Source organism: Nyctereutes procyonoides, unplaced genomic scaffold, assembly GCF_905146905.1.
Source record: "Nyctereutes procyonoides isolate TBG_1078 unplaced genomic scaffold, NYPRO_anot_genome, whole genome shotgun sequence".
In the NCBI taxonomy this organism is placed as follows: Eukaryota; Metazoa; Chordata; class Mammalia; order Carnivora; family Canidae; genus Nyctereutes; species Nyctereutes procyonoides.
This window is the reverse complement of record NW_026575136.1, coordinates 22772693-22916871: the sequence shown is the minus strand read 5'-3', so window position 1 is coordinate 22916871 and position 144179 is coordinate 22772693. Positions and strand designations below refer to the sequence as shown.

Below are 144179 nucleotides of genomic sequence, written 5' to 3'. Positions count from 1 at the left end.
ACCATCACCAACGAACACAAACAAACATTTTAAGTAATCCCTACAATCAACATAGGGCTCAAACTCATGACCTGGAGATCGAGTCACATGCTCTATTGACTGAGCCAGCCAGGTGTCCCAAACATTTCTTTTTTCTGAATGTCCTAAGAAAAGGAAATTACCACTTAGCCAGTTCATTTGGACAGTCTCTCTTCTTGGCCACTACGACATTACAGACTCCTAATCTCTGTTTTAGGAGTTTCTGTTTCTCTTCCTCCCCTAATCCTGTGTTCTCCAAGTTCAGACTCAAATTCAGTTTCCATATACACCACTTACTCAGTGGCATCGGGCAAGTAGTTAACTTCTCTGGGCCTCAGGTTCCTTATCTATAAAAAAAAAAAAAAACTAATGATAACTAGACAGGATGGATGCGAAGAGTCAGTGGAAAGCAGTACTGAGAACCAGCATGGCACAGGTCCCAATACCATCAAGCTTAATAAATGTTAGCCTCTTTCCTTTATTACACCAGATGTTGCTGCTCTTGCCATCTAAAAATTTTAAAAAGGGGCAACTGAACCTCTCAGTCAAGCAGCTGACTCTTGACTTAAGGCTCAGGTCAAGATCTCAGGGTGCTGGGGTCGAGCAGGTTCCGGGCTAAGCAGGGAGTCTGCTGGAGGATTCTCTCTCTCCCTCTTCCTCTGCCTCTCCCCCAACTTCTTTTTTAAAAGAAGAATAAATGGGGGCACCTGGATGGTTCAGTCGGTTAAGCACTGGTTCTTGATTTCCACTTAGGTCATGATCTCATGGTGATGGGATCAAGCCCCACATCAGGCTCTTTGCTTTACCATGGAGTCTGCTTGAGATTCTCTCTCTCCCTTCCCCCCATTCATGTGCACATTCTCTTTGTCTCTCAAAATAAATAAGATAAATAAATAGTTATATTAAAGAATAAATAATAAAAACATAACAATTTTCTAAAAGCAGGGCTGTCCATTGTCTTCAAATATAGTGTATCAATAGAGAAAATTTGAAGTTTAGTAAGGTCAGCGGATCAGGAAATGATTACCATTGAAAAAAACAGTTTGTTACAGCTCCCAAGATGGGGAACACCAAACCATAGTTGGCGGGACACACATAGAAGAGCTAGGGCAGGTGCGGAGGCAGACATAGAGGGGAAAACTGGGCAAGAGCCATTATGAGATGCCTGGATGGTTCAGTGGTGGAGAGTCTGCTTTTGGCTCAGGTCGTGATCCCGGGGTCCTGGGATTGAGTCGCACATCAGGCTCCCCACAGGGAGCATTCTTCCCCCTCTGCCTTTGTCTCTGCCTCTCTCTGTATGTCTCAAACAAACAAACAAACAAACAAACAAATAAAGTCTTTTTAAAAAAGAGGCTTTATGGTGGGTTTTATAGGAAGAAACGGGTGAAGCAGGGTTATCACGTTCAGGATTGGCTAGTTTAAGTAATGTCAGCACGGTCAGGGTGGTGTGGACAGGTAGTGCTCTTGGCTGCCTGGGACCTGCCTTGGGGTGGTTAGGGCAGGTAGATAGTAACACAGATCAACACAGATCATGAGAGCCCAATAAAAGAGGTGGTTGACTTTGGATAGGTTGGTTTGTATTTGACAAGTGTGCTCATGGGTGAGTTGCTTACTCTCTCTGGGAAATGGCTAACCCTGGGAAGGATGGTCCTCCCAGGGTCAGCAAGACCCCAGTATCAGAATGCAGAAAATAAGACACATGGTTAATACACCAAGGTTTAGATAGTGAGATATTTCACAGAAGAATTTGGACTTATGACTTCTATGTATGAAGTAGGAGAGTCTTTTAACACCAAAGCTGTGTCTGGGTATGGCCACAGTAGGCAAGAGCCGACCGAGCTCCTGCCTCCTTAGGGGAGGTCTGAGAGTTCTGAGGCGCCACAGTCCTCACCACTCCCTACTGCTTTAGCCTGCTTCATTTCTTTTTTTTTTTTTAAGGTTTTATTTATTTATTTGAGTGAGAGAGAGAGCAAGTGAGCACAAGTGGGGGAAAGGGGTAGAGGGAGAAGAAGAAGCAGACTCCCCACTGAGCAAGGAGCCCGATGCAGGGCTCCGGGATCATGAACTGAACCTAAGGCAGATGCTTAACTGACAGCCGCCTAGGTGCTCCTGCTTCACTTCTTTTTTTTTTTTTTCCATTTTTATTTATTTATGATAGTCACAGAGAGAGAGACAGAGGCAGAGACATAGGCAGAGGGAGAAGCAGGCTCCATGCACCGGGAGCCCGACGTGGGATTCGATCCTGGGTCTCCAGGATCGCGCCCTGGGCCAAAGGCAGGCGCCAAACCGCTGCGCCACCCAGGGATCCCTCCTGCTTCACTTCTTTATGAGCCTTTCTCCCTCAATCTTTTTAGTCTGAAACACGTCCCTCTGGAACTTGGATTTAAACGATCCTGTGAAAAAAATAAACGATCCTGTGGGGTGCAAGTCCCTGGGAGGGATGCACACAGCTGCAGAGGTCTCTTATGCTCATGGGGTTTGGTAGCAGCTTTGCCTGTGGAGGCCCAGGTGATTCTGTCCTCAGGCCAAGGTGCCCCTTATAGGCAGCATGCAGCAAGATACCTGTGCAATCTGTCTCAAGGAAAAATGGCTTAGTCCACATGTGTCTAGCACTCAGCCATACTAAAGACTTGACAGGAGACTGTTTATGGCAGTCTGCTTAACTACCACTCAAGGTATTACCGGACACGAATATTACATTGTGGTTTAAAAATTGGTTTTACAATGGAATATTATTACTCAGCCATGAGAAAGGACAAATACCTACAATTTACATCGGCGGGAATGGAACTGGAGGGTATTATGCTGAGTGAAATAAGTTAATGGGAGAAAGACAATCATCATATGGAATCACTCATATGTGGAATATAAGAAATAGTGAAAGGACCATAAGGGAAGGAAGGGAAACTGAGTGGGGAAAAATCAGAGAGGAAGATAAACCATGAGAGACTCTTGACTCTGGGAAACAAACAGAGGGTCACAAGAGGGGGCGGTTGTGGGGGATGGAGTAACTGGGTGATGGGCACTAAGGAGGGCACTTGGTGTGATGAGGATTATATGTTGGCAAATTGAATTTAAATTTTAAAAATTGGTTTTACAAGATCTGACTGGGGTCAATCTGGTTATCTTTGGATAAGATGATAAAAGTCCTCAACTTACAAAGGCTGAGCACTCCATAGGCTTTGGAGGATACCCACCAACCCTGATCCCCTCATCCTGAGATCAAGCCTTGCATCCAGCTCCCTGCTCAATGGAGAGCCTACTTCTCCCTCTCCCTCTGCCTGTTGCACCCCCTGCTTGTACTCTGTGTCTGTGTGTGTGTGTGTCAAATAAATAAATAAAATCTTTAAAAATAGCTAAATAAAATCTTTTTAAAACATTCTTTTTTTTTTTTTTTTTAATGTAGTCTCCAGAACCCAGTGTGGAGCCCAATGCAGGCCTTGAACTTACGACCCTGAGATCAAGACTTGAGATAAGATTGAGTCAGATGCTTAACTGACTGAACCACCCAAGTGCCCACCCAAAATAAAAAGTCTTAACAATGACAAAAGAATATTATGACTTTCAAAGGCTGAATAACATTCCATTATATGTATCCACCATATTTTGTTTATCCATTAATCTGTCAGTGGAATATTTGTGTTATTTCCACCTTTTGGCTATTGTGAATAATGCTACTATGAACATGGATACTGATTTCTTTTTTTTTTAATTTATTTATGATAGGCACACAGTGAGAGAGAGAGAGAGAGAGGCAGAGACATAGGCAGAGGGAGAAGCAGGCACCATGCAGGAAGCCCGACGTGGGACTCGATCCCGGGTCTCCAGGATCGCACCCTGGGCCAAAGACAGGCGCTAAACCGCTGCGCCACCCAGGGATCCCCTGGATACTGATTTCAATTCTTTTGGATACATTGCTGGATCATGTGGTCGCTCTATGTTGGACTTCTTCAGGATCTTCCATACTGTTTTCCATAGTTGCCATTTTATATTCCCACCAGCAATACCCAGTGTTCCAATGTCTCTGTATCTTATCTTGTTATTTTCTGTTTTTTGTTCTTATTTTAGTCATCTGTTCATATTTAGTCCACCATCATAATAAGTGTGAAGTCGTATTTCATTATGATTTCAATTTGCATTTCCTTAATGTGGAAATATATATATTTCTCCTTAAGACAATTCCATGAGATAGATGGTATTCCCATTTTACAGATAAAGAAATTTAGGTTTTTAGGAATCACACTGCTTTTAAGTGAGGGACCCTGATCTAATTCAAGATGTGTTGATTTAATTCCAACTCTACTATGTTGATTCCCCATGTGCTTTATAGTGTAATAGGTGCTTTGACTTTCAAAAAGCATGAATTAAATTAAATACTGAATCTAGCAATGTGACTGATGTTCAGAAAAGTGATGCTTTAACTTAGTGTATGAAAAACATTTTACAACCCAAAGCAGGTTCACTGTCTCATTCTTGTCTTCTGCTAAATGCAGAGTATTCCAGCTAAATGCTGTGCTTACTTTGAAAATGAACAAATGTAGGAAAACCTCCTGACCATTTTTTAAAAAATATTTATTTATTTAGAGAAAAGGGGAGAAAAAATGAAAAAGAGAACTTGGAGAATAAGGGCAGAGAGAAGGACAGGGAGAGTCTTTTTTTTTTTTTTTTAGATTTTTACTTATTTATTTATGAGAGACACACACACACACACACAGAGAGAGAGAGAGAGAGAGACAGGCAGAAGGAGAAGCAGGTTCCCTGCAGGAAGCCCGACATGGGACTCGATCTTGGGACTCCAGGGTCACACCCTGGGCTGAAGGCTGCGCTAACTGCTGAGCCTGAGCCACCCGGGCTGCCCAGGGAGAGAGAGTCTTAAGCAGATTCTGCACTCAGCATGGAGCCCTATGTGGGGCTCAATATCATGACCCTGAGATCATGACTTGAGCCAAAATCAAAAGTTGAGCCTAACAGACTGTGCCATGCAGGTGCCCTTTGGCAATTTTCTTCTTAATAAAAAGAAATGGAATATTGGAATGTCCCAGAGTATTCAATAAGACAAAAGATTTCAAAATATTGATGTTTCCTCCATCTTGGTGGGTACATAGCTAATAGCATCATAACTGGATCCTGTGAGAGTTTTTGACAAGTGAAGACATTTCCTGGAGGGTAAACACAATAGGCCTTTTTCCAACACAGAGAAATAGTCTCCATTCAAAAAGGAAATCACCTCTGTGGATGCCTAAAATTCACCTCACTAGCATGATATAATTATTATAAAAGTAAACTGTGCAAGTGTTAAAAACATAGCAGGTACAATTATCCTTCCTATCACTCCCATTCCCCAGGGATCACTCCTATTTCTTGGGTCACCTTTCATATAGTTTCTATTCAAGTCAAGCGCCTGCACACAAGTGTACACACTGACCCACTTGACAGACCCACACTATATATACTGTTCTACTACTTGCTTTTATATTTTATTTCCATCAGTGCTATTTTTAAAAAGATTTTTATTTATTTGAGAGAGAGAGAATGAGAGAGTGTGGAGGGGCAGAGGGAGAAATAATCTGAAAAGACTCCCCACCACGAGCGGAGCCTGATGAGGAGCTGGATCTCATGACAGCAAGATCATAACCTGAGTCAAAACCAAGAGTCAGAAGTTTAACCAACCTGGCCACCCAGGTGCCCCTTTTATCAGTGACATCTTTCTATGTCATTATATCAGAAGTGTGGAGTATCCATAGCAAGAATATAGCATAGTTTATTTAGGTATTCCCATGTTTATAGAATTTTAGGCTTTTAGCTTTTTAAATTACAAATAGTACATGCAGTTAAAGATATGTCTGTTTACTTATGCTATTATATTTCTGTGCTTATATTTTGTTAAGTTTTGCCTCCCTTTTAAACATATGTCTTCAAGTTCATTCCACAAATATTGCTAAGTACCTGTCGTATACCAGCTAGGCTCTGAGCTCAGTGTCAGAGGATAATGGTGAGAATGTAAAAATGAAAGGGACACTCTGTCATCATGGGAGAAACAAACAATTCATTGCAAAATACCTGTGACATTATGATTGCGATACGTGTTAACAAGCAGAGCCATCTGGTGCTATGACAACATAGGATATTGGAGCTGACCTAGCCTTAGAGTTGAGGGAAAACTTCTCTGAAGAACTTCTCACTGAGCTGAGGCACTGTGAAAAAGCTGCGGGCTTGAGGAAAACTTTCCAGGAAAAGGGGACAGTTTGTGCAAAGGCCCTGTGGAAAGAGGAAACACAACACATCAAAGAAACATGGTGGAAAATTGGAAGCTGTTTTTCCTGTGCTTAATAGAGCTGGAGGGCAGGGCAGGGCCAACCCTTGTAGGGTCTCCCAGGTTTTGATCTTTATTGGAGGAGCCATGAGAAGACCCTAGCATTTTAAGCAAGAAGGTGGTATGAATAGGTTTGAATTTGGAAATGATCTCTTTGGTTGTGGGGTGAAGAACAAACTGGCAAGAGGGAAACGTGGATGATGAGAGACTGACAAGTGGAGAAGAGAAATGGTGGCTGGGTCCAGGGTGGTGGTGGTGGAAAGAAATGGACCGGTTCCATACGGGTGAAAAAGTCACGAGATGAAAGGCACAGCATAGGGAATATAGTCAATGATATTGTAATAGTGGTATATGGTGACAGGTGATGGTAGCTACACCCGTAGTGAGCGTAGCACAATCTATGGAGCTGTGGCATTCCTATGTTGTACACCTAAAACTAATATAACATTGTGTTGTCAACTATTCTGAAGAAAAAGAAAAAAGAAAGAAAGAAAGAAAGAAAGAAAGAAAGAAAGAAAGAAAGAAAGAGCAAATGGACAGATTCCACTAACAACTTTATTTTTTAAAATCTTTTTAAAGATTTCACTTATTTATTCATGAGAGACACAGAGAGGGAGAGAGAGGCAGAGACACAGGCAGAGGGAGCAGCAGGCTCCCCGCAGGGAGCCCAATGTGGGACTCGATCCCGGGACTCCAGGATCACGCCCTGCGCCAAAGGCAGGCGCTCAACTGCTGAGCCACCCGGGCATCCCTAATTTATTAATTCATGAGAGACACAGAGAAAAGAGGCAGAGACACAGGTAGAGGGTGAAGCAGGCTCCTCTCAGGGAACATGATGCAGGACTTGATCCCTGGACCCCAGGATCACGACCTGAGCTGAAGGCAGATGCTCAACCGCTGAGCCACCCAGGCATCCCTACCTATTCATTTTAGATAGAGAGCACAGGCAAGAGGAGGAGGAGGGCACTAGAGGAAGAAGAGGGACAAGCTGACTCCATGCTGAGCTCGGACCCTGTAGTGGGGCTTGATCTCATGACCGCTAAATCAGAACCTGAACTGAAATCAAGAGTTGGATTCTCAACAGACTGAGCTACCTGGGTTCCCCTATTTAAAAAAATTGTTTTTAAACATTTTTATTTATGGGTGCCTGGGTGGCTCAGTCGGTTATGCATTTGCCTTCAGCTCAGGTCCTGATCTCAGGGTCCTGGGATCGAGCCCCACATCAGGCTTTCTACTCAGCCCTCTCACTCTCCCTCTGTACTCGCTCTCTCTCTCTCAAATAAATAAAATATTTTTTTAAATAAATAAACATTTTTATTTATTTATTTATTTTTAAAGCAATCTCTACACTCAACATGAATCCAGATCTCGTCAAGATCAAGAGTTGCACGCTGCACCAACTGGGCCAGCCAGACACCCCAATGACACCTGGGCTTTAGGCCTGCGAGCAGGAAAGGTAGTGGTGGCATCCTGTGAGCTGGGGATGCTGAAGGAGGGCCGTTTAGGGTGCGGATCTCAAGTACGCTAATATTCCTTGTAGAACCTAGCACTGTGCTTCTTTTCCATCACTTGATGTTTGATGCTCCGTTAAGCTATATGTAGGCGTAATTGGCTACATAATTTCTGGGGCCCATGCAGAATGATAATGAGGGACCCTTGTTCAAAAACGATTACAAATTTCAAGATGATAGAACACTAAGCCAAGTAGGGGACCCACCCCCCCTTCTGAGCTGCAGGGTCCCGTGCAAATGCATGGGTCACGCACCCATGAAGCCAGCCCCGGCTCTGGCTCTTGGAAAGCAACAAGGAAGACAGTGAAGTCTGGCTCTCACAGAGCTCGTAAACTGTGGAGGTCAGAGAGATGTAAAGAGATAGTTATAAAAATTATCCTTATCTTTGAGAGATACACGCTAAATATTTGCTGATGAAATGATATGATATCTGGGTTTGGTTCTAAAATAATCCTGAGGGAAGGCGGAAGTGGGTGGAGGACGTATTTAAAACATCATTGTCGTGTGTTAATAATTTCTGAAGCCGGGATCCCTGGGTGGCGCAGCGGTTTAGCGCCTGCCTTTGGCCCAGGGCGCGATCCTGGAGACCCGGGATCGAATCCCACGTCAGGCTCCCGGTGCATGGAGCCTGCTTCTCCCTCTGCCTATGTCTCTCTCTCTCTCTCTATCATAAATAAATAAAAATTTAAAAAAAATTTTTTTTAAAAAAAAATAATTTCTGAAGCCAATGATGGGTACATGAAGATTCAACAGAAAATTCTTCATATTTTTGTATGTGTTTGCTATTTTCTACAATCCGAAACAATTTTGAAGGAGAGGCAAGTAGTAAGAGTATCATATGAAAAATGCTGGTATAGAGGCGCCTGAGTGGCTCAGTGGTTGAGCATCTGCCTTTAGATCAGGTCATGATCCCAGGGGTCCTGGGTCAAGTCCCACATCAGGCTCCTCGCGGGGGGCCTGCTTCTCCCTCTGCCTGTGTCTCTGCCTCTCTCTCTCTCTGTGTCTCTCATAAATAAATAAATAAATAAATAAATAAATAAATAAATAAATAAATAAAATCTTAAAAATAAAAAGAAAATAAAAATAGATGTTGGAATCTGGAGATTATTTACAAACTATATGCAGTCCAGTCCTGCTCCAGACTAAAAGCATTTTTGAAATTCATATATTCCAATTCGGAATTTATGTGTATTATACAGTCTCAAAAAAGAGCAGAATGAGGTGGTCAACCGCAGAGCCACCCCGGTGCCCCTCTGTGTGGTTCTAACAGGGGCTGCGGTCAAAGTCCTGGCCGGCCTGGCCTTCTCCGAGAACGGCTCAGGGGAAAGGGCCTGCTTCTCCAAATGAGTAACCACTCAGCTCTGAACCAGTTAATAGCCCCGAACACCCTCAGCTAAGCGCTCAGGACAAGGGGCCTCAAAACCGGAGACCCTGGAGCCCAGCCCAGCCCAGCGGCTTCATTAGGCCGCTACTTAAGGGCAGAGCTCCTGTCGCTGTGTGACATGCTGTCCCCCAACCCCTTTCTGTCCCGGCTCTTGCTGGCGGGGGGCTCGGCCGTCGGGGTCCGGGAGCTGCCCAATGCTGCTGGCCAGGCCACCCCCTCCCCGGGTCCTGGCCCTCCTGGTGGCTGCTGGCCAGCGCTAGGCAGGAGAGGAGAGGGCCACGCGGAGACACGGTCACCCTGGCACTGGGCCAGCAGGTCCACGGGGCGCTGTACCTAAGTGCCAGCTTGCTCCAAGTCTGGGGGTCCCCCGAAGATGGGAGTCATACAGGAATCAGGTAACTCTCCAGAATCTAAGTCCCCGAGAGGAGACCGAGGTAAGCACCCCACGTTGCAGAAGGCAGGGCCCCCCTCCAGGGAGCAGAGCGTGAGCCCGGCCGTGGCCTGTGGAGCCCCCTTCATCCCTGACACACTTGACGATGCCATCTACCTGGCCCACCGCTCTGAGCATCACCTGGAACCGTGTGGATGCAAGTTCTTGGTAAAGAGCGCTAAGTATCCCGCCGTTTGTCTCCCCCCACCCCCGGCAAGAAACCAGGACCAGCTGGACGGCAGAGTCGTGCTCTCATTCTCCTTCTTCTATTTTTTTTTTATCATGGTTAAATACACATACCATAAAATGGACCATCTTCGTGTCCATCATTTTAGTGTACAGTTCAGTAGAGAAACAGATCTCCAGAACTTTTTCATTTCGCAAAACTGGAACTCTGTATTTTTTTTAAGATTTTATTTATTTATTCATGAGAGACACAGAGAGAGGCAGGGACACAGGCAGAGGGAGAAGCAGGCTCCCTGCAGGGAGCCCGATGTGGGACTCGATCCCAGGACCCCAGGATCACGCCCTGAACCAAAGGCAGATGCTCAACCACTGAGCCCCCCAGGAGCCCCTGGAACTCTGTATCTATTAAATAGCAAGTGCCCTTTTGCCCTGCCCCCAGCCCGTGGCAACCACCATTCAACTTTCTGTCTCTATGAATGTCTCTAGATACCTCATGTAAATGGAATCAAACAGTACTTTTATTCAGCTTTTTTAAAAGATTTTATTTATTTATTCATGAGACACACAGAGAGAGGCAGAGACACAGGCAGAGAGAGGAGAAGCAGGCTCCCTGCAGGGAGCCTGACGCGGGACTCGATCCCAGGACTCCAGGATCATGCCCTGAGCCGAAGGCAGACGCTCAACCACTGAGCCACCCAGGCGTCCCTTTCATTCAGTTTTAAAGAACCAGTGCTCGGCAAAGCATCTGGTCCCTTAAAAGACCCTCACTAAATTACCACTGGAGGGCATGAATGGTGGTTACCATCCTGTCTACCCCCGAGGTGTTCAGACTTGTCACCTTCATGAGGGTGAGTATGCCCCAAACTCCCACATAGAGGAGTTTTAGGGCAATGAAAATACTATGTATAATATTATGGTCATGTGTATATGCCATTATACATTTGCCCAAAGCCATAAATATACAAGAGCAAACCCTAAAGTAAACCATGAGTTTTCAGTAACTATGATCTGTCAATGTAGGTTCATCCTTGGTTTAAAAAAAAAAGAAAAAATACCATTCTGGTGAAAGATGTTAATAATGGGGGAAGCTATGGGTTTCCTGGGACTTGCCATGTAGCACTGAAAATCCTGCATCCTGGGCAACCCCTCAGGCCCAAGCAACCTGGGACAACTGGTCACCCTACCTTAGCTAGCTGGCTCTGCCAAAGAATGGAGCTTGACCCAGAGATTCAGGGGGAGCTAGAATTAGGAGGTTTCCTGCTGAGCTGAGTTGATGCTTCCCAATGAAAAATGTTTCTGAGGGACTTGGGCTTATTGTCAGAGCCTTTGGGCCCAAGGATCAGTCTTTTTGCTCAGAATTGGGCTTCCCTCCTCCCTGAGGCCTCCAAAGAGATCTGAGTGGACAGTAGGTGAAACTGACTTGTCTCCCTCGGCCATCTGTAGGGCTCCGATCCTGCCCTGGGGCAGAGCCAGGTTCTGCGGGGTCTGGAACTTAAGCAATTTGGGGTCCTCTTCAAGAAAATCCTGGATATATATAGCCATGGGAACCTGTTACTAAGGTTCCTCTCAGGGCCCCAGAGGGTTCAGGCAATCAAGAGCCTTGAAGGCTAAGTTCCCTTAGCTTTGTAGTACATCTCTCTTCTAGCTCGTGCTTTTTTTTTTTTTTAAGAAATTGATGTAAAATACACACATAATAAAATTAACCATTTTAAAGTGTACAATTCAGCGGCATTGAGAATCTTTACAATGTTGTGCAACCACGGCGTTTATCAAGTTCCTAAACATTTTTATCACACTGAGAGATAACCCCGTACCCAATGAGCAGTTTGCTGCCATTCCCCACTCCTGCTGGCCTCCAGCAACCATGAAGCTGCATCTCGGTGGATTAACCTATTCTGGACGTCACATACACGTGGAATCATACACTATGTGGCCTCACTTTCACTTGGCGTACGTATTCAAGTCTTGTCTGCATTGCCACATGCATCCAGACTTCATTCCCTTTTGAGGAGTAAATCATATTCCACTGTAGAGCTAGAACACACTTCAAATTCTAGTTTCTCCATATTCTCACCAATGCTTATAATGTTCCATTTTTGTTTTTATTTTTAAAGACTTTCTTTATTCATTTGCTGAGAGAGAGCAAGCACAGGTAGGCAGAGCAGCAGACGAGGAAGGGGAAGCAGACTCCCCGCTGAGCAGAGAGCCCAACTCGGGGCTCGATCCCAAGACCCCAGGGACCATGACCCGAGCTGAAGGCAGACCAACTGAGACTTAACCAACTGAGCCAGCGATGCACTCCTTGTTCCGTTTTTATTTTTAAATTGTAGTCATCCCAGTGGGCATGAAGTGATCTCTCAGAGTACTTCCCCTCATGCTCTTTTTGTTTTCCATTCAATTTGACATTTTCTCTGACTTACAAAAACATCTTGAAAACAGTCATTTATGCAGAAAATTTTGTTTCTGATAAGTAGTTGTCAACAATAAAGCATTTCCTTGTGTACTCACAGCTGTGCCCTCAGCCCCTAAACATCTAAATGCCAGGACACGGATATGGGCTAGGCAGGTCTATCTTCCCAGGGATGAGCTAGGATCTGGGAGTCCCAGATACTCTCCAATCCTGGATTCAAAGTTGACACACTTGGATTCCATCTTTACTCTGACACAGGGAGAACTATTGGGTCCTCATATTAGTTTCCCAAGGTTGCCAGAATACCATAGACTGGGTGGCTTTAGCAACAGACATTTTTATTTTTTTAATTTTTAAAAAATTTTAAAGATTTTATTTATTTATTCATGATAGATACACACACACACACAGAGAGAGAGAGAGAGAGAGAGAGAGAGGCAGAGACACAGGCAGAGGGAGAAGCAGGCTCCATGCAGGGAGCCCGATGTGGGACTCCATCCCAGGTCTCCAGGATCACACCCTGAGCTGAAGGCAGTGCTAAACTGCTGAGCCACCCAGGCTACCCCCAGACCTTTATTTTTTTCACAGTTCTGAGATCAAGGTACTGACAGGTGTGGTTTCCATCTCTCCTTGGTTTGTCGATGGTCGTCTTCACATGGCCTCTCCTTCTTTGTGTGTGTGCATCCTTGGTGTCTCTTCCTCTTCTCCTAAGGACACTGGCCATATTGGATTAGGACCCCACCTGCAGGACCTCATTTAATTGTCCCTCTTCAAAGGCTCTTTCTCCAAATACAGCCACAATGAGCATTAGGGCCTCAACCTATGAATTCGTGGGAGATGCAATTCTGACCCTCAAAGCATGGGCCTTATAACTGTAAAAATAATTGAAATGCATTTGAGAAGTTTTAAAAAACTGAAAAGTAAAATATCAGCCCTCTACGTGCCATTCATTGTATTGTTGAGGTCTGCCAGATGGTGAGACACGGCAGAAAAAGCTGTGCCCTCTGGGTCAGGAGAGGATGACTTTCCATTTAGAGGCTACCCCCGCAAGTCCTTTTATTTCTCTGGCCCAGGAGTTTATGATGAGGATCAAAAGAGAAAATATGTTTGAAATGATAAAGCACTATAAAAAGCAAGTCGTCATCATTACCACTTTTCTTGTCCCTAGAATGCAATCTCAGCTCAGCTATGTAGTTATCAATTTTGTCACTAAATGCCACCTCCTCGAGTGCTTGACTTACAACATTTGCCACTGAATTAGTAATGAATCAGCTTGTCTGTGTGATAGAAAACCCCAAATAACAGTTGCTTAACAAGATAGACAAATTGAAGAAGAAAGCAATCTGCTTCAAGAAGTCTTCAGGGACCAATCCTTATGGGCCAACACGGTGGCGTCAGTGTTCCCAACATCAGGACACAAAAGGGATGATGAGGAAGAGAGAAGAGAAGGGTGGGGAGCCACGCAAGCCTCATAGCTTCCTCCATCCCATTGGCCAGAACTTAGTCACTTGGCTACACCTGGCTGCTAGGGAGGTCAGCAAATGTAATCATTACAGATGGCCATGTCCTCCAATAAAGGTTTTACTACGAGGAAAGATGCAAAAAATACATATTGCAGGAAACTAGGAGTCTCTGCTTTATAATAGCTCCTCAGATCTTCTGAACTTTGGCAGTTACACAAATCCATCAACAGGAAGTTGCTGGAAAAGCCAAGAAACATACAGAGTCTCCCGCCCCCCCTATCTAAGACCCGCAGTGGATTCCTATAACTATGGATAGTACCCAACCCTATGTATACTAAGGTTTTTTCATATATATATCTACCAATGACAAAATTTAATTTATAAATTAGGCACAGTAAGAGATCAGCAAAAAAACTAATAAAAAATTATTCATTGGCTATAGCCTATTGGCTGTTTGTGATTAGTTGTCTGTAAGTTTCAATTTTGTAAGCTGAGGCACTTAGAGGTGAAGATTTTGGTTTGCTTATGGGGGGCCCATGACATTAGAGCCAGCTCTCAGTCTAATGGTCTCCTTGTTAAATTAATTTAGCAGTTATTATTCGTCTTATTATTAAAAACAGGTTGTTTATAGTGATATAGAAGTCAAGAAAAATGGGTCCTTTATTTATTCAGCACCGATTCTGGGCTCCGGAAATTTTTTAAAAAGACCAAACAGGGCAGCCCAGGTGGCTCAGTGGTTTGGCGCCGCCTTCAGCCCAGGGTGTGATCCTGGGGACTCTGGATCGAGTCCCACGTCGAGCTCCCTGCGTGGAGCCTGCTTCTCCCTCTGCCTGTGTCTCTGCCTTTCTCTCTCTCTCTCTCTCTCTCTCTCTCTCTCTCCTCTCTCTCTCTCTCTGTGTCTTCCATGAATAAATAAATAAAACTTTAAAAAACAACAACAAACAAATCCAAACAGGTTCCTGCTGGTCTGGAGTTTGAATTCTGGTGAGGGAATCAGGCGAGAAACTCATGGATGAAGGAAAAGGAAGGAGGATATAGGAAAATGGTCATGAGGGATCCCTGAGTGGCTCAGTGGTTGAGCACCTGCCTTCGGCCCGGGGCGTGATCCTGGAGTCCCGGGATCGGGTCCCGTGTCAGGCTCCCTGCATGGAGCCTGCTTCTCCCTCTGCCTGTGTCTCTGCCTCTCTCTCTCTCTGGGTCTCTCATAAATAAATAAATAAATAAATAAATAAATAAATAAATAAATCTTAAAAAAAAAAAGAAAATGGTCATGAAAACAGTTCTCACTATCTCACTGTGTGACGGGCACTGTGCCAAGGATTTTCCATGCTTTTTCCTACTCAATCCTCAGAGCAACCCCAGAGGCAGATTATTATTATCCCCATTTTACAGAGGAGGAAAACAGAGACTCAGGGAAAGGACAGTGGCAGGAAATGGCAGAAACAAGACCCTGACTTCCTAGTGGCTACATTTAGCTGCCTGCCCTTTCTGCTGTTGTTTCGCTATTTAAAATACAGCCTCCAGTGGTTGGGAGGAAAATTGTATAAATCAAGGAATCTTTAAAATACACTCTATAGTAATTTATTGTGCTCCTGCTCTTAAAGAATATTCCTGGAAGTGTACTTTATCTAAATGAGGCCTCTTCCTGGGATAACCACTTCATCAGCTTCCGTGTCCCTGAGGTCAAACGCTCTGAGTCAGCCTGCACTAATGACTGCTTTAATCGGAGGCCTGTTTAATTTATTTTTCTCCGGAGCTGAGTTCTTTGGCAGAGAACTTGAGAAATCTCATAGCTCACAACTTGGGAACTTCTACGCTAGGCGCTGGAAAATACCAAGAAGCACAGCTGACCTCTGAGGTTTTAGGAGAATACATCCAGAGACCTTCAGAAGGCTACAAATATGCACACCTTCATGCCAGCAAAACATTCTCCAGTAAATATACTTATGCATTGGGCGGTGTACTTGCTGAAATATCATTTTAAAAAAAATTATTTAGGGACCCTTGGGTGGCTCAGCAGTTAAGCGCGACTGCCTTCAGCCCAGGGTGTGGTCCTGGGGTCCTGGATCGAGCCATGTCGGGCTCCCTGCATGGAGCCTGCTTCTCCCTCTGCCTATGTCTCTGCCTCTCTCTCTGTATCTCCCATGAATAAATAAATAAATAAAATATTTTAAAAAATTTATTTAAGTAATCTCTACACCCAGGGTGGGGCTCAAACTCATGAGCCCAAGGTCAAGAGTTGTATACTCTTCCGACTGAGCCAGCCAGGTATCCCTGAAATATCATCATCTAAACATCATGGTGGACAAGCCCATGTCACATCTCATCTGACTTCCAGTGAATTTTACTCTATAGCTTAATCCAAACTTTCTGTTTCTTTTTAGCCAGAAATCATTACTTCTGGGGTACCTGGGTAGCTCAGCCGGTTAAGCAACTGTCTTTGGCTCAGGTCATGATCCCAGAGTCCTGGGACCCTTGGCAGGGACTTGCCAGTCCCTCTGCTTGTGCTCTCTCCCTCAGTGTCAAATAAATAAATACAATCTTTAAAAAAATATATCATTACTTCCTGAAACATGCCCAATTTCTCTCCACCACCTGGATAAACACTGGCTTTTTTCTTTTTCAGGGCTCTGAGTATTTATCTCTTCACATGAGTCATGGCACATCCAGTTACAAATAGGAACCAACAACAACAACAAAAAAATAAATAAATAAATAAATAAATAAATAAATAAATAAATAAATAAATAAAATAAAATTAAAAAAAAAACAAATAGGAACCAACAGAGTGCCTGAGTAACTCAGTTAAGCATGGGACTCTTTTTTTTTTTTTTAAGATTTTATTTATTTATTCATGAGAGACACAGAGAGAGAGAGAGAGAGAGAGAGAGAGAGAGAGAGGCAGAGAAACAGGCAGAGAGAGAAGCAGGCTCCATGCAGGGAGCCCGACGTGGGACTTGATCCTGGGTCTCCAGGATCACACCCTGGGTTGAAGGCAGGTGCCAAACCGCTGAGCCACCCAGGGAATCCCAAGCATAGGACTCTTGATCTCAGCTCAGGTCTTGGTCTCAGGGTAGTGAGTTCAAGCCCCATGTTAGGCTCCATGCCCAGTGTGGAGCCTAATTAAAACAAAAACAAACAAAAAAGCCAACTCGGAACCACCAAAACTGAAGGAGACATAGATGCTAAGAGGCTGCTCTTAGTGAGCCAGGTGCAAATTCGTGGCTCAGTGAAGTGAGGAAGAACCACAAGACATTTACACTCAAGCCAACAATGAAAAGTTGAAACTATTATTTTTTTTAAAAGATTTTATTTATTTATTCATGAGAGACACAGAGAGAGAGGCAGAGACACAGGCAGAGGGAGAAGCAGGCTCCATGCAAGGAGCCCGATGCGGAACTCGATCCCAGGACCCCAGGATCACGCCCTGGGCCAAAGACAGGCGCTCAACTGCTGAGTCACCCAGGGATCCCCAAAAGTTGAAACTATTAGTGCTATAGTGCAAGAAGACAACATTTTTTTTTTTTAAAGATTTATTTATTTCAGAGAGAGAGAGAGCACACACAAGCATGAGTAGGGGCAGGGGCAGAGAGAGAAGCAGACTCCCTGTTGAGCAGGGAGCCTGATGTGGGAATCGATCTCAGGACCCTGGGGATCCTGACCTAAGCCAAAGGAAGACACTTACTACCCAGGTGCCCCAGAAGTAATGATTCACCCAGGGGCCCCAGAAGACAACATATTAATTACCTATGGCTACATAAGAAATGAGTCCAAAATACAGTAGCTTAAGACAAAACAAGTTATTTATTATTGCTCTTGGTTTCTGTGGGTAAGGAATTCAGACAGGGCACAGTGGGGATAATCGATCTCTGCTCCACAGTGTCTGGGCCTCAGCTGGAAGACGGGGAAGCCTGTGGGTTAAAATCATCTCATGTCTGGGCATTCACGCCCAGGACACTGGCTGTTGGTGGGTGGTGGGGGTGGAGGGGCAAGGGATCCACACTTGGTGGGTGGAGGGGCAAGAGATCCACACTTGGTCTCTGTACATAGCTTGGGCTTCCTCACAAAATGGTGCTTGGGTTCAAAGGGCAAGCATCTTGAGAGGGAGAGGGGCAGAGAGAGAGAAAGAACCAAGGGGACACTGTCACTTTCTACTACCTACCCACAGAAGTCCCGATGGCATCACTTCCGCTGTGTTCCATTGGTCAGAGCAGCCTCTGCCACCACCCAGACAAAAGGTGCTGGGGGAAACCTGCTTCCTCTGGTGGAAGGAGAGATGGTCCCACTGTAGGAAGAGCATAAGAGACAGGATAAAAATGGAGGTGTGGCTTTCTTTGGAACATATAATCTGACACAGATGTAGGTGGAGCTCAAAAAATACTTTTTGAGTAAATCTGTAAGTGCTGAACACCTGCTCTCAAAGAAGCTACAATCCAACTGATAAAATAAAGCGTAGAATCATAGAACCCTTTGCTCAATGGCACCGAAGACCAACTAGCTCTGTGGCTCTTGGCTGTTTGTGTATCACTGGTGGTGCTTTGGGAGAAGTGCTGTGCTATGGTCAAGCGACTTAGTTTCAAGCTCCAGCTCAGCTTCTCACCAGGTGTGATCTTGGACAAGTTAGCTAATCTCTCCAGACTTCTGTTTCCTCTTATACAGTGGAGTGAACCACCTGGGTGGCTCAGGGGTTGAGTGTCTGCCTTTGGCTCAGGGCGTCATCCAGGGGTCCTGGAATTGAGTCCCACATCGGGGTCCCTGCATGGAGCCTGCTTCTCCCTCTGCCTGTGTCTCTGCCTCTCTCTCTCTGTCTCAAATACATACATACATACATACATACATACATACATACATACATACATTAAGAGTGATTGACCTGGCCAGGAAATTTCTTTTTTTTTTTTTAAGATTTTATTTATTTATTCATGAGAGACACACACACACACACACACACAGAGAGAGAGAGAGGCAGAGACACAGGCAGAGGGAGAAGCAGGCTCCATGCAGGGAGCCCAACGTGGGACTCGATCCCGGCCCTCCAGGACCACAACCTAGGCTGAAGGCAGGCGCTAAGCCTCTGAGCCATCCAGGGATCCCTGGCCAGGAGAATTCATTCAAAATATTTGGTATAAGGTAAAAGGATGACCTTGTGTCCTTTCAATATCATATGGGAGCACTGCCAAGCCCAAGGACATCCCAAATTTTATTTAATTCTTTAGGAGATGTACTTTTGTCTTGCCATGTACTAATGACCAATGGCCAAATTCTCTGATGTTACATGTTAACTAGTAGATTTCCAAGACTAGGGCAGATAACCCCACAGCTTATAGTTTTCTTGTCCCATAGGGCACTAACCAGTTTTGTCGGTAGCTTAGAAAACTTATTTTAGGATGTCTTTCCTGACATCTGTTCATCAAATTCTCCTTTGAACCAGCTTTATCACCTTCCTGGCACCCTCAGGAATTAGCTACATAAATAATTGACATGTTTTCATTCTATATTTGTCTGAGAGTCGGGTTTTTTGCTTTTTTTTTTGTTTGTTTGTTTGCTTTTTGAAAAGTATGCTTTCATAACCCACAGTCCTATGCACTAGGAGAAAAAAAAAAAGTTATTAGTGTCCTAGCTATTTACCGGAGCTGATGAGGGCCAGGATGACTTTAAAGGAATGACTTTTTATAGAAAGACTTTTGAGAAGATCTTGATAGATGTGAATATTTTTCAGAAGAGGGAGGACATTTGAGAACTGGGGGATCCTCAGTGCAGAAGAGCCAAGTAAGTGGGGAAGTCAATGAACAAACCAGAAGGCCACCGTCTGGAGAGCGTAATAAATAACGTTTTGAAACTAACCACATGAAAGGCTATGGATAACCTCACCATTTCATGAATTGTGAATTATTAAGATGAAATCCAGAAGTTGTTAAAAAAAAAAAGAAGAAAAAGAAAACCAGCAATTTTTATGTATTTAAATTGTATTCAGTTTGGTTTTGTACTTTTGTTCTTTGGCTTTTTTCAACATAGAAGGAGTAGCAATATGGTTGCTCCGGCAGGCAATATGCTTGCTCTTTCTACTCAAGCCTGCATGGGTGGCCTTTCCTGGGCTTACTTTAGAAAGGAAATGAAATAGTGCTCTTGGTCATGAAGTTTTAATCTTTTCTCCTGGGCTCTGCAGAGCCATCCAGTGAGAAAAGCCTGTGTCAATGCAGGGGGTTTGGGTTACCAGCTAGACGAGTAACGTATAGAAGAAAGAAGTCATTTTCTGCCTTTGAAATCTTTCTTTAAAACTCATGAATTTTTTATTCTGTAAATTAAAGAATGATCAAGGACAATGCTTGGAAGCAAGCAGCCAAGGGAACCCCTTGCAGAAAGCCACGCCCAAGGGAGCCCTGTTTGGAAACAGACTTGAATTTCACTCCCTTCTATACCCTCCTGACTTGTGCAGTTGGCATTTCGGCTTTCAGACACTGCTTCTTTCCTTCTTCAGATTGTAGTGAGCTGAATAAAACACAAAATTTACTATTTTTACTCTTTTTTAAAAAAAGATTTTATTTACTTATTTGACACAGAGAGAGAGAGAGCATAAGCAGGGGGAGTGGGAGAAGTAGGTTCCCCACTGAGCAGAGGGCCCGACATGGGGCTCGATTCCAGGGTCCTGGGATCACCACCTGAGCTGAAGGCAGATGCTCAACTACTAAGCCACCCAGGCGCCCCTATTTTAACCTTCTTTAAGTGCACGGATAATGGCATGAAGCACACGTGTGGCATTTCCATTGTAGTGCAACTGGCACCACCATCCTCCCTCCAGCTCCAGGACTCCTTTTACCCTGCAAACCTGAAACTCTGGCCGTGTTAATCAAGACCTCCCATCCCTGGTGACCACCATTCTGCTTGCCATCTCTGTAAATCTGACCATTGTAGGTACTTCATGTGAGTAGAATCAGACAATATTTGTCCTTTTGTAAGTGGCTTATTTCACTGAGCATAATGTCCTCAAGGTTCATCCATGTTGTAGCATCTGCTAGAATTTCCTTCCTTTTTTAAGGCTGGATAATATTCTACTGTATGTGAATGCCACATTTTGTTTATCCCTTCATACGTCCACGGGCCCTTGAGTTGTTTTCACCTTTTGGCTGTTGTGAAGAATGCTGCTGTGAACAGGGTGTACAAATATCAGCATGCTACTTTTTATGCACCCACTTGTTATTTTATTTTATTTTATTTTTTAAAGATTTTATTTATTCATTCATGAGAGACACAGAGAGGCAGAGTCAGAGGGAGAAGCAGGCTCCTCGCAGGGAGCCTGACGTGGGGCTCGATCCCTGGACTCCAGGATCACGCCCTGAGCCTAAGGCAGACGCTCAACCATTGAGCCACCCAGGCATCCCTGTTATTTTATTTTTATTATTATTATTTTTTAATAATACATTTATTTTTATTGGTGTTCAATTTGCCAACATACAGAATAACACCCAGTGCTCATCCCGTCAAGTGCCCCCTCAGTGCCTGTCACCCATTCACCCCCAACCCCCGCCCTCCTCCCTATTTTTATTTTTATTTTTATCTTTATCTTTTTAAAGTAGGCTCCATGCCTAGTGTGGAGCCTAGTGTGGAGCTTGAACTCATGACCCTGAGATCAAGACTTGAGCTGAGATCCAGAGTTGGACACTTGACCAACTGAGCCACCCGGGCACCCCTGTGTACCCACTTTTAAAGAAATGATCAGGGACGCCTGGATGGCTCAGCAGTTGAGCGTCTGCCTTCAGCTCAGGACATAATCCCATGATCCTGGGATCGAGTCCCACATCAGGCTCCCTGCCTGGAGCCTGCTTCTCCCTCTGCCCCTGTCCCTGCCTTTCTCTCTCTCTCTCTCTCTCTCTCTCTCTCTCTCTCTGTGTGTGTGTGTCTCATGAATAAATAAATAAAAAATCTTAAAAAAAAATAAATGATCAGGATGGTACAGAAGACAAAGGCATGTTATCACACCCTCAGCCTCATGAGGGGCATTTGGAAATGTTTTGTCCAGTCCTACTCCTGATGCATTTCCAGGAAGAGTTAAGTCATAAGCTGTGATAGCAATTCAGTGTTGACTGGCTATTACCCCCAGACCAAATATTCATGGGAATAAGGGACTGAGTGTTTGGGGGTGGCTATTGGCAGCCCTCCTGACATAGTCCCCCAATTTCCCACCCCCTCTCCAGTAGGAGACCAAGCAGCCCCTGACCGCAGGAGGTGGGCAGGTGATGAAGCCAAGCCAGCCAGATTATGTTCCTAGGAATCTGAAAAATTCATCTGATGGCAAGATCTCCAACAGAAGCTCATTATGAGCCTCTGCTGCCGTGGTCCCCAGATCTGTCCGGGTTCCTGCTTTCAACGCTGTGAGCAGCTCAGTATCATTCAAGTAACCTTCTCCTTTTGGCTTTCAGTTCATGAGTCAATTTCTAGTGCTTTCTATCAAAGAACTTCAACTAATAGACTATTCAAAGACTAATGATGCTTGAATTTCTTCAGGAAATATAGGAGTGCCATGGAATCCAATTTGATATGAACATGACCTATTTTATTATGGTCCATTTCTTTGAGCACTGTCCTGCTAGCTATTTTAAAAACATGTCCTGGGGCACCTGGGTGGCTCAGTGGTTGAGCGTGTCTGCCTTCAGCTCAGGTCGTGATCCCAGGGATCTGGGATCGAGTCCAGAACTGGGCTCCCTGCAGGGAACCTGCTTCTCCCTCTCTGTCTCTGCATTCCTCTCTGGGTCTATCATGAATAAATAAAAAATCCTAAGAAAATCAAATAAAATAAAAACATGTCCTAACCGAAGGAAAATCTTTCTCTGTTTCCCTCTGTGTCTGCACGTCCTTTTCTTTGTGTTTATCTCCGGCTCCCTCTGTGCCTGTCTGTCTGTCTCTCAGAGGAAAAGCAGAAAGGAAGACTAAGGAAGGAAGCAGGAGGGACTGAGGTTACAGGGCAGACTCCTCGACTGAAGAAGACCGTGGAAAGTTCCAGAAGGGTGCTGTTCTCTGCTCCTAGGAACACATGCCTTTGGATAAGAGTTTCTTTTTTTTTTTTAAATTTTATTTATTTATTTACGATAGTCACACAGAGAGAGAGAGAGGCAGAGACACAGGCAGAGGGAGAAGCAGGCTCCATGCACCGGGAGCCCGACGTGGGATTCGATCCCGGGTCTCCAGGACCGCGCCCTGGGCCAAAGGCAGGCGCCAAACCGCTGCGCCACCCAGGGATCCCAAGAGTGTGTTTCTGATTCAAGGCTTCATTTACTGTTTTCAGCTTCTGGCAGCAACTCAAAGTAAAGATCCACCGAGGCTGGAAAGTTATTCCTGTTAGAGAGAGAATGAAAAAAAAAAATTTTTTTTAGAGGGGGAATAATTGTGCCTGCGTTTTCCGTTATTGGCTTTTGTGTTGTGTGTGTGTTTGGGGGGGGGGTTATTATTTTTTTTAATGAGAGAATTTCTCTGGAGTCAGAATTTCTTCAAGTGCTCTAAAAACTTCTCTTCTTTGAGCCATAGCTCTGTGAGCCGCTTCAGAAGAGCCGCTTCTGGATGCTCTTCCACCAAGCATTCTAAAATGTGGTGTTGGCCTCTTTTTTCTGAGCCACATCAAAGAGCACATATTGTTTCCTTTCTGAGAACAAAACTCTTTAATGGCAAGAAAGAACAAGAACCTGAGCAGCCGACCATCCCTCTCAGGAAAGACACTGGTAACCCTAACTACTACAACAACAAAAAGATCTGCTTCCCTCGATCTCTACTCACTTTTTGAAATGGAAACCCAAGTACAGTAGTTATGCCCTGGTGTATACGGCTCTAAAATGCAATCACGCTTTTCCACTTTAAAAACTCTTTGTGAACCTGGTTCAATGATTAATCCTCACAGGGCAGTTGGTAACACCTATCAAATTTTTAGGACAAAATGTTCAGTAAAGTCGCGAAGAGCAAAATCACAAATATTTAGCAAAATTGCAAATGTCCTTGTTTTTTTACCCAGTGATGTCACTTGCAGAGCTCTATCCAACACATATCAGGTATCCATCACTGGCGATATATAGGTCTACACGCGAAATGACAGATGTAAGATGTTATTTGTTATAATACTTGGAAGAGCAAAATATTGGAAACAAGCTGAACCTCATAAATGCCCTTGTCTTTCAGTGGAACGCTACGTAGCAGTTAAAAAGAAAAGAAAAAGCATTTTTACGTATCAGTGTGAAAGGATCTTGAAGACAGACATATTGTTAGGGAACAAAAAGTAGTCTGCAGAGCAACGTGTATGTAGCGCTTCTTGACTCAGGATGCACATCAGAATCACTCGGGGAATTTTTTAAAGTCCTGATGGTTGGGTCCCTCCCCTAGAGATTCTGATTTAAGCTTTCTGAGAAGCTTCCCCAGATGATTTTAATGTACAGCCAAGGTTGAGACAAGCTGGTATGTGGTGCACTTCCATTTGCTTAAAGAAGAAAAAAAAAAGGGTTTCCTTTCATAAGCTACGATGATCTCTAGAAGGCCACCCAAGAGAGTTGTCTGTGTTTATGTTGAGGATGGGAACCGGCTAGAAATTTTCAGTTGCATGTCTTTCAACCATATAATTTTATTAAATTAATTTTATATCTTGTGAGCATATTACCTATTTAAAAATATATAAATGAAATTACACTTTAGAAATACTCTTGACAAATACTACTTTGGAAAGAACAGGTGGAAATATTGAGCAAAATGATCTCCTCCTTGCCTTTTTCTTTACCCGCAAAGGCTGATGTCTTTTAAGAGGAAGATATACTTAGGGAGGCAGAAAATAAAATACTTGTCCATCCATCCATCCATCCATCCATCCATCCATCCATCCATCCATCATCAATCCATGTGATTCTTCACTGAAATGTTGAGCACTTATCATGTGGCAGGCACAATGCCCTGCTCTTAAGGAGTTTAGTTAGGCTGGGGAGAAATAAATTTCAACTGAGATTAATAATAGTAGTAATAATCCAAGGTGATGAGGGCTACATTAGAGATACATGCAGAATATTTTGCTTTTGAAATACTTTGGATCCCCTGCACTTTATGAAGATAGGAGAGTGGAAAAACTCATGGATAGGGAGTTTCAAGTCTACAGACACCATGTGTGTTCCTATTTGGGATGGGTACAAAGGGCTTGGACGTGTGGGAAGGGGCATGCCAACAATAGGCAAGGGCCATGGGTGTTACTTCTGCCTCAAAATATCTTTCCATTAGACTTTCACATACTGACGGGATCTCTAAGTTCGTAAATATGAATTTGATTACATTTCTCATTGATGCCAATAAAATCTCCTCTTATCTATCTCCTTTTCTCTGTTCATCTAAATGTAGGTGCTTAATCTGTAATGTATTCTCCGTAATTCATTCCAGTTTAGCAAACAGTTAATGAATGTCTCCCTCTTCAAGGCTCTGGGATACAAAACCAAGACACTGTCTTGTAGCAGGGGAGTCAGGCAGTTCACCAGAATTATGTGCTCTGAGAATGGCCCTCTATATGCCTGTGCTGCCCTCGGCCTCCTTCTGAGAAAGCAGCCAGTTATTATTTTTTAATAAGATTTTATTTATTTATTCATGAGAGATACACACACACAGAGAGAGAGAAAGAGGCAGAGACATAGGCAGAGAGAGAAGCAGGCTCCATGCAGGGAGCCTGATGTGGGACTCAGTCCCGGGACCCCAGGATCAGGCCCTGGGCCAAAGGCAGACGCTCAACCCCTGAGCCACCCAGGTGTCCCGCAGCCAGTGCTTAATGTAAAAATCATCTGACATATGAACAAATACATTGGAGGTCCTGAGGAGGGAGTGATTGATTTTAGGATGTGGGGAGAGGTTGGGGTGGAGGTTAGTGTAGGGCCAACCATGGTGATATTTGAATTTGGTCTTGAGGAACGTATCGTTTCATAAGGACATACAACAAAGAACGAGAAACCTTTGTGAGAATTTGGAGATATGCCAGTAGCTGGAGTATTGGGGTCACGCAAGTGACCATGAATATCACGTAAGGGTTTGGAGGGCAGGCGGATGGGCAGGTGGTGATTTGGCCCAATAGTTTGGGGTCAGACCGTGAGATGAATTTGGACTTGCTCCATGGCAGTGAGGAGCCACCCATGCTGTGCCGTCACGGGGCGTGGGTTTGCAGCCGTCGTGCCTGCACAGCACCCAGGCTGGTCCGGGGCCTGCACGGGAGCTCCCACCCACTTGGTGAGGAGCCCGCTAATGCTTAGATTGCACTTCATTGGAACACACCTGCCTCTCTGCTTTCTCAGCTCACTGTAGATCTAAAACATAAAAAGTCAAGTGTGAAAGGAAGTGCTGACCTGCTAGATGCAGGCTACCGGGAAGGAGAAGGGGGAAAGTGGCAAACAGACCAAGCAGCAGACAGCCGGGCAGTGCCAGGGAGTTTCGTAACTCGTCCAACCGACTCTCGGCAACCACGTCGGAGATCGGCTGGTGTCCATCCTGCCCACAGTGGACCAACCTCAGGGGATGTTTAGGTCACAATTGCTCTGCTCTGTTTAAGAGAGCAGGGGCATGTGCCGTCTGTCTGAGAAAATTTTTATTGAAAACAAATGTTTTCAAGGTTTGACACTTAAAGGGGTAGAGCAAATATTTTTTAAAATTAATTTTTTGGGAGCATCTGAGGGGCTCAGTCAGTGAAGCATGGAGTCTTGATTTCAGCTCAGGTCATGTTCTCAGGGTCGTGGGATCGAGCCCCACATGGGGCTCAGTGCTGGGCCCGAGCCTGCTTGAGGTTCTCCCTTTCCCTCTGCAATCCTAACCCCCACTCACGCCTCCCTCTCTCAAAAATTAACAAAAATAAATTAATCTTTTTATTGTGGTAAAATATATATAACATGAAATTTACCATTTTCACCATTTTACGTGTACAGTTCAGTGGCAGTTGGTACATTCACAATGTTGGGGACGCATTGGCAGTATCTGTTTCAGAACTTTTTTGTCACCCCAAATAGACACTCTGAACCTATTAAACAATAAATTTCCCTTTTTCTTTCTTTCTTTCTTTCTCTCTTCTTTCTTTCTTTCTTTCTTTCTTTCTCTCTTTCTTTCTTTTTTTTAAAGATTTTACTTATTTATTTGAGAGATACAGAGATGGCAATAGACATAGAGGGAGAGAAGATGAGCAGGGAGGAGAGGGAGAAGCAGGCTCCCCATGGAGCAGGGAGCCCAACATGGGGCTCGATCGCAGGACCCTGAGATCATGCCCTGAGCTGAAAGCAGACGTGTAACCAACTGAGCCACCCAGGTGCCCCTAAATTTCCATTTTCCTCTCTCCTCTGCCCCTGGCAACCCGGCATTCCACTTCCAATCTTTATGAATTTGACTATTTTATATAAATGAAATCACACAATATTTGTCCTTTTGTGGCTGGCTTATTTCACTTGGCATAATATCCTCAAGGTTCCCCCACGTGTCAGACTTTCCTCCCTTTGGAAAGCTGAGTGATAGTATACGCCACATTTACCAGTCCTCCATCCATGGACACCTGGGTCGCTTTCACCTCTTGGCGATTGTGAACGATGCTGCTATGAATGAATATCTCTTTGTGTCTTTACTTCTGATTCCTGTGGGGACATACCCCGAGGTGGGATCGCTGGCTATGTGATAATGCTATTTCTAATGTTCTAGGAACTGCCATACTGTCTAAAAAATAATCCTTTTATCTTTTTCTTTACCCAACTGCTCCCCATCCTTCAAGGTCCTAATCAAGTTTTACCCACTTCAGGAAGTCCTCAATTTCTCCTGCACTCCGTGTGCCACACAATCTGGCAGCTGACTAGCCCTGTGTTGTCTGGTCTGTCCCCGTGTTAGCTGTGTATCCCAGGTTAGATTGTAAATTGTCCAGGTGGAGATCACATCACGCTCAGGATTGTCCTCACTCTATTGCATAGAGCTCAGAGAAGAGGGTAGGCAGATACTCATAAATATCCCTGGCTGGTTGCTTGAAGTACCTTCAGAAGGAGGCACGGTGCCATAAATCTTCATCCTCGTATTTCAGGGGATTTGGTGAACAGTGAAGTTATTTGGGGATAGAACCCCAAAGAAGCTCCCACACAAGGTGGGGAGCGTGAATGGTAGGGGCCGAGACAAAAAGCTCGGGGTTGAGTTGGCAATGGCACTGAGTATTAATGAAACAAAAATGAGTTAGTCGTGGCCTCGTTGCCTACGAGAGTGGCTTCGTGGCCTTGGACAGATTATTTACCTTCTCTGAGTCTTAGTTACCCATCAGCAAAATGAGGTTGATATATGGTCAGTTTACAAGCTCTTGATGAAGCTGACCTGGACCATGACCAGAGCCAGAAAACACTGGTCACGTTCCCTCTCCTCCTGCACAGATTCCCCTCATCTCTGGCCTTCTGGGTCGAAGTGGTTGTTAGGGGTCTTACCTGTCCTTCTCTTTCTTCTTACTTTGTGCGAGTGGGTCTGAGAGCAGTGCTGGTGTTTTAAAAATGTGGATTGTGTGACTATTAGGGAGGATGAGGCCAGAAGATGAGGAGACAACGGCCGTTGAAGAGACAGCGTGTCACTTGCTGTTCCCTAGAAGTAGGAGGGATACCACGCCACACGGGGCCACACGGGAGGCCCCAGAGGTGGTAAGGAGCCAGAAAGGGCAGGGGAAAGCATGGATGAGAGCCTGTACTGTGGTTTTCTGGGAAGGAACGGTGAGGGCAGTGTAAGCATGGTAGGCAGGTTTAGGATTGGTTCGTTTGAACATTTCCATGGGCTCTGGAGCACTGGGGTTGTCACTAGTGGTTTGGTCCCTAGGCCCTGAGATACTTGGGGCAGAGGAACGCTACCTTCTGGACTGTAAGGACCGTATAGAAGGTGCTTTGAAGTACAGGCTCTGGGGGTGCCTGGGTGGGCTCGGTGGGTTAAGCGGCTACGTTGGGTTCGGGTCATGATCCCAGGGTCCTGGGATCCAGCCCGACATCAGGCTCCCTGCTCTGTGGGCAACCTGCTTCTCCCTCTGCCTGCCACTCCCCCTGCTTGTGCTCTCTCTCTCTTTCTGTCAAATAAATGGGTAAAAAAACAAAACAACAAAAAACTATAGGCTCTGGTTTGGGTAGCTTGCACATTGAATGAGTGCTCCCAGGAGAGTAGTTTGCTATCTTTCAGGGTTGGCTAGACCGGAAGGGGGTTGGGGGGGGCAGTCTCTCCCCAGTCAGCAAGTCCCTAGTACTAGAACATTAAGAATATGGAAAATTAGAACATTATACTGCAATACAGTAGGCGAGTGGCAAAAATTGCCTCTCAAATACAAAAGGCGTGATTCCTGAGCTCCCAGGACCGTTGGCCCAAACCTGTCCTTGTAGCTAAGGAAACACTTAATCTATGGGGCTGAGAATAATAGTCATTAAGAAAATAATCTTTCTTTCCCCAAATTCCCCAAGGATTCTGACTTTCCTAGGCCCTATCAGCTGTCTCCCCTCTGCTCTCCTTACACAGAAAGGTTTTAAACTCCTGAAGATAAATATCTCCCAGAGGTTAAGAAAATGACCTCGATGGGAAGAAAGTGAAAGCCTCGCTGGAAAATCTCAATGCAGGGGTGGCTCTCTTTCAGAGAGGAACCTTAAAAAAAAATAATTAACAAGAACACTAACAAATATCATAATAAAGCCTATTTTCAAATGAGAGTTGTAACTCAGCTATAAAACTTCACTGAAGTTAATCTTGAACAAAGACTTTGAAAAAATAAACCTCACTCCAAATTAGGAACGCCTGCAAATGTAGTAATTTCTACCTAAGAGGCTTTGTGTCCAAACATGTCATTTGAGAGCCCAGGCAGACAAAGGAGAATGCCCTTGGAAACAAGGCTGCCATTCAGCCTGGCGGCCCCAGGGCATTGGATTTCCTCTCTGGGCTCAATAACATTTTCAGCCACATTAGCCACCAGCTTCAAACCTGGTGGGAAGCAAATTTAAAGTGTCTCTTTTAGTGGAAAACAGTAAGAATGCTGTAGTTCACAAAAGAATGGAATCCTATGACTTTTGCCTTGGCAGACCTGAAATCCTAATGATTACATTTGAGAGTGGCTTGTACTCCTGGATGCTGAATTTATAGACACCTTTGGGCCGGCAAAGCTTATCCCAAAGGGGAAATGCCCCAGATCCTCTACTGAGCACAAATTCTTCCAATAGCCTCAGAGCAAATGTTTATTCTGTTCATCTTTGTATCCCTGGGGTTAAGTAATGAATAAATGAATGATTCCATAACCAGAGGGTAGCCCCAAGGTACTGATGGTAAAGAACAGTAGGAGATTAGAAATGCATTCACTGGAAAAAAAAAAAAAAGAAATGCATTCACTGGCTCATTCATTCATTCATTCACTCATTCATTCATTTGATGAACAGATGGCTACTGATTGTTATATCTACAGGCACCTGAGATGCAGAGGGGACAGAGACAGAAATGGTAGCTTCTAGAGGAGGAGTGGGAGATTCCCACATCTTCACGTGGAGGGGAAGAAAGACCTGCAGGAGGTGCAGAAGGGCTGGGATGGAGGCCTGGTGCAGGATAGGGAACATGACACTGGGTAAAAGGACATCAGATCAGGATGCAGGGAGAGCTCTGGTCAAAAACAAGCAAGGAACAGACAGACCTAAGAAAAGTTTTACTATCAAGCAAAGACCCCAATCCAGCCCAGGTCCAAGCGCTTAGGGGATGTGGTCAGTGGCGGAGAAATGGGCATCTTTTTTTTAGTTTTTAATTTTTTTTCAAGTGAGCTCCATGCCCAATGTGGGCTCCTCCTCAAGACCCTGAGATCAAGAGTTGTGTGCTCTACCGATTGAGCCAGCCAGATGCCCCTAAAATGGGCATTTTTAAAGCTGAAAGACCATTGACCAGCCTGTCCCAATTTAGGAGAGCAAAATCTCTGAGTGTGGCTGGTGGGTATATGTGGGTTAATTAAGTAAGCTCGGGATTTGTACACATGATCAACTGTGGTCTGGGAGACGTTCAGCTCCTGCCACCATGTACGTGAGGTGCCCCAATGAAGATCATGGTGCCCAGTTAAGTCTACAGCAGTCAGGTGGTCAGGAGGCCAGGTCAGGGCTTGTCCTGCCAAAGGGGGTGGTAGCAGTCAGAGCTGCTCAGGTGGAGGCTCTGCTGCCTCAATGGTTCTTGCTCTTGCATATATTCTGAGACCGTTGTGGTAGGAAGAAGCATAAAGCAACTCCCACTCCATTCCCTTTCCTAATTTCAGGGTCAGGAAATAAGATGAGATTCCGTACCCTGACTATGTTACGTTACATGGGCAAAGGAGACTTGGCAGGTGTCATGAAGGTTACTAATCAGTTGACTTAGAGTTACTCAAAAGGGAGACAGCCTGGGTGGGCCTATTTGAATCATAGGAGCCCCCTAAGAGCAGAGAGTCTGAAAGCATAAGAAGGATTTGCTGCACCTTTGCTAGCTTGAAGATGGAAAGGGTCAAGTGCAAGGACCAGAGGAGCCTCCAGGAGCTCAGAGTGACCCCATATAGATAGTAAACAAGGTAATGGGGACTTGAGTCCTGCAGCTGCTTGGGGCTGAATTTTGCCAACAACCTCAATGAAATTGGAAACCGTTTCTTCCCCAGGACCCAGCCCAGCCAACATCTTGCTTTCAGCCAAGTGAGACCCAGAGCAGAGAACCCAGCTAAGTCTAACCTACAGGACTGAGTTTATAAATAGGTGCTGTTTTAACTGGCTTCCTTTGTGACATTTGTTAGCTAGTAATAGAAACTAATACAACCTGTCAAACCCTGGGCTGGATACTAGGGAGACATGGGTGCTGCCTTCAAAAACGTTCAGCTTGCAGGAACAACAAATGCAGGCTCCTGCGGGGAAATGCCGGGTTAAAGGCCAAAGGAGTCGGGCCTGGAAAATCCCTGAAGAATCACTAGTGATGTGGTCTGAGAAGAGAGGGGTGCGTGAGTGGCAGTGATGGGCCATGGTGTCGGGGATGAGCTGGGTGGCTCCAGCTGTAATATCACCCCCAACGGTTAGGTGATGCTGGAGCCCCCAAGGTGCTTTATGGAAGGATGGGTATACACTCCCCACCTCCTCTCTCTCTTTCTCTCTCTCTCTCTCTCTCTCTTTTTTTTTTTAATTAGACAAGCTCCATGCCCAGCAGGGAGCCCAACGTGGGGCTTGAACTCACAACTGTGGGATGGACTCCTGAGTTGAGATCACGAGTCAGATGCTTAACTGACTGAGCCACTTCTCCCCTCTCTTTTTTTTTTATTTTTTTATTTTTTTATTTTTTAAATTTTTTTTATTTATTTATGATAGTCACAGAGAGAGAGAGAGAGAGGCAGAGACAAAGGCAGAGGGAGAAGCAGGCTCCATGCACCGGGAGCCCGATGTGGGATTCGATCCCGGGTCTCCAGGATCGCACCCTGGGCCAAAGGTAGGCGCCAAACCGCTGCACCACCCAGGGATCCCCTCCCCTCTCTTTTTGACATCAGAATCAATAGAAGAAGAATCAAGAAGTGAGAATTTCATTAAGGACAGGATACAGGGCTACAATGCCCCTTGCTGCTGAGAACCCCCGGGGCTCTCCCCTGTGGTGTTTGTCACAGACACTATTAACAGGCTTTTGCTGTAAAAGATGCTGCTACTGCCCAATTATCCAAAATTCAGTTTCTTTGCAACAATACTTAATAAAGAGGCAGCACATTAAAATAAAAGGAATGTTTAGGAACCCAGGGGAGAAAAAAAAAAAAAGGAACCCAGGGGAGATGAAGCTGTCAGACGGCTAAGGCAGGCCCTCTCTCGGGAGCAGACTTCCCTGCTCTGGTTCTCTGATAGAAGAGGAAGCTTCTCTTTCTATCTCTGCAGACTCTCCCTCAGCTCCCTGTGGATGCAGATGTCAGAGAGGGAAATACGCCTACTGCAGACTTCTCCTCCTGAAGGGTGAGAGGCAGGGAGGGTGGAGATGGGTGGGGGGCAGGCAGAGGGAGATGGGGAAGGGTAGGGGCTTAGTGAAGTGTGCCCTGCGAGGTCCCTGGAGACATTTTCCGGGGGCGGGGGGGTCATCTGCATCCTGCCAGTTCGCTTCTCCAAAGACCTGGAGACAAGGATGGCAAGGGCATCTGTTGGCTTCTGGCCATGTTGACAGTTTACTTTGCCATGACAGTGTTGGCCTCCTTCTGGTTCATGGAACATTTGCCTTCTTCCTTCCCAACTTAAAATATCGTGATAAAGGATTGGAAACGTCAGACCAAGAAGAGAGAATCCGGTGACAGAAAGTACTTAGGACTACACCAACCAACTGCGCATTCACTTGAGTATCCCTCTTGAGAACCACTCTGGTCTGAACGTGTGCGCCCCCCCCCCCACCCTAGAATTTGTAGGTTGGAATCCTAACTCCTGAGGTGATGGTATTGGGGATGGAGCCTTTGGGAGGCGATTAGGTCAGGAGGGTGGGGCCCTCAGGAATAGGATCAGTGGCCTTCCAAGAAAGGCCCGAGAGAGCTTCCTTGCCCCTTCTGCCACGGGGGGGGGGGGGCAGAGGGGGAAGGGGGGGGACACATATGGCTGTCTATGAGGAAAGAGGCTCTTGCCATTGAGCCTGCCAGTGCCTTGCCCTTGGGCTTCCCAGCCTCTAGAACTGTGAGAAATGAATTTTTGTTGTTTATAGGCCACCCTGTTTGTAGTATTTTGCTATAAGAGCCCAAACAGCCCAAAAGACTAGCAAATATAATAGTCCCAATAATTGTCCCAAAAGACAAGTGCCATGGAAGCTATTTGGGGATTTGGACAGGGGTGGAACATTCGGGTGTTGATTCTTTTTTTTTTCTTTTTTCTTTTTTTCGGGTGTTGATTCAATCAGTGGGGGTATGACTGTCTGCCTGCTGGAGCCCTTGCCTTCTGTTGGAGGTCTCCTGTGGGTACTTCTGTGCAGGACGTGTGCTCAGCCCTTGCTGGCTGCAATGACTCAGTTACGGCCTGCAGGCAAGTTTCCACATCCTGGTCTGCCATGACTTGTTCTGGCCCACCTGTCTGGTTTCATATTTGGAATTCTTCCCTACATACTGATTGCTACAACCACCCTGGACTGTTTTCTGCCTCCTAGATACCCTGTGTTCTCCGTTCCCCTTTGTTCCTGCACTGCTCTCTGTCTAGAAGCTTCTGGGCACCTCCTCCTCTCTCTTCCAGGCAAATTCCTGCTGCTTCTTCCAGTCTCGGTGCAAATTCTAGCACCATTAAACTTTGCACGGTTCTCTCAAACACGCAGGGGCAGGTTTCTCCGTGCTCACACCAACTCCTGATTGGCATGCTGTGTTGCAATGGTCTGTTTGCCTGAAAGTCTCTCCCTTAGACCTCCCTACCGAGGTGGAGATCCGGTTTTGTTTTGTTGTCATACTTGCGTTGCTAACCTTATTATACCTCTCTGCTGAACATTTGCTGATTGAGCGACTGCAGAGCTTGCGGACGGTGACGTTCCGTAGGGAACATTTGTCAAGTGCCCTGTAAATGTCTAGCTCATCCACCATCGGCGTTCATGAAATGCTGGACTTCTCGTGGAACACAAGTGATCATGCTGAGAAAAATGCAGAATGTGTCAGAGCGAAATCACCTGAAACGCTGACATATGGGGGAGGGGGTTGGGGGGGCATATATTTGTGGCAGAAACAAAACAATAAGACTTTGGAAGGGACTTGTGAGACATTCAGCTATTGAGAATTTTGGTTTGATGATCTGTCAGGGGAGCAAAGAGTAAGTGGAGACCCATTTCCTCCTGGTGACGGTCCTCAGCTCCAATCCTTTTGGTTTCAAATGTTGTCTCCTCTTGGCAGGGCAAGCAGTTGCGCTGTTGGGGCTTCTTTCCCAGCATCTGCACATGAACCATCGTGTACCCAAGAATGCCAGGCCTGTTTGCTTGCTAAGTCACAGCTCCTGTGCTCCTCAATGACGAGCAAATGAATAATGTGATGGGCTGCCAAGTTTTTGTTTTTTGTTTTTTAGTTTTTTTCAAGTTTTTTTCTTTAACTCAGCCGTGGAAAGAATAGGAGATTTGAAGTCAGAAGAAGACTCCCAAAGTCCCTGCCTTGACTCGGCCACTCCCTGCCAGCGTATAAATAAGCTCTGAATTTCTCAGTGATGTCATCCTCCAAATGGGGGTGTAACATTCACAGCAACGATGGCCTCACAAGGCTGTGGTGACTGCCACGTGACATCCCTTAGATAACGCTAAAAGTGAATTTTTTTTAATGGTAAAATTATGACTTTCATCCAGCTATGAAATAGACACATGTCAAAGATTGTATTTAACTCGTCTGTCAATGCGGAAATCAGTAAGATGGTAAAACTGGTTCAGGTGAGAGTTTGACTCACAGAGATGGTTGTTCTCCGCGGTGCACAATTCCTTTGCGCTGCCATGAATGGGAGGCTGTGCTGTCCCGTGGACCCGGGGAGCCGGTGGTGTCAGTTTTCTATGACTTAATTTCTCTCCGCATAGATCTCTTAAATAGCGTAGGCAGTCAAAAATAATCCAAGGTGCACATCCCCACAGTCTGGTAATTCCTGGAAGGTCCCCTAGAAAACCCCGAGCCCTCCACTCCTAGGACACCAGTACCCTCTTCTGCCAATTTTCCCTGCCACTCAGTAGCTGGGTATTCCTGGACCCACATAATCCTGTCTTGTCCTCTTTCTCCTTGACAACCACATTATTCCTGATCCTACCCCCTCCCACTGCCCCCCTTCTCCACTTGACCAGATTCCAACATATTTTCACCACTGTCCCTTCCTCCTTAAGGACACTTTTCTTCCAAGACCCGTTCTCCTTTCCTTAACTTCCTGCTCCTTCTCCGTCATTCCTGCTCTGTGGCTTAGAACCATTTGTGCGTGTGTGTGTGTGTGTGTGTGTGTGTGTGTTTAAGATTCATTTATTTTAGGAGACCCCTGGGTGGTGCAAAGGTTTAGTGCCTGCCTTCAGCCCAGGGTGTGATCCTGGAATCCTGGGATCGAGTCCCACCTTCCTGCATGGAGCCTGCTTCTCCCTCTGCCTGTGTCTCTGCCTCTCTCTCTCTCTGTCTCTCATGAATAAATAAATAAAATTAAAAAAAAAAAGATTTATTCATTTTAGAGAGAGACAGACAGAGAGGGCATGAGTGGGACAGAAAGAGGGAGAGGGAGAGAGACTTCCAAGCAGACTCCACTGAGCGCAGAGCTGGATGCGGGGCTCCATCTCACAATCCTGAGATCACAACTGAGCTGAAACTAAGAGTGGGATGCATAACCAACCGTGCCACCCCGGTGCCTCGTCTTAGAAACATTTTTAAATCCTTCTTACTAAACTGATAGCTGTGGTAGTTTTTTTCTTAAATGTAATTTCTATACCCAACGTGGGGCTCAAACTCATGACCCCAAGATCAAAAGTGGGATGAAATCCTTCTTAATTTAAAAACAAACAAAAATATGTAATTACTCATCTTTATTTGTGCAGCAATGCTGTGTAACAAAAAAAAAAAAGAAAAAAAATTTGACATTTTGATGATTTGTGGTAGAAATCAACTAACATTTTCCTTAAAGGGCCAGATAGTAAACTTTAGACTTCATGCGCCACATATGGTTTCTGTTCCTATTCATTTTGTTTTACTTTACAACTCCTTTTTTTTTTTAAAGATTTTATTTATTTATTCATGAGAGACACACACACAGAGAGAGAGAGGCAGAGACACAGGCAGAGGGAGAAGCAGGCTCCATGCAGGGAGCCCGATCGGGACTCGATCCCAGAACTCCAGGATCACTCCCTGAGCTGAAGGCAGATGTTCAACCGCTGCGCCACCCACGTGTTCCCCCCCCCCTTTTTTTAAAGATTCCATTCACTTATCTGAGGGAGAGAGAGAGAGAGAGATAGTGAGAGAGAGCATGAGCAGGGAGGAGGGGGGAGCAGCAGGTTCCCCATGAGCAGGGAACCCCTGATGCGGGACTTGATCCCAGGATCAGGGCAGAAGCAAGGCAGATGCTTAACCAACTGAGCCACCAGGCGCCCTCTTTACAAATCCTAAAAATTAAACAAATCATTCTTGTACCGGCTGGAGGCCAATTTGACCTGCAGGTGATAGTTTGTTGATTCCTGGCGTATAGAAATACGGCTTTATGTTTCACTCACGTCTCCGGGGCAAAGTACAGGATCTGTCCCTCTCCTCACTGATGCTGGGAGTCATGTGCTTGCTTGGCCAATGGAATGTTGGCAAGTGTGGCATGAAAAGGACATGACTGGCGTATCCATTGGTCCAGGAAGGATGAAAGACTTGTGGAGCAGACCTGGACCCAGACCCCAGCCTGGAAACACGGCCAGCTGGGCCCAGCTCTGATCCGCCAAACGCCAGCCAACCTGTGAAGTTTGGGGATGGTTGACTGCTTAAGCGTGAACTGCCTCAATAGGGGGACCGGTCATTGTTGTTATTTCTGTTTTGCTGATGAAAATCTAGACTAGTGTCCCTTCGGGTGTGATCAGGGACCTGCAAGATGTGATCAGAATCACCTGGCCTGGAATCCCAGGGTGGTGCAGCGGTTTGGCACCTGCCTTTGGCCCAGGGCGCGATCCTGGAGACCCGGGATCGAATCCCACATCGGGCTCCCGGTGCATGGAGCCTGCTTCTCCCTCTGCCTGTGTCTCTGCCTCTCTGTGTGTGTGTGTGTGTGTGTGTGACTATCATAAATAAGTAAATTAAAAAAAAAAAAAGAATCACCTGGCTTACTTGCTAAGTGTCAGTTTCCTGGGGCCTCCCCTTAGAGGGACGAATCTGGAATATTTGGGGGGAAGACTTACTAATGTGCATTATCTCTAAACTCACTGACGAGTTTGGGAAGCCTGTCTCCGACTTTGTACAAGAGTTTTTGGTGCAGGTTGGTAATAGCAACTTTTGTCAGACACCTGCCACGCACCAGATCCTCTGCGTATACACGTGAGCTTCTTTCAGCCTCGTAGCAGCCACTCTGGGACGTGGGGAAGACTGTCCCCATGTTACAATGGAGGAAACGAAGACATGGAGAGGTTCAGGACCCACCCCACGATCACATGTCTATCAAGGAGCAGGGTCAGGCCCACCTGCCATGCTGCCCCTCGGCCGGCTGGTGGACACACTGTGCTTTACAGTTGCAGTTTCACTTGACTTAGGTAATTATGAAACAGCGTGTGCAGTCAGTCCTTCTGGTCTGAAAAGGGAAGTGAGGCCAAGAGAAGAGTACATCAAGGAAAGGAGGGGAGGGTGATGCTGGGAGGGTGATGCTCTGTCTGCAGACTGTTGGTCAGGGGCAAGCGGAGGAGCAGGGCCTGGTCAATGTTGTCAGGGCTGACAGGCTATTTCTGGTTCCTGAGGATGCACAGAAAGGAGGCAGGGAGGGCGGAGGGGCGGCAAGGAAAACAGGTCCAGGGCAGCAGGGTTCAGGGGGCACACATGGATGCTTCGCCACAGAGCCAGTACCTTTGAAGAAAGCAGATGTGCCCTTACAGTTGTCGGGGGAGGGAGTTTACAATGCTGTTTGTCAGGCTCCCTCTTCAGGTTCTTGCCTAGGAACCTTCCTTTTCAGCAAGCTCTCTGAATCTGATGCTGGTGCCTTTAAAAAAAAATTTTTTTTTTTATTTACTTATTTGAGAGAGAGAGATTGCACAAGCAGGGGGTGGCTGAGAGGGAGAAGCAGGCTCCTGCTGAGCGTGGAGCCCCATGTGGGAGTCGATCTCACCACCCTTAGATCATGACGTGAGCCGAAACCAAGAACCGGATGTTTAACTGACTGAGCCATCCAGTCACCCCAGATGATGCTGGTGCTTTAAACCACATTTTGGAAAAACATGTAACTAAAGAAATAGTTTATGAACTATGAACATTGATTTTTCTCTTAAAAAATATGTAAGGAATATATGTGTTGTGTACATAAATTCTAAAATTTGGAAAAAGAAAGAGAAAAAAATGGCTTGAAATCCCACCACTCAGGGATACTACTATCAACGTCTTTGTTTTGTTTTAAGATTTTAAATATTCATTTGAGAGAGAGAGAGCGAGAGAGAGGGCATGAGTTGGGGGGAAGGGCAGAGGCAGAGGGAGAAGCAGGCTCCCCGCTGAGCAGGGGATGGGGGGGAATACGGGGGGGGGGGGATGCGGGGAGGCATCCACCCCAGGACCCTGAGATCATGAGCTGAGCTGACTGAGCCCCCCAGGCACCCACTATCAACGTTTTAATTTATTTTCTCCCATTTTTCTCTTATGTGTGCGTGTCCCGTATGTAGATGGGGCCATACACAGCAGTATTACTCTGTAGCTTGTGTTTTGCACTTAACAATCGATCTTACACCCTGTTCCATATCAATAGACATAAGTTTATCCTATTTATCAGTCAGTGGAGATACATGTTTGGAGGGAGGGTCTGGCATCTTTCACTTCCTCTTCAACATGTATTATCTAGCGAACACCTGCTACCCTGGGGTAAGGCCAGAACTTGGGGTTCCTTTCTGAACCTCCGTGCCCTGCACTTAGCTACACATCTTTTTCTTAAAGATTTTATTCATTTATTCATGAGAGACACAGAGAGAGGCAGAGACACAGGCAGAGGGAGAAGCAGGCTCCATGCAGGGAGCCCCATGCGGGACTCGACCCTGGGATCAGGCCCTGGGCCCAAGGCAGGTGCTCCACCCCTGAGCTACCAGGTGCCCCATGCACTTAGCTACACCTGACGGGAATCCTGCCTGGGCTGGGAAGTGGGTAGCTACTGGTTGGTTCTGGGCAAGGAACAACCTCTACTGGCTTTCTGGGCTTTAGAAAGCATTTGGGGAATCTGCAGCCTCTGACGCTGACCTGGGTGTTTTGGCTCTGAAGGCGCCGTCAAGCGGCAGGATTTGTGGCCCTGGATCACACCCCACCCCCACCCACAGGAGCCCCCCCCCCTCCCCTGGGGACCGGCTTCAGGATGGAAACCTGGGCCCAGTGAAACCAGAGCAGCCGCCTTTGAACGCACAGAAGGCCTCCCCCCTCCCCCGGGTCTCTCTCTCTCCCGGGCCCACAACAATGCAAAGTTCAAATCTATGGTTACTTGGAAGAGCATTTGGGAACAATCAGGGGGCCCCTGACCTCTGACATGTGACCCCAGGCCTGCCCTCCCTGCCCCGGAGACCAGGCTTGAGCCCTTGGAACCAAAGGGGGAAAAATGTGCGGTAGAGGCCTGTTTTTTTGAGAAGAAATGCACTTAAAATACAATCTCTAGTAAACTTAAAAAAAAAAAAAAGTAACCTGAGTAATTGGCTTCAGTCTGAGAGATAAACAAACAACAAAGCAGATCCTTGAACCTCCTGTTTGAGGCTGTAAAGGGGCTGCATTTATATTTTCCCAGTGCTTTTATGACCTAGGGGCCAGCCTTTCTCTGCCTCTGGCCCAGGCCGGCGCAAGGCCGGGCTAATCACAGAGCAGTTTCGGAAATGAGGGTCTGGGATGGAATTTCCTCCCCACGTCCCCCGTCTGCGACCGCCTCTCTGAGCCTCCCCCTCTGGAAGGTTCTGGCCCCAGCTCTGCACAGGGCTGCAGAACAAAGAGACTGTTTCTCTGAAATTTCCCTGGAGCCTAGTGAGCCTTGCGTTGGACAAAAATTCAGTGGAAGCAACTCTTCTATTCCCTTGCCAGTGCAGAAAAGGAAATCAAGGGTTGCATGTGGAGGCACCTACTAGGTGTCGGTCTGGGTGGGGGAGGGATACCAAAATGTATATGGTAGCTCAGAGCCTTGCCCTCAAAGAGCTTACTATTCACCTGGAACGTCATAACTAATCAGAACGCGGGGAAGAAGCCACCTCACGATTCAAGGCCACGATCCCAGTGACCGTTTGGCAGATGAAAGGTACAGGCCTTCGGAGTTCAGTAGCTGTGAGGACAAAGACCAGGGTCTCACTCACATGTGGAATGTAAGGACCAAAACAAATGAGCAAAGGAAAAGAGAGAGAGAAACCAAAAAACAAGATTCTTAACTCTAAGAGAACAAGCAGTTGGTTAACAGAGGGGAGGTGGGTGGGGTGAGGGGGATGAAGAGTGCACGTATCGTGATGAGCACTGAGTAATACACGTAGAATTGTTGAATCGCTATATTGTACCCCTGAAACTAATATAACACATTAACTGAACTGGGAATTAAAATAAAAAAAAAAAGAGTTCAGTAATTGTCTAATATTTGTTGAGCATCTCTACTAGACAAGCTATGGGATGGGATCGAGCCCCACATCGGGCTCCCTGCTCAGTGGGGAGTTGGCTTCGCTTTCTCCCTCTGCCTCTCCTTCGCTCATCCTCTCGAGTGCTCTCTCTCTCTCTCAAACGGATGAATAAAAAATCCTAAAAACCAAAGTGTGGAATCACAAAATCGGTATGATGGTATCTTGTCTCAAAAGATGGCTGCCACCACTTCTTTCCTCCCCAGGGGTGCACAGGCCCGGCCCTCCTGGAGAGGCGGAGTCTCCTGCTCCAACACCTTGAATCTGAGCTGGCTCATGACTTTGCTGGGCCAATGCTTTGACAAATGCATTATTGTGGAGGACGTTATGCTGTGCTAGTTATTTCCAGGCCTAGCCTTTAAGAAGACTGGCATTTTCTGCTTGACTCTCAAAACCCAGTTGACAGGAAACAACATGGGAAGCCCAAATGGGAGAACGACTCAGGCTCCAGGACAATAACCCCAGCCGAGTTTGCCAACAACCCCACCCCGCCAGCTTTGGGAGCAAGCCATCGCGAGCCATCCTGGAAATAGATCCTCCCACCCCACTGACCCACCTCAGCTGACGCTGCCTGGTGCAGCTGCGGGCTGTCTGGCCAAGCTCTGTCCTGGTTGCAAAACTGAACAAATCAATGATGGTCTTTGCATTCATGCATCTGCTTTGTTCTCACAACGATCCTTCAAAGAAGATATTATTAGTATTATCTGCACTTTGTAGATGATGGGGCTGAGATGAAAGAGGTTATGTGAATTATCCAACATGGCCCAGTGAGCAAGAGAAGTCACCAGAATACAGGAGTTGGTGCATGGAACACTTCAAAAGGAGGCAGGGATAACAAGTTGTGTGATTTAAAAAAAAACAAAAACCCACAAGATGGATGGGTTGAGGTTGAATTAAAGAGAGACCCATGTGTCAGGATAAGTTAGCATGTCATTTAATAATGGCCCGTTGAAAGGGGCCACTGAAGGCTTCTGCATAGAAGTGACAGGATAAAAATGACTTTGACAAGTGGCTGGACACAGGTTAGTTTGAAGGGACGACAGGCTGTACGTGGATGGCCCAGCAAAGAGAGCTGTTCAGGAGGGAAGCAAGGAGCTCACGGTGTGGCACACCAGTGACGGGAACGGGAGGCCCTGCACTAAGACTTACAACAAATTGGAACAGTGTTAGGGTTTGATGGCCAGTGGCTCCAGAATTTGAATCTGAATGTCCCAAAGGAGAATGGTTTAGGTGCTATGACTCTAGCAAGTGGTAATGCAGGAAGGAGAGCCCTGCTGGGGAGGGAAGCACATCCTCAAACACTGATTTGTGGAATTGGAACGGATTTGAGGAAGGTGATTTCGGTTTCAGACAAGCTGGCACTGATGAGCGGACAGAGAGTGAAGATGTGGAAGTCATGGCCTAGGCCCTCGGTGGTTTACAGAGTTCTCTCTCCATCTTCCATATACACCGCCTTGTCCGTGGACCCTCGACATGCATTCTTAGTACACGCGCATGCCAGACAGCAAGTAGAAGTAGTGGATAGTAAGTACTAATAAAAAAAATACTGATAAAAAGAATAAACTGCCAAAACGGAAAATAAATGCTATGGGGTGATCTAAAGAGGAAAGATCACTGGCCTCGAGCATCCAAAAGGGTTACAGTAGAATCAGTAGAAGGATCTTCCTCTAAGATAAGCGTGGAGGGCCTGTGAAAAGGATCATTCTCAGAGCCAACGCACATTGTTCGAAAAAGTGATTTTTAACCATCACAGAGTATTCCATCTCATGAATAACCACAGTTTATTAAACTCTCCCTATACATTTTGTGCATTTATGAGGTTGATAATTTTGGTTCTTATAAATAACACCAACAACAAAAGTCTCTGTAAATACATTTTTGCCTGCGTCTGATCTTTCTTTGAAGACAGATTCCTAGAGATGGAGTTAGTGGGCTGAAGGGTGATGATTTGAAAATATTCTTGATGCTTGTTGCCAAATAGGCTGCTGAAAACACTGCCAATCCACATGTTGTCCAGCAGCATGTAGAAGGCCCATCCCGCCATTCAGCTTGCAATGGATGGAATGAGAAGAGGACATAGAGCTGTCTATGTTGTAGGATCTTCTTTTTGTTTTTAAAGATTTATTTATTTATGTTAGACTGGGGAGGGGCAAAGGGAGAGGAAGAGAAAGAGCCTTAAACAGACTCCCTGCTGAGCACGGAGCCTGTGTGATCTCAAGACCTTGAGATCATGACCTGAGCCAAAATCAAGAGTCAAGACTCTCTCTCTCTCTCTCTCTCTCTTTTTTTTTTAAGACTCTATCTATTTATTTGACATATAGAGAGAGAGAGCACAAGCAAGGGGGGAGGTAGTGAGAGAAACAGGCTCCCCACAGGGACCCTGGGATCATGACCTGAGCCAAAGGCAGACACTCAACCACTGAGCCACCCAGGCATCCCAAGAGTCAGACTCTTAACCAACTGATTCACTCAGGCACCCCCGTATGACTTGGTTTATTTATTTGAGAGAGAGAGAGAGAGAGAGTAGAGTTGGGGAAGAGGGTAGAGGGAGAGGAGAGAGAGAATCCCAAGCAGACTCCTCACTGATCAAGGAGCCATCTTGGGGCTGGATCATGACCCTGAGGTCATGACCTAAACAGAAATGAAGGGTTGGTCACCGAGCCAACTGAGCCACCCAGGCGCCCCCGATCTTATTTTATTTTATTATTATTATTTTTTAAGATTTTATTTATTTATTTATCAAAGGCACACAGAGAAAGGCAGAGACGCAGGCAGAGGGAGAAGCAGGCTCCTGCAGGGAGCCCGACGTGGGACTGGATCCCGGGACTTCAGGATCATGTCCTGGGCCAAAGGCAGGCGCTAAACCGCTGAGCCACCCAGGGATCCCTGGGTTACATAGTTCTTGAAAAAAAAAATAAAATAAAATAAATTCTTTTTTCTTTTTTTTTTTTAAGGTTGTAAAAGCAACCCGGCAGGAAGAGCACTGTGCTCAGGCCAGGAAACTGCTGTCCCAGGTGCCCTGCTGACAGTGGCATCTCTGAAACAGCCACTGGGGGGTTCTCAGCAAGGGGCTCCCTCAATTACCAGGGCACCTCAACCTCCTTCCCCAGAGTCCTACCCGAGACCAAGCAAATCTGCATGAGCTGGGGTGGGACTTGGCCGTGGGTTTTGGGAACAAATGACCCACGAACCCTCATGTGAGACTCAGGAACGAACACCCCTGAACTAAAGGACCAAAGGAAGGTCTTCCAGGCCATGCTGGAGACTTCAGCCCCGCCGGGCTGGGGCCATCTCGGGGGCCAGGAGGTGCCGTGCCGAGCACACCTTTACCTATGTACCTGCCGTGCCTCAGCTGCAGGTGGAGGGTGGGCTCGATTCGTATCCACCAACGTTGGCAGACAGTGAGTCAGACCCAAACAAAATCGCATCTCTGGCCAGGGCAGCCAGGCCCTCTCATTCCTCCAGCCGGAGAGCTTGGGTGGGTAAAGCCAGGCCGGGACAGGTGGCCTTGGCCCTCCCTTCCTGTGTTAGGGAAGCCACCTGGTGGTCTCCCTTTTTGGGGTTTTGTGGTTGAGGAGAGAGGTGGAGGTGGGGTAAGGGAGAGGTAGGCCCGGCCGGTGACCTCCTGCTTCCTCCGGGCTGACGGGGAGCTGCCACTGTTCGCTGGCCGGGCTCCCAGCCGCCTCTGAGCCTGGAGATGAGGGCCATTTAATCCCTTGCTCCTCTCTGGTTATTTCTGCGGGGAAGGGGGCTGGGCCTGCCGCTGGTTCCCTCAGCAACGGGGCCTGGCCCTGCTCCATTGTGAGGAGGGCCCCAGCTGGGAAAATCCGTGGGGGAAGGAAGGGAGGAGCCCGGTCTTTCTAGGGCCTTCCCTTCTCTGACTTGGTGGAAGCTGTGGACACCCTGAAGCCCTCGGTTCCAGAAGGGAAGGGGAAGGCTTTAGGGTCCTGGGTCCCTGCCCAGGTGGAGACGGCCAGAGATGGGCCTGCGGGTAGGACAGAGCCACGGTTGAGGGTTGAAAAGGAGGGCGCAGCCGGGCAACATGCTGGGAGGAGGGGTGTTGGAAGGAGTCCTGGGGCAGGGACCTTCCCCTTCACGAAGGGGAGGAAGAGGCCAGGCCGCCTGGGCGACCCTGCTCGGGGGCTGGTCCCAGCCTGACCCCTGCATCCGCACGCTTGGCATCTTCCGACCAGACCAAGTATTCCTTTTAGCATTTCTATTCCCAGAACTTCCTAAAGGCTCATCTCTGAAGCGTCCTCCGCCGAGGGGACCTCGGCCCCCACCCTCCCACCGCTCGCTCTTCCCTGGGTTCTTCGCCACCGTGGCCTCCTCCCCACCGTGGCCTCCTCTCCACCGTGGCCTCCTCTCCAACGTGGCCTCCTTCCCACCGTGGCCTCCTCTCCGCGAGCCTCATCCAACTCCGCTGCAGCGCCTGCCTCGCCCGCACTCCTTGTTCCCACACTCACGCACACACGCAGAGCAAAAGCACATGAAAATCTCCCGTCCCTTTTTCCAGGCCCACTTTTGTGTGAGGATAATAAGGGCTTCGGCAGCCTCAAGAGGGGTCAGAAAACTGGCGCGGCCTAGAGCCGCCGGTGCAGTTTGGGGGCTCCCCGGATGCAACCCCAAGAAGGGGTCAGGGCCGCAGGGTTTCAGTCCCCTCGGTCCTTAGACGTGGGAGCTTCCAGATGTAAAACCGCAGCCACTCTGAATGGTCCCAGGCCACACCCGAGGGTCAGATGTGACCCGTGTGGTTTAACGACGTCCCTTAAAAATAAGTGTCTCCTGGAGGGAGACCCCTCCGTGTGTGTGAGTGTGTGTGAGTGTGAGTGAGTAATGCCCCTCACGCCGGCTCCTGAGGGACTGTGGTTTCCACCTGGAAAGCGGTGCCGTGGGAAGGGTCATGTTAAGGACCCCAGAGACTCTGCCACCAGCTTCCTGGGGTGTCTCTTCATCGTAGGCGGCCTCCCCAGCCCAGAGCAAGGGGAAGAATGGGGCCGTGCGCCTGACTCCCAGCCCTCCCAAGGCCGGGCCCCCCCAAACCACACAGACGACAAGGTCCCAGGTCATTTCCCCCCTGCCACCAGCTTTGCTCGGACAATTCAGCATCCTGTGCCGCCCCTCCTCGCTTAGGCTCCTCTCTCCACGTCTGAACATGCGGTCGCTGCGAGGATCAAGAAAATTGGCGTGTGTTGAGCAGGGAGCCCGGGGCCTGGTGCACAGGCGGCATACTTGCCCACACGTGGGCACGGTAGTATGGTCTTTGGCCTTTTGGCCTTGGGAGTGTGCCTAGGTTATCGCCACCGCTGGCAATGAGCTAGTGCACGGGCCCATCCATCCCAGCTCACAGGCCTAGAGATGGACGCCCAGGCGGTTTCCATAACCTGGCCACCCAGCCGCCTGGACGGTGGCCTCTGGATCTGGGCTCAAGTGCTCAGCAACCCCGGGGGTGGGGGGGTGGCGGGGGGGCTGCTTTCCAAAGCAGCCACCGCCTCTCCTGCATCAGCCAGTTTTATAAATGGCTTGCCTTACCTGAGTCCTTGGAGGTTTGTCCTGGGGAGACGGGTCCATTATGTCGATGCATTTGGAATCGGCGGGAGGCAGGCCTTGGCGGGTGGCTTTTAGTGCCGAGTAAGCAGGTGGAGAGAGAACAAGATCAATGCGATGCAGAGGATGTTTTTGAGGCTCCCTCCTGGGGGCTGTGGCCCTGCCTGTGCTCCCAGGTCTCGGAGGAGCCCGGGGTTTTAAGGCCTCCGAGGAGAACAGCTTCACACAAAGACGGGGCAGGTGGGTTTTCCCATGCTGGTGTGATTTTAGGGGAAGAGGACCGTTCCCCATGGGCGTATTCTCTAGATCTAGAGTGTGTGAGACAAAATGCCCCCGAAGAGAGACATTAAATCACTCTTCTGAGGTCTTGTTCTGTCTAGAGTCCTTTTTAGAAACAAGTAAGCCTACACTATGCAGCAGATGATGGGCCAACTTCCCGGAAGGCAGCAAAGCATTGCCCGTCCAGGCCTGGGGAGGAACGGGGACCAGGATGGGGGAGTCGGGGTGGGGGGTGTGGTATGAGGACCTCAGTGTTCTTCCCAAGGCATCTGGGGGAAATACCTTTGATGTGATGACGTCTGTGTTGGGATCTCTGCTGGGCTGTCCTGCTCCTCTCTGCTGATTTTTGACCAAGAACAGAAAAGAAGGAGGGCAGAGGGGGTGTGGGTGAAAGGAGGAGGACGAGGGCGCATCTGCCTAGCTGAGCGAAGCGGTCTCTCACCCAGCACACGTGTGTGCACGGGTCCACACTTGCACACACACGCGCCCCCGCCACCCGCAGCAGTTTTGGAGAATCACAGTGCCACCTGGTGGCTCTCCACGTGCAGAGACTCCCCGGAGCCCTGACTGCAGAGCCCGCAGCTGCACTGTCCCCTACTTGCTCCCTGCGGTTTCCCGCAGCAGACAGTCCCTCCTCACCCTCCTGCCTTGTTCTCAGGAAGGGAGCCAAGCCATGCACGTGCTTCTGAGAAGCGCTTTCCAGCGTCCCCGGCGGTGCTCTGGGCAAGAGAGACAGTACTCAGAAGAGGGCCTCCCCGCAGAACTCGAGTGCTTGGGGTCTGAAAACCCTGGCCTTGTGCTTATTTGGGAAGGAAGCAACAGGCCTGAGGAGCAGAGCTATGTGAAGCTGAGTCTTTTTTTTTTTTTTTTAAGATTTTATTTATTCATTAGAGACAAAGAGAGAGAGAGAGAGAGAGAAGCAGAGACACAGGCAGAGGGAGAAGCAGGCTCCATGCAGGGAGCCCCACGTGGGATTCGATCCAGGATCTCCAGGATCAGGCCCTGGGCTGAAAGGTGGCACCAAACCGCTGAGCCACCCGGGCTGCCCTGAGTCTTTTTTTTTTTTTTTAAATATTTTGTTTATTCATGAGAAACAGAAACACAGGCAGAGGGAGAAGCAGGCTCCACGCAGGGAGCCCGATGCAGGACTCGATCCCGGGACCCCAGGATCATGCCCTGGGCCAAAGGCAGGTGCTAAACCACCGAGCCACCCAGGGATCTCCTGGAAGCCCAGTCCTGATCGCAGCAGACCCCAGCCCATGTCCGACAGACACTGCATTTTTAAACCTCTGTAAATTACTGGAAGAGCAGAGAAGCCTTAGTACCAGCGGACTCCATTTCTGCTTTTCTGACTCAAGCCTTGGTCCCTCCAGTAATGGCTCATCCCACTTTGCTATAATTATAAGAAACGCCACCCATTTGCAACATCGAGTTTCCACCCTGTGCCAGGTACTGTGCAGGGGGGGCCCTTCCCATGGCTGGTGACTGTCAGGGCAGAAGTGAGCACACCCCCGGGGCTTTGTTTTCCTCCCAGGAACTCCTGTGATCTTTACATCCCTAAGTCAACTAGATCGTCAGGTTGATGAGAAGCTCCCTGCCTGGTACCTCCTGAGTGCCTGTGACTACCGTTGTGAGTGGACCAAGTAGGCACAGAACTATGTGCGTGTGTGCGACTAATTTCTATGACTAGGGAGCAATGCGGATTTTTCAGTGCTTTGGAATATTATTGCTTTTTTATTTTTAAAAGACTATTTATTTCAGAGAGAGAGAGCACGAGCAAGGGTGAGGGTAGAGGGAGAAGGACAAGCAGGCTTCCCACTGAGCAGAGAGCCCTACAGGGAGCTCCATCCCAGGACCCTGGGATCATGACCCAAGGCAAACGCTTAACAGACTGAGCCACCCAGGCGCCCCTGCTTTGGGATTTTAAAGGGACTCATTACAAGGATTACGACTTGCGAGATTTTTTATTTATGTAGGAGTCCGAGGAGTTCTTTCCAAATATTAACTCATGGATCCTTGCAAAATCCCCTGGAAGTGCCTGGCCATAAAGGGAACACCACCAGCGAATCATTAATCTGAGTACCAAGGTGGTAGAGTCAGGACAAGGAACAAGCAGTTCTTCAAACGTCCTCCCTCCGAAGCCTGGAGCAGTAAAACTCCCTGGTAAACAACCTGGTTTTGCATTGTGCCTGCTAGGAAGGGAGACTCCTTGTTTGGCTCGAGGCAGGGAAAGAATAGAGCTCTGAGAAATAATTCTGGATTAGTCTGCAAGCAGGACCACAGAGAGGAGACAGAGGGCTCACATCACCCCTTCTCCTTTCCAACTTATGAATACAGGTGAAATTGGGCTAAAATGAGTATTAAGAGACCTTCAAGGGGGAGGATCCAGATAGGAGTGCTCATAGGGACAGAGCGCCTGCAGGGAGTGGTGGAGGGAGAACCCATTTCCTTGCCTTTTTAGGTCCTACTGAATGCCTGGGTTCCTTGGCCTATCACCGCTTAATCTATTTATCTTTCTTCTTTCTTTCTTTCTTTCTTTCTTTCTTTCTTTCTTTCTTTCTTTCTTTCTTTCTTTCTTTCTTTCTTCTTTCTTTTTCTCTTTCTTTCTTTCTCTTTCTAGATTTTATTTATTTATTTGAAAGACAGAGCCAGCACGAGTTGAAGGGAAAGGTCAGAGGGAGAGGGAAATCAGGCTTGCCGCTGAGCAGGGAGCCTGATGCAGGGCTCCATCCCAGGACCTTGGGATCATGACCTGAGCCAAAGGCAGATGCTTAACCAACTGAGCCACCCAAGTGCCTCCCTTCCTCCATCTTTAAAGAGCATCCCCCCAAGCTCTGCCTCTGTCAGCCATCACCTTCTTTCATCTCCAGCTCTCCCCTTGTAAGGATCCTTGTGGTGGCACTAGCCCACCCAGAAAACGCAGGACAATCTCCCCATCTTAAGATTGCTAGTTGGATTTGCAAAATCCCTTTTGCCATACAAGATCCCATTCCCAGGTTCTGGGGATTAGGATGTGGACGGACTTTGGAGGCTGTTATTCTTCCTCCCATGCTGGGAAATCAGGGCAGAGAGACTGAATGGCATTGCAGGGAGGGATTCCTGTAATGTGGAAATCTCTCCGTAACACCAGTCTCTCTAAGGCCAAGGACCATGGGATGCCTCATCCATGAGCTGCCTGCCAGAGTTCTGAAATGTGCCAAGGTGAGCTGTGCTTCTTGACATGCCTCCCACGTTGGGCACAAGAGAGGTCATTCCTGGGACTCTCCTGGGCGAGGGGAGCTGAGACAGTCGTGCAGCTCAAGCTTCTTCCTCCAGAAAGCGAAGGAAGTCATTTAAAGTTCAGTTACCAGCTGGGCAGACCCAACTCGGGTTGCTGGGGAGATGCCCTTGGCCACAGCAGCGACAGGGAATGGAAAACAGGTTTCATAACAACCAAGCCTCATCCAGTTCTTTTGGAGCATCTCTGAGGAGGCTGTTTCTGGCTTTGAGTCGGGGAGAGGAACCCTGATGGAAACCATAAACACCACGTGTAAGCGTTTCCTTCTGCTCTCCCAGAGAACCACGTTCAAAGTAAGAGTTCTCATCTGCTGAGATGTGTCCCAGCTCATGCGTCCTAGGACCTCCAGGATGGTCCTGGCCACCCACCGTCCTACTGTCAGATCTTGTAGTGGATTCTAGGACGTGATCTGAGCTCCTGGGCGTCTCGGAGTCCCCTGCCCTGTCGCAGGCACCGCTGCCCACGCAGCCCCTGAGTGCTCCAGACTTCCTGCTGCCCTTCGCTCCTGGTTCTGTGGCTTGGATGTCCCCAGGGGGGACACTCTCTACAAACCAGGGTTCTGGGGTCAGCATCGAGGAGGTTACAACGATCATCACTCCCTCGGACCCACGGGTCAATTCCCCTCTAGCCTTGCTTCCCCGCCACCCTCCCCCTCTGGAGAGGCTCCCTCCATCCACAGAGCTTGGGAGAGCCCCACCTTTGCGATAAGCATACCTTCCCTCTTCAAAGCTCTTATCTTTCACACAGCTCTTTCAGTCCTTTGAACAGGAAGAAAAAAAATTTTTTTTTAAGATTTTATTTATTTATTCATGAGACACACAGAGAGAGGCAGAGACACAGGCAGAGGGAGAAGCAGGCTCCCTGTGGGGAGCCTGATGCGGGCCTCGATCCCAGGACCCCGGGATCATGACTTAAGCCCAAGGCAGATGCTCAACCGCTGAGCCACCCAGGTGCCCCTAGGAAGAAAAATCTTAATGAGGACTGTGTCAAACAGGAATTGGTTAGGATGCAAAGCCAAGAAACGTGAGTTATGCCAGGTGAGACAGGGCAGGGCTCTCAGCACTGGTGACATTTGGCCCCAGCTGGTTCTTTGTGGTAGAGGCAGTCCTGGACGTTGCAGAAGGTTTGGCGACACCCTCGGCTTCTAACCACCAGATCAGCTCTTCATACCAGGGGGTGCTTTTGCCCTCCCCGAGGACACTGGGCAAAATCTGGAGATGTTTCTGGTGGCCAGGCTGGGGATGGGGGTGGGGGGTGATGCGACTGGTATCTCATGGCCCCGAGGGCATATCCCACAACTCATAGGACAGCTCCTCACAACAACGAATTATCTGGCCCCCAATTTCAATAGGGCCATGATTGGGAAACCCTGGTTTAAAGAAATCAAAGTGGACATTTATAGTTGGTCCAACAGGATGGGATGAGAAAGTCCCAAGAGAATGACATTCCCCCACCCCCAACAGAATGCTTATCTGATTCTGTCTGCTGAGAGAGCCGGAAATAGTCCGTCTTAGCTGGTAATCACTGGGATGGGGGTCCTCACCGGGGGACCCCCTGGCCAGATGCACGGAGGGACCGGGGATGCACGAGCTCCGACAGCGCAGGTGGCGCGAGCACAGGTGACGCGAGCACAGGCGCCGCGCTCGAAAACCAGCACCTGTGGGACTGGGTGCGGCCAGGGCCACACGGACAGCAGGCGGGGCTGTCTCCGCCCTCCTGGCATTTTTTGTCATTTGGATTTGCTTTTTGCTGTGTTAGCATCCCATTTCTGTTGAAACCCTTACTTTTTAAAAAGAATTATTTATTTGGGAGGCAGAGTGAGTGAGCGAGAAAATAGGAGCAGGGACCAAGGGAGAGGGAGAAGCCGACCCCCCTCCAAGTCCCCCACTGAACAGGAAGCCCAACGTGGGGCTCGATCCCAGACCCTGATATCATGATCTGAGTTGAAGGTAAACCCTTAACCCACTGAGCCACCCAGGCGCCCCTCTGCTGAAACCCTTAAATCTCAAGTACATTGGGGACACCGCGCTCCTGCGCCCGCCGCCAGCGGGCCTCCTTTATAAAACACAATGAACAGTGACAAAGGGAAGCGCGGTGGCTGCAGACGGTCCACCCGGGGCTCCGGAGGCTGTGGATTTTGTTGGCTGGTGGCTGGGAAAGAAACACACTGGGTTGTCACAGTCAGAGTGGCCGCGGGGTCCCTCCCCAGGGTCCCTGCCTGGTGACAAGGTGGTGGCCGCAGGCCCTGGGAGGAGAACTTGGGCCCCGGGAGCCACAGAAAGGGGAGGTCGGTGAGATGCCCGGGTGCTCCGCTGCGCGCTGCACCTGCACCTGCTCCTGCACCAACGAGGTTTCAACCCCTCTTTCTTCCGACCTCTCATTAGCTTGAAACATAAGAGCCGAAAATGCATTCCAAGCACAGGAAAATAGACCATCGTTCCCTCTTTCCTGTCCTGCTTTCTCTCTCTGCCTTTTGGGTCACGGGAAACACGGCTTCCCTCCCTGGGCTGTCTCCCCGCCAGGTGCTCTCGGTCCAGGTCCTTAAAGGCTGGGCGGCGAAGTCAATATTGAAGGAGGAACAGGTTGAGGGCTGAGGGCGGGCTTCCCCAGGCGGCACCGGGGAAATGTTGGGAGTGGAGGAACATTCAGGATTTTCTCTGGTCCTTCGGTGACTTTATTATTATTATTATTATTATTTTTGCTTGCTTTGGTGACTTTAGTCCTGCACTGAGGCACTTGGCAGAAAGAGGGGGCGTGACCGTGAGCGGATGTGTGAAGGCCCCTGTGGTTGCACCGACTACTCATTAAAGGTTTTATGCGGCTATTTGCCAATCAAAACAGATTTAGGACAATGGGAGCTCATCAGGACCCGTGACCCTGACATTGTTCAAAGGGGAGGGGGGACACGACTTACCCTTCCACCCATTTCTGAGCTTTCGCAGGACAGGACCACCCCCAGCCCACCTCCTGGCCGCCCTCCAGCCCCCAGAGCTGTGCTGGTCACAGATGGGGTCCTTAGGCCATGTCACTGGAGCCAGGGTGTGGGTCCAATCTAGGCTCTCCCACTCTTTTCCTCTGTGACCTCAAGCAAGTCAGTCCGTGGGCCTCCCTGCACTTCTCTGTTGCATAGAATTGCTAATGGCACCTCCAGGGCAAAGGCCTGAGTGGGGGGGGGGGAGTAACTTAGCCCGCAGCCAGGCTCACAGGAGATGCTCAGCATTAGCCATGGGGCGCCCCAGGGGGCTCAGGGGCTTGAGTGGCTGCCTTCAGCTCAGGTCATGATCCCGGGGCCCTGGATCAAGCCCTGCTCAGCGGGGAGTCTGCTTCTCCCTCTCCCTATCCCTCTGCCCTTGCCGGAGTGCTTGCTCTCTCTCTCTCTCTCTCTCTCTCTCTCACTCTGTCAAATAAATAAATAACATCTTAAAAAAATTAGCCATTAGTATTAATATTAGGGGTTCAAATTCTGTTCAGCTTTGTAGCTCATCAAAGGCCAAATATCTAAGGCATTTTACTGCTTAATTAAAAAAAAGGAAATCCTAACTGCCTCTCATTTACATACTGTACAGATTATTTTCAAAGCGATATTTGAGAAGATTTTTGAGTGGCTTTTGGTCCTGTTTCTGGACATGGGCGGGGATCCCTTCGGGGTGCTCACTACCCCTCCAGATGAGCTGCATGTTCTGTGCGGCCAATGAACAGGGAAGGCTACTGGATGTGCCCCCCCAACCCCGGGCCATGTGTCCTGGAAAGTTCCTTAGGGCCCTGCGGCCTGAAAAGCCTCTCAGACCCTGCTTGGATTCCTTCCATATTTTTCTCCGCAAAATCTTTCTCCAGATCTCTGCCTTTTCTTTGCGGTTCACTCCGTGTGCCTCAGGCTCCGTATGTAAAAACAAAATCACAATAAAAACGGAAAGTGGGAGGGATCCCTGGGTGGCGCAGCGGTTTGGCGCCTGCCTTTGGCCCAGGGCGCGATCCTGGAGACCCGGGATCGAATCCCACGTCGGGCTCTCGGTGCATGGAGCCTGCTTCTCCCTCTGCCTGTGTCTCTGCCTCTCTCTCTGTGACTATCATAAATAAATAAAAATTAAAAAAAAAAAACGGAGAGTGGGGACAATGTGAGTGCTCTTAACACCCCTGAACTGTTCACATTTGAAATGGTTAAGATGGTAAATTTTATGTTAGGTATATTTTACCACAATTAAAAAAAAAATACAATCACTAAAAAAATCCCAAGAGTGGGGTGAGAAGGACGGAAGGGCCTTCATCTGTGATTAAGATTTCATTTATTTATTTGAGAGAGAGGGAGAGAGAGAGAGACAGAGACAGAGAGACAGAGACAACAGGAACAGGGCAGAGGGAGAGAAGAGCAGACCCCCCTGAGCCCGAGCAGCAGGACCCCAGGATGGAGACCTGAGCAGAAGGCAGATGCTTCACCAACTGAGCCACTGGGGCCCCCAGGAGCTTCCCCCAGAGAGGGTCCAGGGGCACGTGGCCATGCCCATGCCTGGAGGGGCACTTCTTCTATTTTAAAAAAATATTGTATTTATTTATTCATGGGACACAGAGAGAGAGACAGAGACAGAGACACAGGCAGAGGGAGAAGCAGACTCCATGCAGGGAGCCTGATGTGGGACTCGATCCCGGGACCCCAGAATCACAACCTGGGCCGAAAGCAGATGCTCAACCGCTGACCCACCCAGGCGTCCCAGGAGGGGCACTTCTGAGCATCATTGCCCTTTTCGGTGCCAGGGCCGTGGGAGCAAGAGGGCAGGACAGGGGAGGAACCCACCGGGGGCAAGGGCCTGGCGGAGGCTGACTGCGAGCCATCAGGGCGCGTTCCTTGGGGTACCTTAGGTGCTACTTAGCAGTTTTTTAGCAGTAAAGTATTTTTAAGGTACATACACTGTTTTTTAGACCTAATGCTACTGCACACTTAATAAATTACAATACAGTTTAAAAATATGTATGTTCCCTGGGAAACCAAAAGCTTCATTGAATTCACTTGTTTTGCAGTGGTCTGGAACCAAATTCATGACATCTCCCAGGTTTGCTTTTGTAAACCTGGGGGGGGGGCCCTACTTCCTGTCATCGCACTGAGCCACCAGCCGGGCTGGGGAGGCCCTGAGTGGTGTGGAAGCTCCTACAGAAACGCAGGCCTGCTCCATCCTGTGTCTTTGCCCAGACCAGCAGGGCAGGGCCACCGGGTCCCACCCCGGGCGCCCCCACAGCCCCAGGCCTATGCTGCCCTCTGCTGGGCTTCCCCGCCCACGGCAGTGCCCGGCTCGGCACCAGAGGGAAACCAAGGCGAGGCCCCGAACAGGGGGAGCAGGGGCAGGGCCTGGAGAGCTGCAGGCCTGAGAGGGACCCCGGGGGCCCTGGTGCAGGCTCTGAGCTGGTCCTCGCCCCTGGGCTGGGGCCCCAGCCGGCCTCACCGGTCCGCCTCCCCGGGTGTGGACGCAGGCAGGTGTTATTCCTTGTTGGCCGGTTCCAGCCCTGAGCTCTCCCCCCTTGGGGCTCGGTGAGCTTCAAGTGCTCCCTGGGGTGGGCTCTGGCTCCTGGCTGCCCCGGGGGTCTGACCACCACGGCCACATGCTCCTGTTTTCCTTCCAGAACACAGTTCTAGGTGCTGCCCAGCCGCATCGGGCCAGAGTCCCTCCCCTGCCCTCAGGTGTCCCCCCCCTCCCCCTGCCAGTCTGAATGACTATATGACTGTCCTGTCCCCGTCTGACTCCTGCGAAGTCAGCCAGCTGTCCAGGGCAGTTCCAGAACAGCGCGGAACACAAAGGCCTTCATCTGGCTCTAGGCCTTCCTTTCCTGTCCGTGCTTGACACCAACATCACCTCCTCTTGGGTGGCGTCTTCTTGTCATTGGAACCAGAGGCAGAGGCAGCCTGGTGTCTGCAGCTCCATTTGCTGGCGCTTTGACCCTGCCCCCTCCCTCACCTGGGTTCCCGCATCTGTAAAGCGGGGCTGATGGGCGGCTGCCAACGTGTAAAGGACACGAATGTGGAAAGCACTTGGAAGCACACGTGGCACCTGGTGGGCACCTTGTAAGTGGTGGCCATTTATTTGTTGAAAATCTAGGCCAAGTCCCTCCGTGGACTCCAACTTCTGCTATCACCTCGGCTTATGCGCGTAAAGCCACTTACCCAGCTGCCTCCTGTCTCCTGACTTTCACCCTCCAACTTACCTAAAGCACCCACCCTCATGCCCGCCCCCCACCCCCGCAACTAGTCTGGACTTAGAACTCTCCAGAACTGTCTCTGAAACCTGACACGTCAGCCCTCCACCTTCTGGAAGCATCCACCTGTCACCCTTCCAGCTCTCTTAGTGAGCACTGCCTTCAAACCTGCTGGCTTCCTTCCCAGGGGAGCCAGTTCGACCCCTCATTCCTCAGCCCATCAGATCCTCTGAACTAGTACAAGTTTCCCTGCTGAGTTTATTTATTTTTTAAAGATTTTATTATTTGAGAGAGACAGAGAGAGGGGAGCAGGGAGAGGCACAGAGGGAGAGGGAGAAGCAGACAAGAATAATTTATTGAAAGCAGAAACCTCAGGATCCCTGGGTGGCTCAGCGGTTTAGCGCCTGCCTTTGGCCCAAGGCGAGATCCTGGGGTCCCGGGATCGAGTTCCACGTCCGGCTCCCCGCATGGAGCCTGCTTCTCCCTCTGCCTGTGTCTCTGCCTCTCTCTCTCTGTCTCTCATGAATACATAAATAAAATCTTAAAAAAAAAAAAAAAGAAAACAGAGACCTCAATGCCATAGGAGAGAAGGGATACCCAAAGAAATGAAACTTGGGGGAGAAAAAAAGGAGGCAGGACCCCGGGGGTCCATGGAGGGATTAGACAGGAAGGGGTCATGCCCTTGGTGGTAGCAGCCAGGGAACTGTGGGCGTGGAGGTGGAGGTGGGGATGCTCGTGGGGGCTGTGGGGGCTTCCACTGTCTCCGGGGGCCGAGGCCGGGTTCCCAGCCTAGACAAGAGGGTGGCAGGAGGAACAAAGGTCTGCGGAGAAAGAAAATGTGTGTGAAAGCCACTTGGGGTTGACTCTTGGCAGTTAAACAAGAGGAGGGCCCGCAGTCCAAAGAGGGGGTGGTGTTTGTGAGAGTCAGAGTAGAACGAACTGGAGAATCCAGGTTAGACAAGAGAGTAAATTAAGGGGCGCCTGGGGGACTCAGCGGGTTAAGCGTCTGCCTTCAGCTCAGGTCATGACCTCAGGGTCCTGGGATCCAGCCCCACTCAGGCTCCCTGCTCAGTGGGGAGTCGGTTTCTCCCTCTGCCTCTGCCCCTCCCCTGCACTCAGGCTTTTGATGACTTACTAGAGGGTGGGATTAAAAGTGTTTTTGCAGTTATCGGACTGCATGATCTCACCAGCTTCCCAACACCTCCAAAGCATTCTCCAGACTGTTAAAGCAGAACATTTTTGTATGGTCTTCTGTGTGTGTGTGTGTGTGTGTGTGTGTGTGTGTGTGTGTGCGTTTCTTTAAGAAGAAAGATGTCTTCTTAAACACAAATATTGGTAAGAGTTAAGTTTTCTTTTAAGGAGAAGGATTACTTTTACTTGGCTATATAAATACAGTCCGGATAGGATTTAGATTTCAGTTATGTTAATAGGTATCTTAAAGACAAATAAGTTTATCTTATCCAAATCCTTTTTATTTATTTATTTAATTTTATTATTATTATTTTAAAGATTTTATTTATTTATTCATGAGACACACACACACACACACACACACAGAGAGAGAGAGAGAGAGAGAGAGAGGCAGAGACACAGGCAGAGGAGAGAAGCAGGCTCCATGCAGGGAGCCCGACGTGGGACTCGATCCCGGGTCTCCAGGATCATGCCCTGGACCAAAGGTGGCGCTAAACCGCTGAGCCACCCAGGCTGCCCTATCCAAATCCTTTTTAGAAGAAAATCATAATTTGTAAATAATTACAAACTACGTTGATAACATAGGGTTATTTGTTCTACCTGTGAACGCATCCTAATACTTCTTAAGATTCTATTGGTTGCTTTTCCTTATTACAGCTGACCCTGGAACAACCTGGATTTGAACTGCACAGGTCTACTTACACCTGGATTTTTTTTCAGTAATATATGTATCTTGCTATAAATGTATCTTCTATTACACATTTTCTTATGTGCTCTCTCTCTCTCTCTCTCTCTCTCTCAAATAAATAAATAAGATCTTAAAAAAAAGAGAGAGAGAGAGTAAGTTAAGTCCAGAGAGAAGTTAGATGCCCCGGAGGTTAGATGCCCCCAGGTGAGCAGTCTGGATTGGGCTGAATAGTTACCATCCAGGGGGCACCCGAGGAGGGGAGCAGAACACAGGGGGGACTGGATCAGAGTGGGGACGGTTCACGTCACTTTCTGGGGTGACAAGGCCCAGGCTGGCTCCGCGGAGGCAGGTGGGGTTGCAGGAAACGTCTCTGTTGATGAGGAAGTCAGGGGAAGGAGAGCAAGGCGAGGGCCATCAACAGGGAGTTGAGTTTCCCGGGGAAAGATGACGGGGCACAGGGCAGAGCTTGGGACCAGTGTTTTTCAAGACGCAGTGGGGCCAAGAACGTGCTATTTAAGGATGTTTTCTTACAAAGAGGTTTTTTCCTTTTTTTAAAGATATATCTATTCATGAAAGACACAGAGAGAGAGGCAGGGACACAGGCGGAGGGAGAAGCAGGCTCGATCCCGGGACCCCAGGATCAGGCCCTGGGCCCCAGGCAGGCGCCAAACCGCTGAGCCCCCCGGGGATCCCCTACCAGCAGGGAGGGGATTGAGGTGCCCCTTCTCCCAAGCGCACCCCAGGCCTCCAACAGCTGTGGGGCGGGAGGGGCGCACTTCTGTGTGCGCGCCAGGAGGGGGCGCGGGAGACCGCAGCCGGAGAGGGACCCGGGACCCGCCTCCTCCGCGGCCGCGCCCTGGGGCGCCTGCGAGCCGCTCGCTGCTAGGAGGCCGGAAATCCCAAATTAGTATTAGCAGGCAGAGATTGAGGTCTTGGCAGGGCCACGCTCCCTTGGAAGCTTCTGGGCCCGGGTCCCCCGCCCCGCCCCCAGCGCGCACCTCCTCCGCGTCCCCGTGCTCCCCTCGTCGGTGCCCGCGAGGACACCTGGCCCGGGGCGGCCGCCCGTCCAGATCCCTGTAGGACACCTGCTACGGCCCCGGATACCAACAGGGTCGCGGTGACAGGATCCGGGGGTTAGAGGGTCGGGATCGGTCTTTGGGGTCACCACTCACCCTCGTGCGCCCCTGTGGTCTCTAGTCAGCCCAGGGCGGGGCCCGCTGGGTTTGTTTCGGTGAACGTGTGGGTCGCAGCTGCTGAGCTCCCGCTACCCGCCCGCCCACGCCGAGGCCGTCGCCGGGCGCCCCGGGGCGGGCAGTGCCGTCCGCGCGGGGCACGTGGCGGCCGAGACCCGGAGGCTGAGCAGGCGCCACGCGGGATGGAGGAGGCGAAGCGTCGGAAGCAGCGCGGACCACCCCGGTGGGAGGCTGCCGCGTGGGGGGTCCCGGGTCCCGGCAGCACCCGGCGGGGACGCCTCCGAGAAGGCGGCGGTCCAGACCGCGAGCGCCGCCGCGCACATCTGCCGGCACCGGAGCGCGGGTGGAGCACGGGTGGGCGGGAGCGCGGGTGGGTGGGGAGCGCGGGTGACCACAGGTGGGCGGGAGCGCGGGTGGAGCACAGGTGGGCGGGAGCGCGGGTGACCACGCTGGGCGGGAGCGCGGGTGGGGCACGGGTGGGCGGGAGCGTGGGTGGAGCACGGGTGTGCGGGAGCGCGGGTGGAGCACGGGTGGGTGGGAGCGCGGGTGACCACAGGTGGGCGGGAGCGCCGGTGGAGCACGGGTGGGCGGGAGCGCGGGTGACACAGGTGTGCGGGAGCGCGGGTGACCACAGGTGGGCGGGAGCGCGGGTGGCGCACAGGTGTGTGGGAGCGTGTGTGACCACAGGTGGGCGGGAGCGCGGGTGGAGCACGGGTGTGCGGGAGCGCGGGTGACCACAGGTGTGCGGGAGCGCGGGTGGCCACGGGTGTGCGGGAGCGCGGGTGACACAGGTGTGCGGGAGCGCGGGTGGCCACGGGTGTGCGGGAGCGCGGGTGACACAGGTGTGCGGGAGCGCGGGTGACACAGGTGTGCGGGAGCGCGGGTGGCCACGGGTGTGCGGGAGCGCGGGTGACACAGGTGTGCGGGAGCGCGGGTGACCACAGGTGTTCGGGAGCGCGGGTGACCACAGGTGGGCGGGAGCGCGGGTGACCACAGGTGGGCGGGAGCGGGTAATGCGCAGGTGTGCGGGATTGCGTGTGGCGCACAGGGGTGCGGGAGTGCGCGTTGCCGACGGGAGTATGGGAGCGTGTGTGGCGCACAGGTGTACCAGGTGGGGGCGAGCAGCCCCCGCGCAGGCCCACGGACCTGGGTGGGAGCCGTCGGCGCGGGCTCCCAGGGAGCACGTCCCCCGTCCGTCCACCTTAGGCAGGTGCCTGCTCCCCGGGCTCCTGGGCCCCGCGCTCCAGAAGCTGCCCGGTGCGCAGGCGCGGGAGCGGCAGAGGGGAGCTCCCTGCTGGCCGGGGCGGGGGCAAGGAGCGGCCCGCGGCGCCCCTGCCCTGGTGCTGAGGACTGCGGGAGGCCGGTCCCATGGTGCCTCCGCCTGCCAGCGCAGGGTTCCCTTCAGGGGCTGCTGGCCGATCCCGACGGGGGCTCTGGAGACCGCGCATCTGAGGACGACAGCAGCCTTCTCCGAGCGGGTGACAGCATGGAGCGGGTGACAGCACGGAGGAGCACTGGGCCCACACGGCGTACTCTGGCCCGGAAACTAGGAAGTGTGCAGTTGCATTATGGCTAAGAAAATGTACGTACCTCTATTAAAAATACTTTACTGTTAAAAAAGGTTACACATCACCTGCGCTTTCAGTAAACTGTATCACTGGTCACAGGTCACCAGGACACATGTAATAAAGAAGTTTGAGCTGCTGCAGGAGTGACATGTGACACCGAGACATGAGGTGAGTAAATGCTATTGGAAAAGTGGCCCCTATAGACTTGCTCCCTGCGAGGTTCCCACAGACCGCTTATTTGTCCGAAGCCCAGTGTCTGCGGAGCACAGTAAGGCGAGCACAGCGGTAGCAGGTCAGCCTGCACCTGCTCACATGGCCATTGTCACCAGCAGCTCAGATTGGCCTCCTGAACTCCTCCCTTGGACCAGGAAGCTGGAAGCCCTTGGCTGGGCTGGGTTTTGCTCTTCCCCTTTCTCAGCATGTTGCCTGGCTGAGGTCACCAGCCAGGCCTGGATGGCTGTGGCTGAGGGGACGGTCCCCAACGGGTGGCGGGCTCCAGTGAGACGAGATGAGATCCATTGTTTTCACTGAGAAACTTTTTATGCAAATGGAAGGTAGCTTGGAAGGAGGTATGTAAGCAGATGAAAGTAGAGATGCTCCAGATGAAACGAGGTGCAGAGACCTAGTCCCACCTGCCAGAGACAGCACACACAAGTGTGGGGAGGACAGAGAGAATCTTTTTTTTTTTTTTTTAGGATTTTATTTATGTATTTGAGAGAGTGAGTGAGCAGCACCAGCAGGGGGAGGGATAGATGGAGAAGCAGGCTCCCCACTGAGCAGGGAGCAGGATGTGGGGCTCTATCCCAGGACTCTGGGAGGTGACCTGAGCCAAAAGCAGATACTTTTTTTTTTTTTTAAGATTTTATTTATTTATTCAATAAATAAATTGAGGGAGAAGCAGGCTCCCTGCGAGGAACCCGATGTGGGACTCAATCCCCGGACTCTGAGGTCACGCCCTGGGCTGAAGGCAGGCACTAAACCGCTGAGCCACCCAGGGATCCCCCAAAGCAGATGCGTGACGGCCTGAGCTATCCAGGTGCTCTGAGAGAGAGAATCTTAAGCAGGCTCCATGCCCAGTGCTGTGCCTGACGTGGGGTTCTATCTCACAACCTTGAGGTCGTGACCTGAGCTGAAACCAAGAGTCGGATGTTTAACTGACTGCACCCCCCAAACACCCCCCAGACAGAAGCTGTTCTGAACAGTTTGAAAACCACCAGACTCAGGTGTAAGGTCAAGTGTTACAAAAGGAAATTGGGAAAGGAGACGGGGCCACTTACCCAAGCTGGGGCACAGGACAGAGGACATCGAGGTCAGATAATAGGGTCAGAACCCATGTCTAGCAGCAAGGGGAACACGTGCACGTAGGAGAAATATGGTATAAAAATTATCAATCTTCGAGGAAGACACTAAATCTTTGCAATAGAGTAGTGAACATTCTACACAAAGAATGTTAGTTTAGTGGGTGAAACCAAAGCTTATATTAAAATACTTAAAAATATATTATAACATCTTCCCCTGTTAGAACTCTGTTGAGCATATTATAGCGACATTACTAATTTTTAGGTCAACTCCTTCAGAAATGTTTGGAATGTGACCTGTGACTTTCATCTTTAGAGAAGGTTCAATATTTTCTCCTTTAAGAATAATGTTTTAGTGTTTAAAAAATATTTTTCAGGGACGCCTGGGTGGCTCAATGGTTTAGTGCCTGCCTTTGGCCCAGGGCATGATCCTGGGGTCCCGAGATCGAGTCCACGTCCGGCTCCTGCGTGGAGCCTGCTTCTCCCTCTGCCTGTGTCTCTGCCTCTCTCGGTGTGTCTTTCATGAATAAATAAATAAGATCTTAAAGAATTTTTTTTTCAAACACTTAGAAGATTTAAGTATTAAGCCACATTGTTAACACACTTCACAAAAAAAAAAATCACTGTTGGGGGACACCTGGGTGGCTCAGTTAGGCAGCTGACTCTGGATTTTGGCTCAGGTCATGATCCTGGGGCCCCGGAATCAAGCCCTGCATCAGGCTCTGCGCCCAGTGGGAAGTCGGCTCGAAGATTCTCTCTCTCCCTCTGCCTCTGCTCCCCCCGACCCCTGCATGTGCACACACTGTCTCAAATCAGTCAATCTTCAACAACCCCTGTTGGCTCATTTTCTGCTATGTTGGAAAAATAGCAAGTTTAAGTTACCAAATTCAAGATGCCGTTCCTTCTGTTTTCAAAGTAGGATGGTTGGGCAGCCCGGGTGGCTCACCAGTTTAGCACCGCCTTTGGTCCAGGGTGTGATCCTGGAGTCCCGGGATCGAGTCCCACGTCCGGCTCCCTGCATGGAGCCTGCTTCTCCCTCTGCCTGCGTCTCTGCCTCTCTGTCTCTCTCTCTCTCTCTGATGAATAAATAAATAAAATCTTTTAAAAAAACAAAGTAGGATGGTTTTTTTGCAAACTTCTTTCAAAGACTTGTATCTCTTAGATATAATAGTTGATACTCCGTCAAGTATGAACATTTAATGTCATGCCAGTTTTTCATTGATTCAGCACTTATTACTCAATAATGATTGTGTATCTCCCCATCATCGGGTAATAAGCAGCAGCACTGGAGAGTAATAATGGGCTCTGTTCTGGGTCTGGGTCATCCTGCCTCTGCCACTTGTCAGCTATCCAGGGTGAATTAGCATCTTGATTTAGCCTTACAGTTTCCTCTTCTGTTGTTGAGACATTAAATGAGGCCTGTGTGTAAAATGTTTGTACGTAGCACGTAGAACATACAGCACCCCACCCCAAACCTTGCTTCTTTCCTTTGCATAAACGTGTACAGCTGAAGCTCCCATGTATTCATTCGATAATGTTGATGAACCACTTGCTCTACAAAAATAGTAGATGCAAGCTGCTTTTAAAAGTCAGTTCAGAGGAAAAAAAATAAAAAAAATCAGTGTGTGGGGAGGAATCATGACTAGGAAAGGGAATAGCTTGCCCACAGTGGTGTTTCTTGCAATGTATGCAAAGTAATCCAAAATTATTTTCAAATATGTGATTAGTTTTAAAAATCACTTGCAAATGTTCACTTCCAGCCACGATGTGATGATAGGACTGGATTCGCTCTCCCACCACGAACAACTAGGAAGCCATACTCAAAGTACGAAACAATAGTTGTTTTTTTTTTTTTTTTTTTCAGAAACAGTAGTTTTTAGACATTGGACAAAGATCACAAGTCACAATCTGTGAGAGAAGCAAGACAGGGAAGCACTGTGGTTCTCAGCGTTTGGGCTATCGCGGAAGGAGGTTCTGGAACTGTTTGGACAGGTTACTGTGGTTATGTAGGAGAATGTTCCTGGTTTTTAAAATTAATTAATTAATTAATTAATTAGTTAAAATGTTCCTGTTTTTAAGCAGTACACACAAGTATTTAGGGGCAAAAAAGGCAACACTTTTGAACAGTTTGGGAAAAAGATAATTTGTAGATGTAGACATAGATACAAATATATATGTATATATATATATATATACACACACACACACACATTTATGAGACAAAATGATAAAACATGGAAAAATGTTAACATAGGGAATCAGGGTGAAGGGAATATGGGAATTCTTTGTACAAGTTTTGAAGTTTTTCTGTAAGCTTGGAAGTGTTTCAAAAATTTTAAAAAGTCAAAAAAAATTTAAAAAGTCAAAGTATTACTGACTTATTAATGTAGGAACACTGAGCCATCTGTTTCTACTATTTCTACTACTTAAATGCCATTCAAGGGATCCCTGGGTGGCGCAGTGGTTTGGCGCCTGCCTTTGGCCCAGGGCGCGATCCTGGGGACCCGGGATTGAATCCCACGTCGGGCTCCCGGTGCATGGGGCCTGCTTCTCCCTTTGCCTGTGTCTCTGCCTCTCTCTCTCTCTGTGACTATCATAAATAATAAATAAAAATTTAAAAAAATGCTGTTCAAACACGATGCAGAAAAGAAACAGGAATTCCTTCAGATTTGTGGTAATTACTTTAGACTTAGCTATTTTGTAACAGAATAAAAAGCACTGAAGCTTAGCATATTTACCTTGTACAGTGTGTATATCTGTATTTGTAAATTACACATCTGTTTCCTGTATAAAAACTGGAAGATCCAGGTAAGCAAAGACAAATAATTTCAGCAGAGAAACGCTGCTAATCAATTGTCTTTCTGTGTAGTCATAATATACTTTATACTGGTAACTGGTGACATTAAATTTCCATGCTTTCTGAAACGTGATTTTGGAGTAAACAACATTCAATTGCAACTTATTTTTAAGCATTTAAAATTTTTATTTTTAAAAAGATTTTATTCATTCATTCATTCGAGATACAGAGGGAGGCAGAGCCATAGGCAGAGAAGCAGGCTCCATGCAGGGAACCCGATGTGGGACTTGATTCTGGGACGCCAGGATCATGCCCTGAGCTGAAGGCACATGCTCAACCATTGAGCAACCCGAGGGTCACGATCCCAAGATCAAGAGTTGCATATCCCAACAACTGAGACCTCCAGCTGTCCCAATTACAACTTATTTTAGAAGGCGATTGGGGATCCCTGGGTGGCGCAGCGGTTTGGCGCCTGCCTTTGGCCCAGGGCTCGATCCTGGAGACCCGGGATCGAATCCCACGTCGGGCTCCCGGTGCATGGAGCCTGCTTCTCCCTCTGCCTGTGTCTCTGTGTCTCTGCCCTCTCTCTCTCTCTCTCTCTCTCTCTCTCTCTCTCTGTGACTATCATAAATAAATAAAAAAAAATTTAAAAAAAAAAAAAAAAAAAAAAAAAGAAGGCGATACTACATTGCCAATACTATTTTTTTAAATAAAGATTTTATTTTTTTTATAGAGAGAGGCAGAGGGAGAAGCAGGCTCCCTGAGTGGAGCCCAATGTGGGACTCGATTCCAGGACCCCGGGATCATGACCTGAGCCAAAGGCAGGCGCTCAACCACTGAGCCACCCAGGCATCCCATTGCCAATACTATTAAGAGTACTTTGTAGGAAGCACTTTAGTAACAAATAATACACACCATACTGTGTGTGTACTGACCGCTATGGTTTTGAGAAAGCCAGATTCCAAGGAGGAAGAGCCTTTTCAAAGCGCTGGCTCTCGAAAGGATTTAGCATCTCAGTGCTGCTCGTTCTGTAAAGTACTAGAAGATAAACAGAAGCACAGACAAGCTGTAGGGCACACTTCAAGCCACACTACTGTTGGGTGGTGAGGACGAGCAGACTCCTCCTTAGTAAAGTCACACTTTGTGTCCGATGCTGAAATATTCTTAATGGGGGGGGGGACACCTGGGGGCCTCAGTGGTTGAGTGTCTTTGGCTCACGTGGTGATCCCAGGGTCCTGAGATCGAGTTTTGCATCAGGCTCCCTGCGGGGAGCCTGCTTCTCCCTCTACCTCTGCCTCTCTCTGTGTGTCTGTCATGGATAAATAAAAATCTTAAAAATAAAAATTTTAAAAATGAAGTGTTTTTAATGGTGTCAACTTGCAAAAAGAATTAAATATGCTTATACAAACATTCTTATATTCTGGGTATTGTTCTTGACTAATTTTTTATCAATATGAAAAGTAGGTCATATAAGGAAAAGTATTTAAAAACATATTTTTTAATTAGGCCTGGATAAAGCCCACAATGTCAAAATAGAAGGACAGGTCGAAATTGCACAAAAGTAGTGTGTAAGTTAAACAAACAAAAAAAAATGTTTAGAGAGAGAGCACGAGGAGGAGGGCAGGGAATCTCAAGCAGACTCCATGAGGGCAGAGTCCAACACAGAGCTTGATCTCAAGACCCTGAGATCATGACCTGAGCCAAAATGATCAATGCTTAATCAACTGCACCGCCCAGGTACCCTAAAAGTATTGTGCAAATTCTGAGTGTTTGGCATTAGTTAATAGCTAAAAGCCATGACAGTAGATAAATACTAGAGGAGGGGCACCTCGGTGGCTCAGTTGGTTAAGCATCCAGCCCCGAGTCTGGCTCCCTGCTCACCCGGGAGCCTGCTTCTCCCTCTCCCTCTGCCCTTATCCCTCCCACCCTGCTTGTGCTCTATCTCAAATAAGTAAATAATATCTTTTAAAAAAAAAAATACTAGGGGGAATATTCAAATAAGAGGAAACAATTTAAAGTTTATTAGGCCTTTTGTTAAAAAATCAGATCTCTTCCTGATACCATACTTGTGCCGGATCTACGTGTCAGTGTGTCGATGATCCGAGCTGTGGCTACGTGATTGGATTTACAGAGTCTAACAAGTCAAAAACAATTTTGACTACTGAAGAGACCACCTCATGGTTGCTCTGTGTGCAAGAGGTATGAAAAGTAATCAGCACGGGGGGGTGGGGTGGGGACCAGGAAAGGTCTATACTGTGTGTGTACTGACTGCTATTGTCCCTTTTGTATGTCAGCATCCTTTAAAGACTTTCCTTCTCAAGGTTGTGATTTATTTGGCCTGTTCACTTTCAGCTGGATATCACTAATGTTTTCTATTGGATGATCCATGTGTTGATTTAACTTTTTTTTTTAAAGGTTTTATTAGTTATTTGACAGAGTGAGAGTGAGAGCCCACACACAAGCAGGGGGAGCAGCAGGCAGAGGGAGAGGGAGAAGCAGGCTCCCCAATGATCAGGGAACCCATTGTGGGGCTCGATCCCAGGAGCCTGAGATCATGACCTGAGCTGAAGGCAGACGCTTAACCAGCGGAGCCACCCAGGCGCCCCTGACTTAACTTTCTTAAAATTAGAAAACATGTAACTTATCATTGCTAACTTTAGGATTTTGAAGTTACTTTCCAGAAAATACCCCTTCCCCAGGATCAAATATTAGCTCTGGATTTAGGTGAGCCTTTACTATCCTAATCTCTTCCTCCCATTGTCGTTGGTATCGGTGGGTTGCCCTTCCTAAATTCTACTGATGTATAAAGCCCTCTAATGTTATAAAGCAACTGGCATATAGAAGAGACAAAAAATACACGACTGTTAGTTTAAAAAATGTTTTAAAATTATAAATACATGCCTTAAAAAAATTCAAATATACAGGATAAACAACTGCATAGTTGAGTATGGAAGCCACTGGCTGGATTTCCATTGTTCAAGTTATCACACGGGGTTGGAGGGTAGCACACCAGCGGAGGACACGGACACATTTCCATCATTACAGAAGGCCCACTGGGCAGTTCACTGGCTACCGCCCTACAGTAACCATAATTAAGCACTAGTATATACGTGGCTCATTATAGGAGGTTCTGCATATACTCTGGATACAAGTACCTTATCAGACGGGATTTTTACACTTTCTCCTGTGCTGTGGTTGTCTCTTCACTTTCTTGATGGTGTTCTCTAAAACATAAGAGTCATTTTGAGGAAGTCCAATTTATTTATTTTTCCTTGTTGCTTGTGCATTTGGTGTTGTCGCTAAGAAACCACTGCTTCGGGATCCCTGGGTGGCGCAGTGGTTTGGCGCCTGCCTTTGGCCCAGGGCGCGATCCTGGAGACCCGGGATCGAATCCCACATCGGGCTCCTGGTGCATGGAGCCTACTTCTCCCTCTGCCTGTGTCTCTGCCTCTCTCTCTCTCTCTCTGTGACTATCATAAATAAATAAAAATTAAAAAAAAAAAAAGAAACCACTGCTTCGTCCAAGGTCACGAAGATTTACTTGTATGTTTTCTTGTCAGTTTTACAATTTTAGCTCTTATATTTAGGTATAGGATCCTTTCTGGGTTGAAATTTGTATGTAGTATTGGGGGGGGGTTCTTTAGCACTTGGCTATACAGTTGTCCTAGGACTATTCGTTGAAAAGATTACTCTTTCTTACTGAATGCTATTGGCAGTATTGTCAAAAATTAATTGATCATAAACATTATAGGCTTATTTCTGGATTCTCAGATATATTTTATATTCCCTTAATCCATGTTTATCTTCATTCCAGTGTCACACTGTTGGTTACTGTAGCTTTGTAGTTAATTTCTGTAATTGGTTAAGTGTGAATCTTCCAACTTTGTTCTTTTTCAAGATTGTTCTGGCTTTTGTATTTTCCATGCGGATTTTATCAATTTTGGGTTTCTGTATAAACTTTATCAGTTTGTCAATATTTGCAAACCAGCCAGCTGGGATTTTGATAGGAACTGCAGTAACTCTGTGGAGCAATTTGGGAGCAATCTTAACAATGTAAAGTCTTTCACTCCATGAGCCAAAATGTATTTCCATTTATTTAGGTCTTCTTTTAATTTCTTTCAACAATGTTGTATAGTTTTTATTCATCTCAATGCTACTGTAGATAGAACTTTTAAAAATCTCAATTTCAGAACATTCGCTGCTGACACAGAAATAAAACTGATCTTTGTATATTGATCTTCTATCCTGTAGCCTGGTGAACTCATTTCGTAGTTTTCAAATGAAACTTCTTAGAATTTTCTATCTAATAAGATTGTCATCTGTGAAGTTTTCCTTCTTTCCCGTAGGATTTTTTCTTTTTCTAGCCTAAATGCCCTGGACAGGACCTCAAGAACCAAGGTTGAATAGAAGGGGCGAGAGTGAATGTCCTTGTCTCATTCCTCATGTTAGGGGGAGGACATTCAGCATTCAGTTTGTTGCCAATAATGATGTTAGGTGTGGGCTTTTTGTAGTTGCTCTTTATCATATTGGGGGATTTCCATTTTATTCCTAGTTTGTTAACTATTTTTAATCATGAATGGGTGAATTTTATATGTTCTGCAGCTATTAAGCAAGTCAGTGTAGTAGTTTGGTCCTTTATGAATATAGGATGGTTGATACTCATTATTTATGAGCCTATATTTGTGAATTTACCAGTTTATTTGTAAAATGTGTAATCCCCAAATCAAAACTGTCAGCACTTTAATGATCACTCATAGATATGTGCAGACCTATGAAAATTTTGAGTTTCACTGATATGCATGTTCCCAGTGGGGGAGAACAAGGCCATGGTTCACCTTCCTGTTCCAGCTCTGCCCCAGACATGACCAGAAGATGAGGGGCCAGGGGCAAGGCTGTGTGAGCTTTGGCTCTGGGGCCAGCTGGACGGGTATGAATCCCAACTGTGGCAGTTATAAGTGGGGTAGCCTCAGGAAGTCACTTAATATTTTTGAACCTCATTTTCTTTGTAAAATAAAACAATATACACCAGGATAAATAGTTCTCAGGATTTAAGATTATATATAATCTATTTGAGATATGAATGCACACACACACGTGCACACACATCTCCCCTAGGAGCAATGGCTCTGCATTCACTGGTTCAGTATTCATTGTGACTTCCTAGATTATAACTACTGTGAATAATGAGAATTTTTTGCATTTGACATTGATTTTTGGATGTTACACAAACCTTGCATTCCTGGGATCAATCTTACTTGGTCATGGTGTATGATCCTTTTTATTATGTTGCCAGACTCAGTTTGCTAGTATTTTGTTGATGACTTTTTGATCTGTTTTCTTGCGATGTCTTCACCTGGTTTTGTATCAGCGTAATAGTGGCTTCATAAAATAAGTTCGGAAGTGTTCTCTCTCCTTGCATTTTTGGGAGAGAGTTTGCAAAAGATTGGTGTAATTCTCTAAATGTTTGGTAGGATACAGCAGCGAAGCCACCTGAGCCTGGTATTTTCTTTGTGGAATGTTTTAAGATTACTAATTCAGTATGTTTGTTATTGGCACTTGCCATTTTAACTTGCTTTAGGTAGGACAAAAGGTGGTAAGATTCTCTCTTAAGGCCAGTAAAATTCATTAAGAAAATGTAAAATTCATTAAGAAAATGTTATCCCAAAAAAAAAAAGAAGGGAAAAAAATGTTATCAAGGAGGACATATCCAGTGTTGGTAAGATTCAGAGAAGCAGCTGCCAAGATTATTCAGTGGCAGAAGCATCCTGCGGTCTTGCTCTAAGACAGACAAACATTTCGTCACCTTTCCATGTGCTTTCCTGACCTTAGGAACCATAAATTTCCGCCTGTTCTACATAAGATTTATATACCAACCTCGTAACTGATGCTTGCAGTGACGTCCTATAATCACAAATTAAAGTTTATACATTTCTAAGATTATATACAGACCTGCATATTTACATATTATCTTTAAATCCATCTACAAATGTAAAATGTGTCTCAGAACCTGTCAGGAAGGTAGCGTGTAGTGGAATAAACACTGGAATGGAAACCTGGAGGTCTCAGTTCTGGTGCCAGCTCTAAAGTACACAAGATGCCTCCATCTGTTTCTCCCACTGATGAAACTGGGTTAAGTGTGATCATCACCAGGGTTTTTTGCCCTGATTCTAAAAATACAATGACTCACTCTACAATAACATCATTCTCATCATTCTTACTTCAGAGTGCTCAAAATGAAAATATTTTTGTTATAAACACACGAACATATACACATCCATCCTTTACCCTTACAAAACAAGTCAACCAATTCATCAGCTCCTAAGAGAGAAGGAAGAGGGTAAATAATATAATTCCAACACCTGAAAGTCCTGAGTTTGCCATGAAATATCTTTACTAATCTCTCTCTTCGAATAGGTATTTGCTTCTTCATGATGCTTCCCTTCATGTCAGTCCTGTTGCACAGGAGGCATCTGGTAATTATGACAACTTCCAACAACAAGGAGGTCACTTTTCGGAAATTCGGAGTGCCTCAGAGAGACTGAATGGCACGTCATCAGTTGTCTCCACTGGCACGTTGCTCCTACCGAACTGGCATGGATAGTGGTGGGTGTGGTGACTTGACATAAATGCATCTGCCGTCCGGCTGCAGCGACAGCCATCTGATGGCAAGATGTTACTTGAGTTACCAAGGTGCGAATGGTAAACCCCGTGGAATGAGTCTTGAGACGAGTGGTAGTGGCCGCCTCCTGCTGAGGTGGATGCCGAGCTCTGGTAAGGTCCATTACACATAATACAAGTTTGGAAGCAAGTCTTCCTTCCCAAACCTCGGTGAATGTCCAGTTTGGCAATGAGGGGTTTCCCAACATTCACCTCCTGCTTCTCCTCTACAGTATCTTCCAGTCCTGAGTACTGATATGACAGGCAGACTGAGAAGACGAGATGTTCCTGAAAAGGAAAAGACAATTATTTGTATCAATTGTGAAAGCATCTCAATCTTAAGAGTACTTACTGACATATACAAATACACATGATCACACAACAACAGCAGCTACTCTCACTTCCCTTTCCCAGGTTCCAAATCCCCAAGGCCCGTTTACCCCTTCCCCACACTCAGGAAGGCCCGCTATAATTGCCTTCCCTTTCCCTCATTCAGTACTTTCAACTGGTGGAATTCTAGATCCTGCTCCTGACAGCAGCCAGAGTCACAGCGACCTTGTACCACACTCTGGGTGAACAGTGGAAATGTGTTTTCTAAGCAGTGGGGGTTGGGAAACTTACCCTTCCCTATTAGTGAAGATGGAGAATGATCCCTTAATGAAAAAATCTGGCTGTACACCTAGGCCAGAAGTTTAGCTGTTTTAAAAAACCTGAAATAATAATCCACAGTCCCAGGTGGAGAAATACCACTGAATCCGATCATTAGGGTTATTTCAAAGACAAAGGAGACTGCAGGTAGATTAGCTAGGAATGGGATGACAATAGTCTGTGTTGTTCCTTAACTAGGAAATGATTACTTGAAGATGCAAAGGTATTTTTTTTTTTTAAGATTTTATTTACTTATTCATGAGAGACACAAAGAGAGAGAGAGAGAGTCAGAGGCACAGGCAGAGGGAGAAGCAGGCTCCATGCAGGGAGCCCGACGTGGGACTTAATCCTGGTTCTCCAGGATCAGGCCCTGGGCTGCAGGCGGCGCTAAACCACTGTGCCACCGGGGCTGCCCGATGCGAAGGTGTTTAAAAGCAGACCATGCTCTGTATCTCTAAGTTTTCAAAAATGTGGAGAGTAATCACATGTGCTCTCACACAAAAACCCTCAGGCCACTACCAGGGACAGAACAGAATATTGCAAGGGTCACTGATGAGACGCACTGTGTATCACTTACCTCTACTTCAATTTAATACCAATGAAGCAGCTCATCTATAAACTAATACAACTGTCACACACCAACATGAACTTAACTTTCATTAAGTTAGTAGTTATAAACAGGACAAGTAATAACCTTTAATTTTTGCAGCGAACTGAGCCTAGTGTAGAGGCAATGCTTGGGAAGATCCTTGGATACTAAATAGCTGCCAGTTTCTTCAGGCGTCCCTTTATTTGCATCTTTTGGATCAATATCTAAATCCTGTGAAAATCAGCAGATGTTATTAATGAAATCACTTAAGGTCACAACGTAGTCTATGACAGTATACTATCTGAACAGGTATTGCTCTCTTATGAAATTTTGGCCTGAGAGGTGAGCCCTTTGCTAGGACTAAAGAAACTGTAAGAACGACATTCTAGAGTCTAACAGGAATTCTAAATTGTGCACAGATACATTTAAAAAGTTAGCTCTGCAAGGCTACTTTCAAACTACCCCTAGGAGTACTTCTTAGCCCACTTGAGCTTCCTTTAGGGTTCCAGCCCTGTTAGTGTGTGACTCCTGGATTCTTTTCCTGCTCACTCAACACTTTTGGGAAGGTGTAGGGGGATTTACATGATTCATATATTTAAAAAGAATAAATGGACGTGTACATACAGGCAGCCCTTCCCTTTTTCTTCTCTAAGAGCCAAGCCCTGGCTGAGAGCGGGAGATCTGTTCTGGAACTTCAGAGAGAAGGCCTCAGGCTCCCCCTGCCCAATGCCCAGGAGGCCCAAGCGAGTCCAGCGCTGTCAGGGTTGGTAGACAGACCTGTCTAATCTGGGGTCCAGGGCTGGACCGTTTGCTCTCACATGAAGCAGTGTCCTCTGTGAAGCCTTTATCAGTAGCAAGGGTGATGTTCTGGATTTGTCTTGTTCCTTGCTTACTTCTCAATTTACTACAGTCATGTAGGAAAGAGGAGCACTATTTATTGGCTTCTTTAGGCCAACGGAAATAAATGAAATAAATGATGATATCTTAATTTTCAGAAAAAACAACTAAATTTCTATGCTTCCAATATACTATAATTTTATTTCTTCACACTTGATATCCTCCTCAGGGCTAAGGAAATTAAAGGCTTCTTTCCTAGGTGAACTTTAGCCATTCCTAAATTTGATAAATGTAGCATATTTGGGGGGTTAGTTTTTAAATGTAATATAAGATATATTAAATATGAAAAACAGACTAATACTAAAATACAAATAAGTATTTAGATAAATGGAATATATATGTATGTATTCTTAGTTCCTTTAAATTTACCATCAACTTTAAGTTTCCATATGTTTAGTCTTTAGTAAGTGACGCTATACCGTCCTATTTTGAGTAAAAGAAGATAGGGGGTTCTTACAAGAGGGAAATCGGTGACATAGGCGTCGCACATCACCACGTCGGCTGGCTTGTGAACTATGCTCGTGTAGATTATCATGACATTGGAGAACTCGGCGGCAAACCCTAACTGAATCTGAACGCCACACTGAAATTTAAGACACATACTTTCTGGGAGTTCTGAAAAAGAACAAAAAGAATAACTTATTTGAGAAGTGCTTGGTAAGTGTTCTCATAAGCAACAGGCAATTGTTCTTTATGGGACAAAATATAGTGAGAGCTTCAGCTTCTGCTTTCGCTTACAAATGTTCTATAACACATTGTTGAAAAACACACAGACACATATGCATGCAGTTAAAAAAAGAGGAAAAAAAAAGCCCCATGTTCTGCTGGTCAAGCAAATAAGAATCTTTCATTGACTATTTCCTTATAGTTCTCATCCCTCTGCATATGTAACTTTCACAGTGGGAATCGAAAGTATCCATACAGTCGTAAATACATTTTCACTGTTGCCTCAATCTTCATGAAAACAGTTTTTAAGAAAGCATAATGTCACTGAATATTTGTTACTTTGAACAATTCCACTACTCTTGAGTATCTGTGGTATTTCTGGGTTTTATTGTTTTTCTATCATAGTCATTATTTCGAATATATATGTACTCAATGCTTTAGGATTATTAGATACAGCTATTCGATGGTCCCTCACACATGTGACATCTCCTTTTATACAGAATATAAATAGATCTCACCATAACATTTCCAAAATGAAGTAACATTAATTTTCAAAGTGTGTACCTAGTTGATGGTATAAAAAAGGAAAAACTGTACTAACATAGTTTTAATTTTATTTTCTCTAATTACTACTTAAGTTTACCATTTTCTGTATTTGTTCCTTAATTATTAATATATTCTCAATTGTGTAGGCTGAATTTGCATCCTTTGATGATTAACTGAGAGAGTCTTAACGTTTTTCCTTTTACCACTTTGCGCTCTTTAACATAAAAAATACCAAATCTGTTACAAAAAAAAAAATGCTCTCTTTCTAGACAAACTCTCCACGTCTCTAGAGCCTGTTTGCCTTTGGTAAGGTGACATTTACCCATATCTAAAAGATAAGAATTAAGTATTATTTTAAGACCACAATTTTTTCGTTATGTTTTAAATATTTAGGCCAAGAACTATGCTGCAAATCCAGTGATGTTTTCAGTATCACTTACTCACTCAACAACTATTTTCCTGAACACCTAGTATGTGCCAGGCATAGTTCAAAGTAAAGAACAAACAGATAAAAATATTGGATGAGCCTATGTCTAAGGTTTCTTTCTTTCTTTTTTTTTAATTCGAAGTCCTAATTGGCTTTATTAGGCAGGCAATTCATGAATTCGGCAGCATCTCATACAGCAAGTAAAGAAATGCTCTCTTTGTTTCATTTCATAAAGGTTGTATTTACTGTTGATTTTTACCACCATGATTTTGTTACTATTGTTGTTTAGGGCTTTTTTAAAGGAAAAGAATCAATTTCTTTCTTTTTTTTTTTTTCATTTCAATTACTTATCCAACTATCTGAAAAACCAAGACACTATATTTGTGGCATTTTATTTTAATGTGCTTTAACATATTTACCAAAAATATATCTTAGAGAACAGACTATTAGGAAAAGAAAGATATTATATAGAAGTTCAACGAATACAATTTTCAATTATCTACAGTAAAGGATACATAATACAGATATTTGGGACTCACAACAAATCTAAAATCTTCATTTCGGTCAATAATTTAAACTTACTTTTTCACTAAGTCACATAGAATTACCCAGGGTAATGAAGTTACAGGTATGATTTCCACCTCACCTTCTACTGTCTTGCTCACTGACTCATGGATTCAAGAGTCAAAGACAGAGAATACTCAGTAATATTTATGAGCACGTAGTATTTGCTGACGAGTGTGCTTCTCTATTTACGTGTGTGATCTCAATCAAGCCCAGCAACCTTACCAGGTATTATTTCTTGTCCCCATTTATAGGTAACGTGCTTATCCAGTGGTAGAGACAGGATCAGAACCCAAACCTGTCTGATTTTTCAAATAGCACACTTCCAACAGCTCACAACAGAATAGGATCTAAGGGACTGTATGTTACATAAGTTGTTTAGTCTTGGGTTTGCCCACCAGGCTAAAATATTTTCACTACAAAATCAAGAGGAAAACTATTTATTCAGGAGGGAAAAAACCTCCTTCATCATTTAATGCAGCATAGTATAGAAAAATCTCACAAAAAGCCAGACATCACCATACCATGTGCCTTGGCCCACTGTAGATTCCGAACCAGAGATTCTGCGGAATAGGCTGTTCCCTGAATCGGGTCAGTAAGTGCTCTCTTTTCAGATAAGCTACTCCGGATCTCTAGAGCCTGTTTGCCTTTGGTAAGGTGACATTTCCCCATATCTGAAAGATAAGAAATAAGTATTAAGACCACAATCTGTGTTTAAAATATTTAGGTCAAGAATTCTCCGGCAAATCCAGTTACAGCCTCAGTATCACTCATGCACTCAACAACTATTTTCCTGAACATGTACTATGTGCCAGGCACAGTTCAAAGTAATGAGCAAACAGAGAAAATATTGGGCCAGGCCACTTCTAAAGGCCCCCTTTTAGCTTTTATCTTCTATAATTCTATTATCGTATCCCTAATATTTGAAGCTTTAACATTTACAAAGATCTAGAAGTATATTCTTTACTGCAAGGGTAGCCATGGTAATTTTATGTCTATACTCTGTTGAGAAATACATGTATTTAGTAAACAAATGACTACTTATCCATGAGAAAGGAAGATATCATGCCATCTTTATCTCAGATATCCTTAAGAAATAATGTGTTACAACCACTGATATGGCTAAATCACCATAAGTCCTCTCCCCTGACTCAAAATAAGCACCATCCAATGTAGTATGTATATTCCCGTGCATATCTTAATTTTCACTCATGCATAGGCACTGGTAAGTAGTTTATGCCAATGTTTTAGGTTTTAAGATTAACAAATGTTATGCTGTATGCATGCTTTGTGTTTTCACCCAACATGTTTTAGGCAAGGACTTGTGACAATTGATAAACATGAATTTAAATTTACAAAACCATATATATCATATTCTTTAATATGAATAAATTATAGTTTCTCTTACTTCTATTTTTATTATTTATTATTATTAATTATTAATAAAGTTATAAAGTAATAATATCTGGCCCCTGGTATGTAGTTACTTATCTGAAAAAAAAGAGGTAAAACTAAGATTCTGAAAGAGAAGAATCTATTCTTAAATAGAAGCTAAATATAAAAAACAGATGAAAGCAGAACTTTTCCGGTTGAAGCAGGGTGGTGGGGGAAGGTCAAAGATCTGGCTATGTTAAATGGGAAAGTGGTTAAGTCAGGTGATCCAGCTAAGAGATCTACACACAGATAAAAATATGAAAATAAACAAAGGTGACTCACAGCTCTTAGTGAAATACTCACATACCTTATCCTCTACCTGCCATCTTTGGAACACCCATGAAACTCCATTTTCCATGGGCTAGTTCACGAAAGAATTGCCTATGGGTATGGTTTTTAAAATGGCATTTCAAAAAAATACCTGGCAGTCTACTGGTATAGTAGGGTATGTACTTGTTCAGCACCCGATGGGAGCATAATATTATCCCGAGAAGGAAAAGGCAGAGAAGGAAATGGAAGACATGATGTTAGCCCTCTAGGATTGTGTCCTGAAAGCAGAATTTAAAAACCACTAAGGGGCAGCCCGGGTGGCTCAGCGGTTTAGCGCCGCCTTCAGCCCAGGGCCTGATCCTGGAGACCTGGGATCGAGTCCCACATCAGGCTCCCTGCATGGAGCCTGCTTCTCCCTCTGCCTGTGTCTTTGCCTCTCTTTCTCTCTCTCTGTGTGTCTCTCATGAATAAATAAATAAAATCTTAAAAAAAAAAAAAAACAAACACTAAGTCGGGATGCCTAGGTGGCTCAGTGGTTGGGCATCTGCCTTTGGCTCAGGGCATGATCCCGGGATCGAGTCCCGCGTTGGGCTCCCTGCAAGGAGCCTGCTTCTCCCTCTGCCTGTGTCTCTGGCCCTCTCTGTGTGTCTCTCATGAATAAATAAATAAAATCTTAAAAAAACAAACAAACCCATAAGTCCATCATGAAAAAAATGAACCCAGCCTTCTCCACTAGGGCCTCAAAATTTCTATAAAGTTGTATCTGTCTGTTCCAGGGAGAGGATGCTCTCTGGATGTTTTTTTTTTTTTTTTTTTCTCTGCACTAGGCATGAGGCACAGAGCACTGAGGATGAAACTTCAGAGATTCCAGTCTTGCCTGGGACCAGCTTTGCAGCAGGATCATGCTGCAGAGATGGCACAGAGCTCAGTCACCAGGGAAAGGAGGAGGGAGGAAGAAGCAAAACAGGAGTGCTGCTGAACATTCTAGAAAAAATTATTTTACAAAAATAAATACTAATTCCAAACCTGCACAATAACAGTAGGAATAAAATAATTATCAGAGAACCCTGGGTAGCTTTCTCTTTATTTTTTATTTTACCTTCTGCAACTTCATCCAGTAACACAGTAATTTTCTTGTCTTCTAATAACCTATCTTTTAAAAATTTCATGAAAATTCCATTTGCCAACCCAGAATGCTGGATTTCAAAAGCTTCTGCTCCTTGACACCTTAAACACAGCAAAAAGACAGAAAATTTTTAAAAAGTAAACAGTTGCCACATGGGGCTTATATAAATACTGATGAGCCTCATTTGCTTGCCTCTCTGCCTTTTGAATGACACTCTCATTAAAGAGTTAATCTTTAGGGCACCTGGGTGGCTCAGTGGTTGAGCGGCTGCTTTTGGCTTGGGTCATGATCCTGGGGTCCTGGGATAGGGTCTCACAGGGAGCCCTCTTCTGTCTCTGCCTCTCTCTGTGTCTCTCATGAATAAATAAAATCTTAGGGAAAAAAAGTTAATTTTTAAGCAGGAACTAAATGCTCTGGTGTTTAGTAAAAAGAAGATGCCAAGATACGAGGAGCAAAAGTCAATTACTTAACTCATTTGTCCTATTAAGAATATTAGGGACGAAAATGTATGCTTACATTTCTACAGATATATCTAGGCTTCTAACCTATAATCAAAAGGAAGTCATTGAAAAATGAAGGCATCTTGAACACAAATGCAAAATTTCCTTACGTGGCATATCCAAAGACAATGTTGGCGGTGACTTTTAGTGCATCCAAGATTGGGATGGTATCATCATAGTCGTTTCTATTTAAAAGGGAGGAGGGAGGAGGATAGATACAAATGTGAAAAAAATTAAGCAGCATTTAAAGAGAGCATAAATAATAATATGATGCAAAATCTGAGAATGCTATTCAATTACACATAAATTAAGATTATAGATTCAAAATTCCTATTATCAAATCAGGCACATATTTGCCCCAAATAACCCAGGGCTCCTCTGCTGTTGAGACAGCTGAAGGCCACATCATCCGCTCTCTGGTTTGCTTCAAATCCGGAGTTATATCTAAACTCTGGCACTGGTTTTTGATCGGTAAATGCTGAGCAAGCACAAAACCATATTTCGGAGAGGGATAATCACTGGTTCTATTCCCTAGTAACACGGTGGCCAACAACTGGGACCCAAACCCTTTCTGTATATGCGAGCCCAGGACTGCTAGAGGCCCCAACTCTGTGGGGGCTGCTTCTATCAATTCCTGGAGAAATAAATGCACCAATGACTAGACACATCTGCAGGTGTTCTGAGGTATGAATAAATACCCACACCTTTGAGTTTCTCACTTCTGTTCTCTAACAACTAGGAAAAAAGTTAAAGTAATTAAATACATAGAAAATGTATTTTTCCCTTAGTTTCCTTCTTAGTCGGTTTCAATCTAATTATAAACTCACAAGCTTAAGTGCTCCTTAGAATTCCCAGGTTTGTCTCAGATTTAACTCTCAAGGCTGATATTTACCTAACTCCAGGGAACTTTGTTTAACAAAGATGAGGCAGTTTACCTTTTCCTACACATGTCCAACAAGAACACATTGAGTCCAGTTTCTTTCTCTTGCATCAGTTTCAGTATATTTTGTACACACAGACAGTTTTCAGACCTATATGGATTTGGGGCATCAACAGGGACCATAAAGCTGTTGCCAAAGTTTTCATAACCATGCCCCGCATAATATAATAATCCTGGAAAGGAAAAAAGAAAAGATGTAAAAATTAATTCTAGTTTGCACTCCGAACATGCATGGAGCACTCTTTAGAAAGAAACCTAGACTTTAGTTTTCTTCAGGTTAATGCAAGTTTATTTAAGAGATACTCAATTATAAACACAGTCAATGTTAACTAAGTTTGCACAGAAAATTTTTTTAAAAAGATTTTGTTTATTCATGAGAGACACACACACAGAGGTAGAGACCCAGGCAGAGGGAGAAGCAGGCTCCTCTTGGGGAGCCTGATGTGGGACTCGATCCCAGGACCCCAAGGTCTTGACCTGAGCCAAAGGCAGATGCTCAACCACTGAGCCACCCAGGCATCCTTGCATGGAAAAATACTTTGACAATGGTTTTCAAGACCAACATTGAGATGCTGTTCTAAAGTATATTTTATTTTTTTAAGATTTTATTTATTTATTCATGAGAGACGAGACACAGGCAGAGGAAGAAGCAGGTTCCCTGCAGGAAGCTCCATGTGGGACTCGATCCCAGGAGCCCCGGGATCATGACCTGAGCCAAAGGCAGATGCTCAACCGCTGAGTCCCCCGGGTGACCCCTAAAGTGTATTTTAATTCATAAAAATAACACAATTATAACCAATGGTATAACACAGAATACAATTTTATCTCATGATGTATAAAAACGAAAAAGGCTTAAGACTTCTTTGGTGACTCATTTGTCTCCTCTATGAGACCAGGAGCTCCCCCAGAGCAAGGACAGTATTATCTTTATCTGTGTATTCCTGGGACACAGCAGGAGCTTAGCAAGTTTTAACAGATGAACAAATAAACACAATTCAGATGGATATTGCAATGGCAATATCCAATATAAGAAATTCTGCAGGCACTTCCACATAATGTTAGTAAGGGCTATAAAAATATAAATGTAGCTTTTTCTAAGCAGAGAAGGAAAATCTGATTTCATGGATTATTTTTTCCTTTCTGTTATGAGATATAAATATCATTAATTTTCCATCTAGAGTCTCTTGAATTAATAATCTAAAGTCTGGGTTCTAAAGTATTTCATAGATGAGTCATTATTTCTATACCGAGAAATACTATAAAAACTGCACCAAACAACTCAACATTTTCTTTTTTTTTTCAAGATTTTATTTATTTATTCATGAGAGGCACAGAGAGAGAGAGAGAGAGAGAGAGAGAGAGAGAGAGAGAGGCAGAGGGAGAAGCAGGCCCCATGCAAGGGAGCCCGACGTGGGACTCGATCCCGGGTCTCCAGGATCACACCCTGGGCTGAAGGCGGCGCTAAACCACTGAGCCACCGGGGCTGCCCAACTCAACATTTTCTTAAAAAGAAGTCTGTTTTGGCTGTAAAAACAACAACAACAACAACAACAACAACAACAAAAACACCCAAAATATCAGTATGGGCTTCTTTATAAAAATATCTGACAGAAATACTTGTGAAGACATGTTCCCCTGAGCATGTGGTCTTCAGGGCCCACTAATTTTTTTATCTCGGTATTCTGGATATGATGACTTCTTTCTAGGATATACTCTAATGTCAACAATAAAATGGGATTTAGACAGGGAACAACAGGAAAGCTAATCCTTTGTATCTATAGCCCCAATTCCTAGCAAAGAATGTGGCTCTGAACATTAAGCAACTTGTTTCATTCGGTCCTAGAGGGCAGGACCCAGGTCTACTGTTCTCGAACTCCTACTAAAATGAGAAATAGGTTTTTTTCATATGTCACATTTCAGGTAAAAAAAAAAAAAAAGTCAGAATGGGCACATTCATTTATTCAGGTGGGTTTATTCCACCTCCGTGCCCTGAATGAAATCGTGTATGTGCCGAAAGAAATGCAAAAGAAAAGGAAGACAAAGTTCCTGCCCCAGGGAACTCGCAACTCATTCAGGCCTGCTCGTGCTTGTGCTGTTAGTCAAAAAAACAAAGAAAGTCAGTAAATAATGAAATACCATAAAAATACCATAAATTGTGTGATTAAGGAAACCTTGCACAATTGGAGTAGGTGCAGAGAGGACTCAGGGTGCAGTGACACAGCAATGGGTGGCCCTGAGAGTCAATGGGTACAATGTGGGAAGGCAGAGAAAGAGTGACCTTCATTACAGGCAGGGGGTAAGAGAAACGAGGTGTGGACCTCAAATGACAGCTAATAGCAAGGACACCAGCCTGGCAAAGAATCAAATTATCATTGTAAATGGGAGTAAGAGTGCACTGATTGGAGCATTCTGAAAATCATGACACAGGTATTGGATTTAATTCACTAGACAACAGAGATCAAGTACATGAAAAGATAACCTGAAGAATGAGGGAGAATGTTTGCAAATCACGTATCTAAAAGGACAACTTGTACCTAGAGTATGTACATAAAGAACCCTTCAATTTGACCATTAGAAGGCAAATCCCCAAGTAAAAAATGGGCAAAGGACCTGAATAAACATTTCTCCCAAGAGGATATACAAATGCAAAAAATCACATGAAGAGCAAAACAAAAACGATGAAATACCACTTTACACTTCCTAGGGCGGCTGTAATGAAGACACAGGCAGTAACGAGTGTTGGCAAGGAGGCAGAGAAAGTGGAAACTTCATTTATTTCTGGTGGGAATACATAACAGGGCAAGCACCCTGGAAGGAGGTTAGGCAGTGCCTCAAAAAGTTAAACTTAGAATTATCACATACCCAGCAATTGCAATCCCAGGAATATACACCCAAGAGGCCTGAAAACTTGTGTCCACACAAGACTGTGTACACGAATGTTCAAGGCAGTGTTATTCACAGTATCTACACCATTTAAACAGCCTAGAAGTCCACCTGCTGATGAGAGGAAATGTGATGCGTCCACACAGTGGATGATGACCCAGCCATAATAGTAAAGCAACAACACGGATGAACCTTGAAAACATTTTGCTAAGTGAAAAAAAAAAGTCACAAAAGGACACGTATGGAATGATTCCATTCTATGGAAGGTCTCAAAAAGGCAAATCCATAAAGCTAGAAAGGAGTTGTGTTGTAGCCAGGGGTTTGGGATAAGAAGGAATGAAGAGTGAGTGCGGAGAGACATGGGGATTCTTTCTGGGGTAGGGGAAGAGATCCGGAATTAGGTAACCGATGCACAGCTTTGTAAATATGCGTCCCTCACATACTGGCTTTTACGGACACCCTACAGTTCTATGTATATTTAATTTCTCGGATAAAAATCATAATAGACATTAAGCTTCCAAGCTGGTATAGCTTTTTCATGGTTTTGGAAGCACCTTCATATCCATGAACTGATTTTTGATCCATATAGCAATCTTTAAATGACTTATACCCCTATTTTAGAGATGAGGAAATTATAAAGAGATCAAATGACTTGCTTAAAATCGCATAGCTGATAGGTGTCTGGACTCCCAAAAGGCATTTTTTTCTCATTATATTAAGGGATTTATAATTTTGAGAGTATAGGGACACCTGGGTGGCTCAGCGGTTGAGCGCCTGCCTTCAGCTCAGGGCATGATCCTGGAGTCTTGGGATTGAGGCCTGCACTGGGCTCCCCACAGGGAGTCTGCTTCTCCCTCTGCCTGTGTCTCTGCCTCTCTGTGTGTCTCTCATGAATAAATAAAATCTTTAAAAAATAATTTTGAGAGTATAAATCATGTTCTTTATTTTCTGAATGTCCTTCATTCAACACCTAGCATACTCCTTTATCTGGGCTATAATGTAATAAGGAACATATTTTTTGAATGCATTAAATGAACAGTGCAAACCAATAAGGACAGAGGCGGAGCTAGAGAACTTTCCATAAAGGGTCTGATATGCAACAGAAATTGTACCATTTCTACAAGTGGCTTTCTTACGTAAGCCAGCCAGCCAGGCGGCTCATGGATTGCCTCCATTGCATCTGCATCACGGAATACAACTGTCTGTAGCAAGACTTGTAACTTGGGGGAAGCACCAACTTCAAGGGAAGGTTTGCCCTCCATCAAGCAGGGAAACCTAAGTGTGGTCCATTATTTCAGAGCCATAAATCCCGCTCTGCCATCACTAAGGCACTTAGAACAAAATACCTTTTGTCTACCCCAAAATGACTTATGAAAAACATTTAGCATCAAAGTCTATACCCAAACGACATTGTGGGAGATTAAACATTTTTATGTAAAATAAATTAGATCAAAGCATGGTATTTTAAGGATTGCATGTCTAGTACTGCTTATTAATTGAATCGACTATCCCATCACTCAAGGAGAGGCACAACATAGGCATCTTCATAAGTGACAAAAAACTTCATGTGGTTAGAAATATAATCCTATCAATTAGAACTTTAGGGAATTTGATTTCTTGGGAACATGATTTCCAAGAATATAGTTCATTACAGATATTTCTTCTTGCCTACAGAGAAAATCATTGTTTGGATGGAAGATTGTCCCACTGGAGCTGAACTGCAGCACCTAGCAAGGTGCTGATGAGGACATCCGCCACCGCCACCACCGTCACCGTCACCTACAGAGCTCTTCCTCTGTGCCTGGCACTTTCTGAATAAAGTGCTTGCTTTAATTATATGGTTCTTACCTCCTATAACCCTCATAATATATTTCTCATAAGTAGGTAGATAATATTGTCATCTCCCTTTTACAGATGGAAATACTGAGACACTTAAAGAGGTATAAGAGCTCACATAAATCCACATGACTAACAGGTGACGGAAACAGAATTTGGACGCTGGCCAGATCAACCACTGTGCTCCACTATACTGTCTCTTAATAATCTACTGCTGGTTTCCTTCCTCCTTGCCCTCTCCCTCCCTCTCTCTTTCTTAAAAGATTTTGTTTATTCATGAGAGACACAGAGAGAGAGAGGCAGAGACACAGGCAGAGGGAGAAGCAGGCTCCCCGCAGGGAGCCTGACGTGGGACTCGATCCCAGGACCCTGGGATCACCCCCTGAGCTGAAGGCAGATGCTCAACCACTGAGCCACCCAGGCACCCTACTACTAGCTTTCTAGTTAACTTTATTCTCAGAAAATACAAAAAGTCAGTGTACTGGTTTTTCATGGCTTCACTACACTATCATTTTGAAAACTCCTTCTCCCCCGCCCCCAAATGAAATCTTAGGCTGAATCTTAATAAGTAACAACACGTGAAAGCCGGGTTTCTCTAATTGAGGCCTGCAGTGGAATACTATCTGGTTCAAATCTCCCACCTAAAGATGAAGGAAAACTGGAATTCAGGAAATGGTAACAACAGCCACAATGCTTTTAGTAGGCCAGGCACAGGGATAATTACTTTATCTTCTTTATTCTGCAATCACCTCATCAGGTTAGTCTATCCACTTCAGAAACTCTTGCTTATAAAAGTTAACTCTGTTCTAGTTACACACTGGTCAGCAGAAAAGCCCGAGCGCTGGACATGAACGAGTTTACTTAAGGCCTCCTGCTTCACCACCGAGCTCTGCTGAAACGAACGACTCCCCCAGAGTAAACCAGGCTTTTGCCTTATTCTGAGCAGACTCCTCCAATGTCCTTCTCCAGAAAAGCACAGCTGAGCTGCGGTGAGCAGTGAGTGCAGGAAGGCACCGGTGGGGGAGATACCAGGCCAGTTGCTCCCTATCAGAGCCTTCCACATATGATAACTGGAAATCTTTATCTTCATTTGTCTGCAAGGACATGTAGTAGAAATCAGTTATTCCTGTTCTTAGAGTGTGTTTTCTATGTTTTAAAAGTGAATTGCCTATTTTTTGTTCTGTGGCAATTTTTGTTCCTCTTAAAAACCCACAGGCAACATGACTTAAAAGGGCATAAGCCTGAGTGTGTATGCTTTCCACCTCTAGAGCTGTTCATGCTGAAGCTCCCATGGCTCTGCCCCAGCCTCCTCCACCCCGCAGGATACAGCCATGACCTGGGGCTGCCAACTGGAGGTAAAGACACAGTGCAGGAGGAAGGCCTTCGCCCTCAAGCCTCACCACACTTACATGCTATGCACATGTGCCTGATGTCTGGGGTTCATAATCCTTCAAAGTATAATGCAGCTACCCTGTTGAGACACGAATCAGTAGGACTTAAAAGTCTTCTAGCTTTCTTAAGCTGCTATTTTGCTTTAATATGCTTATGTATTCCATACTCCAAGATGATTTTTTTTAAAGGCTTTTTAAATTTATTTATTCATGAGAGACACAGAGAGAGACACAGGCAGAGGGAGAAGCAGGCTCTAAGCAGGGAGCCCAATGTGGGACTTGATCCCAGGTCTCTAGGATCAGGATGATGTTTTTATACTGGGGCAAAGCCTCAGCATTAGCTAGGCTGTTCTTGACACAGCTTTCTAATATTTTGGATTCTCTACTTTGAAGGGGCATTAAAAGCTTTGATTTAAAGAGCTAGCTAGGCAAAGGGCTTAAAGCTAAGGTGATAGTGTCAATAAGAAATGAGAATAATCAAGTACCCAATTCTTCATGTAATTCCCTCATTCTTAAAATACTTCACCAACCTGGGGCGCCTGGGTGGCTCAGTCAGATAAGTGTCTGACTCTTGGTTTCAGCTCAGGTCATGATCTCAGCATTGTGGGATCGGGCCCTGAATCAGGCTCTGTGCTCAGTGCAGAGTCTGCTTGCAGAGTCTGCTTGAGACTCTCTCCCTCTCTCTCTCTGCCCCTACCTCCACGCTTTCTCTCTCTCTCTCTCAAATAAATAAATAGATCTTTATAAAATACTTCACCAACCTAAACTCTAAGTTGGTTAATATTTTTCCCTTTTGCCTCATTCCTTTCAGTGATGTTTTAGAAGCCTTTTCTTGGTACTTTATAAACGGAGATAAATTATTTGAGAGAAAAAGAATCAAACCACCCTCTTAATCTAGATCAAAAGTATGCACACCCATTGCCAAAAAGGCACATTTGTATAGTCTATGTTTTCACAAGAAAAGTGAATACTCATAAACAAGGTTATGTTATTACTACATCAACATAACTGAAATCCCAAATTTGAGATATTTAGTTGTGTCACAACTGTAATCCTTATTATTTACGAGGAAACTCATTTAAATATTTAAAATTTTAAGACTCCCCATCTCATATACAGTGATATGTTAAATATTGGGGAAAAAAAAGTTTTTCTTCCATTAAAAATTCTCTTTTGAGACCCATTAGCAATTCCACCAAGCTCACCTCATCATAATAGTCTAATCATAAATTAAAGGCTAAATTTAGAAATTATTGAAGTAAAATAATTCGAAAGATATAGGAGCTAAACTGGTACTTTTTGTTTATCACCAGGATGCCTAACAATAGGCCTGCAGGTGCCACTCCTCTTGCAGTCAAATGCCACGGCACGGTATCACAGCGTGCACACCCTGTGAGTTACAGCTCAGACCAGCCAGCCAGCTGGCCTTTCATTTGTGCTTATACCCATTACAAGAAGGAAGTCACCAAAGAAATATACTGACAGCATATTCTGTGTCTTTAAAAAAATCTTTACCATACATGTGGTGTTCTTAATATTTAGATGAGGAATGCGTAAAATGATTACAAATTTACCATTAGAATTTTTGTGGCAGTCTACCTTTAACTATGTTTGTATAGAGCTTTAGTTTACAAATTGTTTTCATATGCTCCATTCACCAACATATCCTTGCTAAATTCTAGCTCCCATTAAAGGACAAGAAAATGCCATGCAATAGTTAGAGAAAGGAATAAAACATATAGAATGTACACTTGATGATCTTTGTCCTACACACACACAGCAGTACTGTACATATATGAGTCCACAATTTGCCATCTGGTCATTGAGCTTCACTGCACTTCAGCTCTTATCAACAAAAAACAAAATCACCTAAAGTAGGAAAGAATTCTAATAAGAACAATATTGTTTTGATAAAACAAGAGACATGAAAGGAAAGACATTGAGCTAAGTAGTTATTCACATGGAACTACAGAATGAAGATCAGATCCATCACTTTTACAAGAATAAAATTCTTCATTGGGATGTGTTTACCATACCCAATCTTTGATTTTTATCTCTTACCATAACTTGTGCAAAGAAGAGTAAGATAATTATAGAAACAAAAATTACAAATATCTTACCATATACTCCTTTGTCTAAAAGTAGTAAAAATTCATCCACGGCACTTCGCATCTCGTATTCAGTAAGATCCAAGAGTGAAACGACTTTGAAATCTAGTTGTCTTAACAAGTTGGTCAATTCATATACATCCACCAAAGGAGCTTTAAGCTTGGGGTGCTCCCAGTAATTCATATTTCCTATCAAAAGAGCAACTTTGTCCTTTGCTGTTAAACAAACAAACAAAAAAAAAAAAAGACGGGGGAGGTGAATGAGAAATTGAGAAGAGGACATAAAGATTAAAACAAAACCTATGGAAATGGCATAATTATAATAAAATGTCTGCTTTACAAATAAGATCTCATTACTATTTAATTTCATTTTGGAACTATCACTTTACAGTACAGAGTAGACCACTTTATATAGTAAACTCTACTGATGAACACAGGCTGATAACTCAAACAACTGAAACCAAACTTAGTGATGCTTTTGAGAACGAGGCAAAGGATATTTATGAGCTGCATATGAAGCATCAGTATGGTAACTAATATTAAATTAATACCTTCATTGAGTTACAACAAAAGTAGAAAATATAATATTCAGCTAGACATTTGGAGCAAATTTTTTTTTTTATTAAAATCCTCTTTTTTTTTTTAAATTTTTATTTATTTATGATAGTTACACAGAGAGAGAGAGAGAGGCAGAGACACAGGCAGAGGGAGAAGCAGGCTCCATGCACCGGGCGCCCGACGTGGGACTCGATCCCGGGTCTCCAGGATCGCGCCCTGGGCCAAAGGCAGGCGCCAAACCGCTGCGCCACCCAGGGATCCCCCATTTGGAGCAAATTTAAACAAGCAACATTAGTAATTGGGTTCCTGTCAATTAGGTTGTTTGGTGACAGTGGAAGAGGCTAAAGAAAAAAGAAATACCAAAAAGAGGAACGGGATGAGTTCTTGTCAGAGCAAGTAAGGGGAAAACCAAAGATGAGAGAAAAGCAGGGACTTAACAAGAACTCTATGTGTATTTTTTCAGTTGATGTGCTGTCTCCTTTTGGCTTCTTAAAAAACAAACAAACAAAGAAAACCTGGTTTGGGTGACCTTAGGGACATGTGAAGACCTTCTGTATGAACATTTTAACAGTTTATTTTCTGACCTTAGTGCAGAGACTTTGTTCAAAGATGTACACTCATCAATCATACAAAGAATTTTTATGTTTTTAAGGGGCAAAAAGATCCACATTTATGCCTTAGAAAGTACCAGCTAGCTTTACCATATATAGCTTGTCCCAAAATGGCGGTAGAAGGCTGGTCTTTAGAACTACACCTTTGCTAGTCTGGGGTGGGGTTAGTGGTTAAAGATCTGAGACCAGGCCACGGCAGTAGTAACCTGTTATGATGTTTTTCTTGAAGACTGGCAGTAGGGGATGGGCAGCCCAGATTATGGTACAAACCATGACAGAGACACAAGGGAACAGCAGAGAAGGTGTAGCAAGAGCATGTGGCAGTACTCAGCCAACTGGCCAAGGAGCCGCCCTGGGTAGGAGTGTGAGCCTTGGACCGACACAGGCGAGGACTAGGTGACCAACCTCTGTCCCTAAATGCTGAATAAAATTATTATGAACACTACTCTTATGAAATTGAAACCAGCACAAATCATCACACTGCTGACTTGATGTCTGCAATAGGGAACAGAATTTCCAAAATTTCAAATCATTAAATGGATTAAAACTTTTGGGGAAACTTCTTTTCTTTCCACAGAACATTTAAGTCTAGTGTTAAGGAAGGTCTGGAGAAAACTAACACCAACTCAAAGAATGGGACTCTCTCAAAGTGAAAGAAAACCCCACTGTGTGAAAAGCCTCAATACTTTTATGTCATGGTATCTTTATTCTATATTTACATTCTTAGGGATTTCTTGCAAGTTGCTTATTCCCATGAATATATGTATTTTAGGAAAATGAAATCATACTTAAGCATTTCTACTTTAGTAAAAGTTACTTCAAGTCCTATATAAATGATAATCCTTTATTCAAAAGAAAAGGTCAATTATCAAGATTATTTAAAACATAAGGATTCAGGGATCCCTGGGTGGCTCAGCGGTTTGGTGCTTGCCTTTGGCCCAGGGCGCGATCCTGGAGTCCCAGGATCAAGTCCCACATCAGGCTCCCTGCACAGAGCCTGCTTCTCCCTCTTCCCGTGTGTGTGTGTGTGTGTGTGTGTGTGTGTCTATGTCTACCATGAATAAAAAAAAAAAAAAGATTCTCTCTCTCTCTCCCCCTCTCCCTCTGCCCCTCCAGCTCACTCACTCAAAAAAATAAAACAAAACAAACAACAACAACAACAAAAAAAACATAAGGATTCAGGGCAGCCCAGGTGGCTCCGCGATTTAGCGCCGCCTTCAGCCCAGGGCCTGATCCTGGAGTCCGGGGATCAAGTCCCATGTCAGGCTCCCTGTGTGGAGCCTGCTTCTCCCTCTGCCTGTGTCTCTGCCTCCCTCTCTTCCTCCCCCCCCCCCCGTATCATAAATAAATAAATAAATAAATAAATAAATAAATAAATAAATAAATCTTAAAAAAAAAAAAAAACCCATAAGGATTCAGACATAGTTTCTACTGAACTGCTTTAGTTCTTAGAATCATTGTAAAAGTTGAGGACACTCAGGATAGATTTCAATAGGAGGCAGTATAAAACTTAACATTAGGGTTTTTTTTAAATTTCTTCTTAAATAAACTAGATCGATACTCTTATACCAAAGTATCCACTATATACCAAAGTACCCAGCAAGACTGTTAGCTGACTAATCCACAGAAAGAAAATTCTCAGTGCATTTTTTTGTTAGCACATTAACCCCCTCAGAATTTAGACCTGTGGATACAGTGACAGACTCAGTGCAATCTACCTCTAACTGTGTGTGTGGGGGCAAGTAAAAGAATATGTGTCTCTGGCTTATACCTTACAGCCCAAATCATGGGTTCCCAAAGTTTTTCAGGTAGTAAAGTATTTGTAAATCCCAGAGGGTTTTTTTTTTTGATGGAATATTATGATAATTTAATTCTATATATGTCCTAGACTAAGTTTTATTGGCAAAAAACAATTATAAGGAATATAACAGGAAAAAAAAAATCACTGGAGTCTGGGGGGTAAAGGACCAGCTATCAAACTAAGTTGTTTTTGCTAATGTCAATTCTTTACTCATGGATTGAGTCATCTATTTAGAAAGAACACTTGGCACAGTTTACAGAAGGCCAGGGTTCAACGATTTAAAAACTACATGGCACAAAATGTATCGGTAGTTGACCATAGCTCTTTAAAAAAATTTTCCCTAATGACTATTTTTAACGGCCAATTCCTAAAATATCTTAATGCATTTTCTTGAGTTTAATGGTAATACAGATGATGGGTAAGTGAATCTTACCTTGCCCAATCTACATGTGAAACAGTTCCTTAGTGACAGGCGAAGTGCGGTGCATTTGGAACAGAGAAGCAGACTGCAGTGGTCAATATAAGAGATGACAAAGACCCATTCCAGGAATTGGTTGTAGAAAAGAAAAGGAAAAGCCAGACTTTAGAGGTACGACAGAGAAAGAAGCAGTAAAATGTGAAGTTAAGGAGATAAGGGTAAGGAATCAAAGACCATTTCAAAATAGCAACTACATAAGCAATTCATGATGGTTTGCAAGTGATAAAATAGATGGAAGAAATCTTCTGAAGAAAAACATTTACTGTAAGAGCCACCCACAACTTCTTGAACATAAACCATTTATTGGAAAAAGGAAACATAAATGCCAGTTGATCAAGCAATAGAGTAATAAAACCACTTCAGAAAGATATTTTAACATGCTCCTAAGGCATCTTCCAAAGCTTAATGCAATGTATTCTTCAAAAACTGGCACAATGTTACAGCACTAATTCCACGTCTAATTATTCTGACAGTGTGTTACTCATCTTGTCTCATCCAAAATAAATAATATTCTTAAGCACCTGGAAAGAACCTGACACAGATTAAGTGCTATTTAGGTATTTGCTAAATAAAAAAATCTTTGGCTATCAAAAATTGAGTATTAGCATCAAATTTGACTGAATATACAGTTCTTGTTGGTTGCACACAATCTTTTAATCTCTGTGTCCTACAGAGTAAAGTCTAAGCCTACTTCCCCAGATGGGGTAAAAGGGAAGACCTCTGAGGAGCCACGCTATCCTTGTCCTCAGGGTACAGAACTGCACCCCAGCCCCCCCACCCTGAATGTGGGCAGCCCCTAATTCTCTCTGAACAACATAATTTGGTGTGAGACTTGCCAGTTCTGGATCTAAACCTTAGGAAGTTTAGAAGATTCACACTTTTGAGACCCAGCCACCATGTAAAGAAATTTAGCTACATGGTAATATCACATGGGGAAGGAGGAGGACAGGGAGGGGAGAGAGTGAAGTAGGCCCACAGTTGTACAACAGGAAAACAGAGGAGCAGAAATCCTGTTTAAAGGGGCAGCCACACTTTAGCACAGCTACCCTCAAAAGCTACCACTTTTCAAAAGAACGTAGAAATCTAAATCTGTTCCCTATGTCTGGAAGGTCCTTCTGTTCATCTTTTTTTAAAACAGTTTTTTTTTTTTTAAATTTTTAAGTAATCTTTACACCCAATATGGGGCTCGAACTCACAACCCTGAGATCAAGAGTCACATGCTCAAAAAAAAGAGTCACATGCTCCACTCACCAAGCCAACCAGGTGCCCCTTTATTCATCCTTTAAAATATAGAACTGCTATTGCAACCTCTCTGCTGCTTCTCCAATCTCTAACTGCACCAAGAGATAGTATTAATCACTTCTGTGTAACATGTGCAGGTTCCTGGTTTACTTATTTGTTTGCTTGCATGTTGCCAAAACAAAGAAATCACCCCACAGAAGTTGACTAGGTCCCAGAAACTGAATTCATAATCTTTTAAAGCTCCCTGTTCTAGAATTTCTTTTACAAATATCCAAAATAAAACATTTGGTCTCAGTGTCATTTAAATATTTAAAATGTCAAATTAAAATATCTTGAATCCCTTCATGATCACCATAAAAGCACTGGAAAGTTGCATTTTGACGAAGCATTTTATTTATTTATTTAAAAAATATTTTTATTTATTTATTTGAGACAGAGAGAAAGCTCATGAGAGGGGCTGGGAGGGGCAGAAGGTGAAGGAGAGAGAGAGAATCTCGAGCAGACTCTGTGAGATCAGGACCTGAGCTAAAACCAAGTTGGATGCCCCTATTTTAACCAAGCATTTTATTTTATTAAGTAGGTTCTATGTCCAGGGTGGAGCCCAACATGAGGCTTGAGCTCATGATCCTGAGACTGAGACCTGAACTAAAATTTAGAGTCAGACACTTAACCAACCAAGCCACCCAGGAGCCCTGTGACCAAGCATTTTAAAGCTGTACTCACCCAAAGGCTGATCAGCTGTTTGCTCTTTATTGTCTACAAAAAGATAAAAATGGAAAAAAGATAAGGTGTTATTGTCCATGATACAAATATCTGCAGGGTTAAAGACCAATGGAAAAAATGAACAATAGCAGCAGCATCAAAAGACAGAATGTGGTTTCTAACAGCTAACTAACAATTTTAATATTTTCAGATTTTTAATTAACACACCTGGACGGACAGAGTTAGAATCAGGGCAGGGGAATGTTTTCAGTAATTAACTACCACAGCTGGGGGCAGTAATCTTTGCTATGCTAGGTAGAAAGTAGTCTGAAAATGGTGGGTGGTGGTAATAAGCAGTGCAGGAATGGTTAGCAGTTACCAAAGGCTTGCCAGGAACTGTTCTATGTGCTTTAAATAAAATGGATTTAAATAAGCTTCACCCTGTCTAAGATACATACTTCCTCCATTATATACATAAGGAATCTGAGGCACAGAGAGATTGAGTGAGTCACTTGCTCAAAGTAATTGAACTAGTAAGCCTCACTCCACAGTCTGCGCACTTTGCCATCTATATACATAGAATAAGAAACCTCCCACCCCAAGGACCATGCAGGGAAAGATGGGAGTTGAGTCAGTAATGTGTCCATTATTATAGATAGGGTAATTCTGTTTTTTTTGTGTGTGTTTTAGATTTTATTTATTTATTTGACAGAGGTAGAGAGTGAGCCCAAGCAGGGGGAGTGGCAGGCAGCGGGAGAGGGAGAAGCAGGTTCCTTGCTGAGCAGGGAGCCTGAGGAGGGACTCGATCCCAGGACCCTGAGATCATGACCTGAGCTGAAGGCAGACAACCAACTGACTGAGCCTCCAAGGTGTCCCTGTGTCAGTCTCTTAATGGTCCACGACCCTCTATTTCTCCCCACTCACACATCTTTTACTTCAGATAAAGATACTCCATTAACTGCCTTTTTATGACCTAGAGTCATACACAATGATAAAAATATACGTTGATATATTCTGCTGCTGTATACTTTTCTGTCGTCTTACAATCTAGAATGTTTAATATTTTACTTGCATGAAATTATCCTTCACGTAAGTATTAATTTCAATCCTAAACTGTATTATTTTAATAAAGGAAAAAATTACTAAGACTGCTATAGCAAAAGATTATCTAGTTATTGTATTCAAGCTAATGTTTTATGTTTATATTACTCACCAGGATGTCCAAGATTATCTAATTCATCTAAAATGAAGAGAAAATAGACCAGTTTTATATAATCGAACCACCAATTTAGCATAAGTTGTAAGACTAATCAGAGAAGTAGGTTTCAAGCTATTAAATTATGTTGTAATATTTCATTAGTTTAGAACTTTTCAAGTGCCTTCAGGGAGAAGCCATGCAACTACTAAGCGTGAGAGAATGTTACTGTTGATACATGTAGGACTTCTGAGCTATTGCTACTTTCGTTAAATGACAAAAAGCAGAACAGACTCATTCATCATTTGTTCAAAGTTTTAGATATTCTGGCCTTTTTTTTTTTTTTTTTAATTTATGATAGGCACACAGTGAGAGAGAGAGAGAGAGGCAGAGACATAGGCAGAGGGAGAAGCAGGCTCCATGCACCGGGAGCCCGACATGGGATTCGATCCCGGGTCTCCAGGATCGCGCCCTGGGCCAAAGGCAGGCGCCAAACGGCTGCGCCACCCAGGGATCCCTATTCTGGCCTTTTGAGACAAAAACAGTCAAGGGACAGACAGGTCTTTGGCCTCAATCGAAAACTCTGTGAAACTAGGAAACAATTTCAAATGATTTTTTCTAGTAAACTTTTAATTTTGGAATTGTTTAGAAGAGTTTGAGATGTGAAACGAGTAAAGAAGAGTTCCCGTATACATTCATAGCTTGCCTCCCTATTTTAACATCTTATGTTTAGTAAGGTGTATTTGTCACAATAAATGACTCATGTCCTTTTTTCCCCCTGGGACCTCATTCAGGACGCCACATTACATTTTCTTTTTTTTTTTTTTTTAATTTTTTTTAATTTTTATTTATTTATGATAGTCAGAGAGAGAGAGAGGCAGAGACATAGGCAGAGGGAGAAGCAGGATCCATGCACCGGGAGCCCGATGTGGGACTCGATCCCGGGTCTCCAGGATTGCGCCCTGGGCCAAAGGCAGGCGCCAAACCGCTGCGCCACCCAGGGATCCCCACATTACATTTTCTTATGTCTCCTTAGGCTCTTTGTTTTGAGTGTCTTAGGCTTTCCCTTTTTTTAAAAAAAAATATTTTATTTATTTATTCATGAGAGACACAGAGAGAGAGAGGGAGAAAGGCAGAGACACAGGCAGAGAGAGAAGCAGGCTCCATACAAGGAGCCCAATGTGGGACTCGATCCTGGGAATCTGGGATCAGGCCCTGAGTCAAAGGCAGATGCTCAACTGCTGAGCCACCCAGGCATCCCTAGGTTTTCCCTGTTTTTGATGGTCTTGACAGTTGTGAAGATTACTGGTGAGGTACTTTGTGGAATGTCTCTCAATTTGGATTAGCTGATGTTTTCCTCGTGCTTAGACGGGTATAATGTGTTTTGGAGGTACAGTGGTTTCAGGATTATTAACCTGTCTGTACTCTCTGGTGAAAGGACAGATACAATCATTTAAGCAAATACCCATGACATTACAGCCATCTATTTTTCCTTTGCAAATCTTATGAAGATGCAAATTAGCATTAGCAATAAATTACAAATGTTACACTGTTCATAAGAGTCACAGAGGAATTTAACTCTTATCTATAACGTAAAACCCATGAAAGAGTATCAACAACTAGAGTACAAGGCTCTGTACAATTTCTTTTGTCTCTTGTCTTAGAGACTTCATTCATTTCTAGTTACTGAGGTCGGCACCTTGTTCCTCCTTCCCCTCTTCACTGAGGTTGCTGCATACATTTGTAACGCATTTAGATTCTTTGGTCATATTCTTCATTCCATTCTGGGATTCCCCCTCCCCTGACCTCCCACTAAATGATTTAAAAAACTTGCATACATGTATTCACCATTACAATGATCAGACTTGTTTCACTGCCCTAAAAAAAAATCCCCTGACTTCACTTATTCAATCCCCATCTTTTGTCCTGATCGACTACCTTTAATAAAATACATAAAGTGAAATAAGTGATATCATGTTCTGCGGTTAAAAAAAAAAAGATACGATGTAGGATACTGTTAAGGGTATGTGTCAATCCATCAATTATAAAACATCTCAACCTTCACACTTTTTTTCAAAAGAAAAGTTGGATCTAATTCTCCCATTTGAAGTTTCTGAAGTGGTTCCATAGTTGGATCTTCATCTCGAAGTGTGCTGATAGGTTTATGTGAAAATGAGAATTTGACTGTGTTTGCTACTGTAAAAACTATAGAGATGATCATACAGGGAAAGAAACAGCACAGCAAAGGTGGTAATTTCCATGTAATACCTCGAAGCCAAACAGCAGTGCCACTTTATATCTGTTCTTAGAGATATCCAACTTTGGAAAAGTTTAGAAATCATGCAATTAGGCAAAAAGAAGTAAGAAAATGAAGAAGAGTTTTTGAAGATTTCTTCATATGCTTCCCTCGTGTAAGGCCTCTATAGACAACAGGACTGGAATCCCCCTCATGCTAGAGAACTCCTGTTCAAACGTATGCATTAGGACGAACATAGTAATTACAGCATTTCAGTGTGACACCACAGAGATATGAAAGGCAGGAAAACCCAGGAAATACAAGATTCAACTTTTTTTTTTCACTTTACCCAAGTAGACCCCAAGATTATACAATAGTTTAAAGAAGCAGACATTGAAAAAATACTTTGCTATCTGCAAACAAAATTCTGTAAAACAATGTGATGTACTAAGAGAAGGTAACGTAAGTATTAAAATGTACTCGTTAGAACTTCTGTACAATGCTTTGCATAACTAAAACAAATTTAAAAGTTTATGTTGAAACAGATTTCCCAGTTGTCTCTCTATATATTATGGTAAAGATGACATAGTAGATTAATGTACAGACTTGGAGTTTCAAAAAATGGATCTTACCAATTTTATATTGAATTAGAAATATTAGATATTTGATAAGACATGTGTTCAACAGGAAATTGCCTGTCCTGAAACTGACACGGAAGCCACATGCGCATCTGAGCAGCTGATAATCATGGCTAAAAGGATGGCCAAAATCATTTAAACCATTATCCATGGTAGTATGCCACCAGTCTTTGAACAAATTTCAAATTAAAGTTGAGCAAATTACTAAAAATTAGTTTGTAATTTTGTAAAAATTAACATTAAGAATTAACTGCAAATGCTCCCTATTCATATGATGTGCAGAAACACTATTCTTACGTGCCGTAGAAAATCAATGGAAAATTAGTTACTTTAAGTGTGTCAGTTTAACAGTGTCCCTGGCAATTTACAAAACCCTGAGACTCCCGTGAAATTTCACCCTTCTTAGAGCTAGTATTTTTTCCATGACTGCGCGCGCAGGCTAGAGCACTCCACCAAACCCCAGAGGAACCAGCATGCAGGATACGTGCTTTCAAACCAAAGGATTACTCTACCTTCAGTGCACTCCACTGCCTCATCTGCTCTTCCTTGTATCAGAGAAAACAGATGTGAATATACTGTAATTCATGATCTTAGGAAGGGCGGCCATCAGGTAGACAGAGAAACAAATATCACAGAACTATGTTGCATACCAACACATGCTGCAACTCTCCTACTGGTGACAACCTAAGTATAAATGCATTAAGCTTCAACAGCGCAAACTACCACATTACGAACTTCATAATGGGGGCTGTTGGTTAACAATCATTCTTTCCTCTCTATGCCTGGGATGCCTGGTTCTTAAAATGTTTTATTAAACATCTTTTCCCATTTAAACCAGATTTCTTATAACTAAAGTTTTAAAGAATACTTTTTTTGGCCACAAATGTTTATGATTGTGAATTTATGTATTCTGTTTCCGTATAAACAATATAACTGAATACTTAACCCCCCATTAAATAGAATGGGGTAGAGAATTTCCATTGCTTCAATGTTTCATCTTGCATAACTTATATCCATTTGTCAGAACACTGAGTAAGAGTGCTTACCTATGATGATTTCCACCTTCTTGCTATCCTGACTGTCTCGATCATTATATACATGACACCAATAGATTCCCTGATGTTCCAGATCCACATAAGGCACCTATTAGCAATATCAGAACACATACACACACACATTTTCTTTCAATTTAATTGGCTTGGAGAAGTTGTTTTGAATTAGGAAAAAAAACCTAGAACATTTCAGAGGACTTTAGGCATTTCTTAGATTATATCTATATCTTATGTTAAATATAAGCAGGCAAATGATACAAAGATTCCAATCATGGTAAGCGAGTGCTCGCTTCGGCAGCACATATACCAATCATGGTAAGCGAGGTGTAGTACTATTGGACATTTTAAGGTTTTTATTTTTAGAGTAATCTCTATACTCAGCATGGGGCTTGAATTTAAAACCCCACAATGAAGAGCTGTATGCTCCATCAACTGAGCCAGCCAGGTGCCCCTATACGACATTTTAGAATAAGCCCTTAGATATGGGCTGGTGCTATGTTACAGCACTTTTGTAAATATAAAAGTGAATTAATACTGAGTAACAAGGAAAACATTAAGACACCCTGATGAATATGAACTTTAATGTTTGTCTTAATTTTCAATTATACTATTTTACATGTCAACACAGAAAACCCCCAAATTACCAACTTCTTACCATGTATAGCTTTTTCGTCTCATGTATTAATGGTGACTCATTTTTGAACCACTGGTAGTGAGGAATAGGGCTTCCAACAGCAACACACTGTAAGACCAATGTACTGCCAAGCATTAGCCTTTGGGACCTTGGTTCGACACAGATTTGCAACTTGGATTCAGAGATGCCATCTGAACTTCCTTAAATTAAAAGAAAAACATTACCGAACATAAATAAAACCTCTAGGTTAATAATAAAATTGTTTTCCCCTTTACTAAAAAAAAACAAAAGTGTTTTTAAGTTAATTTTTAAAGATCTTTTTTTATTTTTTATTTTTATTTTATTTTATTTTTTTTAAATTTTTTTTATTTATTTATTTACAATAGTCATACAGAGAGAGAGAGAGAGAGGCAGAGACACAGGCAGAGGGAGAAGCAGGCTCCATGCACCGGGAGCCCGATGTGGGATTCGATCCCGGGTCTCCAGGATCGCGCCCTGGGCCAAAGGCAGGCGCCAAACCGCTGCGCCACCCAGGGATCCCTTTAATGATCTTTAAAATACCTCCCAAAACTATGTTGCATAAAGCCGTGGCACTTTTGAGAGATGTTCTGTGGATAAAAGGATGCTGAACACAAATACATTTCGAAAATCCCGGGTTAAACAGAGTTAAACAGATTTTTTTTGGCAAGGCTTCTCAGAGCCTTTTTTAAGGACTTCTCAGAGCTTTAAGTGTTCGTATGCTTTGTTTATTAATTAATTACTATTTTAAAAATATTATATTTATTTATTCATGAGAGATGCACACGGGGGGGGGGGGGGGGGAGGACAGAGACACAGGCAGAGGGAGAAGCAGACTCCAAGCAGGGAGCCCAATGTGGGACTCGATCCCAGGTCTCCAGGATCAGGCCCTGGGTTGAAGGCAGTGCTAAATCCCTGAGCCACCCGGGCTGCCTGCTTTGTACATTTAAAAGAGCAAAGTGGCTCAGTCAGTTAAGTATCTGCCTTCAGCTCAGGTCATGATCTCAGGGTCTGGGGTTCGAGTCCTACACCGGGTTCCCTGCTCAGTGGGGAGCCTGCTTCTCCCTCTCCCTCTGCCCCTCCTCTTTCTCTCTCAAATAAATAAATAAAATCTTTAAAAAAATAAAAAGGCAAAATAGTTCAAGTGGTTTCCACATGTGTTTGGTTATAGATTCTTTCTGGTGAGGGCAAACAACTTATTAACATCTTGAGTGATATTCACACTCAACACAGAAAGTTCTATATTCTACTGTTTAACTTATTAAAAAGAGTTTTGGGGGAGGCCTGGGTGGCTCAGCTGGTTGAGCGTCTGTCTTCGGCTCAGATCATGGTCCCAGGGTCCTGGGATCCAGCCCTGAATCAGCATCAAGGCTCCCTGCTTGGCGGGGAGCCTGCTTCTCCCTCTCCCTCTGCCCCTCCCCCTGCTTGTGCTCTCTTGCATGCTGTAAAATAAATAAACAAAATCTTAAATAAATAAATAAAGTTTTGTTATTAGCATGGAATAAATATGGATGCATTATCACTAGCATTTCTTCCTGAAACAGATATCAGAAAGCATTATTACTATTATTTTTCTAAAGATTTATTTATTTTAGAGAAAGAGAGCAATGTGCATGTGTGTGTAGGAGGGGCAGAGGGAGAGAGAGAATCTTAACTAGCATGGAGCCCACGGAGGGCTCGATCTCATGACCCTGATTATCATGGCCTGAGCCGAAATCAAGAGTCCAGTGCTTAACTGAGCCACCCAAGTGCCCTCAGAAAGCATTATTTATTGAACACTCACATGTTGCTATAAGGTTCTTGAGGAAGGAGGACTTGTTAGTGTTAACGCAATACCAAGTCTCCATCATGAAACTCAGGGTCTTACACACTGCAAGTGATTGGTCTTTGCTGAATGAACAGGATTTTTTAAAAAAGATTTTATTTATTTATTCATGAGAGACAGAGAGAGAGAGGCAGAGACACAGGCAGAGGGAGAAGCAGGCTCCATGCAGGGAGCCTGACGTGGGACTCGATCCCAGGACTCCAGGATCACACCCTGGGCCAAAGGCAGACGCTCAACTGCTGAGCCACCAGGTGTTCCAATGAACAGGTTTCATTTATAAACATACTAAAGTTCATTACATGCATGGAAAAATTCTAGAAAGATACAAATAATTCCTTTAAATTAATCATGACTATTTTTAGAGATTATTTATTTAGGTGTAGGAAAAGCTAAATTTGAGAGCGAAGAATATAGAAGATAGACTGGTAACAAAAAGTCTGTTTCCCACCTACTCTTTTCGTCTGGCAAAATGACAAAGAATATGATTCTTGACTGTGAATGTGAATACAGAAAATACCATCTGCTGACTACTCTTTAGAATAGGCGGATTTTTAAATTTTTCTTTATTTTTTACAAGATTTTATTTATTTATTCATGAGAAACACACGAGAGAGAGAGAGAGAGAGAGAGAGAGAGAGAGAAAGGCAGAGACACAGGTAGAGAGAGAAGCAGGCTCCATGCAGGGAGCCTGATGTGGGACTCGATCCCCACAGGATTCCCCACAGGATGAGGCCCTTGCCTGAGGTGGTGCTAAACCACCGAGCCACTTGGGCTGCCCCAGGCAGATTTTTTAAATCAGTACTAGTTACTGAAAAAGGCTGGATGACAGAGAATAGAAAATCTGATGAAATGCTTTACTGCAGGGAATGATATGTTACTTGCCCTTTCATGCCAACAGCAACTCTAAAGGTTTTTTTAAAAAATTTTTTTTTTAATTTTTATTTATTTATGATAGTCACAGAGAGAGAGAGGCAGAGACACAGGCAGAGGGAGAAGCAGGCTCCATGCACCGGGAGCCCGATGTGGGATTCAATCCCGGATCTCCAGGATCGCGCCCTGGGCCAAAGGCAGGCGCCAAACCGCTGCGCCACCCAGGGATCCCAACTCTAAAGGTTTTATTCCAAAATGCGATTCTGTAATATAACAGTTTGGGAGGAAGATATAGAGTGTAGAAAGAAAGAAGAGGAATGTTTGCAGGGGCCAGCAGCAGGGCCAGTCGAAGGCATCTGCTTGTCTATATGTCCACAGAGAAGGGATTAAAACGCATGGGCTAAAGTGTGAGCAACTGGTGACCTTCTGCTGGTGGTAAGTATGTACCTGAGCTGCCAATACTGTTTGTGATACTGTGAAACTAAAGTAAACGTTCGAAATAAAATAAGGCAATTTCCATCCCAGTATTCAACTTCATTTATCACTTACCCTGGAAGCTTCCTGTTACTTCTGTGACATCACAAACATCCAGCTGTGACCACTGGCTGAATTCAAAGGTGAAATTATTATTAACTCGACAGACATAAAAGCCTGCATCTTTTACATGTACTGTGTTAAAAATGAGTTCTGATGCATTTCCGTTCGGAATCTGTGAAAGAATCAGTAAGAGAATGTAAATGAATGATTCATCAAAACATTACCTTAGAGAAATGTGCCATGCAAAAAAATGTGTTGACTTCTTTGGAGCTGTCAAAAGCATACTTTTTCCCAAGTTCTAAAATATTTTTGCTTAAAAAAACAAACATTTTGAATGATTTAAGACTAAAGTCTTAGAAATCCACACTCTTTTACGAATCCATTAAGTAGAGAGTTAAGCTCTCTCCCATTGATCTTCCAAAACCTAACAGAAAGTATCTGTCTGTCATTTAAAACTATTCACATCTTAGTATTTAAAGAACCTACAATAGCAAATTTATAAGTAACACAGAAAAGTTAGGCTTGGCTATTAATTTCAGTTCTGGTCAAATTAGCTGTGAGTACATAAGCAAGTTATTTCACTTTGGGACCCTACTTTTTCAGCTGCAAAATTCTGTAAGAGGATAGACCCCTTAACCACTACTCTTCTTTCAGGGTCTGGGCTGAGTAGGGCTATGGAAAGCATGTCAGAAGACTACTTGTAGGGCAGCCCAGGTGGCTCAATGGTTAAGCACTGCCTTCAGCCCAGGGCGTGATCCTGGGGTCTTGGGATCGAGTTCCACATCGGGCTCCCTGCATGGAGTCTGCTTCTCCCTCTGCCTGTGTCTCTGCCTCTCTCTCTCTCTCTCTCTCTGTGTGTCTATCATGAATAAATAAATAAAATCTTAAAAAAAAAAAAAGAACACTACTTGTACCTGCATGAATAAATGTGGTCAAGTATGGGAAAGAATGGCCACCCAAGAGTTTCCCAAGGTCTTCCCCAGGGCTCTGGTCACCACATTGATTTCTTTCTGCTTTGCTGCTCTCATCAATCTATAAGTGCCATTCACTTCCAGCACATTGCCAAGAGGCTCAGTTGAGTGCCTTGTTATAGTACATTAGCTCCCTTTCAAAAGTACCCCCCTTCAAGTCCCAACCAACGGAATTCAACTCTTGCCCCCTCAGAACCTGCACCAGAGGAAGAGCATTTTGCTGAAGATTTGACAACTTGGATGGCAGGCTGCACCCGGCACCGTGTTAATGTACTAAGTCTGCTTTCCTACTAGACTATTAATGCATACTTTCTCTCTCTCAAACCTTCTACAATCCTGCCACCGACTTCAGATAGAAACTCTCCCCTTCCTGCCACCTAATCACAAAGCGATCTATGTATCTCTTCATAACTGCTCTCTTCTCTCTGGTTAAAACAGAAAACACATCTTCCTAGCAAAGGCTACTTGGGCTTAGGATCTGTGGGGATCCACTCAGAACCCCAGAAGGTATGCAGCCTCATTCAAGCTGCAGACATTTGGGATGAACAGGTCCAAAACGCAGCTTACACAGAGATCCCCTTATCTAACTAAAAGTAGACACTTCTGGGAAATGAGGCTACCATAAATTCCTTCTTCAGGTGGCTTTACTCAGGAAGGAGATGGAGAAAAAAACCTACCACAAACCCCCCTCCAGGAGAGTTTTATGGTCATGATAAAGATGAGAAGACCACTTATACCTGCATAAGGGCAAACTTCCTTATCTCCTGTTTATTCTTCTAGAAATTTCCTTGTAGTTCTTAAAGAAACCCATTTGTTCCTCTCTCAGAAGTCTTTCTCCCTCCTCCCTTTTCCCTACTGAATCAGGTATGTGAGGCTCTAACTTTAACCATTTATGGAGCTACCTCCTTTGTAAGTTCCCAAAGGGATAAACTTTTTCTCTTGTTAATCTGTACTTTGTCATTTAATTCACAAGCACCCAGAGACTGAACAGAAAAGGGCAGAGGGAAGACACCTGGATGGCTCAGTGGTTGAGCATCTGCCTTGGGCTCAGGGCATCATCCCAGGGTCCTGGGATTGAGTCCCACATTGGGCTCCCCGCAGGGAGCCTGCTTCTCCCTCTGCCTGTGTCTCTGCCTCTCTCTCTCTGTCTCTCATGAATAAATGAATAAAATCTCAAAAAAAGGGGGGGGGGCAGAGGGAAACTTTTTCTTTCCTGCCAATCCCACTCACTCTGACCTTGCTCCTGCCTTTTTCTCTCTACTTTACCATCTACTTCGTTTATTGTATCACTCTTGAAAACATACCCTAGGGCTTTTTATCTTAAATAAGTAAAAAATCCCAAACAAATCTCCCTTGACCCACACTCCCCCCCTTCAGCAGCACTGAATGCTAACTACATCTTTCTTCTTTTTTCTTTTTTTTAAATATTTTATTTATTTATTCATGGGGGGCAGGGGAAGAGACACAAGCAGAAAGAGAAGCAGGCTCCTCACCAGGAGCCTGATGGGGGACTCATTCCAGGACCCTGGGATCACGACCTGAGCCAAAGGCAGATGCTCAACTGCTGAACCACCCATGTGCTCCTCTACCTTTTTTTTTCTTGAAATAATTTCCCTTTTAGGCTTCATACCATCTTTTGCTGGATTTCCTCCCATCTCTCTTTTAGGCTCTTAGTCTCTTTACTGGTTGGTCTTCTGTAACATAAACTTTCATTGACTCCAGATATCCAAACTGCCTAGATGATTCACGTACATGTCTAACAGGTGCTTTGAACTTAATGCACCTAAAACCAAATCCTTGATTTACCTCCTTAAATCCATTTCTTTCCCAATCTTCAATACCTTGGTATATAACACGACCCCAGATGCTTCAAGTAAAAAATCCAAGGGTCACCCTTGATCTCTTTCCCTTTTTCTTCACGTTCCACCTCTAACCTATCAGGTGTGGAAAACTCTCCCTCTAACATAACCTGACCTGGGCACTCTGCTCCCTCTCCATTGCCCTACTCTGGTCCACACTGTCATTCTTGACAGTCTAGTACAGGCATTAGCTAACTGGTCTTTCTGCTTTTCCTTTGCTTCCCTTCAAGCAGCAGCATTGTGTTTTAAAAACACAAATTCTATCGTGTTACTTTCTCCTGCTTAAGACAGTGGCTTCTCATTTTAGATCACCCTGATGTTCCTCATAGTTCTTAACTCAAAGAATTCTGTTATTTATTTACTGTTGCTCCCCACCGAGGGAGGCAGGACCCTGTGTGTCAGCACTTCGTCATCACAGCCTTAGATCATGGCCTGGCACAAAACAGGTGCTCGCTAAATACTTCTTAAATGAGTATCCCTTAAAATAACCCCATGACCATAAAAGTAGTTTGACAAAATTCAACCTTGTGAGGGCTTTAAAATCTATTACAACTCTTCGAATTGAAGAAGTACTGCCCCCTGCCTACATTTTTACCTTTGTCAAGTCAGGGCTTACTTTACAAAAGACATGCTTTTTTTTTTTTTTTTTTTTACTGGACTTTTAAAATTTTATTTGTTTTTATAAATTTATTTTTTATTGGTGTTCAATTTGCCAACATATAGAATAACACGCAGTGCTCATCCCATCATGTGCCCCCATCAGTGCCCATAACCCACCCACCCCCACCCCCTGCTCACCTCCCCCTCCACCATCCCTAGTTCTTTTCCAGAGTTACGAGTCTCTCATGTTCTGTCTCCCTTTCTGACACTTCCCACTCATTTTCTCTCCCTTCCCCTTTATTCCCTTTCACTGTTTTTTATATTCCCCAAATGAATGAGACCATATAATGTTTGTCCTTCTCCGATTGGCTTATTTCACTCAGCATAATACCCTCCAGTTCCATCCATGTCAAAGCAAATGGTGGGTATTTGTCGTTTCTAATGGCTGAGGAATATTCCATTGTATAAGACATGCTTAATATAGCAAGCTTTATCTATTGTTTCTCCCTCAAAAAGCATTTATTAAGATAAAAGCAACTTTGCAATTGAGAAGATGTTACAGATAACTTTAGTTACCATCTCTTGAAAGCCTAGGTACGTGAAATGCCCTATTAAATTCTCATACCCCTGGAGGATAGAAATTCATGTCACTAATAATGACACTCAGGGTTCCAACCCAGGCCTGTCTAGCACCAAAGCCTACGCGCAATCTTTTACTGCAGGTCAGCCGCCCTACCTCACCTGTGTGTAAGGGATGGAAATAGGAAATTGTATAAAACCACACATTTCTTCTAAGGCACAGGATCAATTCCACTAAAGGAAAGATCATAATCTTAGAATAGCCCTTTAACTTAGTTTCAGGTTTGCAAATGTAGACCTAGCACTGCATTTGGAAGAAAGCTTAGTTATTTGACTAATAGGTTGAAAAGAATATGGAGTTTCAAGGTACAATCTAGGATGGCAGGGGGAGAGGGGAGGTGGAGAAGGGGAATAGAGGACCCTACCAAAGTGAGACACAACCTGGGCGAGCCAGAGCAGTGGGACATGCCCAGTGGCAGAGCGGCTCAAAGAACTTTTAAGAAAAAAGAATTCCAATGTGTGATTTTGCATTACTTGCTGGGGAGCGCAGGAATACAATATTTCTACAGGAGGAATAATGCTCCTCTCTCCTAGCTGGAATTTGACTTCAGAATCTACCATAATAGCCTACATTTTTTTTTTTTTAAGATTTTATTTATTTACTCATGAGAGGCACAGAGAGAGAGGCAGAGACACAGGCAGAGGGAGAAGCAGGCTCCATGCAGGGAGCCCGATGCGGGACTTGATCCCAGGACCCTGGGACCATGACCTGAGCCAAAGGCAGATGCTCAACCACTGAGCCACCCAAGTGCTCCTAGCCTAAATCTTTTGATATAATAGTTACATGGAATGTTTAGAATAATCCTCTATTTGCCTTCCATGTCATCTTAAAAATACCTCGATTAAAGATTTTGATTGCCTTTTTTTCAGGTGGTCAGGAAGATGGTGGACATTTAGACTGAGCATGCCTACCCAAAGGAGCCAAATCAGCTTTCAAAATAAGAAGAGGGATTGCTGGAGAAACTGGCAAAAAGACGCCCCTACAGTACCATCAAAACTTTGGTCTGGGTTTCAAGATGCCCAAGGAGGCCACTGAGGGTCCTAAAACAACAAGAAATGCCCCTTTATAGGTAATGTCTTCATCAGAGGGCAGACTGAATCTGGTGTGGTGATCGGGTGAAGATGCAGAGACCACTATCATCCACCGGGTCTTCCTCCACCACATCTGAAAGTACAACCACTCTGAGAAACACCGTAAGAACACATCTGTGCACCTGTCCCCCTGCTGCAGGGACGGCCAGATTGGGAATATAGTCACAGTGGGCAGGTGCTGGCCTTTCAGCAAGACTCTGTTTCCATGTGCTCAAAGTCACAAAGACTGTTGGCACCAAGAAGCAATTCCAGAAGTTCTGAGGTTAGACGTCTACCCACACCGCCAAAGAAAATAAAGTTATTTAAAAAATAATTTAGTTGGAACATAACTTGTTGTAAGGAATTCTCTATGGCATGTTAGAATGTACTGGTGATAATTACTATTTTTAAGATTGTTGTTCCAAGTAATCCTAATTTTCTACAATTTTTAAAGTCTTGAGAATTGATTTTATTATTGCTTACCATCTTTTATTTTATTTCTTTAAAGATTTTATGTATTTCTTCATGAGAGAGGCTGAGACACAGAGGAAGAAGCAGGCTCCTTGCGGGCAGCCCGAGGAGGAACTCGATCCCAGGACCGCGGGATCATGACCCAAGCCAAAGGCAGATGCTCAACCACTGAGCCAACCGGCATCTCTCCGCTTACCATTTTAAAAAAAGATTTTATTTTTTTGAGAGAGAGAGAGGGAGCATGAGTGTGTGCACATGAGCAGAGAGAGAGGGAGAAGCAGACTTTCTGCTGAGTGCAGAGTGCAATGGATGTGGGGCTCCATCCCTGGACCCTTGGATCATGAAATGAGCCGCAAGCAGATGCGTAACAGACTGAGTCACCCAGGTGCCCTGCTCACCATTTTTTTTATAAGCCAACTTTTGGAATTGTCTTACCAAAATAATGATTATTGTCTACTTCAGTAATACCACAGCCAGGTCTATCAGAGCAAAATTCCAAAAAACACACTGAGGATAATGACGTTAAATAATTTGCTATCATTCTCTCTTCTTATGACAGAGGAAGTAAAATACACTTAAAAACTTACCTCTTTATTCATTTTAAACCACTGATACTGTACAAAGGGATGTCCAGTTGCCCGGCAACATAGTTTCACAAACTGTCCAGCCAAGACTGCCTTTGATTCTGGGTTGACAGTGATCTTTATTCCTTTAATAAAAAAAAAAAAAAAAAAAAGTAAAATTAAGTCACAGAAGAGAGGTTTTCCTTGTTTATATTTCTGAAACAAACAAAAAAAAAAGTATTTTGGAAATAACCTGTATATTCATCCTAGTTGTAAACTGCCCATTCATATCTCCTTCCCCATCAGATTGTGCATCTGTGAGTTCCAGGCTTTGTAAAAACAAGAGGAAAGAAACTCATCCACAGAAGACTTTGATCTACTGTACTTCCCATAACTGGGGGAGAAAATTGTTAGCCATATTTATACAATTCTTAGAAATATTTTTTTCATGTTCTAACACCTCTGAAATCAGGATGCACTTTACTTATTTATTTTTTAGATTTTACTTATTTATTTGACAGAGAGATAGAGCATGCGAGCAGAAGCAGGGGGAGGGGCAGAGGGAGAGGAAGAAGCAGGTTCCACGCAGGGCAGGGAGCCCGACAGGGGGCTTAATCTCAGGACCCTGGGATCATGATCTGAGCTGAAGGCAGACACTGAACCGACTGAGACCCCCAGGCGCCCCCTAGACGCCCCCCAGAATGCACTTTATAAGAGATGCCTGCTAGACAAGTCATGATGCAGTTCTCAGTGCCAACTCTTCATATACTTGGTCCTAAATGTTCATACAGCTGGAACTTCAGTTGAGTTAGGTGCACTGTTCTAGGTATTGACTAATGAAAACATCTTCAAAATATATTTAATTTCAATGCTATGATTTAGCTTTTTTTTTTAATGATTTAGCATTAAAATAAAAATTAGGAATGCCTGAGTGGCTCAGTGTTTGAGTGTCTGCCTTTGCCCAGGGCGTGATCCCAGAGTTCCAGGATCGAGTCCCACATGGGGCTCCCCGCATGGAGTCTGCTTCTCCCTCTGCCTGTGTCTCTGCCTCTCTCTCTCTCTGTATCTCTCATGAATAAATAAAATCTAAAAAAAAAAAAAAAAGAAAATTATTCTGTATGCAGAAAGGCATGGAAACAGAACAGCAGGATAAATCTGACACGTGATAACACACATTTCTCATCTGAGGAATGACTATCAGCATCAAAACTTGGACAGCTTTAGGGACACCTGGGTAGCTCAGAGGCTGAGCGCCTGCCTTTGGCCCAGGGCATGCTCCTGGAGACCTGGGATCAAGTCCCACATCGGGCTCCCTGCAGGGAGCCTGCTTCTCCCTCTGCCTGTGTCTCTGCCTCTCTCTGTGTCTCTCATGAATCAATCAATCAATCTTAAAAAAACAAAAAACATGGACATCTTTAAAGAAAATCCTATATCATTTATGAAATTATTCCCTCACCCCACACCCCCCTCAATTCTCCCTTGGGGAAGCCTGCTGTCCTGTCATGGGGACACTCAGGCAGCCCTGTGGGAGGCACAAGCGGTAAGGGAAGAAACTTGGGACTCCTGCCAAGAGCCATTTAAGTGAAGCACCTGAGAAGAGGACTGTTGAACCCCAGTCAGCCCAGACGGCTGCAGCCTTGCCCCAACAGCTGGGGCCAAAACCAGAGCCCAAAACACCCAGCTAAGCCATTTCCAGGTTCTTAGCCTTAGAATTTTGTGAAGTAATAAACGGTTGTTGTATTAAGCCTTGGGTTTTGGGGTTATTTGTTATGCAACAGATAATGAACACACACAAAAAAAACCAAAGTTAGGAAATTTGACATTTGCCAAGCTTACAGTACACAAAACTGGGTTAGTTGGCTTTCAGGAAGGAAGAAGAAAAGGTCATTAAAACTTGCAAAATAGAATTCCTTCCACCTAGTTTATTTTCTTTCCTCATCTATCCTGAATATGGTTAACAGTATCTTCTTCCTCTGTAAGCCACTAATCAAAACAAGATCAAAACAAGATTACAATTGAAGAGGAGTTAATCCCAATAAGAGCACTCTTACAGTATATCAAAGATACTAACCTTTCCAAACAAAAATAGTGTATAAGGTAAAACAGGTATGTGAAAACCATTCCAGGAAGATACCAAAATAAATAAATATTTATTGCATACTTACTATATTTGAGGGTCTGAAGAAACCCTAGAAAACCTTTAGTAAAGGCTTTGCCTCTCAAAAAAGAATTTAAAACTTTTGCCAAGGGAGACCTCTCCTATTCATTAATTTTTTATGTGGATGCCAAGTTAGCACAGTATGGAAGTAACAGTTCTTCTGAAACCTGTACTCTGTGTTGGTGGCAAAGTACATGTCAAAGACAGAAAAAGGGATGAGCACTCTCACTTTGGCCGGCAAATTCACAGCACTGCCTTTAACATTCCCAATGCCATTCTTTAGCCAGGAGAGACGTAGGTCACAACTTCAAGATCAAGAGATTCTGATTTTAAAACTTAATGTGTGATAAGAAAGGAAAAAAAGTTGTAACAACAAAAGAAGAAAACAAATATAAATCTGAAGAATATAGGGTTTGTGGCTAAATGGGCTTTCAAAATGTGGATGTTGGGACAACTGGGTGGCTCAGCAGTTGAGCGTCTGCCTTTGGCTCAGGTCATGATCCCGGGGTCCTGGGATCGAGTTCCACATCGGGCTCCCCGCAGGGAGCCTGCTTCTCCTTCTGCCTGTGTCTTTGCCTCTCAAGAATCAGTAAATAAAATCTTAAAAAAAAAAAAGAAAAAGATTCTCTCTTTCCCTCTGCCCCACCCCCTCACACACTCTTTTTCTCTCTAAATAAATAAAATCAAATAAAACAGATTAATCCATGTCACTCCTCTGATTAAAGCCCTTGCCTGACCTATTGTACTTGGAATAAAATGAACACTTCTCATGTAGGTCACAAGGTCCTACATAAACTGGTTTCTCTAACTTCGTCCCTGCCTGTCCTCCTTGCTCCAGCCACAATGGTCCTCTTTTCAGAAGCCAACCTATTTTGTACTTTTCTGCTTACTACTCCTCTGCTGGATTTCCCCTCAAACCCCCCGATGTTTCATGACAGGCTCGTTCTTTCTCATAATCTAGGTCTCTAGCTTCTCTGGGAAACATCTCTAAACCAGCTACCCCCACCCCCACTTCTCACTTACATTCATCCCACTTTCTGGTCTTCACTGCATGAACCCATCTGAAATCCCTGTGTTTTCTTGTCTGCCTCACCTACTAAAACAGAAGCTTCATGAGAGCAAGGACCTTGCCTGTCTTGGTCACCAGTTTACCCGACACCCAGAACAGTGCCTGGCACATGGTGACACAGTGAGTGTTCCGCACGTATTTGTTGACTGACTGTGTTTCATCACTGTAATAAAAACTACTACATCAGCAGTTTACTGACTGCTTTATATATGCCAGGTGTTTTGATCTTTAAACTTCAAAATAACCATATGAGTTAGATATTCATTAAATCTATGTTACTATGAAGAAAATGAAGTAATTTGCAAAAGGTCACCCAAATGACCTTGAGTAAACTATTTAACCTCTCGGAAACCATTTTTTTTCTTTTCCCTTGTAAAATGGCAGAACTAGAATACCAATCTAGGTTTTCTTGAGCTTTAAAATCCCCATGCTTTTGTTTCAATGCAGCGAGCGATTTTTTTTCTCCACCTTTATCGAAGTATGCTTGACAAATGAAAGTTGCGTACATTTAGGGTATATCCTGCGATAATTTATTACATATACACATTATGAAGTGATTACCACGGTTGACTTAATTAACACATCTATCACTTCACATTAGCTACCATTATCCAGTGATTTTTTTTAAGGTTTTTTTTAAAAAAGATTATTTATTTATTTATTTATTCATTCATTCATTCAAGACAGAGAGAGAGAGGCCAGGAGCCCGACGTGGGACTCGATCCCGGCACTCTAGGATCACATCCTGGGCCGAAGATTTTATTTTTAAGTAATCCCTATGCTCAACATGGGGCCTCAACTCACAACTGTGAGATCAAGAGTCACATGCCAAGGACGCCCGGGGGGGCTCAGTCAGTTAAGTGTCTGCCGTCAGCTCAGGTCATGGTCCCGGGGTCAAGTCATGATCCCAGGGTCTGGGGATCAAGCCTGATGTTAGGCTCCCTGCTCAGTGGGGAGTCTGCTCTGGCCCCTGCCCCTGCTCCAGTGATTTTTTTTTTTTTAAAGATTTTATTTATTTGAGAGAACAAGTGAGAAAAAGGAGCAGGAGGGAGAGGCAGAAGCAGCCTCCCTGCAGAGCAGGGAGCCTGATGCGGGCCCAATCCTGGGACTTGGGGATCATGACCTGAGCCAAAGGCAGATGCTTAATGGACTGAGCCATCCAGGTGCCCCCCTTTCAGTGATCCTTAACGCACCTCCCATGCTAATCTTCTGCTACAGTGAGCCTCTCTTACTGAAGGGAGAATGTCAGGCAGAGTGCAATGTCTCGTACCATGGCAGTGCTTATAAATGGACCACGGCAAATATTCTCTCCTATTATACAAAGAGACAAGAGACAAGAATGATGGAACTTAAAAGGTTTTCTCCCTAGAGTGTCTTACAAAGAAATGAATGACTTTAATGGACAAAGGATCCATATGGCCAGGATGTCCTAAAAGGTGTCCTTCCTTTGTGTGGGAGACAAGCCTACATGATTTCTAATGTACATTCAAGCTCAGTTTACACCTGCACCATCAATTTCAGTAGTCTAGTCTACAATAAGCCAGCGAATAAATACACGTATTTATTAACTTAATGCTTCAAAGACTGAGAATTGAAAGGCACAATGTGATTCGGAAACCACCCTTGGTGAGTAGTAAAGACAAGAAGTCACAATACCTCCCCTGCCTTCACCACACAAATTTCCTTCCTCCCACGTAGTGTTGTGCGGCAGGGAACCATGGTCAACCTGTAACCGCCCTCGTGGGGCGCCCACTAGTCAGAAGGTGCTGAACAAAGGTAAGGAAAGAAGATGGCACAGGGCTATGGAGGGTGTACCAAGGTACACAAATGAAAGTTCTATTTTAAAGGGTGAATGCACAGTTTCCTGACAAACAAGCCTATTTTCAGATAACATCTGCAAAGAAGTCAAAGAGGTTACTTGGTTTCCTGTAAGCCGGGGAGAATCTGAACTAGGTACGATGGAACATGAGGATCGTGCGTCCAACACACACCTGTGCAGATCACAGATTCATGATACTGAACAGTAAGACTAAAAACCCTGCTGGAATTCCAAAGCAGATAAATTAGGGTCATTCTTGACAGAAGGATTCACTACAGCTCCCCGTTACGTTAGCCTCTCTCAGGATGTATTTAAATATTGAGGCAATTTACAAACAGCTGTTCCAGAAACAGATCCACTGTATACACGATGGCACATCTGTCTTCAGAGGCTGCGAACCAAACATTTCTCTCCATCAGCTTCTACCTAAAACTCTTCCATTGTTATTCTGAAAATGTCTAAGTTATCATTGAAAAGTGCCTCATACTGTCCCAGAATACCATTTCTCTTTCTCCAATAATTTCCCTGCAACACAACCAAAGCATGTCCACGTATGACCCTCCTACAAGGCAGTTGACATTTGCCCCTTGTCTACACCTATCTCATCATACCCCGCCTGCTCCCACATTGCCCAGGGACCTGAAGAGCTCCACAGAGACGTACATTCCTTCGGACCTCATCACTCCCTTCCCCTCTCTCTTCCCCTCCTTTTGTCATGCTTCTGTCAATACCACCATTGCTTCTTCCACTTCTTGATATTTTCCTTTCAGTAATTTCTGTCACTCATGCAACCAAAAAAATCCCTTATAAAGGAGATCTAGGATGAGGACTTTTTTTTTAAAAAAAGATTTTTTTAATTTATTCATGAGACCCACACAGAGAGAGGCAGAGGGAGAAGCAGGTTCCCTGCGGGGAACCCGATGAGGGACTCGATCCTGGGACCCTGGATCACAACCTGAGTCAAAGGCAGACGCTCAACTGTTGAGTCACCCAGGTGCCCCTGGTATGAGTACTTTTTAATTTGGCAAGGACAAAAGAACTGCAGTCCATAGGTCAAAGAGGCAACTGGAGGAATAATTCATCACCAAGCTTCTGGAATGACCCAGAAATCTCTTAGCATGATGGAAATGCCACTGAGTTCAGGTTGGGGTCAGCAGACATGGGCTCTAATCTGCTTTTGTCAATAACTCTGACTCTGGCTAAATGATAAACGCTGGAAATCTCATTTTCCACCCAAATGTTTGCTCACTTTGAAAATTTAAATGTTCATAATAGCAGAGCTCTTGTTCCTTCACAGAACTGTAAAGATAAGATGGTTCTGAACTCAAGGTATTTTGGAAATTAAAGAATAATATTCAACAATCTTGGCTCCTGCCTTCTTTTTTTTTTTAAGATTTTATTTATTCATTTGAGAGAGAGTGAGAAAGAAAGAGAAAGATGAGTATGAGAGGGGAAAGGCAGAAGCAGATTCCTCGCTGAGCAGGAGCCAGACATGGGACTCCATCCCAGGAGTCTGGGATCATGACATGAGCCGAAGGCAGATGCTTAACTGACAGAGCCCCCCAGGTGCCCCTTGGCTCCTTTCTTAAAGACAAAAAAGATGTGGGGCAAGTGCAAAAATGCCACTTGAGGAGTAGCAGATGAGGAGACCCTGGCCAGAGTCTTCTGGTATGTCTGGAGAGTGAAGTATTTTTTTTGTTTTCAGTTAAATCTTTATTTTTCTTTTTAAAATTTAAATTCAATTTGCCAACATATGGTATAACACCCAGTGCTCATCCCATCAAGTGCCCATCACCAGTACCCCATCCCCCCACCCAGTGAACTACCTTTTATTTATTTTTATTTATTTTTTTAAAGATTTTATTCATTTATTCATGAGAGACACAGAGAGAGAGAGAGGCAGACACAGGCAGGGTCACATCCTGGGCCGAAGGTGGTGCTAAACCACTGAGCCACCCGGGTTGCCCGTGATCTAACTTTTATATAAAGAAGGAAACAAAATGAAACAGAACTGGAGTTGGAACCTTGGGATTCATCTAACGAAACCCATATATAAAATGTTAATTCTAACTATCCCCTACTGTCTGGCCTCTGCTTAACTAATTTGGGGCCAGGGCATTACTTCCTTGGCAGCAGTTGTGTGATCTGCATAATTACATAACTGACGGAGCCTATAATCTACACTCAAAATGTTTTCACTTAAAAAAACAACAGGAAACAGGAACATCTTGAACTGCACATCGAGGCTCAACAACATTTGCAAAGGACAGAGATGCCTATGTCAGTTGCTTTGGGATCAGAATTTTTGATGCTTTAACGAGAAAATAAAGGTCTAAAAATCATTGTGGACTTCTGGTTCAAGCCATTTCAGCACACTCACTAACGCTCCCACTTCCCTCCAATTCCCACAGAGATGATCAAAAGAATAAAATAGGGAAACCATCAGTGCTGAGAAATGGGCATGGACAGCATCCACACACAAAAACTACAGGTGATTTCTGTAACATAAAATATAGGCCAGATATACTGAGGATAGGGAGCAGCAAGCCATCCATGTGCTATGAAAAAGCCCAATTAGAAAGAAAGCAGAAGAGAGGAAACCTCAATCTATGGGGTTCCTTCAGAAAATATATTGTGTCAGAGCCCATGGAGAGCAAGAATTTAAGGGTGAGTTACACTTGGCTTAGAGTCCATCCTAAGTGAGGGACCTCTGAGGCTGGTTCCCAATCAAGGGAATCGTTCTAGTTAGAGACAGGGGGATGCTGCCCCCACTACTGTTGGGCTACCAAAACAAATATACAAGAGAAACTCAGTTTCTCAGAAAAACAGAGAAACTCCTTATTATAGCCATCTCCAATGGCTCTCTCTGTAATTCGCTGCTGGCTTGTCAAAAATCAAAATATAAAATATTGTCAAAAATTTTAGGCAGATCATTACACATAAATAAACACAGGACTCAATTTCAGTAAAGCCCAGTGTCATGCATGGGAAACAGAAAACGTGGAAGGCCGAGATCTTAGGCCAGTGATCCCACCACAACCAGAGATGGGAAGCCTCTGTGGTTGCCTAGAGGCAACTTCATACAGCATCACTTCATGCAGCTCCTACAACTCTGCCAAGTACAGAAGACTTACTCTCATTTTATAGACTTGGCAACCAACAGTAATTAGTGTACTTACTGAAAAAAGATAATGAGATATAGAAGTTATATTTACTTCCTGGAGAGGTTTCCTAAGTTTTCAGAGACCCTGGTTCTATGAAGTGTGAGAACTTAGTAGCTGAGTGTCCCAACTGGCAGATTTCAATGGTCACAATTCCTGGGTAACAGTCCAGGCAGTGGGGATATAAAAGTTAACAAATGTCACCTTATTAAGATTGGTGACAGACAATGATTTCATCTAGAGGGGCTGCATTAACAGTGGTTACTCCTACCCCATACCTCTTGGCATGAGAGGCTAAGGAACAGATGTCAGGCATCCAAAACAACGTGTAACTCAAATGAGGCATTTACAGAAGACCTATTTTATCATCTACATTAGGCCTTGGGAAGCAGAGGAGGATCTTAAGAGTCTAAGTTTCCTGACTTATAATCTAGGGTCCTTTCCATTTGTAGTGGACTCTTAAATTACCTCCTCAGCATGTTATGCTGGCCCACTTTCGTTTGGTAATCCACGTAGTTTCTGGAAAGCTGACTCAACCCAACTTCTCTCCTGGGTCTAAGCCAGCAAATGGGCACATTCCATCTCCTTCGCCACAGTGACAGGTGTAGGGACAAGCATGTCGTTGAAATTAGTTAGCAAGAGTGAATCTTATTATGATTTTTGCTGGAACAAAGATGAATGCAAGGAACAGTCAGGAGAGCTCTTGCAACTATGTAGAAAGTCACTCTTGGAAGGAAGCCAAAAACAAGAAAGGAGGGGCAAAGATGAAAACAAACCAATTCTTTGAAAACAGGGCTGTCCTCAGCCTCTCTTGAAGCCCAACCTGCTTCAAGACTTTTCAGTTAGAAGATTCCGGAACCCCAGAACTGACAAAGATCTAAATTATAATTTTAGGTTCCCCATGTTAACTTCAAAACATTATCACAAATAAGCCGGTTATGTAATAAAAACTGCATACATCAAAACCATGTAAAATAGAGAGCATGAGTCCTTAGACCATGGACCTCCCAATCTTGACTGGTTTCTCTGCTTCTAGTGGAAACTATAATGGTGAACCAAACCCCTGAGAGAGAAGGTCTGCGGTGCTGGTGCCATCAAGTGACTTAGATCACATGGTTTCTCCTGCCTGACACTGCTGCAGCAGACCAACTTTACCTGTAGTTGTGGAAAGGGGCTGTTTCCTATTCCTCACACCTGACCCTGGAAGTGAAAAATCTCTCAATATTGGTATGATCAGAAGAAAAATCAGGGTTGAATCAATCAACATTTCAAAAGCATCGTGTTGGTGAAATACTTAAACAATAAACATTTATTATATATGCTTTATCTCATTTGTCTACATATTAATATATACTTATTTTTTTGGCTGCATTTTTTTCTTCTTTTCTTTCTTTTTCTTTCTCTCTTTCAAAGTAAACTCTACCCCCAACATGGAGCTCAAACTCACAACTCTAAAATCAAGAATCACAGGCTCTACTGACTGAGGCTTGGCTACACTATTTCAACACGAGTTATAGAAATCTTACCCGTAGAGGCACCTGGGTGGCTCAGTAGGGTAAGCATCTGCCTTCAGCTCAGGTCATGATCTCAGGGTCCTGGGATTGAGCTCCACATCACTGCTCAGCAGGGAATCTGCTTCTCCTTCTTCCTCTGCCCCTCCCCCACTTCATGCTAGCTCGCTTTCTTTCTCTCAAATAAATAAAAATCTCTAGAAACAAAAAAGAAATCTTACTCCTAAATAATACTTTTTTTAAGTAGGCTTCACGCCCAACGTGGGGCTTGAACTCACGACCCTGAGGTGAGAGTTGCATGCTCTACCAGCTGTGCCAGCCAGGTGCTCCATCCCCTAAATACTTCAGCATGCATCTCCTTGGAATAAAGACATTCTTCTATAGAGCTACAGTACCATTATCATATGATTCCCTAATATCTAATACACTTGTTAAATCCAAATGGTTTTACTAGTCCCCAAAATATCATCTATAGTTGATGTTTTTGAACCACAACCCAATAAATATTTATGCATTATACTTGTTTTTTATGTGTTCTTTAGTCTCAAACTGAAGGAAAAAATGTTTACATTTTCCAAAAATATTTAATGCAATTCATTGTCAAATGAGATATCTTCCTCTACGTTAGTCTACACAAACTCCTGGAGAACAGACCCAAGAGAAGAACCTACCTGGGGGGCTAAGAAGCAGAAGAACCTCCGTGTGCTCCATAGCCTGCAGGAAGTCACTCAGTTCTGTGACCGTACAACCTTTCTCACCCATCAGCTTCAGTAAACATAAGCTTGGACTTCCTTCAGGCTCCAAGACCTTAAGAGAACACTGCTCCAAGTCCAGACAACTGCAAACAACAGATTTAATTCAAGTCAACAGGATTCTCCAACAAGATATGCCTGCTACATGTCTGGTATGAACTGCTGTAGGGATAAACTGTAAGTCACCGGTGCAGTTATTTACGTTATGAATGCTCCTGTCCTTTCCTTCTTCTGCCATCATAGAGGATTCCTCTTTATGCCCTTCTCCAACTCAGCTCCTGTGACTACTAAATTAGAAGATGAGAGAAATCTTGAAACAGGATAGAAGTTTGGCTTTGATGTCAATAAAAATTTTTATCTAATTTGGGAATACTGATTAGAAAGACCAGATACCTTTCTCTACTCATTCTTATGCTTTTATAAAGTATAATATGACCCAAGAAAGAGGCATTTTGAAAAATGAAAAAACTTAATATACAGTATTTTGTATTAGCAAAGTAGTGTGCTTACATATATAATCAATATGAGTAAAGATAAGGAAGAGTGTTTGTTCTGCATGATATCATTTTTATTAGTAAGAATATATATTTGTTCTTATATGTACAGAGTTAACTTTGACAAGATAGCCAAGAAGCCAGTAGTAGTAATTCTCCTACAGAGGAGAGCCAGGGCAGCTGGAGGATTCACTTTTTACTATAAACTCTTGTGTACCGTCAAATTTTTCTTACTATGTGTGCTCATTTTTTCAACAGTTTTTAAGACTAGCAGTACTGCTAACATTCAAAGTACTTCTAAGCATCTAGAAATACCTTAATACAGGGGCAAGACAAACTCTGGTCTGTGGATCAAACCCACCCAGCCACCTGATCTTGTAAACAGTTTGGCTGGAACACAGCCTCACTCGTTCACATACGTATTTACAGTGGTGGATGGCTGCTTTCCGTTGTAACAGCAGAGGTGAGCAGTTGGTCCACAAAGCTGAAACACATGGACTATTTAGCTCTTTGTAGAAAAAGTTTGCTGACCTCTGTCCCAAAGAACCTACTCTCTGTCTCACTGCCCTTTTGTTAAAACTATTCTTTTAACTATCACTAATTTTTATTTATTTTTATTTAAATTTAATCTGAGCCAACACATAGTACATCATTAGTTTCAGATGTGGTTTTCAATAATTCATCAGTTGCGTATAATACCCAGTGTTCATCACATCACATACTACCACTATTTATTTATTTATTTATTTATTTATTTATTTATTTATTTATTTATTTATTTTTAATTTTATTTATGATAGTCACACACACACACAGAGAGAGAGAGAGGCAGAGACATAGGCAGAGGGAGAAGCAGGCTCCATGCACTGGGAGCCCGACGTGGGATTCAATCCCGGGTCTCCAGGATCGCGCCCTGGGCTAAAGGCAGGCGCTAAACCGCTGCGCCACCCAGGGATCCCCGTACTACCACTATTTAACATACATATACCATTTCCTTTTCAATGTCATTGTGTTCAGTAGGCATATATAAGGTTAGAAAGACAGGCTAAGGTCAGACAACAGAAAGTCATAAATAACAGGACAAGGAGTATGGACTTCAACCATTTCATAGGAAGGGAAAGCACAAGTATGAAACATTCAAGAGAAGAAAAACAAGAAAGTTAAACCAAACAATCAAAACAACAACAAAAACCCCAAAATCTTCCCAAAGAGACATAACCAACAACAAAGGCCAACCAAAGCCTTTAGATAATCTCCATGACATATTGCAGAATTCGTACCTCACACACCTTTGCAGCGACCTCTCCCTTTCCTGCCAATTTAAATTCTAGTCCAATATATAAACTAGTTTCTCTGTGGAGTTCACCCAGACCACACAAGTCCCCCAAACACAGGTTAGAGTCGCCTCATGGTGCTTATCTTACATATTAAAGGTTGGCAAATTTCAGTAAAGTGCCAGAGGGAACATATTTTAGGTTTTATGGGCCATACAGTCTAGCGCATGTTTTTCTTTCTTGGCTTTTGTTTTGTCTTACAATTTTTTAAATATAAAAATAAATCTTAGCTCATAAACTGCAAGAACAGGCAGTAGCCCAAATCTGGCTCACGGATTGTTGTTTGCAGACCTCTGTTTTCTAGGTCTCAATTGACACAATTTTGCCTTAAAACTGTGTGCTTTTCTTTCATAGGCATGTCTTCTCTACCTAACCAGATCGTAGTACTCCTAGAAAACAGAAACCCCATATTTTAAACCCCTCAATACCTAAAATCTGCCTTGCCCACATTCATTGTTTGTATCTGAATGATTATGGAGTGAATTTCAATCATAACTAAAAAGGCTGGACGACTAGATGGAAGGAGTCAGATACAACAGCATCACAGCTGTGCCAGATGCATGGTAAGCAAGTTTTTGTATGACTTGGAATTTTTTTTTTTGTTTACGAGAGAGAGAGTGTGCACAGGTGCACAGGTGTGCCCATGCATGCAGGGGGTGGTAGGGTAGGGTGGGGGGAGAGAGGGATAGAGAGAGAATTGTAAGTAAGTAGGCTCCATGCCCAGTGTAGAACCCATCGTGGGGCCCGATCTCATGACCTTGAGATCAAGAGCTGAGTCAAAATCAAGAGTTGGACATTTAACCAACTGAGCCACCCAGGTGCTCCTGAATATTCTTAATCCACATTCATTTTGATCAGTTTTATTAAAAGGCTACCATAGCATTTATATTAATGGTCACTCAAAATTTTAAATTCTGTGGTGAAGTTGGTAATCTCATAACTTTAGGGAAAAAAATGTATTCAACCAAAATAATTTCAATCCCGGATCATCCATCTCACAGGATTATTAGAATTAAATTAGATAATCCATGCTAGAAGTACTTAGAACAGTGACTGGCAAATAATAAGCATTCAATAAAAGGGAGTTCTTGGGGGATCCCTGGTGGCTCAGTGGTTTGGTGCCTGCCTTCAGCCCAGAGTGTGACCCTGGAGTTCCGGGGATCAAGTCCCGCATCGGGCTCCCTGCATGGAGCCTGCTTCTCCCTCTGCCTGTGTTTCTGCCTCTCTCTCTCATGAATAAATAAATAAATAAAATCTTTAAAAAAAAAGGGAGTTCTTATTATGCAGTAGAAATATGAGATATTAAAAGAACATTAATTTCCTAATTATGCTGATTTCTGAAACTGTTTTAGCTTTTCCTTAAAACTGTTTTTGAGTAGTTACTAGTTTGGTAATCCGATCATGTTGTTCAAGGCCTCTTGTCTCTAAATTCACTAGGTTTTCCTTTCTAAGTGTCTCAGATTTATGTGTATATTCAATACCCTATTTTTGTTAAATGTGACTCATCATTACATAGGTCAACTGTTCCCAAAATCTGGACTGTAGACTAGTGGCAGCATAATCTGAAGTCCATGGTAAAATGATAAAAATAAGGACTATATGACTGCCTTTTACTTCAAGATGGTCTTTCCTATTTTTTTAGAGTTAAAGTGTCCTTTCTTTTATGGAATAATGGTGACTATGATGACAGCAACAATGAAAGCTGGGGAGGGATGCCTGCTGGTCCTCTATTCTGTAAAATTTTCTTTCATTAGTTCCTATAACACCCAGGTCAAGAAACCAGTATTAGAGACAATAGAAGGATTACTATTCTTTTAAATAATTAGAATTAAGATCTATAAAAACAAGGATGCTGTATGCTAAATATACACACACGCATTTTTTTATGATTCAGAAAGGTAGTCAGAATCTGGTACATAAAATTCAGAAGCCATCTCATCAAATGCAGCCAAGTGATGCTTTGATGTTTATACTGATACAGAAGAAAGAGAAAAACAGTTTGACTTCTTTCTTCCAAATGAAGAAAGAGGCCAAGCTGAAGTAGACAAAAATTTCCAATACAAGAGGCACGGGAGAAAAACAAGATTCTGTATCTCCTTTCCTTTTTTACCGACTTTCTGCACGGGCCCTGGCTTTCAGCTAAAATGATGCCTCTACATACCCAGACCCTTTCTTTCCTTTTTTAGTTACATTCCTGTAAGACTATACTTTGAAGTGGTTTCTATCAGCCCTAATTTGGAATTTCTCATTTAAGTTCAAAGACTATTACCGAAACAAACGGGTTTTGCTTTTAAGAAAAAGTATTCATCTTCACTATAAAAAAATATGTACCCAAATAAAACACATCATGCATTCCTTGGGGTACAAATCATGGCCCCGCTTTCAGGTTCTTTTGCTTCTCTTCTTGGAACATTTACTCTTTGAAATCTCTATTCATTAACTCAGCAACTACTTATTAGTCATCTAAAATAGGCCAACCATTTTTTCTAGGTTCTTTAGGATACTGTAGCAAACAAGACAAAATTCTCTATGATCCTGGATTTTACTCCAAGATACACACACACACACACACACACACGCACAGGCAGGCATGAGAGGTGTGTGTGTGTGTGTGTGTGTGTGTGTGTGTGTGTGTGTCCATCCAATGGTCGTAAGTGCTCTGGAGCAAAACAAAGCAAAGCAGGGGGATAAGTAATGCTGGAGTGGACGTACCGGGTGGTTTTAAATAATGTGATCACAGAAGACCTCATTGAAGGAGGTGACTTGTGAGCAAACACTTGAAGAGGTAAAGGAGGGAAGTCAGACAGTTCTCCTGTGGAGACTATCTCAGATGGAGGAAACAGCAAGTACAAAGACCCTCCCGTGTTCAAGTCAAAAGCGAGAAAGCAAGTGTGCTGAGAGCAAAGAAAGGGAGGAAGACAACAGGGTCCAAGAGATAAGTGGTTAGCTAACTGGTGTTTTTATACTGAAACAGAAAAGCAGTTAAGGGGTTTTGAGCAGAAGAAGGGTAAGACTCGACTGAACCTTTTAAAAGTAGTAATAATTCTCACTGCCATGCTGAGAACAGCCTGGGGGCAGGGGCAAAGTGGGAGAAGGCAGGCAGCTCCTGGAATGATCCAGGTGAGAGAGGCTGGACTCCGGATGCACAGGAGGTACAGCAGACGAGGGTCGCTGAGAACACGGATGTGCTGTGTAAAAGCGGAGTCGGGGCTGATGGTGAAGTTTTGGGCCTGAGCGATCGGAGGGGTGCAGTCGCTATTTCCCGAGATAAAGAAAACTGCATGAGAAAGACGGCTGTGGAGGAAGAAGTGCTAAGTTTTGGAGGGGTTCAAAGCAAAGATAGGAACCAAGAGTAATCCACCCTGAGACTTAAGGATACACCAAGAAGGGGACTGGGTGAGGACGTGTAGGTGGAGACACAAGGCCTGAACCCTACAGCACTCCAAATTTCTGACACTGAAGAGACAGGAGATCTTTTGTTTCGGCTTTTCACAGGTTCTCATGCTTATAAACTGTGTGAGGGCAGAAATCTGCAGCTGAAGACGCCTTCAGTGCAGCAGGTGCGCAGTGACGGGTCTCCTTGGCCCACATCCCACAGCCCCCTTCCAAGCTCTGCATGGAGTCCAGGCAGCAGGAGAGCCTCCTGAAAGTTCTGGCACCTCCAGGGCTCCGAGGTCCCACACCAGCACACAGTTTACGTAGCTTGGCCAAGACACTCGGAACCTGCATCTAGCTGCACTGACAGCAAAGGCTGTTCAGTAGCAGGGTGGTTAGGAGTGGAATTAGGGCTGAGTTTGTAATTAGGGCATTTCCGTGTGCACACGGTCGTGGGAAGCTAAAGCATAATAAGCCTGGATGGACTCTGAGTCACCCAGAATCGTATGAAGACATTTATTCCTAATCTGTGAGAGACCGTTCAGGATGGGCTCTTGTGGTCGATTCAGCAAATTTTCATCTATTTGAGGAAACATGTATAGAGTCAGAAAAAAAGTGGAAAGAAACAATAGGCAACCTGTGAAGACCTTAGGGAAAAAGTCCACATCCTCATGGGAACTGTGGTCCACTTGGACTGTCACTCTTTAATTCCTCGATCTCACACTAGAGAAAAATATCTTTGGGATTTTCTGCTATCATAGATACTCTTCTAGTACCAATATGAAATTACTCTGAAATAGCTTTTCTTGGTTTTACATAGAGAAAGCGTCCCCAGCTTACCTTGCTCCTCAGATGTCACTCTCCAGTCCCTTAGTTTCCAGGGCTGCCCTTCTGTTATGCCAGCTTAATTCTGATTTTGTTAATGTTCTCCTATTTTATTTTCCAGCCTGCAGAGGTGCCCCCACTCCCACCATCACTCACCTATTCTTTTTTTTTTTTTAATTTTATTTATTTATTCATGATAGTCACAGAGAGAGAGACAGAGAAGCAGAGACACAGACAGAGGGAGAAGCAGGCTCCATGCAGAGAGCCCGACGTGGGATTCGATCCCGGGTCTCCAGGATCGTGCCCAGGGCCAAAGGCAGGCGCCAAACCGCTGCGCCACCCAGGGATCCCTCACTCACCTATTCTGAACTAATCTTCATCAACCTGGAAGTCTAGTGAAATCCCATCTATCTATCTTTCTTTCTTTCTTTCTTTCTTTCTTTCTTTCTTTCTTTCTTTCTTTCTTTCTCTCTTTCTTTCTTTCTCCTCCCTCCCTCCCTCCTTTCTTTCTTTCCTTTTTTTTTTTTTTTAAAGATTTTTTTATTTATTTATTCATGATAGTCACAGAGAGAGAGAGACAGAGAGGCAGAGACACAGACAGAGGGAGAAGCGGGCTCCATGCAGAGAGCCCGACGTGGATCGATCCGGGTCTCCAGGATCGCGCCCCAGGCCAAAGGCAGGCGCCAAACCGCTGCACCACCCAGGGATCCTCCCTCCCTCCTTCTTCCTTCTCCTCTTTCTCTCTCCTTCTCCTTCTTCTTCCTTCCTTCCTTCCTTCCTTCCTTCCTTCCTTCCTTCCTTCCTTCCTTCCTTTCTCTTTCCCCTATCTGTTTCTTTTCAGACCTCCCACCCTGGAATTTGCCAGATTCTAGGAATATATGCACTTTGTTGCCTGTCACCCCTTGCGAGGCTGCTGCCCTTCTCTCCATACTACCTTCATCAGAGATGTGGCCTCAGATTTTTTATTAGTTTACCAAACAAACCATTCTGTAGCCTTTGGGAAAACCCAACTGGAGGCTTGGGGAGGAACACTGAGCGCGTGATGTCAGGTACCCATCACTTTCTGATTCCATCAGGCAAGCTTCTTCAGCCGCAGGGCCTTCCTTTCTTTTCTTTCCTCCACTGCCAAATTAGGAGTACTCATTCCCAGGCCCTCCTCAGCAGAGTCCAGAGCCTTCTCTAACTAGCATACGAATCACAAACTAACCAATCCCAGATCTGATGATATGATCTCCAAAGAAGAAAACATTTTTCTGTTAAGTCTAGAAATTCAGAAACCTATGGACCTAATGTAATAGTATTTTGGATTTTTCTTTGCACAACCTAAAAGAAGCATGTTCCCCCCCCCCCCCCCGGAACAGAAAATTGTGCCATCTGTCCGCTCAACTTTGTGAGTTTACCACTTCTTAATTCCAACCTCACATGTGGCCAAAGAACCCTAAATCATCATGACCCCAGTTTAACCCCAAACTCTGAAACTCGAGGTTGTTGTGAGGGTTAAAGTAGATAATACATGGAGATGCTTAGTGCATTAGTATACACTAAGTGTTCAATAAATGATAACCTATTGTTATTATCACTATTCACATCCCACATAGCGTTTTGGACATGTTATTTGTGAATGCCCCGGAATAACAGTTCATTACTAGGTAGGCCCCTTGTGAATAGGAATAAGATATTTGTCATCTTTTTATCCTTTGGAACGTCCAGCTCATAATAGGCCCTGAAAACAAACATAACTGTGAATGAATGACTCCCCTTTCCAAAGTATTTACTCCAAAGTGCCTAAGACAGGTTCCATGCATAGAACACAGAATCTTCACTGATGCCTCCTGTTCTCAAGGAGTTTGTCAAAAGACGGAGAAATAATTACAGTACAAGCCAAGGTTTAGTCATACAAGGAGTTACAAGAACTTCTCAGGGATTCCCAGGCAGACCAAAATCCCAACAACGGTACAGAGGAGTGGTTCAAAGTGTGGTCTGGGCATCTCTCGTGCAGTTCCTGGGACCCTGGCGCCGCAAGGTCAAAACGGTCTTTCACAGGAACACTGAGATGCTATTTACCGTTTTCATCTACCTTCGGAGGAAACGTACACTTTGGAGCATCCTGCGTTCCAGGGCCCGGGATACAGCGCAGCCGCAGCCGAGTGAAGGCAGCAACACGGAATAGGGACCCGACGTGCAAGGGACCTTCACAACGTAAAACAAAGCCTCTTGTCTAACTAATTTTTGCCTGCTTTGGAAAAGCCTCTTTTTCCAAAAAAGAAAAACACGTCACTTCTGTGAACACGTAACAGATCATTCTTTTTTAAAAAGTCAGCACATTAACGTTTCTTGGTCAGTGTCCCCCCTAGGTATGCGGGTGGCACACGGAACCCGCAAGCAGCCCTCTCCGGGGTCCTCGGGACTTGCCGGCGTGAAAACAAGTCCCGACACCCCAGGGCGGCCGCTCCGAGCCCGGGAAGAGGCCAACGGTGTTGCTTCCAGCCCCGTCCCTCGGGCCCTCGAGAAGGGGCCCCGGGAGGCCGGTCCGATGGAGGGAGGCGGCGAGCTCCAGGTTCGGCCTTTCCCACCACGGCGTCGCCCGCAGCCCCCCTGCAGGACCCGCCCCCGCGCCCCCGCTGCCCCCGCTGCCCCCGCTGCCCCCGCTGCCCCCGCTGCCCCCGCTGCCCCCGCCCCCACTCGCCGCGCAGGCCCCGCGCCCCGCCCTCACCTGAGCCGGAGGCGCCCCCGGCTCCCCGCCACCTCGGCCAGCCTCCTCCAGCCCCGGCCCTCGGGCGCTCGGTCCAGGCTCCCGCCGAGCCTCCGCAGCAGCGGCTCCGGAAGGCGGTTGAGGGTCGCGCCGCCAGGCGCGGGGAGCGGCGGCCCCGAGGGCGCGGCCGGGGGCGGCTGCGAGCCCGGGGGCGGCGGGGCCTGCGGCGGGGCCTGCAGCAGCTCCCCGCACAGCGAGCCCGCGAGCGCCGCGCCTCCCGCCGGCCGCATCGCCGGCCTCGGCTCCGCCGCGCCTTCCGCTCGCCCCCTCGCTCGCCCCGGCGCCGCGGAGGCAGGGGCGGAAGGACCAGCCCAGCCGCGCCGCAGCGCTCTCGGAGGAGGAAGCTCCGCCGCCCGCCCCGCCGACACAGCTTTGCCGGGGCCGCCGGCCGCTCCGCCCCGCCTGCTGCGCCGGGGGCGGGGCCGGGGCCGGGGCGGGGCCTGGGATGGGGCGGGGCCCGGGCGGGGCGGAGCCGACCCCCTGTGCGCGCGGCTGCGGGAACCTGGTGCTGCGCCAAGGGGGCGGGGCCGGGGCCGGGGCGGGGCCTGGGATGGGGCGGGGCCCGGGCAGGCGGGGCCTGGGCGGGGCGGGGCCGGGCGGGCGGGGCCGACCCCCTGTGCGCGCGGCTGCGGGAACCTGGTGCTGCGCCAAGGGGGCGGGGCCTGGGGCGGGGCGGGGCCTGGGATGGGGCGCGGCCCGGGTGGGGCGCCTAGGGGGCGGGGCCTGGGGCGGGGTCACTCCCTGCGCGCTAGGCCTGGGTGCTGCGCCGAGGGGGCGGGGCCCGGGCGGGGCCATTCCCTGCGCGCGGCCCTGGTGCAGCGCTGAGGGGGCGGGGCCTGGGCGGGGCGGCTGAGACGCGCGGCTCCGGGGCGGGGAGGTGGGGTCGGGGCTGAGCGGGAAGGTCGCGGCGGCTGCCGCTGGCGGAGGAAGCCGTGGAGGGCAGCGCCCGGGCGGCTGGGCTCCGGCGAGGACGCCCGCGGCGTCGGGGCTTCCCAGGCCGTGGGAGGAGGGTTGCCTCACTCCGGGGACGCGGGGAGGGCGCCCGGCGCCCCAGCGCCCGCCCGGCCGCGCTCAGCTGACTCCGTGACTCGGTGCGGCCCGCGGCGCCACCCGCAGCCGCGTTGGGCGACCTCAGGGGAGGCTTCCCCGTTTAGGGTTTGATGTGTAGGCATTGCTAAGGGAAGTGGTTCCTAGACATCAGATACCTAATGGAAATTTGCTCGAAATCTGTGCCTACACTTTTTTTTTTCTTAACTGGATGGCAGATCTTGCAAATGATTGTTTTTAGCAGGAATTGTCTGGTTTCCTCCGAGTCTGACTGCCCCCCATTGAAAACTGTGGAGTAGCCTGGGGCAAAAGCAAGCAGCTCCTGAAATGCGACCGCAGCCAGATTGCCGCCCTTCCCCTCCAACTTCTGGTGCCATTCGTTTTTTCGTCACACAGGACAGCAGGATCTCCTGCACCCAACTCTTGCAGCCTTCTGGCGAGGGAGTTGATCCCTGCCGTCTCCCATCACGTTAAGCACAAGCAATCGCTATACTTTTTTTCATCCGGTGTAAATGCAGAGTTCAGAGAATGCAACGGCTAAGTGCCTTTAGATCCGGAAAGATCTGCTGGAGTCTAGTTTTATGACCTTGAATAAGTTACTTAACTCTCTGCCTCACCTGTTAAAATGGGACCGAAGACACAGTAGTGGGTATAAACTTGTTACCAGAATTAAGGGAGCTGATGATGTACCTAAAGCACCTAACTCTGCTTGTCACATAGTAGGTGACAAATGCTAGTTTTTATCTTTACAAACGCTAAAGCCTGTTTCATACTCAGCTTGACTTGATACCCTTTCCCGGACACTTCTTGGTGCCTCCCTGTTTTGTTCTTAGTCATCGGACATATAGGAGAATCTATTAGCTTGCATGGGCCAGTTATGGAAATCAAGTCTTTTAGTTTTTACTGGTCTAGTCTTTATTAGTCAACTAGTCTTTTAAAATTGGGATTCAGGGGATCCCTGGGTGGCGCAGCGGTTTGGCGCCTGCCTTTGGCCCAGGGCGCGATCCTGGAGACCCGGGATCGAATCCCACGTCGGGCTCCCGGTGCATGGAGCCTGCTTCTCCCTCTGCCTGTGTCTCTGCCTCTCTCTCTCTCTCACTGTGTGACTATCATAAATAAATAAAAATTAAAAAAAAATAAAATTGGGATTCAACCGGCTTCTTTTCTCTAAGTCTGCTATGTGCTCAACGTTGCTTATGCAGCTTCTCAAATGTGCCTAGGGGTCAAATGCACATCTATCTTATTCTGCACATCTATCTTATTCACCCTGGGAATCCTTCCTTAATTTGATCAGGTGCTTCTTTATCCACATAGCTCAGCTAGATACTGACGGTGTCCATCCCCTCCCATGTCCTCCTCACCCACTCTTCTCCTGCCAGCAGGACTGCCTCCCGCATTTCATTCTACTCTGGGTCCTGTTTTCCACCTTGAAGTTTTGTTTTATTTTATTTTATTATTTTTTAAAGATTTTATTTATTCATGAGAGAGAGAGAGAGAGAGAGAGAGGCAGAGACATAGGCAGAGGGAGAAGCAGGCTCCATGCAGGGAGCCCAACGTGGGACTCGATCCCAGGTCTCCAGGATCACGCCCTGGGCTGAAGGCCGCACTAAACCGCTGAGCCACCCGGGCTGCCCCCATTTTATTTTTTTAAGTAGACTCTAACCCCCGACATGAGGCTTGAACTCACAACCTCGAGATCAAGAATGCCATGGTCTACTGACTGAGCCAGCCCGGTGCCTCCTACCTACCTTGCAGTTTTATAACCTATTCAGTCACCCCACCCGCCACCCTCCAACCTCTGCCATGGACTGACATTACATCTTACGATTGGTCTTTTTCTCCTCTTAATCAAATATTAACATTTTTATTATGTAATTTCACCCCCTGTGGTTCTCTTAAGGGGCATGACAGTTTAATAGGGAAAATTATGACCTTTAGAATTAGCCCTGAATTTGAATGTTGATGCTGCCACTTACTAGAGACATGACTTTAGGCAAGTTACTTTAACCTCTCAGCTTCAATTTCTACATCTGTAAAAGCAGAAGATAATAGTACCTGCTTCAAATGACTCTGTGAGAATGAAATGAGAGAAAATAATGTATACATATAAAAAGTGTCTGGGAGAAGTAGATGCAGGGTATGTTAGTACTCTCAAAACTGCCACATTAATTTTGGGAACAAGGTAATAAGCAGTAATTCCACTTCCTTTCCTATGCTAACCATTGCAATCATACGTAGATAGGAGTAAAATGGAGAGTGGAGATCTGGCTTTTAAATGCACCTTCAAAGTTCATGCATATCTTTAGATGATATGCTTGGGAGCTCTTCCTCATTTGTTAAAAGTGACATAGATCATTGTAATCCAGACAATCTGCAAGAAGCTTGTGGTTTCTTTCTATGGAAATCCATTGATGTAATCTTCAAAATACAAATCTGGAAACTGACTCACAAGTTTCTTTTCCTTTACAGAATTTGACTTTAGATGGTATTCTAACTAAATACGCCAGGACAACATGTTATTTCATATCTGGACAGGTTTTCAAAGGCCGGGTGCAGGAGGAAACCTGCAAGTCCTGGGACTGGTGTACAATGGAGGGGGAGGATGCAGAAGTCCTGTAACTTACATGGCACCCCTGTCTTTCACCCTCATTCCATAACCAGTACCCTTCATGTCCTCTGGCTCTGCTCTGTGTTGAGGCCACTCAGTGCACCCTCAGAAACAAGGCTCTCCACACCCACTGCAGTCCCTTCTTGCTGCCATCTCCCAAAGAATTAGGGGCACTTTCCCATTTGGATTTCAACTTTGGAATAGTAACTGTCATAATAATTTTCCATCATAATGAATCATCCATACCAAAGACTACAATTACTTGTCTAAATTCATTCATTCATTCATTTATTCACTCATTCATTCGATCATTAACAAATATTTACTGATGCCTACCTTGTGCCAGGCTCTATGCCAAATACTGTTAAAGGATAGTTTTTATTAAGGCTTTTTTGGGGGAGGGGGCAGTTTTAGATTCACAGCAAAGTTGAGGGGAAGATACAGAGATTTCCCATATACCCTCTGCTTCTACACATGCACAACCTCTCCCATTATCAACATCCTGCGGCAGAGTGGTACACGTGTTGTGACTGATGAACGTCCACTGACGCATAACCACCCTAAGTCCATAGTTTACATTAGGGTTCACTCTTGGTGTTGTGCATTCTGTGGATTCAGACAAATGTATAATAACATGTATCCACCATTATGGTAGTATACCGGTGGTATTTTCACTGCCCTAAAAATCTGTGCCCCACCTATTCATCCCTTTACCCTTGAACTCTCATGAGACTATCAATGGATAGTTTAGCAGTGCTTTATGACATGGAAGACCTTCATGTGCAATACAATCACGTCATTATCTCCACTTTTCCTTCAGAGTCAAGAAAACACATCTGAGTGCTAGTATGATGATAGAAATAATTTTAGGTATCATGATAAATACGGCACTCTGATAGGAAAAGCCTTGAAGTCTTATTTATTATCTACAAAGCAAATCATTCAGAAACTCTGATACTTAAATGATCATTACTAACAAATCACTGGGGACCCTTTTCAGCTCAAGGTAGGAATTGCAATTGAGGTGCTATTTCTCATGGCCATGAGATGCTTTGTTGGGGTATTCAAGAGTACTATTAACCTACCCAGTAGTCTTTTGACTTTGTGACAAAAACAATTTCATTGGGCTACAATGTAATTAATGAAGGAAGTCAAGCAGTAATACTCACCAACTACTAATCAGTAGTCTCTTAGGATGTAGGAGGAACACCTGTGTTCTTCATCTTTGGCTATCCTTAAGAATCATGGGGCACCTGGGTGGCTCAGTCGGTTGGGCACCTGACTCTTGATTTCAGCTCAGGTCATGATCTCAGGGTCCTGGGATTGAGCCCCACATCAGATTCCAGGCTCGGGTTGGGAGTCTGCTGGAGATTCTCTCCCTCTCTCTCTGCCCCTTCCCTGCTCTCATGTTCTCTCTCTGAAATAAATAAATCTTTTCAAAAAATATTTTATTCATTTATTCCTCAGAGACACAGAGAGAGAGGCAGAGACACAGGCAGAGGGAGAAGCAGGCTCCATGCAGGGAGCTGGACGTGGGACTCGATCCCAGGACCCCAGGATCACACCCTGAGCCAAAGGCAGATGCTCAACCACTGAGCCACCCAGGTTCCCTCAAATAACTAAATCTTAAAAAAAAAAAAAAAAAAAAAAAAAGAAGAATCACATGAGGGCAAGGCAATTCATCAAAAAGCTAAAGTGCACTTTGGCAGCACATATACTAAAATAGCAATGATACAGAGATAATTAATATAGCCCCTGAGCAAGGATAATAGCAAATTTGTGGAGCATCCCATGTATATATTTTTTGTATCTGTATGAGATGATGGATGTTAACTAAACTGTTGTGATAATCATTTCATGGTATATGTAAGTCAGATCATTATGCTGCGCATCAATTATATCTCAATGAAACAGGAAAAAAATTAGACATAGAATTACCATATGATCCAGCAGCCTCACTTCTGGGTATATAGCCAAAAGAATCGAAAGCAGGCACTCAAACAGCTCCTAGTACACCAATATTCATAGCCTCATTATTCACAGCAGCCAAAAGGTAGACAGCCCAATGTCCATTAACAAATGAATGGTAAAAAAATGTGGCATTTCCATGCCACGCAGTATTACTCAGCCTTAAAAAGGAAGGAAATGCTGATGCGTATTTACAACATAGATGAACCTAGAAAGCATTATGCTAAGTGAAATAAACCAGTCACAAAAGGATAAATGCTGCATGATTCCAATTATATGAGGTACCTAAAAAAGACAAATTCATAAAGACAGAAGGTGGAATAGAGGTTACCAGGGCTCGTGGGGGAGAGGGAATGGGGAGTTATTGTTGAATGGATACACCTTTTGCTTGGGATAATGAAAAAGCTCTGGAAATGGATAGAGCACAACATTGTGAATGTACTTAATGCCACTAAAAGTACAAAAAAAAACCCTAAGCATACAAAATTGTATGCTTAAAAATGGCAAAAATGGTAAATTCTATGTTACAAATAGTTTACCACATACACAAAAAGAATCACCCAAGACACACTGATACCTGGGCTCTAGTCCTCAGAGATGCTAAATTTAATTGGTCTCAGGTTAGGCAGCAGTAGCTTTTGATGTATCCCTCAGGGTATTCTAACCCAGACAGGCGTAAGAAGGGATGCTTAATCTCCAGGGCAGTGAGGCTCAGCCTTGACTACACATTAGAACCATTTAGGGAGTTTTAAAATACAGTGGAGTCTGTGATTACACCCAGGATTCTTATTTAATTGGCTTGGGGCTCCTGCCTGATCACCGAGATTTTTTTTGAATTCCCTATCTGATTCTAGTAGGCAACCTAAGGCGAGAACCTTTGCTCTGGGAACACCCCAGGATCTCTGCCTTTCATTCCACTTTGGGAGAACGAGTATTTCTCTATGCTAATGATGAAATCAGGGGCAGAGTCCAAAGGTCACTTGATTCCTTCTCTTTCCCTCCACAGAGTCAGAATGCTAAAAATGGAGAAGCAAAGACCTGTAGAGGGCCCAGGAGAAAAGGGTGAAGATCCATCTATTAGGCTCACTCTTAAGAGAAAGGCTCTTTCTTGTAGGCACCTAGCTCTTAACAGCTTCTAACACAGGCAGTGCTCCCCACTTCCTGCCTTTGAATTCCTCTCTGTCCCCAGGAGGGGCTCAGAGCTGACCTGCTCAGCCAAGGCCCCAAAGAGCCAGGGCTGCTAAGAGTATCTCAATTAAGGGGCTATATTGCTGGTGCATGAAAAACTGGCCAGTTTATCTTAAAAGAATATCGAGATGGTAGACATACACCATCCTCTGTGTGATCCTGACTTACCTTCAGCCAGTTTGTCACTTATGTCTTCCATGGCATTTGTTTTTCTGTTCTTCTATATAAATATTGGCTCATTCTGCTTATTAGGTCCCATTATATCCTGCTATCTTGTTTAGGAATGCCTTAGTCCAGCCCTACTTCCTTGGAACCAAGGCCAACAAGGCCAGGGGTGAAGCAGGGATTTAGTCATGCAGCTCAAAGGCAATGTGGGATCAGGGTGGCCCCTAAAGATAAGAAGTATGGAGAGGGCAGAGGAGGCCAGTTCTGCTCTATGCCTTGAGGTAAAGTAGTGGTTCCCCATTAGCCTGTGTCATTTCATCAAGGTAAAATCCCACCATAAGGATTTTGGCTGGTCACTTGCCCAGTGGTGGTAAGTGCCTTTAATGTCTCCTATAGACATTCCCCTCTTCCATATATATGGCCCTTGGGAACCAACCCAACACTAGAAAGGGATCTTGGGGTGCCAGATCCTAGCAATCTCTGCAGACACAGTGAACAAGGGACAAAAAATATAAAACAGAACCCATGTTTTCCAGGAACCTATGATCTTGTTAAGGAGATAAGTTATATAAACATGAAAAAATGGCAAAGCAAGGTGTTGAACTTGAGGATTTCCACATTTTTAGTGCATTGTATCTCATTAGTTTTCCAGAGACTTATCAAAGGCCTAGCAATGGGCCAGGAACAAAGAGAAATAAACTTCTGGGATTAGGAATGGTGGGCCCAGAGAGTTAAAGGAATCTGAGCGATGAAGGCATGATTATTTCCTGGATGATAATGGTATCATTTATATATTTTTTTAAATGTGGCAACTGTGACTATTCCCAGTTAATGAAATTAACCTTTGCATGTGAACACACCCAGGTAGAAAGGTGGTTAAATACATTTGTGCTGGCTCTACTCCGTGCCTCCAAAGGTGACCTGTCCTGTTTTCTGGGGTGACTGATGGAGGACCTTCGCAAACTGTCACAAGATGTTAGTGATCCATTCAAAGCTCCTGATTGCTCGGGCTGTCCCTTCTGGATCTGGGAATCCCTTGGTGTGCTACCTTGAAGACACATTTGGTGGCTCAGATTAGGGGATGGGACTAGACAAGAAGTCCCCTTTAATCCTTAGGTTCTGCATAGAAAGGCATAAGGTCCCAGAGGGAGGAGACCATGTGATCAAAGACCAGCCAAGGTATTATCAGGGTAACTGCAGCTGCTCCAGGATTGAGTTAAGCAAATTAACATGTAAATACAATTTATTTGTGTGGGGCAGAGGGGCAATATTTAAATGACTGACAGGTCAAGTGGTACCATACTAGTTATTTGCTAAAGTTAGATGTTGTGAACAGCACAGCTATTTCAGGAGGGTAGGCAAACAGAGCATTACATTAAAATGCAAGTAATATTTATTTGTTAGAAGAAAGGGGAGGAGAAGTACATATTTAGTTGACCAATAGCTTAAATTATATTTAAGGTATTTAAATATTAGTTCCATGCTAAGCCTTATATGCTAATTATTAATTTGTTCCGTAAAGCCACGTCAGTGAAGACTTTTTTTTGAAACCCCCCCCTTTTTTTGTGGGAGGCTAGCTGACATTGTGAGTAAAAGGGCATTTAGTTAAATATTCAGTAATATAAATTTTTCAAAAGTGACCGGACTGAATTTTATTTAATGGGGTTTTGCCGTGTATAGATCAGAGCTCTTAAGCTTCTGGAAATTTTTATGGCATCTTAATATAGGTAAGCAATAATTATTTCATGGTAATGAGAATAACTTGAATAAGAACACATGTAGTCAGAATTCAACACATGTTGAACCCTGTAAGCTCAGAATGTCAGTCCTAAAGAGCACTCTGGCCGACTTAGCCAACACCTTTAATTTGAGATGAGAGCCCTGTGGCCTAGAGAGGTTTGTTGCCCCCTTCTTGAACCCCTACATAGTAGTTCTCAAAGTGTGGCCCTTGGACCAACAGCAGCAGCTTTTTAGAGATGCAAATTCTCAGGCCCCACCCCAAACCTACTTCATAGAAACTCTGGGATGGGACCCACACTATGTAGCTTACCAGCCTTCCAGCTGATTCTGATCCACCTGAATGTTTAAGAACTACTCCCCCACATCTTGGCTTTAACATATCTTGAGGCAGTCAGTTCCCTTAGATCTTTCTCAGCCACATAGAGAATTACTTCCTGTTTTATGTCTAAATTTATCTCCCTGAAGTTTTGAAGGGCGTGTCACACAGTCTTCACAAGTGTAGAGATACTTCTCTTAAGTTCTTTTATGGGCAACAGTGCAGGATGGGTCTCAGCAGAAGGGGAACCAAGCTGAGAGGGGAGATGAAGATAGCTGGCAGTGGGCAGAGAGTAGGGAAACAAGACCTGACCTTCCACCCCTTCCCCATTACCATTATTTGATAATTTGGTAATCCAAGATCAACTCTGAAGAGGAGCATGGTACAGTTTAGTTGGGGGTCTGAGTTTCTTTCTTTCTTTCTTTCTTTCTTTCTTTCTTTCTTTCTTTCTTTCTTTCTTCTTTCTTTCCATTAATCTATCTGAGAAAGAAAGAGTGCATGAGCAGAGGGGAAGGAAGAGGGAAAGGGAGAAGTGGGGTCCTCGCTGACCAGGGAGCCCCATGTGGGGCTTGATCCCAAGACTTTGAGATCATGACCCAAGCTGAAGGCAGACGACCAACTTACGGAGCCACCCACCCAGGTGCTCCGAGGGTCTGAGGTTCCTAAGACAACATGGAATCAAGGGAATACAGAGTGGGGGGAAAACTTGGGAGCTACACAGTAGAAAAGATGAGAATCTAGAATATTAGCCAATATTGTTCCAGAAACTCTGATTAAAAGCAAAATAGAATCAAGAAGGATCCAGCCCTCTGGGACTTGAGCATTGTTGACAAGCTAAAAAAAAAAAAAAAAAAAAAAAAGGCTCCAGATGGACTGGCTGTGATTCATGGAAGGATTCTACTGTTCCCCACTCACTCCTGCCAACTGAGTTAGCAGAGAAATCCAGGGATTCAGGATGCCCAAGAAATTGAGGATTCAGAATGCCAAGGGAGCCACGTGAGGCCACTGTTTCTAAGGTATTCACAATGCTGTTTGGAAGGATGGCACAGTGGGTGGTTACTGTCTTGTCTGCCTAGAATAGCACTCCTGTCTCAGAAATACTGCTTCTCAGTGTGGGGTTCAGTAGGAGCCGCCAGTCTCTTACCAATATGTTTCTTTAACTCAGTGATTCGCTGGAGGTAGGCATGTTGTTCCCCAAGCTTGGCCTCTGCCGGGAATTTCTGACCTTCAACCAAATGGAGAGGGTCTCAGGCTGTGTCAGGCAAAACTGGGAGGTACAAATCGAGCTGTTTGGTGGTCATGTCCCCACCAGTTGTGTGGAGGAAGCCAGTAAGACGGTGGGGAAAAGTGACTGGTACACTGAGAAATAGAAACGAGAGGTGGAGAAAAGACTGGTGCTGCTCCAGTGCCTGGTTGTAATCCTCCGTGAGCCTGGCTCACATCTACCTTTTCTGCAGTTCAGTTGGCTGAGCCAAAAAATTCCCTTTTTTGCTACTAGGAGGGGAGGGGGGGAAAGTTTCTTCTACCCTCCTCCATTCAGTACCTGGGGCCTGCAAATTATACCAATAAAAGACAGATGCACAGGAGAAAAGGTTTATTTTGTATGCACAAGAGAACCATCAAAGGAAGCAACTGGCTTCTTAAATTGTTAGAGTTAAAGGATTAAATACTGGGACCCTGGGTCACTCAGCAATTGAGCGTCTGCCTTCCACTCAGTATGTGATCCCAGGATCTGGGGATCCCAGTCCCTCATCAGGCTCCCTGCTGGGAGCCTGCTTCTCCCTCTGCCTATGTCTCTGCCTCTCTTTCTCTCTGTGTCTCTCATGAATAAATAAATAAATCTTTAAAAAAACAACAACAACCCTAATCTAGTAGAAAAAAAGGAAGGGGGGAAGAAAAGGCTTCTTAGGTGAAGAACAAATAGGTTTCTTATTTTTTTCAACCTTTTTAAAATTTACAGTAGCAACAATATGAAAATGGGAGAAAACGTTAGCATCAAAAATGTTAAAGGAAGTCACTTTCAGAAAAGATCTGTAACTTTGCAAATAGGTTTCTTTAGTAAAGGAAGATGGGGGGACACCTGAGGGGCTCAGCGGTTGAGTGTCTGCCTTTTGCTTGGGGTGTGATCCAGGATCCGGGATTGAGTCCCACATCGGGCTCCCCACAGGGAGCCTGCTTCTCCCTCTGCTTGTGTCTCTGCCTCTCTCTCTCTCCGTGTCTCTCATTAATAAATAAAGAAATCTTTTTTTTTTTTTTAAAGGAAAGGCAGATGGGTTTTAGGAAAAAAGTAGAGAATAAGAAGATTTATGATAATGTCTAGATAGGTGTGAGTGGTCTTTCCATCTTCAGGGTAATAAGACTGCCCTGGAGAAGGGATTTGGGGGAGGTTTTATTCATGTTTTTCCTTCCAGAGTAGATTAGCCCCGAAGAAGAATTTGTGGCAGTCTTATTTCCCAGAAGTTGCTCCTTTTAATCACATAAGGGAAACTCCCAGAGCTGACCCCACTGCCATCTGCTGAGTCTCAAAAGTGTCTTCAGCTTAAAAATAACCATTACACCAAAGTGGCATATGTTGGTGTGGAATATTCTCACCCCCTTCACTGTCGAAGCCAACTTGTCTCTAGGTACTATGTCTCACTTCGCATCGTCTTCTGCCGATGCTTTAACAAAACACCTTGTAAAGTTTTAAATTGTCTTACTTTTTCTTTTTTAAAAACAGAATTTTAATTAATTGATTAATTAATCTGAGAAAGAGAGCATGTGTGTAGAGGGACGGGCAGAGGGAGAGGGAGAGAGAATCCTAAGCAGATGCCCCCGCCATGACCCTAGATCATGACCTCTTAACTGACTGAGCCACGTAGGTGGCCCCCCTTTTTTTAAGATTTGTTTAAGAGCAAGAGAGAGAACATGAGAGAGTGGGAGAGGGGAAGAGAGAGAGGGAGAGAAATCTCCAAGCGGACTCCCCTCTGAGCATGGAGCTAGATGTGGGGCTTGATCCCAGGACCCGGAGGTCATGACCCCTCCTGAAACCAAGAGTTGGATACTCAACCAACTAAGCCAGGCAGGCACCCCTATTTTACTTTATCTGCTAAGTGGATACATGACTGATTCATACTATTTTTAAACTTCATATTTTAGGAAGTTTTAGGTTTACAACAAAATTGAGAGGAAGATATCACAGATTTCCTGTATACCACATGCCCTCACACATGCATGGCTTCTCCCATTATCAGCATCACTGACCAGAATGATGCATTTGTTAGAATTGATGAATCTACTTTGTCATATCATAAGCACCAAAAGTCCATAGTTTACCTTAAAATTCACTCTTGGGGGTGAACATTCTATGGGACTAGACAAATGCATCATGACATATATCCATTGTTATAATACAGAGTATTTTCACTGCCCTTAAAAATCCTCTGTTCCACCTATTCATCAATCAGCAACTGCTGATTTTTTTTTTATGTCTCCATGGTTTAGCCTTTTCTAGAATGTCATATCATTGGAATCATACAGTATGTGGTGTTTTCATATTGTCTTCTTTCACTTAGTAACATGCATTTAAGGTCCTTCCATGTCTTTTCATGGCTTGATAGCTCATTTCTTTCTAGTGCTGAATAATAATTTACTGTCTGGATGGGCCACAGTTTATTCATCCACTCACCTATGGAAGACATCTTGCTTGTTTTCAAGTTTTGACAATGATGTTTAAGCTGCTGTAAACATCAATGTGCAGGTTTTCAGCTCCTTTGGGTAAACACCAAGGAGGGTGATTATGGGATTGCATGGTAGGAGTATGTTTAGTTTTGTAAGAAACCACCAAACCCTCCCCGTGGCTATACAATTTGATTGCTACCAGCAATGAGTGAGGATTCATTTACTATCACTGAGCCCACATGGAACCTTTGCACATTTTTTCATCTTGTGAGAACTGTGTGTTTAGAAAAATTTGCTTCTAGAAAATTTCTGCCAAAGAATTTTATCGCTGTGATTCACAACCACTTATTTGCACAATATTAACCAATTATGCTTTTCTTTTTCTGGATAGCATGTTACTATTCACTCTACAGATTGCTTATTATTCCATTTAGATGTTCGTACATTTTATGAAAGATTCCACTAAGGGTATCTCTGGAAGAAATTTGTGTGTGTGTATGTGTGTGTGTGTAAGTAGTATTGGCAGCTCAACAGCCTCTAGCCTGAGGTCCTTTGTAACACCAGTTTGAGCAACAGTAACTCAGCTTCATTCCCAGCTGTCTTCAGAGCTCTTCAGTAGACACTGCCTGATTCTGCTGACTTAATTAATCAGGTGATTTGTCAAGTGAGTTTTAAGTATCTTCTGTTTAATCCAATGCTTTAGACCTATTTGCTTCGAAAGATATTTGAGGACAAGCGTATCCCTAAAACGTGGAGTAAAGAAAGACTAGGGCAGAGAAAGCTTCAATGCTCCAATCGTATTGTTCCTGAGTGCGTACTTGCATTGCGTTTACCTGGTACAGAACGAAAGACCATGGACTCTTGAGATTTGGCTGCAAACTTTTGGTTTCACCCTGTTATGTTTCCTCCCTTTGTGGTTAGCTACTTGGGAGGGGATTTCCGGAGATGTGGGCTATATAGTTTGTTTCCCAAAATATTTTGCATTGTTTTGGGTGAGACAGTGTACTGCCTACTGGGTAATACCTAGATCTCAGAGAGCTGATACAACTTATAGCCATAACCACCTGAGGGTAATGTGTCTCAGTGGGGACACATTCTCTCATTAGGAAAGAGAACTTTAAGAAAGTGTATTCTTTTTTGATTTGGTAAAATATACATAAGCATTTACCATTCTAACCATTTTTAAGTGTCCCATTGAATGCCATCAAGTTCTTGGTGTTGTGCAACCCTAGCTACTATCTATCCTTTCCCAGAACTTTTTCATCATCCCAAACAGAAACTCTCTATCTCTTACTCAGTAACTCCCCATTTCTCCCTTTCCTCCTGGTCCTAGGCAACCTCTAATTGACTTCCTGTTTCTATGAATTTGCCTATTCTGGGTATTATATGATAAAGGTGGAATCATATAATATTTGTCCTTTTATTTTTGGCTTACTTCACTTAGCATAACAAATACTTTCTAGGCTCATTGATGCTGTAGCATGTTTCAGAATGTTATTCTTTTTGAAAACTGAATAATATTACATTGCATATATACACCACATTTTATTAATGCATCTGATGGTGGGCAGTTTCTACTTTTCAGATATTGTGAACAGTACTGCTTTGCTTTGAAAGGTATTTAGGGACAAGCGTATCCCTATAGACTACAGAAAGACTAAGGTAAAGAAAGCTTAAATGCGCCAATCGTATTGTATAAGGAGCCCATGGAGTCCCCACTTCCAATTCTTTGGGTATGTACCTAGGAGTAATTATGTTTAACTTTTTGAAGAACTGAAGAAAGGAAAACTTATGAAAGCAGTTCTTTTTTTTTTTTTAATTTTTATTTATTTATGATAGTCACAGAGAGAGAGAGAGAGGCAGAAACACAGGTAGAGGGAGAAGCAGGCTCCATGCACCGGGAGCCCGATGTGGGATTTGATCCCGGGTCTCCAGGATCGCGCCCTGGGCCAAAGGCAGGCGCCAAACCGCTGCGCCACCCAGGGATCCTGAAAGGAAAACTTATGAACTATCATGCTTTTTCTTCACTAATCGCAAGTTGGATCTTCAGGCCCCAGATGTGATGTTACAGAATGTCTCAGATTACACTCTTGCCACTAGGGTATATCCCACAGCATGTGGTATGCTCTAGAAGATGGTTTGGTATTCCCAATACAGGGCATGTTTGGGGGAAGCAATTTACTTTGGGGTATCTTGCCTGAACCTACAATATTTACTTATAGAAGAGTTCTACATCTTTTCCCAAGAGGACTCTGATATTCAGAGCAACTCCAAAACTAGCCTGTCATCTTTTTTTTTTTTTTTAAGATTTTATTTATTTATTCGTGAGAGACACAGAGAGAGGCAGAGATACAGGGAGGGAGAGACAGGCTCCATGCAGGGAGCCCGATGTGGGACTCGATCCCTGAATTTGGATCGTGCCCTGAGCCAAAGGCAGATGCTCAACTGCTGAGCCACCCAGGGGTCCCTTGGCATGGCATCTTTGGATTGATCCGGATTAGGGCCTCTGCAGAACTGGATTAAATCCCAGGGTTGCTCCAGGCAAGACTAGAAAACCACCTCCATCTTCCAAAACTGCCAAATCACATTCATCACCAAGTCCTGCCACTTTTTATTCCTCCAGGGCACTGGATCCTCTTTCCTTTCTATGTTTGCTGCCACCACCTTGAAGTCCAAGTTACCCTTAACCTCTCTTGTGAACTCCTAAAATAGCATCTCTTGCTGGTCTTCCCCCTGCATGCTTCTTTACACTTTAGCCAGAATGATCGTTCTGAAGTTCTGATCTGATCATGTCACCAACAGGGTTTGGGTGGAGGGGACCAAATAGGATGATTATAAATTTCATGTGGAGAGGTAAATAGGTAGCAACCGGGAAGTTTTTGAAAAACAAGAGTAATAAGAAGAGACCAGCTGTTTCAAATGTCAAAATAGATTTAAGAAGCTATAAGTACTAAAATGGTTTTGATTTTTTGTTGTTGTTGCTATTGTTTTTGAGACAGTGAGAGAGAGAGAGAGAGAGAGCAAGCAGGCATGCATGAGTGAGTGGCAGGGGGAGGGCCAGAGAGAATCTTAAGCAGGCACCATGCCCAGTTCATAGACTAACTAGAGGCTTGATCCCACAACCCTGAGATCATGACCCGAGCTGAAATCAAGAGTCAGACATTCAGCAGAGCCACTCAAGCGCCCCAAGTACTAAAACAGTTTTACACCACACATGGGTAGGCAGATCAAT

The 144179-nt window shown here is 44.7% G+C and overlaps 1 protein-coding gene, 2 long non-coding RNA genes, 1 other non-coding gene and 1 pseudogene across 5 annotated transcripts; 3 read left to right on the top strand and 2 right to left on the bottom strand.

Moving 5' to 3' along the window:
- Positions 1-22806: 22806 nt before the first annotated feature.
- On the bottom strand, positions 22807-47148 carry LOC129495526 (uncharacterized). The gene is made up of 3 exons (XR_008661542.1): positions 47043-47148; positions 46467-46552; positions 22807-23045 (listed from the first exon to the last, which is right to left on the bottom strand). It is a non-coding gene; the product is annotated as an uncharacterized LOC129495526 (long non-coding RNA).
- A 13471-nt stretch (positions 47149-60619) lies between these two features.
- On the top strand, positions 60620-64119 carry LOC129495408 (uncharacterized). Its single transcript, XR_008661528.1, has 3 exons — positions 60620-60871; positions 60957-61025; positions 64020-64119. It is a non-coding gene; the product is annotated as an uncharacterized LOC129495408 (long non-coding RNA).
- Positions 64120-65624: 1505 nt separating this feature from the next.
- LOC129495500 (mucosa-associated lymphoid tissue lymphoma translocation protein 1) lies at positions 65625-128607 on the bottom strand. 2 transcript variants are annotated; one of them, XM_055303069.1, is made up of 17 exons: positions 128217-128607; positions 119395-119561; positions 109030-109151; positions 102844-103003; positions 99603-99781; positions 98942-99038; positions 98408-98440; positions 95040-95066; positions 93848-93880; positions 88447-88650; positions 80212-80389; positions 79387-79461; positions 78750-78877; positions 76471-76620; positions 74201-74358; positions 72952-73077; positions 65625-71897 (listed from the first exon to the last, which is right to left on the bottom strand). In XM_055303069.1, exons 1-17 carry the CDS (start codon positions 128483-128485, stop codon positions 71457-71459), a joined length of 2547 nt encoding a protein of 848 aa, XP_055159044.1. In that variant the 5' UTR covers positions 128486-128607; the 3' UTR covers positions 65625-71456. The 2 variants fall into 2 exon arrangements, with proteins under 2 accessions (XP_055159044.1, XP_055159045.1); XM_055303070.1 differs by lacking the exon at positions 98408-98440.
- LOC129495502 (40S ribosomal protein S11-like) lies at positions 107783-108253 on the top strand (annotated as a pseudogene).
- A 4998-nt stretch (positions 128608-133605) lies between the features above and the next one.
- Positions 133606-133709, top strand: LOC129495631 (U6 spliceosomal RNA). The gene has a single exon (XR_008661572.1). It is a non-coding gene; the product is annotated as a U6 spliceosomal RNA (small nuclear RNA).
- The last annotated feature ends 10470 nt before the right edge of the window (positions 133710-144179 follow it).

Excerpts from the sequence above, each read along its gene's own strand:
- LOC129495500 (XM_055303069.1), bottom strand. The coding sequence starts at position 128,485 with ATGCGGCCGGCGGGAGGCGCGGCGCTCGCGGGCTCGCTGTGCGGGGAG. Across the intron at positions 119,562-128,216 it reads CGGGGGCGCCTCCGGCTCAG|TTGTCTGGACTTGGAGCAGT; the intron begins GTGAGGGCGGGG and ends TGTTGTTTGCAG. Across the intron at positions 80,390-88,446 it reads TTTAGACAAAGGAGTATATG|GATTATTATATTATGCGGGG; the intron begins GTAAGATATTTG and ends TTTCCTTTCCAG.